Below are 144,179 nucleotides of genomic sequence, written 5' to 3' on the forward strand. Positions count from 1 at the left end.
GTCGGTGTTGTAATAGACAGTGCATTTTTCCAATCTCATAAAAATATATAACTTTTTGAATGTTGGAATGGCACAAAATAACAAATTAATTTTACGATGACAGTGGTCACAATTTCAAAGAGAATCATTTTGAGGATATACCTCATAATGAAAAACATTGTGTTCACTAATTTAAGAACACTTAATCCTTGATAGAGAGAAGAGGAGGAATAATGCAAGACTCTTACCAACTTTCACCTCTAGCCTTTCTTAGTGGACTAACCATCTCTTGTAGAGAGCTAGGGTCCTCAACCTTGCCTTCCTCATTTGTCACTACAAGAAGAAGGCTTGGCAAATGAGTGAGGAGCAAGGAGAGAGAGAGAGAGAGAGAGAGAGAGAGAGAGAGAGAGAGAGAGAGAGAGAGAGAGAGAGGCTTTTAACATTGTAGGAACAATTCCAAGAGACCGAACTAATCTATCTGACGGGGAAGGGAGATTCGAACACAGGACGTGTTGAATATCAACTCCATGAACTAACCACTTCTGCCAAATTTGGGTGGCAGAAGGGTTAGCCCATTTTGTTTATTTACCCACACACCCGATGAGAGAAGGGGAGAGAAGGAGAGAGGGAGAAGAGAACTAGCATCAATACACCAACACTCACCTATGCAATTCTCAAGCAAGCATGTAACAAAGAAAAGAGAGTAAACAAGCAAGCATCAATCACAAGAAGAGAAAGAAACTCAAACTAAATTGTGAGAATGGGATTATGTCCTTTCATATTTATAATGCTAAGTCACACCAAGGTAATGTCCAAGGGCCCAAAAGCTAATCTAGGCTAATTTTCTAGTATAAGTATATACCACCGACATTACACAAGTTGTAAGCTTAGTTTTGACTATCTTCTGAAATTACAGAAGTTGTAAGCTTAGAGAATTTCCATAATCATTTACATGAAGTGCTTTGTGTGGTACAAAGAGGATAGCTAAAAAATGTTACCATTGTGCATTTAGAGTAATGTTAGCCAATATGGTTAACATCCCCCTCTCTAATCACAGTTAACATCCCCCTGCCTAATGTTAACCATCGTGGTACAAAGAGTATGGCTCAAAATGTTACCGTCATGCGTTCGGAGTAATGTTAGCCAATATGGTTAACATCCCCCTCCCTAATCACTGTTCTATCCTCAAAATTGGTAGTAAGCTCAATGGGAGTTAGTGGTAAGCTCAATGGGAGTTAGTGGTAAAAGTCACTGAAGTTCCAACATACATGCACATATTGGAATGTGTGCATCTGGCAAAATTTTTGAGATTTGCATGCAAGAAAGCCCTAATGAATATGCACCATACCATGGACTCGGTTTTCACCCACCATGGACTCGATTTTCACCCACCATGGCTCCCTATCCTGAGATGTACCTAGAAAACTATTGATTAGAGAACCACTTACATGATTAGTATTAGCTTCCATGGGGACAGTCCATCATAGTTCTCCACCACCACCACTTCTAAGATGTACCTAGAAAACTATCGATTAGAGGACCACTTACATGATTAGTATTAGCTTCCATGGGGATAGTCCTTCATATTTCTCCACCATCACTCTCCTACTTTCTTCTATTTCTGTTTTCCTCATTGTTCCTCCATCTCTGTTGCTTTCTTCTATTTTTGCTTTCCTCCTTGCTCTATCTCCATTACTTTCTTTGACTTTTTTAATTGATTTCTTCAATGTTCTTATTGGTTTTTTGTGGTACCCTTCTTCACTAACAAGGGTGAGGTACCCACGTTTGGTCCATCTAGCTAGGCCTCAAAGTGACGCTAGCTAGGAATCGGTGGTGGTTCCTAGCTTTTAGCCTATAGCATATGTGGAAGGAATCCCCTATTGATATTATGTTTAGCGATAGTCTCAAGGTTCCATGAAGTCTTCAATCTTTTCTTACTCTTGGCTACGGTTGAGCTTGAAGTGCTAGTACCACTTTGTCTTGGTACATTCCTTTGGTGGTTGAGGAAGTTGGGGGTAATGATGATACGACTTTAGGTACCGAAATGCTCTTATTACCTTCATAATACTCTTGGTATGCCTTTAGGTACCCAAATTCTCTTGCTACCTTAGTAATACCCTTGGGCCACTAGAAGGGCATTATGAATCTTTGAGTATGACTCCTTCATCATCAGGGTTGCCTTATTTGATGGGATGGTTTTGATTGTGTTGCCTTAGGTAGTGAGATTTATTTTTGACCTAAATAGTATCCTTGGGCTTCTAACAACTCTTAACTAATCATGTCTTTTGTTTAGGGTCTTTTTCTGCCTTGCATTATAGTCCACCTTGTGGTGCAGTTGTCTCATCATTGGCTTATGATGGAACTTTCTTTTATAGTGTGGCTATCATCACTGGCTTATATTGGACCTTTCTCTTGGGTATCCAAATTGGCTTTTGACCCTCATAGTATCCTTCTGCCCAGAGTATTTCTTTTGGCACCCACCATTTGTCACCTTCATCATTATGGAAACTTTGGTGCTATTGGGGACTGGTGGGCTTGAGCATACACCATGATGGGTTTCCTTGGGTGTCTCGATTAGCTCTAGCACTTCTTTGCTGGGAGAATGGATATTTGGCATCGAGGTTATCTAAGACACAGGATCTTCTCCTATCATTAGAACGATTATATATCCCTAGTCAATTTGGCATCAATTATGCCCCATCCATCATCATCCAAGAAGGACTTATTCATGTATGGTACCTTTATGCATGACATAAACATTCCCTTCCAAGGGGTCATTCCCAATGTGAAACATGGCAGTGAACATTCCTATGCATGTGGCTAGTAAACGATTTCATGTGTTCCACCTATGCTTTTGTGGAGGTTAATGATGGTTGTTACAACATGCACCAAGTCTCATAGGATATTAGGTTATGGCTGGCTCCTATGTCTACAAGCGCTAGATTTTATTCTAGACCAATTTCTATGGTCATGGCAGGCTTCACCTCCCCAGTCTTCCTCTTCTAGGTCAACAAATCGGGCCATGTTAATGAAGATGTGGTGGTTGTGTAGCCTATCTTGCCTAGTCTTAGCCTCTCATTGGTCCTCTCATTTCATTGTAGCCTCTTTTATTTGATTCTCCTTATTTTTTGGTGAATGGCCTCCAAAGTATTTGTGGTTAAAGGACCATAGTAGTGTATTCTCATAAAGGAATTTGGTTGCCATTAATACCAGTACTTCATTACTATGTAGACCATGGAAAGCCCTTCTCTCTCTATGGTGGTGTCATATTTTTTTAGCATTGTTCAATTGGGAATTGGCAAAGCTAGCATAGAAATCCATGTTATGCTCTCCTAGTTGTGCAAATACAAAGCTAATTGAGAAGGTCGAAGCATCAATATGCATGTTGAAGATAATATTCCAGTTGGGAGATCTTAGGATTGCTCTCCTAGTCGTGCACTTGTTAAGGCTTTCTTGAGAGTGTCATAAACTTTTGCAACTCGTTTTTCCACTCAAATATGATAATTAGTCTATATAAGTCCACATATAAGATTATGAATCTTTAATAGTAAAACCAACATGTTCCATGAATCATTGGACACTCACGAATTAGCTTCATGGTTGCTGTCATCATTGAAATTCCATGTTCAAAAATGATGTGGCCAAGTATTACCCCATGTCTCACCTAAAATTGGAATTTAAGTGGGTTAAGGGAGATTTGATACAAGATGCATTTCTTGAGTACCTTCTTCAGGCACCAGAGATGGGATTTCCATTTGGAATTAATGCAAAGATCATCTATGAAAACCTCAAGGAACTGCATATGAGCCTTTGGAAAGTGCATGAGGCATTTGATAGCCCAAATGTCATAACTACCGTGGAAACATTAACCTTTTTGAGGTTAACACAGACCTAGATTTTTCCATTCTTCTGAGGTACAATGTCTATCAAGGATAGCCGTTACATATGCTCTATCCCATAAATGAATTTAGCTTTGATGAGATTGCCAATTTCATCTTTAACCATCCTGGAGTATTTTGGATTCATCTGATAGGCCTTGTGCCTTGATGGCTTTGCTCCTTCAACACTGGAAATAGTGTGTTTGACCACCTTCGGAGGTACACCCTTCATGTTAGTGTGTTTCCAAGCAAAGTAGTCTCGGAACTCTGTGAATAGGTCAACTAGGTTCTTTTGTTTCTCCAAAGCTAGGTCCTTTCCGATGTAAATCGCCTTTGGATCCTCGTCATACGGCTTGCTAGGTTAATCTCCTTAACTTTAGCTAGTCCCTCATAAGACGTTCTAGGATGCCCATCAGGGGTTCTAAATGCCGTTTCAAAATGTATAAAGTGGTCACCCACATTATACATTTTGAAGGGCTCAGGAACCTGCCTAAGATCTTTTGCATAAGCGCTCTCTTGAGAATGCGCTTAGCTTCTTTTTTAGCCTCTCATACGGCTTTGTTTCTTGCTCTTCTTGTAGAGCAAGAGAGTTTTTTAGATTCTCCTAAACCTGAGGGTTCGTCTCTTTTTATGGCCATTAACTTGACCAAAACCTCCAAAATAGTGAGCTCTTTTTGCCAATTGGTGGAAAAAATCCATATGAGAGTCATTGGCTCAGATGTATCAAAGCCAATGGTCTTCATATCCTCCCTAGAAGAGATAAAAATCCTCTCTTTTTGAGTGTTTTGGGCCCCAAACTACCACCTCCTAGTTGCGGATATTGCCTTCAAATTCAAGCGTACATTGCATTGCTATATTGCTTAACATATAAATCGAAGAAATTTCCTTGCCATCCATTGTCGCATATCTTGCACCTATTTTAGTTATTAGGATGTCATATAAATTGAATAATTTTCCTTGCCATCCGATGTGGCATATCTTGTACCTATTTTAGTTACATTGCATTGCTATAGTGCTTAACATATACATCGAAGAAATTTCCTTGCCACATCTAGTGTGGCATATCTCATGTGCCTATTTTAGTTATTAGGATGTCCATGGATGCAAAGATGTGTAGCCAATTCTTTGAGTGTTCTTGCTTTAAAAGTGAGGTAAACTCTGAGCTCTCACACTCCTCATCTAATGTTTTGTGACATGTGGGCACATGTTTAGTTTTGCATTGTTATTTGTGGTTATTAAGTCTTCGGCAAAAGGTCCACCACTCACGGGATGAATTTTCCATGTGCTTAGATTTACCTTGAGGGTTTCATTACTTTTATGTATATAGATATGGCCTATTTCCTATGAACAAGTCTAGTCTCTCTCATAAAGGTTCTACCTAGGATGTAGTCATAAGCATTGGGTTGCTAAGAAAAGTTCATTACCACAAAAGAGTGGCATAAACTTAGGCCAAAGGTCTTGATTCTTAGATCCAACACTGCTTGGTGAGAATGTTGGCACCAACCCCTCCATCTAGGATGGCTATGACTTGAATATCCTTATATTTTACTAGAAGGATAACATTCATTTCTTCAGTTTGACCTAATTTAATCACTGGTACTTTAAAAAAATCGGTGAATTAACTCTTCCTTAGTGGGTTCATCATCAGACTCATTTGACAAAGTCTTGAGTTGGTGGTTCTTTCATGCCCGCTCTTAGTAGTCTTGTATCCATCCAATCCTTTAGGTCCTTCCATAGGCTCAGGTTTCCTTGCACAGTAAGGAGCCAACATAAATCTGGACTTGGGAAGAGGAGGGGAAGGCAGTGAGTCCTACTATGTCTCTCAAGGTATGTCCATTATCACTTACATAGCTATTAGGACCAGTAAAACGATATATGGAATGTGTATATGGCATCCCTTTGAGTGTGGAACTCTTCTATCATCTCCTAGGATTTTAGAGGCAGTGGCTTTAAAGCTTTTGTCCTCTTCACCTAATCCCTATTCTGAGTCTCCTCATGTTGTGGATCAGACTGGTTCTTTTCTCGGTCTTCTTTTGAGCAAAGTGAAACTAGCATCTCTGTTGGCATCCACTCCAATATTGGAAACTACTTGAGCTTCAAAATCCAATTATACACGTCCAACTATGCTTGACATGCCCTTACCAATTCTTGAGCTACTTCTAGCCCTGCTTCTCTCTTCAATTGGATTGGGGTATTTTGCCAAATTTTAAGGTAGGTTTCTAGGGTCCATGATGACCAGTTAACTTTGCTTGGTTCATCATGGGTTGAGGATTTAATTTCCTCCTCGAAAGAAGACAAAGTGATGTTGGAAGTTGTATCCTTTCCTGAACCCTCTTGAACTATCATGTGGTCTTCCCCTTTTCCTATTTTCTTGGACCTTCATCTTTTGGTTTTAGGAGTGACTCTAGCATGTTCTGAGACTTCATCGGTAGATAGGACCTGGGTTGGTCTCTGTGCCACTCTCTGTGCCATCTGAGTACAGGAAGTTGAAGCTTGTCCAACTTCGTGAGCGGTGGCTCTCCTTCTATTTTTCATTCTCCTCATTGCATCAAGAGGTACACTTTGCAATAACCCATCTTTGACACTTAGCAATTTAATGCTCGTACTCGGCATATGCTCTTGGGCTAGGCAGATGCTCTTAATGGGAAATATTTATACATGTAGTCAATGCCACAACTAGTGCTGCAGAGTGGCACTAGTGGCTATGGGTTGGTTAGTGCGTCTACCATAGCATGCTTAATGGGACACTCTACCACACCCGATGAGGTCCCTTGAAGTGATAGCACTATAGCGGCACATGCGGGATCCTATGGCATTAATGTCTCTCCCTCTATTGGATTGCACTATGGCTATATAGATAGGATAGACACTATGAACGTAGTTGAGGATTTGACTTGGTGGATTCTAAGCCTCTAGGGACTCTAAGTAGATAGTGTCCCCCCTATTCCCTCTTCCCCCCCTTCAAGTGTTTTTGTCAGGGTTAATTGGTTCATGGGAGTTACTAATCGAGGAATGGGGGATTGATGTGGCAACATTAGATGTGGTAGAGATAACTCTAGAACCTTTAGTAATCATCTTTGAGGAGTAGCATGGGTCTTGTAAGTGGAGTAGGCAAAGCCAGGTGATGATGGGTGGAGTTGGTGTGTGACTAGCGATTGCTGCTTGTGAGGTTGATTCTTGTAGAGCAATGGGTAGTATCATGGTTTCATTCCCTCATGTAGTATGCACACTAGATTCCTCCTTGTCTAGGCCTTAGGGCATTCCGTGCTTGTGTGATTTTAGCACGACATATTGAACACCAGAACAACTCACATCTAGGGTATAGATGTGGTTGCCCTATGTTGTCTTTTCTTAACCCAACTTTCCCCATTGCTTCGTCATTTATTGTAAGAGTGTAGCTACTAGGTCTTCTACTCTATTGGTGCAACATTGGTGCAACATGTGATTCTTTCCCTTTATTTTCTTACCTTGGGAGGCACTGTGCCAAATTATAATTCAAATGGGATCCCTTCATTGGATTCCTTGAAGTAGTTCCCATGAAGTTATCATCAAAATCTAATCTATGCCACTACTACAACAGGGCTCAAAGTTTTTATGCTTTTCAAAGTACAAGGGGTTGAGTCAAGGATTCCTTCCAAGAATCTTTTAGTTAACTATCAGAGAATTTATCTAGTATCAACATATCTAGAGTGAATGTATCTCAATTTGTTAATGTAATCTCTAATTAATTCTTGCTCTAGTTGCTTGTGACATGGTAGAGTTTGTCGACTGGGTTCCTTTGGGTTTTCTAACGAGAATACCCAATTATGAATGCCGTCTTCAAGGTGTCAAAATCAAGCTTATCTTGCATTCCAATAATCGGGCTATGAGAATACTCAAAATGCAAAGGATAGCAAGGGAGTCGTAAGCTAGGGTGCTTCCCTCAGGCAGCACCAAATGTGTTCACCGATTTTAGAACACTTGAGTCTTTTAGGATAGAGAGAAGAAAAGGAAGAATGCAAGACTCTGACCAGCCCTTGCACCTCTAGCCAATCTTAGTGGAGAAACCCTCTCTTGTGGAGAGCTAAGATCCTCGACCTTGCCTTCTCCATTGTCACTATGAGGAAGCTTTGCAAATGGGTGGGGAGCAAGGAGAGGGAGAGCTGCTACCATGGAAAGCTAAACCCCTATCTCAATGCTTTGATGAGTGAGAGCATGGGGGAGAAGGGGAGAGAAGGAGAGGGAGAAGAAAAATAGCTATATCAACACACTAACACTCACCTAAACAATCCTCAAGCAAGTATCTAACAAAGAAAAGAGAGAATACACGCAAGCATACAAGAAAAGAAAGCATTGCATGACACAAAAAGTATGGCTCAAAAATGTTGCCCCATGGGTTTAGAGTAATGTTAGCCAATGTGGTTTAACACATTGGTTACATGTGAAGCATCATCCCTATAGGAAACAATTACAAGATACATTCCTACATATGCTAAAACAAAGATTCCTACCAGAAAATGCTTGCAGGAAAAGAAGATAGTGTGTCACAAAAATTGTCAACTATTATCAACATAAAAAAAGTTATGTACACTCTTTATATTGTGTGAAAAAAAATTATTTTAAAAAAAGACCATATGAATTGTAGAAAGAGAGGTGGCATAATTATCTCCTTAAAATTATAAACATATGGAAGCATGCCCTTCCCCCAATTAGAATAAAACTTTCACTATTAAAAGCATAGAGAATAGATTCTTTTTTGCGCGGTTGCGTAACATAAAACATTGTACTTCCATTATCCTTGGTTTGTTGTTTGCAATACCATTTATTCACCACATAGTTTTCTTGTTACTCCAATGCCTAAATAGTAAACATACTATAATACAAACAATAACTAGTATTCTTCTTTCTTGCTATTTCAAATGTCTAATAGAGATGTGAAAAAAGAGAGATGTGGATGAAGGGGCTTTCATATTTCAAAAGGCGTTATAGTGTTATATTCAGGTTGCTATGTGGAAGATTTTGATTTGAAAGCAGCCATGTCATACTTGTCCAATACCAAAAAACCCTTCTGTCCTACACCCCTCAACCGAGCAGAGAACATTTTCCCATATTTCATAAGCAAACTATAGTATCTGTAGTAGGAGGTGGGGTTCATATCCATTATGCCCCACCACAAATGGACAAGGGCTCTTGCTACTTTCAGAAGATGATGGGTGGTCTCTTTTAAGATTGTTTAGGGTCGGTATCCTTAGATGATATTTGTGCCCTTGAGGAGCATGTTGATAAACATCTTTGTATCTCTTAGGGATTCTAAGATGAGAATGCCTATATGCTAAACTCTCTATGAGTTCTTTTGCAAGGAACTCATATATGTCATGAAATTTCCAGGGATGGTATAATCATTGACCTTGAGCAAATCCAGACCCGCTATTTTTTTGCATAGGAGACTCCTTGGGCACTATGTAGAAAATACGGGTGTGGCAGCACACCGTCTCGCCCATTTGGCATCTGATGGTGGTGAAACTTTGTGAGTGGAGAGATAGCAGCCCCATGGGCCCGCTCTCAAAGGTTCACCCACCAATTCCTTGAATTGTGAAGCAACTTTGTGCGTTTTTGGAATTCATTGTATTTTTTAAAAAGTTGATGAGGGATTACGTAGATCTTATTATTCCTTTCACAAACCTCTTGAAAGAACTGGGATGAGAGACTTGACAAGGCTTTTTGTACTCTCAAGTTTAAGGTGAAGGACTAACCTCTTTTAGCCTTCCCCGATCTTGGAAAACCATTCATGGTTGAGATTGATGATGTGAGTGATTATGTGATACGAGCTACCTTGCTCCAGGAGGGCCAACTTATGGCTTTTGAGAGTAAGAAACTTGATGATACCTAAGTCTAATGTAATACCATGGTGTTAACCTATGAGGGACATTGAGACGTACTATGTTTTACGTCATTAATTTAAATATTCTGAGTCATGGGCCGGGCTTGTCAAGCACCATATGTTAAGGATAAAGGGATTGGGTGATCGCCGATGAGAGGCGCACCTTGAATATCAGCAGGGTAAGGGTTAGGATCGGCCAACCATGTATGGGTGCCCATGTGTGAACGGCCAAGTCACCTATAAGAGTCAAATGTAACCCTAAAACCCTCATTCTCATGTGTTGTGAATACAAGAGTGCTCTTGCCTTATCTCCTTGGTTTCCTTCTCCTGCGTGTGTGTGTGTGTGTGTGAGAGAGAGAGAGAGAGAGAGAGAGAGTGAGAGCGATCGAGCACTGTGTAGCGACATGGCGGTAGAGCGGCGACGGTGGCTTCTTCTTCACTGCGACGGGGGAATCCTTCAAGGCGGCGGTTGAGCGGTGAGTGACACACCTTTTGCATTCTGTTTGAGCTTGCTTTCCAAACGTGTGGAGAGGAAAGATTTTTTAATTGAAGAAAAAACCAAACGTGTGGGGAGGAAAGATTTTTTAATTGGAGAAAAAAATTTTAAAAAGAAAAACCCCCAATTGACCCCGACCCCGGCCCCGGTCTCGGTCTTTTGATATATATATATAGGAGAGTGAGTCTCCATAGCTTTCTTTCAAGTGAGAGCTTATGGGAAGTTGTGCCCTATATGTAGCCCACTCCCCAAGGAGTGAAGTGAGCATGTGGGATAAAGCCTTCGCCATTTCCTCCACAAGCAAATAGGTCTTCACCCTTTTCCCCACAGGGAAACAGACTGTTTTGAGGACCACAGGAGCTCCGGATAGGCAAACACGGTGCTGTAAAGCACGCTAGGACCCTTTGAACAATACGCTCGTTTCGAGCTATCACACGCCCTAGTCCAAGTTTGACCGTAAGTAAGGGGGTCAAAAACGAGTTAAAAACAATCTAAAAACAAGTAAAAATGGGATGCGAAATACCCAAGAAACCACTTGTGTGGGCTTCAAGGGTAGTTACCAACGCACGTGGGGTAACCACACCACATGCATCTACGCTCTGGTCGGGTGCTAGAGTTTGAGCCATTAGAAAGCGTTTCAGTCTACGCAGGCTCACACCATCCCTCCACGTTAGCATCTTGGCCTTCGGCTGGAACCCAAAGGAGTGCAACCCAAGATCCACGAATAGTGGATAGTGACTCGTCCTTTGACTCAGAAGCCATGGAAGGGCACCCTACCAAGAACCCTAAGGAGACAAGCCAAAACATGCCAGTTTGGGTCCCACAACCCGGATCTAGCATGTTTAGTCGTCTAATAGAGACCTTTAGTAGAGCTACACGCTCTGAACATGCGACAAGCGAAGTAAATGAGGAAGGAGGGGTAGTAGATTCGCCATTCACATCTTATGTAGACCCTACCCTCCCAAAGAGTGTCCATGTGGATATTCTACCCACTTCGTTTAATGAGGGCCCTACTGAGCTACCACATTCTGATGCTCTTCCTAAAGTAGAGGTCCCTAGAAGCCGATCCATAAGAAGTGACATTGCGTCCACTTCAAGAGAACCGTTTGGCACACCAAGTCTGGATGCGATATTTCTCAATGAAAATTGGGAATATGATCTACACACAGAGACTCTAACTGACCTATACACGGGTTACACATACCATGTAGGTTGGTTAGAAGTCCTACGATCTACATCTAGCGCCACTAATCTAGAGGAGCAACAACAAATGATATGTGAGGTTATTCATAGAATTATCCAAATTGAGAGAGGCAAAATAGGGGAGTGAACTTAGTTTCCACTGGCCCTATGAGATTTTTGGATACGGGCAAGGCCAAACAACCAACCCTATCACAATTGGAGACTCCCTCGGTGAGTCCCATAGACCCTTCGTATGTTGTTTCGCCTGGAGTCTCAATGCAGGTTGAGCCCACGAGCAGTAACTTTAGCTTTCCAACCTTGGCTCAACTTTCTATTAAGGAATCCACAATGCCTACCCTAATGATGAGCATGACAGAAAGCGCACCTGTTACCACTGTAGTTATTACGACACCGCTACCTAGTGGAACAGTATCTACAACAGTGCGTGCCAGTGCCTATCGACCCTATGTACCTATCGCTACTCATGCTCATGTAGCTCCTACGCCTCTTAGTATGCCAATGGCGTATGCTCCATGACCGCCTTATCACAACCCTTATCCAAGAGGAGCTAGGCCTAGCCACATATCATATCCTACGTCATTTGCCAACATACCCAGACCAACGCCAACTCCTATCCCAGAAGTGCCTCCACCAGCTATGCCTGCTCACCTAGGTGATCTCGTAGCGTTTGCTCAGACGATCGAACGATCTATTACGAAAAACATGCGGGGTATGCCTGAGAGAGAACCTAGAAGCAAGGCAGTACAAGTGGCTAAGCTCACTCAAAACTTCAGTGGTAACGAGGATGTTAGGAAGCACATTGAAGTCTTTGAACACGTGTGTGATTCCTTGGAAGAGCACAATGAGCTGCATAAGTCTAAAGCCTTAGGCTTAACCTTGAGTGGGAAGGCCGGAGATTGGTATCGAACCTTAAGGGTTGAAGAGCGCACTCACTACCCCACTCTCAAGAGATTGTTCTTGAAAGAATACATACGTGAGGGTGTGCTTTGGGGAGTAGCATCTCAACTCCAAAAAGTTGAACGCGAGGAAGGGGAGTCAGTGAGAGACTTTATAAGTCGATTGAAGCATCTAAATTCTCGCTGCACTCCCGATGAGCGCTTCAATAATAACCAACTGCTCGATAGATTTATCCGAGGATTGCGCCACGAGGACATATACAATGGCCTAGTCATTAGAGGTCTTACAACGTGGGCAGCAGTCACTGCCAATGCAATCCAGTTAGAAGACAACTTGATGATTGCAGGTAAAAAGGTGTCTTCGGAGACAAAATCCGTTAGTTCGCAAGTATCTGGGCACGAGCCAATGACGGTAAAACCTATTGCCAAGGAGCCCAAGATATCCGAAATGTCTGTGACCGACCTTACTAAGGCTCTCCAAGAATACTTTAGGGGTAATCGAGCTCCTCAAAATAGCCATATGTACCCAAGAAGAGAGCAACAATGGTGTTCGGTTTGCATAGGACCACATAGCACGAGTGAATGTCCCACATTCAGAGTCAAATTCAATGGGAATTGCAATGCATGTGGTAAGTATGGCCATCAATCTAAAGATTGCCTAGTACTTAAGCGAATGTTGGCGAATCAGGCACCACTAGCCTGGTCAAACACACCTCAAGTACCCGCGCTAATGCCTGCGCAACCTGTCGAGCAACCGTCACAGCACATAGTTCCAAGGAACCCGAATGTAGTCCAGTCTGTGCCGTTACCACCGCCAGTGCTAGGACCACAACCTCCACATCCAAGGATTACCCCTATAAACCAGATGGGTTGTGAGTCACATAGTGCGTGTGGGGATTATGAAGAGGAGATAGACCCCACTGCTCCATATGGGATTGATACGTTTGAAATGATTCCCCAGTACTACATGGAGGATCATTTCGGGCAAGTCAAGCCTGTATATCAAGCGGCTGCTCTCGCCACAAGAGGGCAAAACCTTAATACCTTGGCGAGGAGACCACCTCTTCAATGCTACGAGTGTGGTGGACTGCATCGTGTAGCGGAGTGCCCTAATAGGCTACAGAAGATCGCTACTCAAATGCAACCAAATCAAGGGAGCACATCGGGAATGCCGATACTTACATGTAATCATTGTGGCATAGATCATTTTATCGCTCAATGTCCACATAATCCTAATGTACCCAAGATTACGCCATTGAATTTGGTTGAGGTCACCAACCAAGCACGAGGAACCACACCCATTGTACCCGTGAATGTAGTTACACGGTCAATGCTTCAAAATCAAAACTACATTCTTGAAGAGAGGGATACCGCATCAATCGCTCAGGCAAAGAAAAAGAAAACACGGCGGAAGAGATCGCTTAATGCCATGAGCTCCAAGCCTAGTTCAAAGACTAACATAGGAATGGGAGACGACCCCGTGTATATGAATGATCCTGAAGATGATTCTGATTCAATAGAAACCATGGGGACCAAAGCCACTACCTTAAGGGAGGAACCCACTCGGGAGCTCAATGAAGGAGAATCAAGCGAGTACATAAATAAGGGAAAACAGAAGGAAACTTCCTCAGTCCCACAACCAAGTCAGTTAATGCCCTCTCGACCACCCAAACTGACTGAGACTCCCCAAGACAAGCCACGTGGGCCAAAAACCCTCAAGAAAAAGATTGGAACTTACCCAAACCCAGTTGAGGAGATTGAACAAGTGCAACACTTAAGGGGTTTGGTGGAAGAACTGGAGCCAAACCCGAGAAAAATCAAAATTCCAGACACAGTGTTTCCTACGCAAGTTCAGCCTCACAGGAACCATAAACCGTTAGCTATCATTCGGGAAGAAAGTGAGAATAGGACATCAGGAAGTGGGCAAACACCTTTTTTGCTTGAAAGAATGTTTAGTGAGGGAATGCCTGACCCCATCGAAGAGGAAGTGATTCCATCTTCACCAATCCCCTAGTCAAGGGGTGATGTCTCGAAAAGTACCATTGAATGTGTCTAAGCTAATGGATTTCATGTCCTCTGAAATTAGAACCACGATCATATCCAAATTATACTACGAAGATCTTGAGCTATTCTTAGCTCTTCGGGCATTTCTCAATGGAGAACTAAAGGCGGGGCTACCACAATTTGCAAATATGGATAGACCCGACACGCTTCAAGATGAAGGGGAGCATTGGGATCTACAACCCAACTTAGATGAAGATTCGGTCGTTGAAATACCTGTTAACAAGTTGGGACAGTACTTTGAAGGTGACGAATCTAATGCAACCCTCCCCATTACTACCAAAGGATTAACTCTAAAGGGAATCCTTGATGGTGGTGCTGGAGTGAGAATTGTGACTAAAAACTGTTGGGAATCTATGGGGAGACCTCACCTCGAAGTCACAAACATAGTGGTTAAGATGGCAAACGGCACTATTGCTAAACCTATTGGAATGTTAAGGGACCTTAAGATCAAGGTTCTGGGATACAAGGTAAAAATGGTACATGACTGGTCGAAAAACCATGTCTATCTACAATTCCAGGACTCTGTCATTTGAGTTGATCTTGAGAATGGTCGTGCACATCCTTTAGGAAGCAAGGTTATCATTGATAATCGATCGGATACCACTATTCACTCCGCCCCATTAAGGTATTGCTATACATGCAAAAAAGAGACTGATGATGGGAAAGATTCTCCTTATATGGATGTCCTACCGGGTATGACTGAGTCAGATAACGTGGATTGGGTACACCTAGCGGCAACCATAGACACATGGGGAAATAGAGGCACAAGTTGGGTAACACCTGAGGGGCAAGATATGCCACCGTTTTTAGTGCCAATAAACATGATAGGTGTTATGCACTTGACTCCTGATGGCGAGAAAGCGACAAACTCCACTAACACTGAAAGTAGCAAAGACTCTGACCCATGTAACTCTGAGTATGAATCTCAGGAAGAAACTGACCCTGAGCCTGATGGGGGGGATGAATCAAATATTCACCCAAATGTGGAAGCAAGGTGCTCAAGGCCTAGGACAGTGACCTCCTGCAGTTCATCCGAAAGTGAAGATTGACCAAGTGAGTCCGAATCTGATAGAAACAAAAATCAAAAACTTGGTAAGAAGAAAACGAGACATAAGCGCCAATGCTATCGAGCTAATGTACGCACTGCAATAAACAAGGAAAGATCCACTGCAGAATGGCTTAGTTATGTAGGAGCCATTGATGCTCATCGGAAGTTAGCGGATAATTGGGGACAATATCTCCAAAGTGTCATGTGGTGTATTCCGCAACCTCATGACATCGCCCAATTAGAAATCGAAGAGAAGCCGAAACTAAGTCGTACTGCAAGAAGGCGGTAAAACCAAGAGTTGGCTCAGCAACAAAAGGAAGCGGAATTGAAAGAAAAAAGCCTGGCACAACAAGAACTAGTAGACTTACACCCCGCACCCGAGCATTTCAAATCATTTACCACAGGGGAACGTAAAGTGGTCTACACAAAAGCCCAACGAACGCCTACCAATGGGAGTAGCGGTGTCTACGATGGCCTTGCGGGGTAGTTAAGGAGATAGACTTAGCAGATCCGGGTGAGGAATCTAAACCAGTTTTTATTACTCAAGACCTCACCAAGGCGGAAGAAGCTGCACTTACGAAGCTTCTTAAAGAATTCAAGGACATATTTGCTTGGACATATCATGATATGAAGGGTGTTCACCCTCGGTGGTGCAACACACGATTCCAATGATTAGCACTGCTAAACCAGTCCAGCAACGTCCCTACCCAATGAATCCTAAGTACGCAAAGATTGTACAAGAGGAAATTAAAAAGCTTGTAAAATGTGGATTCATATATTCTATTGAGCACTCAGAATGGGTTTCTCCAATAGTCATCGTACCAAAGAAGAATGGGAAACTCAGAGTGTGCGTTGATCTCAAAAAGGTTAATGCAGCCACCAGAAGGGATCATTACCCCTTGCCATATTCTGAACATGTGCTTGAAAGAGTGGCAGGCTATAGCTTTTTAGATGGGTACTCGAGTTACAATCAGATCACAATTGCAGTCGAGGACCAAGCTAAAACAACATTTATCACGGAGTTTGGAGTGTTTGCCTTTCGCGTCATGGCCTTTGGCTTGACCAATGCACCTGCAACATTCCAGCGATTGATAAACACGGCCTTTAAGGAATATCTAAGGGACTTCTGTGAAGCTTTCTTAGATGATCTTTGTGTTCATTCCTCTTGGGATGAGCACTTGATGTGTTTACGAAAAATATTTGAAAGGTGTAGATTATATCGCATCTCCTTGAATCCTTTCAAATGCCAATTCTGGGTTAAACACGGAGTTATCTTAGGGCATCTAGTGTCCAAAAATGGGATTTCCACTGACGAGAGTAAAATCAAGGTCATTCTAGAATTACCCCCACCCACCAACTATAAGGGAGTCCAACGCTTTATGGGCCACATTGGTTATTATCAAAGATTTATTCTATTCTTTGCCGAGATAGCTCGACCATTGTATAAGCTTCTCATCGAGTTTATTTGGACCGAAGAATGTGACCGTGCCTATGAGCTATTAAAGAAGGCCTTGGCAAGTGCTCCAATCTTGAGAATGCCTAACTGGGATTTACTCTTCCATGTGCATATTGATGCATCAAACTTTGCTATTGGGTGTGTGTTAACTCAACCTGGAGAACACAAGCTAGACTACCCCATTAGCTTTGCCAGTCGCCAGTTGAACGATGCTGAGATGAACTACACCACTACGGAGCGAGAAGGGTTGGCAATGATATATGCAGTAAGGAAATTTCGTTATTACCTCCTTGCCACCAAGTTTGTTTTCTATGTGGATCATCAAGCATTGTTGTATCTGGTAAACAAACCATGCTCCACAGGAAGAATCACACGATGGCTATTGATTCTTCTTGAGTTTGATTTCACTGTTGTTGTGAGACCTGGCAAAAAACATGTTATGGCTGATCATTTGTCTCGCATACCTAATGGTGAGGCTTCTACGGGGGTTGATGATGACTTACCTGACACTTCCCTATTCATGGTGGAGACAATGCCTGAATGGAGTGAGAAGATTGTTAACTTTTTGGTTAATGGCTTTCCACCCAAGGAGCTTCGTAAAGATCTAGCTCGAAAGCTGATCAAAGAATGCGAACCCTATTGCCTGATAGCCGGCGTTGTGCCCGAGAGGATGAGTATCTATACATTTTGCAAGAGGCACATATGGGGGTAGCCGGTGGTCACTTCTCAGGAGACTTAACTGCGCGAAAGATCTTATAATCAGGGTATTGGTGGCCCACTATGTTTCGAGATGCATCACTCTTTGTGAAGGGTTGTGATGAATGCCAACGATACAAGAAACCCCAGAGGAAAGATCAGATGCCCCTACATCCAATCAAAGTAAACCAACCATTTGAAAAGTGGGGTTTAGACTTTGTAGGTCCAATTAGCCCAGCAGCCCGAAACACACAATCTCGCTATATTATTGTGGCCACTGACTATATGACCAAATGGGCTGAAGCGAAAGCGACACGTAAGGCAGATGCAAGGACAACAGCCAAGTTCCTCTTTGAAAATATAATCACACACTTCGGTTGTCCTTTTGAACTTGTGAGCGACAATGGGACGCATTTTATAAATGACATGATTAAGGAGCTCACAACAAATTTCATGATATCCCATCATAAATCTACTCCTTACTATCCGCAAGCGAATGGTCAAGCCGAGAGTACCAACAAGACCTTAATCTCTGTTTTGACAAAGACAGTTGAAGCTCATCGCACGGATTGGGATCTAAAGCTTACGACAGCTTTATGGGCCTGTCGTACTGCGTACAAAGTGGCTATTCATTGCACACCATTCAAAATGGTATATGGCCAAGAAGCAGTCATGCCGTGGGAATTTGTCATTCCTAGTCTTCGTGTTGCTACTCAAGAGGGTTGGGATGATAATCCCTTAGTAGAGCGTCTATATATCCTTGAGCGGCTAAACGAAGAAAGACAATTGGCTGTATACAATGCCCTTGTGGAGAAGGATAGAAGGAAAAAATGGTTTGATCGCCACCTGAAGGATAAGGACATCAAGGTTGGGGATAAAGTCCTGATGTATGGAGTGCGTAACGAAAAGAAGAAGCTCAAATATGCTGGTAAGGGACCGTATAGAGTATGTGAAATTACCCCGCAAGGTACCATCAGAGTGGAGACTCTCAACGGAGTTGAAACCATTGGATTCCTTAATGGGAGTAAATTCAAAAGATACTATGACCCCCTGAGCCAAGAGGAGTTACATGCAATCCATCAAAAGAAGGCAGCTAAAGAACAAGCTGAGCTTAAAAAGATACAAGCGAGAGTCGAAGCCAAAGAACGTCAACAGCGTGCTAGGCGACAACGAGAAGCCAACTTTGGAATTACGCAAGTATTTTTCGAGGAAGCAGAGGAGGATGCACTGGAATCTGACCCGCCTCTAAGATACCCAATTGAGTTACAGAGTCCTTACGGGGAGGTGCTGTATAATGCATTATTGGATACAGGAGCTCAACACAATTTGCTATCATATGGCGTGTGGTGTCAACTTGGAAAACCACCTTTATCCAAGAGTGCTATCCAAGTTCAAGGAATCAACAGGAAAAAAACCCCTGTCTCAGGAGTTCTGCACACTCCGGTTGCCTATGACAAGGGGACCGTAATTCAAAGCTTTTTGGTGATGCCTACGGGTACCATGGAAGGGACTGTAAACTTAGGGCGCAAATGGATGATGGCCACCAAGTGCAATATCGATTGGGCAACTAGACGAGTCACAATGCAAGAACCAACACTAGGTCTGACCGCTCAAAATCCCGCACCTAAGTCATCCACTCAAATGCTAGATAATGAAAAATCACAAAGTCCAGTGGCAAAACCATCTTTGATTGTTTGCCACCCCTCTAACACTTCAACGCCAAGAGTGGAAACATGCAGGGTGGTCTCTAAAGCTCCGCTTACTATGCCAAAAAACACATACAAATGGGTCCCAAAAGCTTCGTTAATAGCTACTTCCCCTGCTCAATCTCGTTCAGCCACCAAGAAGCCTCGTAAAAGGAAAGCAGCTACCCACCCGAGAAAGGGCAATGTAACATCGCGATGGATCCCTAAAAAATTATTAGTAGCCCAAGGGTACTACGAGGGGAATGACCAGATTTGGGTTCCTAAACATAGCTAAATCCCTCTACATCACCTGTAAAACCTTGCAAACCAATTGTTGCCACCTCAATGACAATTCAAGACCGTGGTAAGGGAAAGGTAACAGAGTGCTCCGCACCACTTCTTCCAGAGTTAGTTTGGATTCCCAAACGATATCGATCATTACCACCTAGCTCATGAAGGGGGGAGCCACATGAAGCTTCTAGCTCCTCATGCCAGGCACACACTCATATAGAAGTTTCTACATGCTCTACACCTACTCTTGTCACAACACCCAACAAAAAACCGATGAGTCTACATCTCCCCTTGTAATAGTATCATCGGAAACCATTTCCTCCATTCGTCAATGGGAGCGTACACTACCATCTCTGCAATTGGATGTGCCCACAAGGGTCATAAAAAGCTATCTGCCCACATCACAACCTATGACCCTCCGGACAAATTGGTTCCAAGAGGCTGCAACATCATTGCAAATAATATGATCTACCCAAGGAAAGGGGGAGCATGTACTCACGCTCGACATTCTAATGCTTCCTCCTTAACCTTCTCCCCTGACCATGTAATTGCCAAATTCAAGGGGATGTATATATATAGCTTCATACATTTTTTTTAAAAAAAACAAAGAAAAGAAAAACAAAAAATAGTAAAAAGAGCAAGAGCACAAAAAGAGGAGAAATATCCGAATCCAATCAAGAACTAGATTGACCTGTCATAAACCTATTGATGCTATATCTGTGTTTGCAGATATGGCAGATGCACGATCATCATACACTTCATCCACTCCCACCTTTGATGAGAGGTATCATCTGTACCTTTCTCAGATATTTCACATGTGCTATCCTGTAATTGAAACTGAATGGGATCATATAGATGTACTAGCCAGAGAGGAAAATGTTGAGGAATTAGAATGGCTAATTCGCCTATTGACCATGACTGACCCCTACTCCGTAGAGGAAATATCCCCGATAGCCCAATGCTTTCCTTTTCCACAAGATGACTATCCTCGCATGGTTACATTCTTGATGAGTTTATGTGGATGGGAGAATGAAAAGGAAATATCTGACAATGATGAATGGACGGATGAAACTCATGGCACTACTGAGGTTGACTTTATTTATTTGGATGATGCGGATAGAGGCTTAGCCTTAGGGCTAGAGCCAGGACTCTACAACATCCTCTTACCGTATCCTCAGTAGTAGTGTGGTGACTGGTAGGTAGGTTAGTGTTTTTAAGTTTTTTCTAGTTTGGATTCCTTAAACGAGTCTTTAATTTTTCACACTGATGTGCCTGTCGAGGTATAGTGCTTGTTAGTTGATTGTACAGGTTGAAAAGTTTGAGGTGGGTTCGCTTTCAAGTCCTGAGATAGCCGCAACGCTCATACATAAATATCTCATCAAATTGTGGGCATTTCTCTCATCGAATCAAGGAGATCTCCAAAATACAGGTGTAATTCTTCCATACCCACTCTCTTTCGTTTTTTCTGTTCAATTAATTGCATGAACTATAATGCATGACCACATGGAAATTGTCAATGAACTACTTAGTTTTTGAAGTTGCTTGACGTGTTAGTGTAAATCATCAATGAGCTTAACCTTATTGGATATATTCCTGAGAATGCATGACATCTTTAGTTAACCTTGGAATACGATTGTCTTAGGTCTAGGGTCAAACCATCTTAATGTTTGACACCTGGCCATGTGTGTGTTGACCTCTAGGACATAGCTTTTACCCCTTTTTAGAAAGGATGCAAGACAAATTATAGTTCAGGAGCGAAGATCAAAGAAATTATTTTAAAAAAAATAAAAAAAAAAGAGCCTACAATAAATGGCAATACAAGTCTATGATGTGCTTTAATGTTGGCCTATCGCCTTATTAATACTTGGTAGGCGAGGAGTATTCTACTCCACACCGATGCCTTGGTTGATAGGGGGTAGCCTTGCCTAAAGTGAGCTAATAGATTCCTGGATAATGCCTTGTGTTAAACATGGTACCAGAATCGATGTTAGTTTTGCCTTAGGAAGGTCGCCATTGTGTATAAAAATTGTCACGTGCATAAAGAAATAAAGGCAAAAGGCTCTTGTAACTCTCATGTTTCTTGTGTCCCTAGGCTCGTGGTATTAACTTGTTCTTAGATTAGACACAGTGTGGTCATCTGTTTATTTATTAAGCTTGGTTATTTTCCTTGACTTAGGTCAGTTATTATAAACCTTGATTAACCTTTGACACCTTGCTAACTCTTGATTTACTTTCAATAATTTTAAACTCCTGTTAATTTGCTACACTAGCTCATTCATATGACCCTTAAAACTAAGTTCTCATAGCAACATCGATTGTGGTCTAACATGCTTGAATTTATACACTTTATATCTTTTGAATTCCAGCATACTTTCACTCTACTTCCCTGTTTTACAGACGGTCCACCACAACAACCCTATCGAGCTTACCATACCATAGCTTCCGAGGACGGAATCTACATCAGGAAGGGGGGCATGTTAACCTATGACGGACATTGAGACGTACTATGTTTTACGTCATTAATTTAAATATTCTGAGTCATGGGCTGGGCTTGTCGGCACCATATGTTAAGGATAAAGGGATTGGGTGATTGCCGATGAGAGGCGCACCTTGAATATCAGCAGGGTAAGGGTTAGGATCGGCCAGCCATGTATGGACGCCCATGTGTGAACGGCCAAGTCACCTATAAGAGTCAAATGTAACCCTAAAACCCTCATTTTCATGTGTTGTGAATACAAGAGTGCTCTTGCCTTATCTCCTTGGTTTCCTTCTCCTGCGTGTGTGTGAGAGAGAGAGAGAGAGAGAGAGTGAGAGAGCGATCGAGCACTGTGTAGCGGCACGGCGGCGGCGGAGAGGCGGTAGAGCGGCGACGGCGGCTCCTTCTTCACTGCGAGACGGGGGAATCCTTCAAGGCGGCGGTTGAGCGGTGAGTGACACACCTTTTGCATTCTGTTTGAGCTTGCTTTCCTAGTTGTATGCTTGCAGCCATTCGTGGCTCGCATACGGTGTTCGCCAGCTTACGACCTGTGCGGCAAAAGCGCACACATGGAGAAAGAGTTATATGTAGTAATTCATGAATTGAAAATTTAGAGACATTACTTAGATAGATCCAAAAAAATTGTTTTGACCCACCATGAGTCAATCAAGTACATATGTGATATTATAACCTAAGTTGAGGGGGAGGAAGGCATGGCTTCCACATGGAAATAAAGTTTAGGAAGGGTAGTTTGAACCAGGTTACATACGCTTTGACTAGGATTAGGGAAGTGGATCTTTTGAGCAAGATCGAGAGGGCTAGACCGATGGGACTTTTAGTGAGTATTGGAATCAAGTCCAAGTAGGGAGTTTCATCATTTGAGTAGTATTGGAAGCAGGTCCATACAGGGAGTTCCATAATTTAGGAGCAAGACTCATAGGTGATACCATCTACTAGGGTGGTCGACAGGTCAGTGCCTAATTCAAAAATGGTGGTTGTTCCAAGATGATAGAGTTTGCCTACTCGATTATGCTAAGACTAGGAGGAGGATCCTATTTGAATGTCATGATGCTCCTACCAAAACTCATCCAAGGGTAAAACAATGGACTTATGATTTGGTAAATGGATATTTTACTAGCCTAAAATGAAGGTGGATATTCATGACTGTGGTAAAATGTGATTAATGTCAAGTGAGCGAGGTTGAATGCCTTAGGACTCGAGGGTTGTTACATCCTCTAGAGTTTCCTTTTAACAAATGTGAAAGTATTTCCATGGATTTTATTGTTGGATTACCACAAACTAGTAGAGGGCATGATGCTATCTGGATAGACATGATGATGAAGATGGCAAGATTTTTACCCACAAGGTTGACTGTGAAAGCAATTAATTCCACATAACAAATTGTTAAGTAGCTTTTTAAGTTGTATGGTCTACCTTGTGACATAGTAAGTGACATGGACTCGAAGTTTTTTGGACAATTCTGGCAGCTAGTTTTCCAAAAATCAACAAGCCCATGTTGCCACATTACATAGGGTGCCACATCATCATAATCTTGAATTTTTTTATTAGGGTTATGTGTGCCACGTAGCATCAAAGCCACCCAAAGAAAAAACTTGAAAAACAAGATTAGGGTTCCAACATAAGCCCATGTTGCCATGGGGCATCAGGGTGCCATGTGATCACCCAAAAAAAGAGATATGTGTGCCACATGGTAATACATGTCCATGTTGCCATGTGGCATCAAGTGTGCCACATCATCACTCAAAAAAAAACTTGAATGTTTTTACGTTTTTAATTACTTTATTCAAGAGGAGAGAAAGAGCCGAAAAAGGAGAGAGAAGAGAAAGCAAGAGCCGAAAAAAGGAGAGAGGAGAGAAAGCAAGAGAGAGAGAGGCGAGAGAGATAGAGAAAGAGAGAGAAAGAGGACGAGAGAGAGTACATGAAAACCTCCCCCGAGAAGAGAAGTGGGAAGAGAACCTAACTAGAGAGAAGAGAGGGCCGCCACACCAACAAAAGCATCTCCCTCTAAGGCACAAAACATTTCTCCAACCATTCTAAAACAAAGTGAGGTAGAGATACCCTAGAGGTTGCATGCCATGGTCAGTATTACCCAACAATCTACAAGTTCATCTCGAAGCCATGTAAGCTCCGTCATGCTTCATTTCTTTTCGCCATTATAGCCACATTCCAAGCAACAAGCCACCAAATTTTCAAAAAGAGGCTCAAGCAACACCTAGATCCATTTGGCCATGTCTGGCAAGCCACCCATCGCTTGCAGTTTACCGATGTAAATGCCATAGTGAGTGTCCTATATTATTCCATTCTCATGGATAACCCAACCTCATTCACACCCTCCTCATTAGCTAGCCTCACTACACATCAACACTCAACCCTCTATCTCAAACCGTGTGTAAGAGTTGAAGAAAGCATACAAATAAGTGTTTAAAAAAATGGTGTGTTGGAGTTTTCACCGGAAGGAACTTCTACATGGGCACACACCTTTTGCCCCATGCCCATGTATGACATCTCCAATATACACATGGACTCTACATCTATTAGACACATCAACAGGAGTTGATATCTCAAGTACTTAAATTAAGCCTCATCTTCGACAACTATCCAAGTACATTTATGGACGAGGGTGCAAGTGGTAGGCGCAAGAAACCTAACCCATCGCTTGGAATTTCCTCAATGAGAAAGAACCTTTTGTAGTCTCCTCTTTGGTCCTACACCCATTGCTCCACATTGCCTATCTTGAGTGCTTGTTAATGCCAAATCCCTAGCCCCACAAGCCACCCAACTCCATTGCAACTATGAGCAAAGCTAGCTGTCCTGCATCACCAATCTAATGATCTTAACTTCCCCAAAAAAGGGATGTCGAGTAAATGTCAAAGAAAGCAGCAAAGAGAGTCGAAGAAAGTAGTTGAGTTGGAGATGTGCACACACATGGACACACCATCCCATTGCCTATGCATCTCACATGTATATTTCACTATGGACATGATAATTTTTTTCACATCTCGCATCTCAAAGTATACACAAACATGTGCACACCTTTAGCCCATTGCCCATACACATCACTTATATATTTCACTATGAGCATCACATTTTTTTTCACATCTCGCATCTGTCAGCTTGTAATAAACTTTGTCAACACCAACCCTCTAGGTACATTTTTGGATGGGGGACCGTGGCTGGGTGGTCGACCCATCACCTAAAGAACCCTTGACCTTACAGGTACCTCCAAAGAGATTCAATGCATGCAACCTCTGCTTCAACTCTATTTTAATACCAACACAACGTCATGATGTATTTACCACAAAGAAGCCTAACCTCTAGGCATCACGCTATGCGCTGGGAGTATAATATCATGTCGTGCGTGCCAAGAAGTTCCAGATTGCCATCTACCCATGTAAATCATTCCATTGTGGTCGTGGCACTCATTCCACCAATCACATAGGGTGTGGACCGCATCTACCAACTACCTAGTTTTAAAGGTGGTTGGTCCCATCCATTTCCACACCAGGAGACATGGCACATGAAGAAATTCTACAGCGCCTATACCTTTCATGCTACCTCAACAAGCTGCCTACCACCCAAAGTTTATGACCAATACACCCTGCATCGAGTTGCAGATCGATCCCGAACCATACCACTTAACCTTACACGACGTCACCTTCATGTTGTATCCTGGACCATCCACATCTTTTCACCCAAAAAACAACTTCACCACCAACTTGGGTGATGTGAGGACGCAATCACCATTAGGAAGGGAGTATGTTAAAACCACTCTATAGATTAACATATTTTCACCCGCTTGACCTATCATAAGACCCTTTGCCATCTTACCCGATTGAACACATCTTTTGTAAGTTGACGCTGGAACATATAAAGCGGTCTTACCTTATGATTAATATCAGATAGAGAAAGTCTAAGAATTCTATGTACATACTTACTTAAGATTAGTAATAGTGATTGGACCATTTTTAAGTTTGGCCCGCCTAGTGTGAAAACAAGTCACTTCTATATAAATCACTTTTTAGAATAAGCAATACACAATCATCCCCTTGCAATAGAATACTTGTTTCTTCCTTACCCTTGCTTTCTTGTGTTCTATTGAATCTTGCATGCTTGATGGATACTACTAGATATGTTTTTTTGTAAGTTTTCTGCTTATTCTAAATCACTTTTTAGAATAAGCGATACACAATCATCCCCTTGCAATAGAATACTTGTTTCTTCCTTACCCCTGCTTTCTTGTGTTCTATTGAATCTTGCATGCTTGATGGATACTACTAGATATGTTTTTTTGTAAGTTTTCTGCTTGCATTAGCTTCCTCTTCTTTCCCCGTCTTTTGTGAGAGAGAACCATCGTGAAGGACCATCTCTATTTGCCTCCATCTAGGCGAAGATAGCTTTCCCTTTACCCTATCCACAAAGAGCATTCCGGTGTAACAACAAAGTGAGGACACAACGGATAAGCTAACGCACCCACATGAGGAAGTTACGATTGTGGCTTTAAGGCTAAGGTTAATCTTGACTTGAACAAAGCTTAAGTCATACAAGGCTATTGTTGTCAATCAACAAAATCATGTCTTTTTCGCGTAAGAACATAACTTGTACATCTTCTTCAAGCTCCATAGAATCTAATTTGAATAAGGCTTGGTGTGAAGAAAGCAAAGATAAGTTTTAGCAACAAAGGTGACATGATCTGAAATTAATCATCTACAAGTAGATTATGGAAATGATTGATGACACGGGTTATATGAGTGTAGGAGAAGAGAGAGAGAGAGTAACTCTCAAGGTAGAGGGTACCCATTTTGTTTAAGGCAGCATGAAATTAATCAAAAGATCTCTTGAAGCTATACCAAGGGTAAAACCAATACAAATGAGTGAGAAGGTGATAGTGGGTTATGATCCCAATCAAACAGGCCCAAGGTGTTTCAAAAAAGTTATTGAATCTATAGGATCTTCCCCCAATCATCTTCCGCTGGCTGTGAGCGGAACCCTTGAGTATGACAAGAACCATCCCTTCGTCCATTCTCCTTTAAAGAAAAGCACTAAATACTTGGTTATGCTCGTTTGAAAATTGAACTTTGAATTGAAATACAACACACTATGAGAATTCAATCACACAAATTGAGCTCACAAATCAATGGTACTATGTTAACAAGAACAAAATTATTTTTTAAAGGAAAGGACACATTCCTTGGATCTTGTAATTTTTATAGACAAAGTGTGCCAACTCTCCACCCATATGAAAGTGTGGCTATAATATATATGTAAATATATATGTTTATACATCTACACACACGTATTAATTGTGTGTTTACAAGAAAGTATGTATGCTTTTTTGTTATCCATTAATAAAATCCAGAGATTACAAAGCTCTGAAATCAATTTGCTAAAACCGACGCTTGTAGATTACAAATTTGAGGTTACACACCAGCACACTCAATACACTCAATTATCTAGCTTTGCATTCATGTTTCCATGCTATGACATTTAACATAACATATGACCTTAATATTTTTAAGGCAAGCTTAGCCACTACGCACACCACGTTCATCAAACTCGCTTAACCACTGTTGACAATGCCATCTTTTGGAGCTTGGGAAGTCTACAATAGAAGGATGAAGCACACAATGGAAATCCAAGCAAGGTCGAGGCAGCAAACTGCACAAAAAGACATGCACGTATGCAGGAGTGTCCTCTCAAACATTTTTAAAAAAAAAACTCTCATTTTCTCCCTCAAAGGCTGGAGAGAGAGAGAGAGAGAGAGAGAGAGAGAGAGAAAGAAAGATTTTATTAACGTCTTCCAAAAGACCGAACTCGGCCTATGAGACAAATCGGTGTACCTGTATGGGGTATCCTCTGTCATCCCAACAAAATGAAAAAGTACTGAACTAAAAAGCTGAATCTGGGTGTGCAATAAGTACAATGAGTGGGGGAGGGGATGGAGCTCTACTACTAGGAGAATGCAAAGCTATATGCATGGAGTATACAATCATGATATGCAACCTGGCTAGCTCCATCCTGTACCATACTGGGGGTATAAAATGGTATACATCAATGAGAGAGAGAGAGAGAGAGAGAGAGAGAGAGAGAGAGATTTCTCTTTAAAAATTGACAAAATTCAAAATTTTTAACAAATTTTGGCACCCCATGTTCCAGCTGATATTTTTATTCACTACAGAAAATAAGAGGGCAGGGCCACCCACATGGTACACCTCCTGTGTGATTACAGGTATATACTCTCTGCTCATCTCAAAACAATTTGTTTTGTTGGTTGGAGAGAGAGAAAGAAAGAAAGAAAGAAAGCTGTATTAACGAGAGAGAGAGAGAGAGGTGGGGGATACCCAAGTGCAGATTCTGTGTAGCTTTTGCTTTGTGCTGCTTTTTGCTTTTTCTGCTTTTTGAAGTCATTGGGGTCCTCATTATAAGTTGGTGCCTGTGGAGTATCCGAGCTTTTCCATCTCCCAGCTTTGCCTTGAGGCAACCTTATCATGCACTGGCTCAAATTCCTGTAATGTCCATATCCCATATAAGTGAAAAGTACAGATAATATTAAGATGTTTTCCCCTCTGAATTTCTCTGTTTTGTACTATTCAAAGTATATACAACGCCCACACATGCAAATCTCTAATTATTTTTAATTTGTGATATAAAACAAGACGTGCAAGCACGCAGAACTCTCTGTTTTGTACTATTCAAAGTATATACAACGCCCACACATGCAAATCTCTAATTATTTTTAATTTGTGATATAAAACAAGACGTGCAAGCACGCAGAACTCTTAACACTAGTCACACAACATTTACTGCCCCCTTTCTTTAGGTGGTCATGTGCACACAGCACATTCAACATTGGTGTGAGCAATATTTAGCCATGTTGAGCTACACACCAACACTTCAATGAACCCCTGTGTGCACACTGAAGAGTAAGGAACAAACATTCTCTTGTGATATTAACCACCTTATTTAGCCATGTTGAGCTACACACCAACACTTCAATGAACCCCTGTGTGCACACTGAAGAGTAAGGAACAAACATTCTCTTGTGTTATTAACCACCTTATTACAACACCCATCCCCATACTAGCCTTCTCTTGTGATATTAACCACCTTATTTCAATACACATCCCCATCCCAACCTTTTTGAGTGTTTGGTTGGTGTCTCTCCAAGCCCTAAAAAATCCAACTGGATTTACATGTTCACACGACCCTACCTCCATTTTGCGAATGACTTCTCGTGCACTTGGGGCTGACACAATAATATGCCGTGCTGCAGGTTTGATGAATCCTTCTTCCACCCCTTTATCAAACAATGCAAGCAGCGCATTGTAGTACCCATCCACATTCAGAAGTCCAACCTGGGAAAACAAACCACTCATCAGGTTTTTCATCTCCTAATGACATAGACGAGAGACAACATCCTTGATTTGCATGAAAAGAAATTGGTCTGGCAATAAGTTATACATGCTACGCACCGGCTTATCATGTATCCCAAGCTGAGACCATGTTGTCATTTCAAGCAGCTCTTCTAGTGTTCCGTAGCCACCTGTTAAGCCATCCAAAGATTTGAGAAAAAATGGCTTCTTAAATCTCTGGGAGATTTTCCAACCAGCATTCTACAGATGAAATATTCGGCACCTGGTAGAGCTATAAAGGCATCTGCTTGGCGTGCCATCTCTGCCTTGCGTTGGTGCATATCCGCAACAACCCTCAACTCACCCACCGTTTGACCTGAAATCTGTGATACACAGCCATGAGAATAGATCTTAAAAATGGCCATAAGCTGGCTCTTGCATACGAACACCATTACGGCTCAGAGACTAAACACAAGCTTTGTAAAGGCGTCCAAATCTAAAATAACTGCCTAAGATTCTCTGTATATTGCCAAAACCAATCCCCGTCCATGACATACATTTTACAATGAGAGGCAAGCACATGAGTTGAGAATTATTGCATAGCATTTATACCATCCTACCCACATGTCACTCGTTTTATTTAAGAAAAATATACGTTTTATAAAGTAAATCTGATTACATAGCTGGAACAATGGAGGAGTCTACAGTGAGTGTGCTTCATGATAAGATATAATACTCTAGGGCATTCATTCTAAGCACAGAAATTAGAGATTCCATAGCTCGAGTTGTACCTCACAAGGTATAAGTGCCTTCGGAATCACCCTGCCATCCACAAAAACATGTACTCAGCTATGACAGCTCAAACACTAAAATAAGTCTTCACTTTGAGAACAATGTAATTACACGGAAATGCTGGCCCATGTGTATACCATCTACATTATGCCCTTTAAATCCACGCATGCATTTTTTCAATCTAAGATTGAGGTACACATGTCATGGGTACGCTAATACATACGGCATTTAATTTATGAAACATATAAGTCATTTAATTAAATGAAGTTCAGACAAGCTGTCCTCTGTTATTGACACAAAATCTTAGGGTTCTTACCCAATTACATGGCAACCACCCTCATGAACAGTTTTGGAGACTAGCCCCATGAGACCAACACTACCACCTCCATAGATAAGGTTGATTTTCCTATCCACCTGCATGAAACCATTCCACTCCACATTATCCCTAAGCAGATTTCCTTACGTGCCATTGAGTCATTCTTGTTGAAAAAATAAGCCAGAATCACCTAGCTTCAGCTGAGTTGTTTGATGTCCTCAATGACCAAATACATAAAGTGATGACATGGCTAGGTAGTTCTTTATATTTTCACTCTAGCATGTCACATGATAGGTATAAAATTTTGGACCATTCAGCAATTTACAATATGGCAGCTAGGACATGCATACTTTGGCATGCATTTGCATCCTGATAGGACATGGATACACACAAGGGACATACAGCATGGTGCAACATGTCATGGAACATTAAGCCTATGACATAGATTGATGTGTATCTACATGAATGGTCATCACCTCAGGTCATCCAAAAAGTTGCATTTGATTTGGGAAATTTCGCATGCATCAACAATGTCATGATTTAGAGGGCCTCACGTAAGTAGATGGCATGGGACACATGGTCACACATCATATGGAGTTAGTACTGGACATGGGCTACACCCCTGGGATGTCAGTTCACATGGTTGGGTATCATGCATCTCACCGCCACTACGTGTGGATATGCATTGCCTATCTTTGAACAAGCTATTTTTAGGCAATGATGAGCATGGACATACATGACCAGATGGATGGTCTAGATAGAATAGTAGAGCATAGCATGAATTTCATATTGATACAAGGCTCTTTGCATCAACATACTTGGCCTAAGCCTAGGTTCTTCTGGAGTAGAAACAGGCTCACAATTCTGAACTTTGATCCTTTGTAGCAGCCCCTTTATGTATTCTGCCTATAGCAAAGACAGTGCCCTCTTGTAACTATTCAAACTGTATAATAGTGTACCAGCCTGAGATCTGACATGAGGATTCAAGATCAGCCTTGAATGCTGCAATTTTATCCTCATTGTCCCTATAAGCAACATATCGTCCACATATACGATGATGAGAATCAAATCCTCTTTGTCCACCTCGACATAGAGGGTACTCTCCACTAGACTATTTTGGAAGCCCTTGCTAGTCAAGAAAGCATGTATCTTTTCATACCAAGCTCGAGGAGCTTGTTTGCGGCCATACAATGCTCGCATAATCTACATACTTTCCCTTAATCACCATGCGCCACAAAACCCATGGGCTGACTCACATACACTTCCTCGTGCAAGTCCCCATCATAGTTCATATCATACGTTTCATAGTGCCATACGTTAGGGAGAATGATAGGTATGATAAAGTATGATTCAGCTCCTGGTGGAGTTTCATACATGGCCTTGAATTTGGGGCTATATATACATGTGGGAGTTGGGAAAATATTGACAATTTGACACTTGAAAGCTGAAACTCTAAGGTTGAAACTCGAAACTTGAAAGTTGAAGGCTGAAAACTTGAATGTAGATAGTACATAGTACATACTATGTACTATATATACTAATAAGTATCTACGGTACATTCGTAAGGTGTAGCGTTTTTTCATAGTGTAGTGCCCTCTGCCCAACCTGAGGCCCAGGTTCTTGACAACCTGAGACAATGTCTATTTCAGCAAAAAAGTCTCAAATTGTTTATTAAAAAAAAGAGCAAGAATGATAGGCCAGTTTCATATGCCGTTTTACCATACGTTAGTGTCATATGCACACTAGGGACAGGCAGGCAGATAACAAGCTAGAGTGCTATCCGTGGGAACATGGGTTAGCAGCATCACTTTTTGCTTTTGTGCTTTTCTTGGCGGGCACTTTTCCCTAAGCCTATAAAAGGAGTGCTAGGGCCATAGAGTCATATACCAGCCAGTGGAGATGTAGAGCGTGGAGCTAGCAGCGCAGGAAATCACCCGGCGGTATGGGACGCCAAGGGGTGTGGCTTGACATGCAAGGCGGCTAGCAGTTTCCACGAGGTTCTCTAGCTCATGCTCAGTGGGGCTGATCGAGTCATGATCAGCATGGTTGGGTGGCGAGTATGCCTGCTCCCAAGGCCTGTTTCTTCTTTGCTCTCTAGGGTTAAAGTTTGTTGCGTTTCTCTGTGTTTCATGGCTGTTTTGCAGGTTTGCATCTTAGAGAGATCTAGGGTTATGATAGTGGTATCAGAGCAGCTCTAAGATCACGAGAAGAAAGACACGAGTGAGATCTTTCCTTGTTCTGCAGCAGTGTGAGTGTGTTGGAGCAAAAAAGGAAGAGAGGATCAATCCGTTGCTCATCAGCAGCAAGGTGAGAGAGAAGATTGAAGTCGATCGGGTTGTGAAGCCGTGTTGCAATGTGTGTATCGCCTAAGGAGAGAATTGCCAGTCTTGTGCTGAGTGCGCAGGCCAAAAGTGTGGGCCCTGCAACGAGGAGAGAGGGGTTGGCCAGTGTGCGCCATCAAGAAGTGCTGGTAGCCAACACAAAATCTCAACACGGGGCGGCCAAGAAAGTTGGCCAGCAGCGCAAGTAAAGCCGCTAGTCGATGCTAGAGTTGGAAGCAGCACACACCGCATGGGCTGGGCAAAAGCGGGAACTGGGCAACAAGGCGTGCATAGCATACCTTGGCGCTGCAGGCAACCAAAGACAAGCACACAAACACTGCAGGTCTGGCAAGCGCACAGCAACCCGCTTACGGCAAGAAGAAAGGAGCCAAGGGTTGGTCGGCGCTAGCGTTTGAAAAGCATCACACGGGCTGGGCAAAAGCGTAGCCCTTTGTTTTTATAAAAAGCGTGGCAGTTTTTTTTTTTCAAGCACTGTTGGCAGATTTTCTTGGGTTTTTGCCTTTCGCTTTAAAACAAAAAAAAGCACCCCTTACGTTTTTTTTAAAAAAAAACATGGTAGGGGAGCTGACAGCTGCGTGCGGGGGCAAGGATCCAACAGCCAGGGTTAGCAGCAATACCCCAGGTTCCCAGGCGACAGCCCCGCGCCGATTTCTGGAGGGGGCAGGGGGGCAGCCTTATAGTGCTCCAACCCATGTGACCACCTAGTTGTGGTAGCCACATGTGCGCCTAGTGCAGACTTCGTGTGACCGTAGGGACTTCTCTCTTTCATGTGCAGCCATACCAGACCGAGGTGTGGCTGCAAGGCTGTTCGCGTGCACTCTGTGTGCAGGCTGCCAAGAACGGACGTAGTATTCCCAGAATTTTCTCTCTGTTCGGTCGTTTTTTCTACTCTCAGCCTCTTCTTCTCCAAGATGTCCCGATTCTTGCTCATGGATTTGGGGGCAGGTTTTGTCTTTCCTATCCAGGTGATCATGACCAAGCTCGTGTACGAGACTCTGTCGTGTACTTTGCAGATTCGATGCACGTGCTTCGTTAATCTCGGATTTCAGGGAGCGTGTTAAGAAGTACGTGTTTCTTTTTCACATGCAAGAAACATGCTCGATATGAGTTAACAGTGGAAGCACACTGTCGTATTTTATCATTACAGTACGCATGTTTGTTTCGGGTACACACCGGAGTTCTTCCTCCAAGAATTAATCGGACACACACATGAGAGCATACCATGGTATTTTACGCCATGACATATTTAGCCATGGAACCTTACAGATATGTGGAATGATCATTGTTTTTGTCGTTCGGTTTGATAGACACGACCTATCGAGAATGTGTAGGATTGAGGCATAGCTAGATCTATGGCTATAGGGCTATTAGATATAGGACGTCAAGATTAAGATTATATATTGGGGTTTACTGTCAGATTGGATGACAAGCCGGTTATGGGACTACCCACAATATGTAACTCTCTTTAGCTTTTCCGTAGTTAAGGCTTGATGGTCCAGCTTTATAGCCGTAGAAAATGTGTGTACAGCTACACAAGCTATGCCAAGTGTACATGCCTATTCATATCCCACGACAATAACAATTTGGTTGTTTAGGAGCTAACTCATGAGAGTGCAAGCTTTGAAAACAAGTGTTAGTTTTCAAGATTTTATAGGTTTAGACAGATACTTCAACTGGGAAGCTAGGCAGACAGATATTGTCTAATCCTTGGACCAAGCTATGGTCATTAGTCTCGAATAGAGTTCTTTCTTTTGAGCAGTTGTTCAAGTTTGTGGCACTTGGTCAGCCATTGGCATTTCACTTTTTGATAGATCACAACAGATCCACAAACTGGTGTTTTGTAGTAATTGTAGCACGGTATGGGGTGTATCATGGTGGTATGGGACACTATGATCCGTCCCATGCTACAGAGTACCGCCAGATGTCAAGACTTCCTTCGGACTCTGCGCCTACAAACACAAGGCTATCTCATCATTTTGAGGGATAGATACTTTCCGCTTGATATAGCCAGTTATGATACATGCTAGCTTTCGTCATAACTAGGTCTATGGTGTCCAAGGTTCTCATAGACTTTCCAAGATTGGGAAGGTCACATTTGCTTTGAGTTAAGATAACAAATTTAGCTTTTTGCGGTTGAAAAGCAAATATTTTTGACTTTTCGAGTTTGGGAAGTTAGATTTGACTTCATTTTTGAGTTTTCGAGTTTGGAAAGAAGATTTGATATTTGCCCTTTTGGGAAGAGACTACTATAGTTCAATAGTAGATTCTGGGTTTTTTCTGAGTATTCGGTTTTTCCCCAGAGCACAGGACATCGAGATTAAAGCATGGTGGTTAAATGGAAGATACTTTTGTTGGGTACAACTCTTTGGGACAGTTGTTGCTTACCTTGGGTACTGGAAGCATGATGCTTATCTTGGGTATTGGTAGCATTGTCAAAGTAGAGTTCCCCAGATGGTTCATTTGACACAGATGTTTTTTTGCCTAGGATTTCATGCTCATGGGATATTTTTTGGGCAGGTTGATCTCGTGCTAGGATTGTCCTCGAGACTATGAGTTTTCAATCGATAGTGGGTCATTTCTAGTGTTGCAAGTTGACTGCTTCTGAGTTTTTGTGAGCTTAGGAGTGAGCTCTTTGAGGAAGGGGAGTATGTCATGTGCACACTAGGGGCAAGCAGGCAAATAACGAGCTAAATGCTATCCGTGGAAACATGGGTCAGCAGCATCACTTTTTGCTTTTGTGTGCTTTTCTTGGCGGGAACTTTTCCCTAAGCCTATATAAGGAGTGCCAGGGCCATAGAGTCATACACCAGCCAGTGGAGATGTAGAGCGTAGAGCTAGCAGCACAAGCAATCACCCAGCGGTATGGGACGCCAAGGGGTGTGGCTTGGCTTGCAAGGCAGCTGGCAGTTTCCACCAATCCTTTCCCCTTCACCATACAACGTGCCATCTCCATGAGGGACCTATTCTTATCTCTCCAACACTTGACAAGATGATATAGCCCATGGGACAAAGTCCGAGAAGTGACTGTCACATAGTCCTTCGCACAGTCTCTAATCGTGCATTTTGACAGCAAGTCCTCTTCTAGCAAAAGAGGAAACACATAAGAGATTCTTCTTTATCCCTAGAACATACAGCACATCAAGAAGGCATAAATCCAACCCATCCGCTATTGTGAGCACAATCTCACCAAGTCCCTTCACGGGATAAGAAGAGTTATTAGCACAAGAGAATCCTTCTCCCTTTGGTACAGCCGCTAGCTTGGTAAACAAATCCCTCCTCGAGGTGATATGCCTGGAGGCACCGCTATCAAAGTATCATACAACCTTTGATGTCTCATTAACACTGTGAGACATGTCCTCCTTGTAGGCATCACAACTGCAAAAACAAGAAAGGCCCAATTCTCTTGCACAAAGATGCATCGTCATTACTTGCAATAGAAGCCGAGGACTTTGCAATACATGTACTAGACTTTTCTTTCTTCTCCTTGGAAATCCTTTCTCTACATTCATAAATGTAATGTCTTGGCTTCTTGAAATAGTGGCACTTGCCCTTTTTCTTGGGCTTGCCTACATCATCCTTGTCTTTGTTTGATGGTTGTCCGGAATCAGCCCTAGGCTAATAGCCACCTGATTTGCCTTTGCCCTTGCTATTTGCCACAAAAGATTAGTCGTGGCCACGCCTACCAACAAACATATTTTTCCTACTCTGCTGTTCTTGCAAAAGAAGCCCCACCAATTCTTGGAATGTGAGTGGGTTAGGGTTTCCCCTCATATATAGGTTGAGCGACGTGTGGAAAGCCAAGTATGTCTCTAGCAAAGATTTCAAAGTGGTCGACACAAGCTGGCTATCCACAATCACTTCAGCTGCTCTCGAAGGTCTAATTCTGTTGAAGCTTGAAACATTCTTGATAAACTCTTCGGAGTAAAGGGCAAACACTCCAAGATTAGCCTTACAATACAATTCTTTAAATTAGAAATGAAGGCTTTTGGCACTTTTCCAACTCATCTCAATCATATGAAATGCCTAATGTTTCAACTAGCAGCTATTGCCGCATTGATAGATGATGAAGCTGCCATTGTTGTCTTGTTAAAAAGCATGCCTGATGAAGAATATGGACACTTGGTCTCTACTCTCATGATTCTTTTAAATTATTCCTTGAGGAATACAACTTGAAAGAAACAAGAGAAGACTGGAATCTATAAAGGAGCATACGACACCGGCAACAAATCCTACTCCAACAAGAACTTCACAAAGAAGAGCTACACAGAATCAAAGACAGAAAAAGAAGTCTTGTGGATTTTGTGGAAAAGATAATCACATTGAAGAGAATCGTTTTTTTAAAGAAGAAAGCACAAAAGGCCCATCTTGCAAGAGAACTCTCAAATAAAGAAGAAAAGCACAAGGAGGAAGCCTTAGTAACGGCTAACTATGCCGAAACAGATTAGGCTTTTTGAGTAGCCTAAGGACAAGCTCCGACCATGTTAAAACCTCACCATTTCTAAACATAACTACTTAACCCTGAAGCTTGTAAGCATCATTAGGATTTCTCCCATGATCATCTAGCATTGTCATCATCATTGGTAAGACCTACGGGCACAAGATTGTTAACATAACTAGTAAGTCTAATGAGTACTATAAATGCCATCATGGCCATAGGGGATGTAGCATTGTCATGAATTTTTGTTGAGGGGGGATTTGTGGGAAATAACACCCAAAATCAATGCCCATGCACTAAGGTTTATGGGGGGCTCACAACCTTTGGTATTTACCCATGTGAATGGCCACAAATTACTAGAAGAAGGCGCTACCAACAAGTGGACTCCTCAAGTATTGAATACACACAATCATGTTGACTTTGAGCCCACATGGCCTAGATTCATGGAGGAGAATATGAAGGTGTTTTTGCTCATCACTGATGTCATCATCCTTGTAACCTCAAGCCTATTTAAATGTCTCATCCTAATGAAGATGTGTAATTAACCCATTATTTTGCACACTGTGCTTTGATCAGTATATCAATAAACCTAATCTCCACAGCTCACTAATTATGTCTTAATGTTGTCTACTAAGATTTTTAATCATCCTTAATTATCTAATCAAATCCAACAGATCCAATCATAGAGTCCCCCCCATTCATGTGTAACCTGTCAAGTTCCCTTTTTATGTATGCAACGATATATGGCTTCCAAAGTGTCCCATGTATGCTTTGACATCCTACATGACCGAATATGAGATATCATCGACCCGTTGACCGACAAAGCAATAAGAGACATAGCCTGTGCATCTCTTGCATCCCATCTTCTTTGCTCCTGTGAGGGTGCTGCGCAGGTTGAGCTTGAACTCATTGAGCACCTCGCCCTTCACCTTGTTGCGGCGTGGTAGACGCAATGTCTGAACAGGTGTCATCCCCGCACACAAAACCCCATAGGCCCTTAGTCATCAATAGATTCTTAATCATGAAGCTCCACAGGGAGTAATTGCTCCCATCAAGCTTGCAAAACCCCAAATACATCCCCGGCATTCTGCATTCTGAGCCATTTGCAAATGGACAAATGCAAAAATCACTACGAATCTGCAATCACATCTACAATGTGATTGCTCTCTGACAAAATACCCATTCTTGGCTTGTAACCCATACTTTTGTCAAAATATCTACAAATCCCCTTGCAAATAACAAAATGGGGTAGGATAATGAGTTTATTTGTTACCTATTTGATGAGTTTGCTTTAATTTTGCAAAAACTCCCAAATGCTAAAATATATAGGTACAACACGTAAAACTGGTGTAGCAGGGACGAGCAGATATATATGGTACAGACAATATAGTTGCAAGTACAAGTGCAGATACAAAAGCAAGTACGGAAGTGATGATGTGGCAATAAAGACCGTACCGACTGGGACCGTGCAGGCTTAGCTCATACTGGCTGTTTGGCTCTGATATGTAATGCGTGGTGACCTGTACAACGACAATGGCTAATGTGGCACGATTGTAAGGACATGTACAGGCTCACGAGGATGTATAGGATCGCGAGAATGTATGGAAAAATTTGGGCTCGGACAAGGCAGAATGAACACTTCTTGGTGTCATTTCACACCAGGTGGTTAGGGGGGGAAAAACCCTTCAATATAGAATGTAAAAAGTGCCCCTTATAAGCCCATGTTCACACCTAGCACTACCACTATGAGTTTTCCTACACGAGAGTGGTTGTACATGATATTTGGTCCCTTCACTCACTTTATGGTTTCACACTAGGTCTATTGCATAAGTATATATGACACATTACCCAGTTATTGAAGTGTGTAGATTGAATAACCAGAAGAAATCCAGCTCCTTATTCATTTGTTACCTTACAAATTCACAAGGGGCTGAAGGATTCCAAGGGTTAGACTCCTGTCCCTTGAAGGACTGTTGGTTTTTAGCCTCCGGAAGCCTTTAAAAAGTCTCCCACATGCATAGTGGATGGTTTTGTTGTGATCTAGAAAGGAGTTGTGCCTATTCCCACTATGGCGAACTTCAACGAAGAGAGAGAACAAAGAAATCCAGAACAAGGAGCACTAGGCAATCCTTCTAGGACGGCAGACATGAGAGTGCATGAGATGTTCTAGACTACGATGTGAGCAATCGCAAACCAAAACACCAAGTTGGAAGAGCAAAAGGCGCAAATCTTGGCCCTGAAAGACTAAACCCGTACTCCAGCCCCTTTTTCTCCGTCTCCTCCTCGCTCTTCTTCTCTTTCCCAAAACTCGATAGCGATAACCCTTTTGGAGGGTTACTACTGCAGCCAAGTTGGACACTCGAGCTGCAGATGCGAGCATTGGAGATTCAATTGATGGAAGACCGTACGATCGCATCCCATGTTGCCACACAAGAAGACACCAGGCAACGCATGGAGCACGAAAGATTTCTTGCGGCTTTAGACGCAAGAGCGACACCAGCTTCTTCCTTGAGTCATCCTCCCAAGAGAATGAACTTCAGTACGCATAATGGTAAACTCAACCCCACAACTCTTTATTCTTAGCTGCATCAATTTGAAGCTTATTTTGCTGCTGTTAAAAAAAATGATGCTGACAGAGTGATCTTAGCTTGTTGGTATTTAGAGGGTGAGGCCATCCCATGGTGGACTCAGTGGGCTCATGCCCACACCAGATTAGGTATGGCAGCTTATGTCTCGGACGTATCTGTCCTAAATCTTAAGCGGTGGTTTCTACCACCCCACTACCTTGAGTGACCCAAAGACGAGTTCAGGGGGCACGTCAAAACACACAACCAGTCCTGCAATTTACCAACAAAATTTCAAACTTATATTTGCAATTGGGCATTTCTGATAAGGACAAGAAAGGCCAATTCCTCTATGGTCTTGACATGTAAATCTAGTGAGAAGTGTGTATGTTTCGGCCAGCCACCTTCAAAGATGCACTTTCGCTTGCGCAAAGTGTTGAGATGAAGTACAATGGAGGAAAGCCCAAGACGTCCTAGCCTTCCACTCCCAAGGCACCCGCCTCGGGGAGGAAAGCCCAGAACCAACCAGGGTCTTCTCGAGGATAGAGCACGGAAGCCTCTGGCTCAAGGAACTCGACTAAAGCGCCCAAGCTTACTCCACACCAGAAAGCTCAAGCAAGTAAGACCAGTGGGAAACTGAGTTGAGAAGAGACAGCTCAGTACAAGAAAGAGGGTAGGTGTTTCTTTTGTCATAAAAAAGGACACACTTCTAAGGATTGTCCAAAGAAGACTACTACTCCGCAAACTACCACCCCAAAACGGCTTTTGTGGTGAGCTCCGCTTCCACATAGACCCCAACGGTCGTCCCTAGTTCTTCGGACCCTGGTTCTTCGGTTGGTGCAATCGTTAGCCAAGAGCTCGAAGATACGCAAAAGGGCACCCAAGACCAGGAGTATAAGCGCAATGAATTGCTCAAGACATTTGGCTACATAGGTGGCCAGAGAGTCATTGTCTTGTTTGATAGCAGCACCACGGAAGATGTGGTAACGGAACAGGCCGCTCGGTGAGCCAAATTCCTACTAACTTTGGTAGACAAGAAGGTTGAGGGTTTTAGCACAGGAATGACAATGAGCATCAAGTTTAAAGCTCAAGGTGCTAAGCTAGTGATTCAAGGCATGGAGTTTGTGCGAGACCTTATGGTTGCCCCTCTTGTAGGAGCAAACATTATTCTGGAAATTCAATGGTTTCACAAGTTCTAGCTAGACATTGATTGGGACGGGCACACTTTTTGGATTACCTGAAATGTGTCCAAAGCCCCCATAATCATTAAGTGTGAGCCACGGATCCCGAACCTTCCTCTCATAAGCCACATGCAAGCTAAACGAAATACAGAAAGACGCACAATGTGCAATGATTTATATCTAGACTGCCAAGACAATGGCCAGTGCTTCCAAGCAGTACCAAGCTCTCCATGACAAGTTCCAGAAGATTTTTCTTTAAGACAATCTCCCTCTCCCCAGCTCCCCCCATCTAGACCTGAGGACCACAAGATAAACCCTCCAAGGTTCGGATCCATCGAGCAAGTTTCCATATCGCGTGTCCAAGGCAATAGAATTGGAGTTGGACAACCAACTCCAAGAGCTGTTTGCAAGCTAGCTTCATACATGCTAGTGTGTGTCACCATTTGCCGCACCAATTCTATTTGTCACGAAAAAGGATGGTTCTTCCCGATTGTATGTAGATTATTGTGCACTCAATAAGCTAACTATAAAAAGCAAGTTCCTGATGCCTCGAATAGATTACACTTTAGAGAGACTAAATGGAGCCATGGTGTTCTCGAAATTCGATTTGAAAAGTCGGTACCACCAAGTTCGGATTGTTAAGTGGGACATCTTCAAGACAGCCTTCTGTACGCAACAAGCCCACTATGAATTTGTGGTCATGCCTTTAACCACATGATGATGCGCATATTCCAGGACTTGATTGGCAAGTGTGTTCATAGTTTTGGATGACATACTTGAATTTGCAGCTACGGTTAAGCAGTATGACATTGATGTAGAAAAGGTTTTGAAGTTGCTAGAAAGCAACGAGCTTTGTGTCAATGAGAAAAAGTCAGAATTTAATCTATTCGAGGTTCACTACCTTCCATACATCATCAATGCCAAGGGCATCTAACTTGACCCAGCCAAGATGGCCGAGATAGTCGATTGGTACACGATGACAAACTAGCTCATCAACAGTGCAAGAATAATGCACAGAAGTAGTACCTTTTAGGATATTTTGTCGTATGTCGTGAGCCCTAGTCCGGGGCATATCAGGTACGAGCTACGTAGGTCAGTCTCCTAGCCATAGAGGTCAGTGTCAGGTCAATCCTCTTAATCCACTGTGGAGAATTCAACAAGTGTTCATCATGTAGGTGCATGTTGAGGTCAACCATAGGAATAGTCTACATTGAAAGCATTTAATTGCACTCCATGTAGAAGGGGCCAGCCCTAAGGCCAGGCCCAAGGCAAAACCCCAAAAATGGGCAAGCCTTGCAAAGGGTAGCTAATGCCCCCAGCCATGCATATAAGACCAGTCGGCAACCTATTGGGGGCTAAGAAAGCAGCCGGCCATGACATTCAAGGCCTGGACAGCAGTTGGCCAATGCCAGGCTCTTCGAAGATAGCTTCACAGTCACCTACAACTTATGCACAGTTCTGCCCAGCGTTTGGTCGGTTTGTCCTTGCATTTGGCAGTCAGCCAATCAGTTTGTCCGCCCAGTCTTGTGGACACAGTTCAGCTTGCATACAGTTCTCCAGAAGAAGAAATAAAGAAAATACTCCTGCTTGTAGGGGGGGGGGCTGGGGGCCCTTCAGTGGGTAATTCGAGACCCCGTCTAGTGTCGTCTCTACTACATCTCTTTCAGATTCATGTATATTGTTTTAAAAGGATTGCTAAAGACTCACTAAACTCAAGTTTAAAGAAAGGCTTCGTTGTTTCACACCGTTCTAGCTCGGCGGGTGCTACATTGGTATCAGAGCTTGGGATGTGATTCAACCAGGAAACCAAGGGTGAGAGCATCCTATGGATGATAAAGCTGAGATCGGGAAAAACAACTCGCCCATCCACCATGGCATTAAGCTCCGAAGACATCACTAAAGAAGAAGAATCATTCGAAGAAAAACTTCCGCAAAAAGAAGACAGAGACAACCAGAAGTTAAAGGAGCAGATAAGGCAATTCCAAATTCAGCTTGAAAGAGTCCAAATGGGAAAAAAAACTATTACAAGCAACCTTGGCCCAGCGGGAGACACCTAATCATTCGAAGAAAAACTTCCGCAAAAAGAAGACAGAGACAACCAAAAGTTAAAGGAGCAGATAAGGCAACTCCAAATTCAGCTTGAAAGAGTCCAAATGGAAAAAACTATTACAAGCAACCTTGGCCCAGCGAGAGACACCTAAAGAACAAAGTTCCTCAACGGAACAATGGTGTCGATGGATGACTGAAAAAGAAAAGCGAGACCGTGAAGCAAGACTAATCGAACAGCTGGCAGAGAAAGCCAAACGCAAGGCCAAAGAGGAGCGATTGCGAGCGGAGCTCGAAGCAAAGGCGAACCACGAACAATAGGGCCGAGAAGAATTGAGAAACCAATTCCAACAGACACTCCAGACTTTGGTAACTTCTTTCCACCCTTCTCAATCCTCCACAGCCCCAACCATAGCCTCGACAACAAATATATGTGCCTCACCAAACTTCACCAAGTACGACAGCAAGTGCAACCATTCGGTTGTGACTCAATTTATTCACCAATTTGTTGCCCGCTTTCCACTTTCCAAGATCACAGATACCCAAGACAAAGTCCATCTGGCAGCTCCACACCTCACAGGTGATGCAGTCACTTGGTGGCAACATTGGTCCCGTTTGCCCTGGCTTACCGGACTATGATTGGAACACCTTTGTGTCCGATTTGAAGCCCAGGTTTCTACCTCCATAGTACATGACAAATCTTGAAGATGAGATCTACAAACTCACCCAAAATGGTTCCCCTGTGCTCATCTACTCCAACAAAGTGATCACATCAGCTCAACATTTGAGAAAGTCCGAGGAGGAGAACCTAAAGCAATTCATTCGGGGATTGGATCCAAACATTCGGTTCCACGTTCAAAATTTTGAACCCCAGATTTATGACAAGGCTTTGACTCTTGCGCAGAACCATGAGATGATGCTCAATGGAGCAAGCCCAAGACCACTCCAGTCACCCCAAAACCTCAGCAGCAACAACAGACGCAGACCACCCAGCAAAACCAGGCGTCTAACCAGCAAACAAGTAAGGGGGCTCCCAACAACAAGGATCAAAAGAAGAAGGGCCAGGATAGCTCTTCTACTGGGAAGGAGCGACAAGATGGACCTCAGAAGGCCCCTGAAGAAAAGATCAAGGAGGGCCTTATTGGAGGATTCTTATAATCAGATAAGAAGGAGCGGTACTTCAAAGAGAACTGTTGTTTTTTTTTGCCACCACACAAGACATGCAAAGAAGGATTGTACTAAATAGCAAGCGGAAAAAGGCAAACAACCAGCCTCTACAATGGCTACCGCCATAGCTATACCACCCCCGCTCTCAACCACCAATGTTGTTCAACGTTTGCCTGCTTTGAATGCGTACCCGCAGTGATATTTGATGATAAGCAAGAGGACGGAGTTGAGAAGCGTCAGAAAGGTCTTATGGTTGTGCTGCCTGCGTATCTAACCAACCTGCGCTCCATTTGACTGTGCGAAAGCAGTTGCCTGCCTGCGTACAGATACCCGCAAACAGCCGTAGCTATGTGTGATGAGATTCTTCACACATAGAGCTGCGCAATAACTATTGGTCAGCTTAGAGTCTCATCACATCGATTGGAGATCGAGACTGGCAGTGCAGCACGGATCCCCGAGAGGAGAGGGTATGCAGATTGTGCAGAGAGGAGGTGGAGATTGAGGAGCATTATGTATGCAGATGCAGAGCATATACAGCCATGAGAGAGAGAGATCCCATTTTATTCATAGAGCCACATTCCCTACGCCAGATCTTTGAGGCAGCAAACCAGCGCATGCTGGGGAGATTCATTCTAGACATACAGCGTCACAGAGAGACATCATTACAGGCTCAGACAGCTCCAGAGGGGGGACGACGGACAGATTACTACATTTTTTCAGAGATCCACCCCACTCACATCCCCTACACAGCAGGGAATTACTCCCCAGAGAGCAGAGACACTCAGAGCCCGCAAGAGACAGAGGACACCTGGCTTTCGGACACCACGCCTATACCAGAGAGAGATGACAGAGATCAGAGCTCAGTTTCACAGAGAGGGTGCGGAGCGACTTGCTCGCTTCAGAGCAGACCCAGGCATGTTCTTCAGGGAGTTGTGGACACCCCCTTCATTGATGTATACCATTTTATACCCCCAATATGGTACAGGATGGAGCTAGCTAGGTTGCATGTCATGATTGTATACTCCATGCATATAGCTTTGCATTCTCCTAGTAGTAGAGCTCCATCCCCTCCCCCACTGATTGTACTTATTGCACACCCAGATTCAGCTTTTTAGTTCAGTACTAATCCCTCTAAAATGGGTGCTTTATGCTCAAAGCAGCCTACAAGGCTACCCTGATAGATGTACACATGTATGGTCTTCAGATGCGACATCATTGCAATACAACAATGCAGACACCTACATCGATTCATGCTTGAAAGATGCATGAATGATGGGGTGGACCGATGCATGCGCACATAACTGGATGCGTGATGGAGTTAACAACGGGATTCAATGCAGAGAATGCAAATTTATTGTGAGATAGATACTAAAAGTGAGTGAGTGTGTGTGTGTGTGTGTGTGTGTGAGAGAGAGAGAGAGAGAGAGAGAGAGAGAGGGGGGCGTTTTCTTTTACCAGTTCTCTACCGAGCTCCAACGCGGCGTCGCTGTACACACGCTTGCTGCCACTGCTGCTCCCACAGAAGACACAAATCCTCTTGAATTTGGGCTTCTTAGACTCCATCGCTGCGCAAACTCAACTAATTAAGCTTCATAAAAACCGGGCGAGCTTCAGCAAAAAGAGAGTGCCCACTACCTCACCTCGCCCAAAACAAAAGCGTGTAGGCGACAGTGGGACAGCGCGCACGGGCTCGATGGATTAGGGTACATCGCCAACTAGCGATCGCCAATAAAAGGGGTGGTCACGGGCTTGCAAAAGGCGGGGGGATTGGGCATCAATCACCCAATCAATCAATATCAGGGAGAGCTAAGAGGGGGAATCTGGCTATGGTGGGTTCTGATTCAATCCAGAGGAGAGAGAATGGTACGAGGGGGGAGGGGGGGGGGGAGGTGGGGCAAAAGCTGTTGCTTTTCTAGGCTATGGCTACGGCTAGGTGGCTATGGCGGACAGTTGGAACTGTGTTAAGGAGGCGGCGGTGGTAGAGAGAGAAGAGAGAGAGAGAGAGAGATGGTGGGTGCTGTGGCTATGGCTATGGGCGTGATTGAAAAAGCAGGTCTTGTCACCTGCAGAACATGTGATTCTGTTGCAAAGGCCCCACTTCCCTGGAGTGCTTCCATTTGAAGACCCAACAGTGATTGAATCCTTTAAACTTCCCAATCCCAAAGCTTGACAAGTCTCTCAATCAAACCCAACATTGATGCCCAAGGTGTCATACATGCACTTGCTTATACTTGCTTCTATTATATTATGTACTATAAAAATCTTCAAAGTTGAAGTCTAACATTGATGGCCAAGGTGACACATATATATATGTGTGTGTGTGTGGGCGCATGCACGCATGCGAGCGCATCATGATAATATATATGTATATACATATAATTGTGCATGCGTGTGTGTGTGTGTGAGAGAGAGAGACGGAGAAGGAGTCTCTTTACGTCAACTTAGAGGGTTATACACCCAATCGACGGAGAGAGAGAGAGAGAGAGAGGCACACCAGCGATCATGATCATATATATGTATATACATATAATTGTGCACATGCATGTGCGCGCGCGCGTGTGTGTGTGTGTGTGTGAGAGAGAGAGAGAGAGAGAGAGAGTCGTGTTTAGAAGTTTAAAGTTAAATTTTACATCTATACATAGATAAACTACATACCCACATTTTTCATATAGAAATAAACCATATAAATGTGATAATTAGCTATATATAAATTACATACACACATTTTTCATATAGAAATAAACCACTATAAATGTGATAGTGAGCATAAAATTAAAGAACCATAGATTTTTAAGTAAAGGTTGCAAAATGAAGCTCACTTGTAACCTCCAATTTTTTATTTATAATTCTTGGAAGACCTAACCTTGGTTAGAATATTTTAGGCCTACACTACAAAGGGAAACAAAATTAGAGTATAGAGACACCTTGTACAAAAAGCAAAAATAAAGTAAAGATAAGAAAAGCCCCAACCAATCCTTTACAAAGAGAAAAACAACAGGCTCAATGGTGAAAAGAACTTTCTATTTTTAATTATTGATATAAGAGAGAGAAGACCCTAGTAAGGTCTAAGATCAGTAGTTAAATCATCAAAACTAACCTCAATGTTAATTTTTTCCCTTTTGCAAGAATAAAGAAAAAGGGAAAAAATTAAAGATCTGGGTACACAGATGCAAATTAGATTGCTTTTTAAAAAAATATTTCAAAAAAAACAAACAATATAAACTTTTTTCTTACATGGCCTCCTGTAGGGTCACTCCACCAATGGTAAGTTTATGTGTCGCTTTTGTCATGTGGCCTAGAAATACCCGTGTCGATTGGGGCAATCTACTCTCCTAGCTAGCTAGCCTTCATAAGATAAAAATTTAGAAGTTAGATGGAGTTCCTTTTTATGATGCACATAAACTTCAAAATGAATCTTTTCTAAGCTCCTTAACACCCAACCAAGTGCCTTCAAAAATTTAGTTCTTCTTGGCATGACAATATTCACCAATTGACATGTCAACTTGGATTGGCTTAGGGGAAGTTTCCACAAGCAGCTTCATTTAGCAAAGCCCCAAGTTGCATTAACTACAGGGCTTCAACTCAAGAAAGCTTTCAAAAGCAACGTTCTAAATTCTAAAATGCAAATTTTAACTTTGCCAATTTTGGCAAAGTTAGAGAGCTTGAGGCTTCATTAAAAAAAGGAATTAATTAATAGGGGATTTTGTTAAAAGAAGCCCCCATGGGGACTTTGCCCTTACAAGTAAAGTGAGGCAAAATCTAGATTAAAAGAATGTATAGAAACCTTTAAGAAGCCATTAAAGTCTGAAAGGATCTTATTTAAAATGTCTTGATGATTTAATAAAGCCAAGCCCACAAATTACTTTTTTCTAAAATATCGATTTGAATCTACAAACTATAATAGTGATGTATAATATATATGCTCTAACCTTGGGTGAAAATATGAGCCCAGAATGTGACCTATTATGTGAAAAACTTCCTTCTTGTCAGTAGTAAGGTGTTGCTAGTAAGGCCGAGTCCATACACTCTCGCTAGGGCCTACTAGAAGTAGTAAAAAAAAAAAATTTGAAATTGGTAGCAAGGATGGGAGTCTCTAGGCTGGTGTCGATACACTATGGCTAGGGCCTACTAGAAATAGTAAAACTTTTTTTAAAAAAATTGGTACCAAGAATGAGAGTCCAGAATGTGACCTATTATGTGAAAAACTTCCTTCTTGTCAAAGTAGTAAGGTGTTGCTAGTAAGGCCGAGTCGATACACTCTGGCTAGGGCCTACTAGAAGTAGTAAAAGTTTTTTTTTTTTGAAATTGGTAGCAAGGATGGGAGTCTCTAGGCTGGTGTCAATACACTCTGGCTAGGGCCTACTAGAAACAGTAAAACTCTTTCTTTAAAAAAAATTGGTACCAGGAATGAATGAGAGTCTCTAGCTAGTGTTTCATCCAATTGAAATCTCCCTTCACATTTTCTCAGTAAATCTAGGTGGATAACCAATCTTAAAGGTGGTCTTTGTACCTTGTTGGGCTTTTCTATTTGTGTAACACTCATCATATTAGCTCTAAAATTTCCCACACTTGGGGAGTTTTAGTCCTCTTCCTCATCATCGTTAATTCTTTCCACTAAATTCAAGTCTTTTATCATGAGTGTTGTGCTTCTTTCTCTTTTCCTCTTCCTCATTATGAGAATCTAGACTATCGAACCAATTGTGTTTATTTGGCTTACATAAGCCATGGGCTTTCAATCAACATTGGACAAGCCCCTCTATTATCCTTCGTTTTAGTCACAATAAAAGTAGTGCAAAGTACTATCCCATCCACCTAAATTTCTTGATAGTTAATCATCGTATGTTAGCATGGCACTTGTACACACATTATACATCATTGGAAAAAGGATGTGCAATATGAAAATCATAAAGAGAAAAACAACACATCATGATACAAGAGAAAGTTTCAACCAAGTGTCTCCTAAAACTTTGGAGTCAAGAGTTTTCAGGACTTTGAACTCATAATAACAATCATACCTTGGGGAGATTGCATGAGCATGTGACATTTTGCATTTGTTATTTTTGTATTAGGGTATGCAATTGGTGCTAAGGCAATGGTATTTCACCATACATATTAAACCATTTAATCCTTGCACAACGTATATATTTATTTATTTATAAGCACCAATTAAACAAGTGAAATACACAAATATCTAGAGAATATACCCTTTATTTAAAATCAACTCTTCACAAGCGATCCCTAGACTTGGAATTATGGACTCATGATTACATGAGATCTTGTGTCTAGATTCTCATAATCATTTAAAAACAAAATGCCTTTCTTGGTATAGCAGCACCAATGCACCCACACATGCTACACCATCCCTTTTAGGCATAAAAATAAGTGTAAATATTTTAATTTTAAATAAATTACAATGACATTCCAAAGATTCTCAAGCACAGCCTCATCTACAACCCCAATGCATTGGATAATGTTCCCTTATGATTGTTTGGTGTTGTCAATATCTAAGTACTTTTGTTAATTGGCCATATATGATACGAGTTCATGATCACATCATGTTTAGCTTGTGATTATTTTATTTTAAAATGATATCCTCCTTTAAAAAAACTTTTTTATCAATTCCCATGGTGCTCTCATCTTCCAATACACATTTCTTAGTTTATGTATAAGGTTTCCAACTTGCTACCAATGATTTGGAACACTATGCTCCCCTATCCATATAGCAAATGAATGCACCAAACATTTAGTGCCAAAATAACAAATCAAGTTTATCTTTTTAACTTGCTACCAATGATTTGGAACACTATGCACCCCTATCCATATAGCAAATGAATGCATTAAACATTTAGTACCAAATAACAAATAAAGTTTATTTTTTAACAAGATTTAGATTTTCTACTAAAGTGTTTTTCACAGGAGCGTCCATTCATCACATGTTTATCCTTTTAGCAAGGACCAATGAAGTAATGAATTTTATCTTGGCATACACTTTTCATCGATATGCATTCTTCAATCACACATGTAATTTTATACCACCATTATTTTAAATTTCTTGAGTGTGAGAATATTCCTAAATAAGAATTAAAACGATTTTTGTGTGTGTACATGTGTATGTGTAGAGAGAGACAGAGACAGCGACAAAGACAGAGAGATATACATGAGTGGAAGATAGTTAAAATATATCAATTTATCAAAATCTTCAATATCAACATATTGATTTTCTTATGTACGTATACTTCTCAACTTTGTTGACTCATTTCTAATTACAAAGATAGTCAAAATATATCGATTTATCAAAATCTTCAATATCATCATAATTATCTTATGTACGTATATGTTGACTCGTTTCTACATTATAAAGAAAATCTTAGCATGAGACATGAGTAAAGCTTTCAAGCATCAATATCTTGGGTTTAAAGTGTTTATATTACACTTTCCCATTAAGATATCAAGTGTCAATTATATAGTGAATAGCTATTTATTTATGTTGTTTGATTGTTTATTTTTTTCAAAATACACTATAAGAAAAAGAAACTGTGAATGTGGACCTTATTACACATTGTGAAATTTCTTTCTACAAAAAATATAGCTACGATTTGTCATTATGTTTATAAGTAGCAAGTGAGTTATTCTTATAGTTATTGTTTTGTAAAAGTGTGTTGTGCACACACCACATGTGTAGACCTGTGCACAAGCACACACACATGCACATGTGTGTTATTCTTCTAGTTGTTGTTTTGTGTGTGTGTGCGTCATGCACGCGCACGTGCACATGCAGACTTATGCACAGGCATCACAAACAAATATAAGAACATAGCCCAATGATGTGTGCCCACATGCATAGGCATCATAAACAAATACAACTAGAACAAGATCTAATGATACCTATAGAATAGAAAAATAGCCCAAAGAAACTTCAATCAGTGAATCTATTGTATCAGATAAGGTTACAAACTGAAACAAAGAAAATTTACTTTAATAAACATAAACTAAATAAATATATTATACAAGGGGTTTTTTATGAAGGGTCAATCCTTGGATATATCAACTTGATTTATGATGATGGATAACATCATTTTTTAGGTAGAACTACTGACCTGTGTGTGTGTGTGTGTAAAAGAGCACGTATGATGTACATGGAAAATTTGAAGACGATTAAATTTGAGCATGTATGGTAATACTAAAGAAAGTATTGACAATAAGCAAAACAATGACATTCAAAGTAACTTTCATAATTTTAAAGATAGAAGGGGTGAATTATTATACTGTTTAGGTCGTAATTGAAGGTAATAAAAGTGATGCACCAAGACCAAGCTCACAATTTGAGTGAATGGACAATAATTCTTGAATTGATAATCTCTTACAAAACGAATAAAATATCAAGACTAGAAATAGCATACGAAGATATATAGCTATAAAGCACCTAGATATTGGTCATCAATTCCCTTCTAGTGGTAGAAATAGATGTTTTATGGGGTATTAGTCAATGTAAAAGTAGAAATTGAAAAAAGAAGCATCTACTTCGATAGATTCCAAGAATTTAGTGAAGGAGAAAGGACAACAAAAAATAGTTATACAAAGAACACCAATCTTAAGATCAAGAATGGGCAATTCCCAAGGATTAAAAGAACAACCTCAAAAGAGAGGAGGATGAAAAGGTAGTAATAGAAAATGTTAACGTACCTAAATTTTTTAAATAGAAAATGGAGTCCCTCTCTCAATTTGCATTGGAACATACCAATTTAAAAGGACTAGAGTCAAAGGTATGTTAACATTTGATCTCAATCATACTTTGTTCTTGATAATTTAAAAGGAGTAGACTCAAAGGTGTATTAACATGAGCTCTCAATCATACTTTGTCCTTGAGTAATTTGGATACATAAACATCAAATAAATCTAATCTATGCCAAGAAGGTAAAAGAAGATATTGACAATCTATTGATGCTAGTATTCATCTCAAAATTGTCCAATATGTTTGGTTATTTCCAATCATGGAGTCCTGAAGAAGTGGTAAGCTCCAAGTAATGTATGTATGACTACAAATAGTTAAACGCTTAATCATCAAATTTCTTTTTTCACTACTATTCATAAACACAATGTTGGATGAGGTAGCATGACATGAAATATATAGTTTTGTGGATGGATATAGTAGTCATAATTAATTGACATAGACCCAAGGACCAATGACAGACACCATTTAATAGTTAGTGGGATCTTACATGTACTTTGTGATATATTCCAGAGCTTTAAATATGGAGACATTTGTTAACTTATTGCATAAATTCATGACTACCTTTTTGGAGGAATTTGTATCTTTATGTGAGAGAAGACAACATCCTCAATGCTTGAGAATATCCTTACATAAATTCATGACTACCTTTTTGGTTGAATTTGTATCTTTATGTGAGGGAAGACTATATCATCAATGCTTAAGCTTATTCAAAAGATGATGGAAAATTAGGATCTCTTTAAAATGCACATTTTTGTGCATACAATAGGCCATGAAGAAGGGAATTCATACATTTGCTAGCAAAATCAAAGGCATCTAAGATATGCCTTCCTTGACAACCATAGCTCAAGTTTTATCCTTTATGGTTATACAACTCAAGTTTGATCCTTTATGGTTATATAAGCTTTTATCGTCAATTTTTCCATGATTAATCTCCTCTCCATTATTGTACAAGATGTCCAAGTTGATGTAAGATTCTTCTATGGAATTATTGAAGTGGGAGCATTTCCAACATTAAAAAGAAAGTAATGGTCCAATACTTTAACATTAAGATGGGATACCATTTTTTTTCATGTTCATGAAGAGGTTGCTTCATGTCTTTCTATCAAAGTTATTGTTGATCAACTTATGTACACTTGACTTCTCTATGTGTCGTAACATTAAGATGGGATACCATTTTTTTCATGTTCATGTAGAGGATGCTTCATGTCTTACTATCAAAGTTATTGTTGCTCAACTTATGTACACATGACTTCTCTATATGCTTTACTTGCAAAAATGAAAGCATGCCACCACAAGGCTTGAGGCATGGGTTATGGTATTCTGTTCAAATATTTTATAATTACTTCAAAGTTTATTCATTTTTTATGTCAATTTATCAAGATCCTCTCTTCATTTGATTAACAAAGTAATGGTCTAAGGAACATTGATAAGATAAGTTGATTTTTAAATTATTCACAAACTTAAGAAGATGCGTTTAAATTTGAGTTATTCAAGATAGACATGATCTATCCCAAGTAGAAGGACATCATTGGGTACCTCCCAACTAAATAATCCCCAAGCAAAATGTCTTTAAATCAAAGGGAAAAAATTTGTACACAAAACACATAAGAAGCATCAGGGCCTAATTAAATCAAAGGGAAACAATTGTACACAAAACACATAAGAAGCATCACGCCCTGATTAAATCAAGAAGAAATTTTAAAGGAGAACCAACCCATATGATAATTCTTATTGTTATTCTTGGGAATGTTACATAGAGGAGCTTTTGGGTTACTCTATGTGTCATGTCGCATAAGGGATTCCAAAAGCTCTCTTATGTGATGTCTCACATAGAAAAGATTCATGCTTTATATTAAGGAGAACCAGCATATGTGATATTTATCCCCTTCAGGATAAGGAGTTCGTATTCTAGGGGCATGATGGCTTCAATTCCATGCACTAACTCAAAGGGTGTGTATTTGGTAACCTTTTCACTAAAAACCTTGCCTTAGGTCTCTGAATCCACTCCAGATCTGAGGTAGAGATCTTTGCATCTATTCCACTTTGTCCCCTTGCCTTCTTGCCCTGTCCCTAAACATAAACATGAATCCTTCTTCTTGAAAACTGATCCGGGCACCCTTGGCTCCACCCCTTGGATGAACTTCATCCCTTGGAGTGCTCCATAAAAGCTTATCGGGCAGCCCCAACTGGCTACCAACTCCAATCAAACGCTCCCCTTGGGTTTTCCTCACACCAACCAACTTCTGAGGACCATCATAAGGGAAATTTTTGAGTCCTATCGTGGTCACACATTTTTTGAACAGAATGTCACTTAAAAAAGCCTTACACATGACATAATGCAAGCTTGTCTTATGTGACATGTCACCTAGAAAATATCCAAATAGGGTAGTCCAAAGCTCCTCTATGTCACATGTCATATAATTCTTCCTTATAAGGAAAGAGTCAAAAGCAAAATCAACCTATGTGACATTGCTTCCCTTTAAACCATCACAAAGGAGAGCTTTTGGATGTATCAGTTGACACTTTTTATATTAATCTCTCTTTTTTTGAATTGGCCTTCAACAAGTGGAGTTGAGGCTGATCCCAAATCTTACTAGCTATGGTCTTAGGTTGTTTCTCGATTGTCCTACATCTGTGTGAGGTCCAAATACGAGTTTGCTACTACGAGAATATTGCACCTAAAATGCACAAATACTCATTGCATGAATTTACTCCTCCCCTTATCATTGACAATGATGATAAACCCATCAACACCAACCATGCAAGTGGTCTCAAAAGCTACAAATATTGATCGCCATGCTATGTCCTACATGTTAATATAAGTATTTGGTGATGATCATTAGCGTGGATGGATTTCTCACCATTTTTGTTTCTTCCTTGGACTTTATGTCCGAACTCCAACTTCTTGGTTAAAAATACCTTCATGGAGAAGTCTCCAAAAGATTGGTCCTTTGAAAAGTCTAATTATGGTCGGGCTAGGTAGTGTTTTCCTTTATCTTCATATGCTAAGGAAGCAAAAGAAGCAAACACAACTATGAAAATAGAGAAAATCTAGAGAGAATAATCCATGAATATTCAAATGAAAGAACGTAGCCATTCATATGACACCTTTTACTTAATAGAGCCACCCAAGTCATAAAAGCTCCAGGGAAAAAGAGCATACAATCACATAGTCGGATGCACTATTACATACAAGATGTACTTCCATCTTAACTAGAAGCTCTACAACATTAAATGTTAACCTTGCACGGTTAGTAAGATCATGATCAATATGTTGCCAATGGTGTAGATAAAAGGCTATGTGACATCCATATTTGAATTACTAGAGTATAGCATAGTTATAGCACAAGCTCAGAGACGGTTTCACACTATGGATCAACCATTGTATGTTATAGAAGAGTACTTTTCCTTATAGTATGTACTCTTATCTCTTTAGTTTATGGTTGTAAAAAAGAAAATAAGAGAACAAAATTCAACCATCTAACGCTTTCTATCTAACAAGGCTACATTTATGGTGTGCATGTTTCGCTATCAAATGTGATGAAAATCGTAGCAATCTAGGAATTGTTGGCATGAGTATACATTGACTATTATTGATTAGCTAGAGTTGTCTTTGTAAGCCTTATAATTTATGACAAAGGACACACCTACGACAGTCACATGATCCCAAAGAATGACTATAATGCAAAAAGCATGTTTGGAGTCCTGTATGGATAAGGAGATTTTGCAATTCAAAATCACAAAAGCATTCCCATGAATTTTACCATGGAATCACAAAGTGCCAAGCATGATCATAATGTAGTCTTAGTACAAGATGGCACATAACAAGTAGCAAATTTGTATAACCATATCTTTAGGTCACATGGCTTTCCATAATGCATGATGTATGAAAACGCAATATTTGCACGGTATGTTGTATAAAAAGTGTAATTATGGTCGAGCTAGGTAGTGCTTTCCTTCATCTTCATATGCTAAGAAAGCACAAGAAGCAAGCACAAGTATGAAAATAGACAAAATCTATAAATATTATAATCCATGAATATTCAGATGAAAAAGCGTAGCCATTCATATGACACCTTCTACATAACAAGTAGCAAATTTGTATAACCAACATATCTTTAGGTCACATGGCTTTCCATAATGCATTATGTTGTATGAAAACCCAATATTTGCACGTTAATTTTGCTAGGTCAACCACGTATAAAAAATAATAATAATTTTATTTTTTCATGGATATAGTTTTTATATTCTAATCTTTTTTTAAAAAAAGTGGATATAGTTTTTTTAAAGCCAAAAGAGCCGCAGCCGGGTGGTTCCGGTGTGTGTGTGTGTGGGTGCGTGATTCGAAACTCCTTGGGCACGGCTCTGGCGGCACTCCTAACCCTTCTTCCCTAAACTCCCTAAACCATGTTAATTTCCTTCAAACAATGTGAAAACAAAGGACTTGTGAGAAACTTGGCACAATGACTATGCCATTTTAGAATATTTTTCCCTAGTTTTTGTTAGCTCGCCTGCTCTAATCCGCTCTTTTACTGTCCAAAAAAAACTATTGTTGCACAATAGTGTTGCAATAGATTTTTGACACAACTTTCAATGTAGACAGGACTATCACATTCTCTCATACTGCTTTGGCGTGCCTTTTTGAAAAGTCAAGACATCAGTGTCACTAATGCACCCTTTGACCTCAAACCAACAGACTTCAAAGAAATAATGTCAATGGCATGGCAGCTGCATGTCAATCACAACCTGTGAGAACCATGGCCATAGTCAGCAACAAAACCCGAGAATTCTGCAGTCATCACTGTTCACGTTCAAGATAGAACAAAAATGTGCACCTTTGTATTGGCTATGAACAGGTCACTAAAGTACGCTTCGATCTCAAATGAACAGACTTCCAAAGCAAATTTGTCAATGGCATGGCAGCTGCATATCAATCACAGCCTGAGCACAACCTGTAAGAATCATGGCCTTAGTTTGTGACTATTCCCAAGAATTGCAGTCATGACCAATCATGTTCAGGTTGGAGCAAAATGTGCACCTTTGTATTGACTAACAGTATCACGTGGTCCCTGATGTATTCTCATGAGTAGGGTTTTCGTGATCTAATCGTTCCTTGTTGACTGTCTTTGAGAATGTAGTCAGCTTTTGCGCATCGCTAACAGAATAATCCTCCTCTGAGGGCCGTTTCCATGTATAAAGCGCAGCCTCTACCCATCTAGGATGAACTAGGTAGCAGTTATGCTGCTGAGCCCATCTTGCTTTGTCCGTTCCTTTGTCTAATGCAACTACATGAGTCACAGTTGCATCCAAGGAAGTTGTGCAAACAGCACCAAGCTCCTCAGTAAGACGCCAGAATGGATGAGTCTCTGGAGAAGGCAGACCTGTGGGAAATATCCTACTGAATATGACTTTACAACCAGCCAACACCTTTGACCTTATGCTCTGCATAATCTGAAAAACAGAAAAAGGACAGGCAGGTGATAGAGAAAGAAAACAGCAAGAGCAGCCACTGAGTTGCAGCAAAAGAGATCCAGTGATTTGCCTACCTTTCTCACATCCTTCCCCCCTTGATATTTTTGAGTTTCTCCTCTTGCATCCTGTCTCAGATAGCAGTAGCATTACGAACAGAATAAAAAGTTATTTGGGTAAGTTCATACATGTACCTTGCAATATAAAGAAAGCCAACACACAAGCTGCGAGCTTCCACATTTTGAGAAATAGGCAGTCAATGCATTAACCAAAAGTGGCTTATTTGCCTGTACACTTGTTATATACTAGGCTTCAAGTTGGACCAAACAGATGCTCACACAGACTATACACAAAAAAAGAGGAGGGAAAGTTCACTCAGCAATTTGAAAGCACATCTTCTTTTACAAAATCAGGAAGACCAACAAAAGATCAAAGCCAGCATCCTGCACCATGCGTCTAGCCATCATCTCTGCATATGGTTGTAAAAGACTATACATCACTTATTTCTTCTTCTTTTTTTGTATGTGTATGTATGTATATGTATATCCATGTGTGTGCATAATTATATGTCTGACATGTGTGCACACTTTGCAAACCCTCTTAACCCCACTTATAAGTGTACTTTTTAGACCCCATCTGTTAGTGTACTTTTTAGATCCCATCTGTTAGCGTACTTTAAAGATAGTATAAAGTACACTAACAATAGAAAGCCACTACCAGCCTGAGGGGACAAATGACAAACAATCAATTGTCTAGTCCATACTTGTGACATGCAGTAGGTTGCCCAAGCAGTAATGATGATTAAGGGATGTGCTAATTGCATGCAAGAGGAATCTGAGAGAGAAGAGAACTGTACAGAAAGGAGAGCTGGGTCCCAACTACCCATTTAAGAGCCCCCATTGGCAAGCGGTATATTTGCTTTCGAACAAGACTTATGTGCAATACAATAGATTAAAACTGAGTGAACAATCATCTGTAGAACTTGAGCGCCTTGGTTGACTTCTCGGCTGATTGTTGGCATATTCTTGCTCCCCCAACTATGGCTGGACTATGTTTGGGCCAGGTTGCCTGTATCTTTCTTTCTTTCTTTTTTCCCCGGAAACAAGATCCTTCTATTAGTTAACAAAAAACAGCCTCAGAAGGGTAGATACAAACTCGCCTCCATGTATGGAGCAAGGATCAAAGAACAAAAAAAAAAGGAGGGGGAAGGATGCGCTTCTCCTCCAGCTGGCTGCTCTATGAGGAGAAGGCAGTCTCATAAAAGGGGTGAGGGAGGGAATAACCACACAGATGGACTATAGTGTCAAGTGGGCTCACCACCACTGACAGGGGAGGGTATGAATGATGTCGAGCCAAATGCTCTTGATGGACTCTGCAGGTGGGGTGTGGGTGCCTTAGATGGCTTCGCTGCATCGAGCTCTCCAGATGTGCCATGCGGCAATGCTACTACAAATCTCCCATCTCTGACGCGAACCAGGAGTCCAGTGACCAGTAGATGGGGCTAGGACTGGCACTATCAAAATGCGAAGGGGCTGGCCCCCCACCTTCCTCCTCATAAGCCATGACAACCTCTGCCTCAGTGGCCCAAGCGACACTGCCCCATGTAATAGTACAAGACGAGGCCTTGTCCATAGTGAAGATGCGGAGAATCTATTGCAAAACCTATTGAGCCTTCAAACAAATCCCAAAGACAATGCCGCTGAGATTCCTGGGGATGGGCACATCTCGAACATGTAGCTGGTCTACCTCCAATGGCCAACCACGTGTCAACCGCCAAACTCCTATTTGCCAGTAGCCACAAAAAGAGAGTGACCTTCCAAGATCGAAAACTGTCCGAGAGCCTCTTCTAATTGAGTGCAGTGAGAGACCGTGAGACCAGTGTCCTGCTATTGCCAGAGTGCCATCGACCTCGGGCATGTGGACCCTACGGCCAAGCCAAGTGGTGCGTGCAAAAAATGGGATACCCAGAGTCTCCTCCTTGTCTACAGGATCAAACCAAGACCACTCCCCCTGGGTCCCACTGGAGGCGCATGATGGGCTAGCTCTCCCAAATCCTTAAATGCCATAATCTCTCCCTGGCCACCTTGGCCAGGGGTGGGTCAATGTGCCAGTCATGTGCATGCAATCCGATCACCCTCACCCTCTGTAATGTGCATCCCCTAGAGTCCTCCAAGGGGGGCTCTGATCTCAATAATCCGCCATGAGGTCTAATTGAAAAGGTGAGCAAGGCGGAGCTCTCATCCACGCCATGAAATGCCAGGAGAATATCATGCCTGGTGAACACTCCCAGCCATTGCGGGGGAATGGGGTCATGGATCGGGGTCAGTCACTCCGAAGGAATGGCAAAGTGAACGTCAAGGCTAAAACTGTCCCTGCCCCGGATCCCAGTTAGGCTCTCTGCTGAGCCATTGGAGGGGGCTATCTGAATGTAAGCCAATCTCCAAGAGACCCAGTTTGGCGCATGCTCAAAGCTCCCTAAGATACATGAGGCCAAGCCCCTAGCATGTGGCCACTACATAAACAGATTAGGGGGTTCCAAATCAAAGACTATACGCTCCTCGGAGGCATACGGAATAGACTCTTGGAGGGCTGGCTTCAAGTGATCCCAAGCTTGTAATAGACTAGCTGCAAATCTGTCCTCAAAAGCTGGCCGAAAGCCACCGGCCCGCATCTCCATGAAAATCCATCTAGTGCTCTGCGGCCAAGGACCCCCCAAACTTGGTGTACGGGTAGATATCCTGGCCAGGAGAAAATCCTTCCATGGCTCGAAGTCTTGTACCGATTAGCCTGCCTAGAAGAGCACGGCTTTGAATGGCGGGGTCAATGATGCCCACGCCCCCTCTGTGGCACGCATGTAAAGTCTCCTGAGCTGAGAGAAAACTGCCATAGACTTGGCAACAAATAGAGAGAGATACGGTGCAAGAGGACAACCTTGCCAGACCGAGCGAGAAAGGAGAAATCTATCACCGTGAATGAGAACCTAATTGTGAGAGGAAAGTCCAGAAAAACCATGGATCCACTCCTCTAGAAATCCCATCCCACACATCATCCCCTCGAGAAATCCCCAATCAACTCTATGGTAGGCTTTCTCAAAATCCAATAGGAGCACAATGAGATCCTACTGGCACATCCTACCCAAAGCAGTCACTTCCTAGAAAGTGAAGATGTTGTCCAGAATGCTCTAATCCTAAACAAAACCTGTCTGAGTATCATGAATCAAGTCGGGAAGAAAGGGCTAAAGTCTTTGGTTGATGGCCATGGCCAAAATCTTGTAAGCGGTCTCGAGGAGGGTGATGGGTCTCCATTGGCAAATCTCCAATCTGTCACCACCCTCTTTGGGAATCAAGTGTATCAAACCCTCTGAAAGCCTCTCTAGCATGGCACCCGTAGTCATAATCTCGTTGAAGGCTGCTCTATGGCCGCCTTCCATTAGATCCCAGTACAGGCTACAACCAACTAACCCTCAATCCACGAGCTATCTAGGGAGCTCTCCTGAACTTGCTGAATAGAAGCAAGGCCTCAGCGAATGCTCCTCTCTTGGAATCTAGCCAATCTGTTTTTTTTTTTTTTCCAGAAAGCGACTTCTTTTAAGTATGAGAAAAACATACAACAATCACAACTATAAGCCGGAAAAGAATAGAATCACCCCAATATGTAAGGTGATTTCAACCACTGAGGAGCATCATGATGCCATGTAAGACTTGTGGTACTAAAGGAAAAGAAGATGCCATGGTCCCATTCCCGCATAACTATCACACGCTTCGCCTGCGCAGAACGAGAGGGCCCCTGAATGCGAGCCCGAGTAGCCATAAGAGTATGGATGATATCACCCCATATAGTACTAATGCACTGAGACCCAAAAATCTGGACACCCTCAATAGCCTCCGTGCATCTAGCTCTCCAGATCTGCCATGCTGTAATACTGGCAATAATCTCCCAGCTGGTGTCAATCCTCTGTCTAGGGGGTGTATAATCAGAGTGAGGAACATCCTGCAATAAACCATGCTGGGCAATACCTCTACAAATTAAAATAGCAGAATCTGTACCACTGCCCTCATAAAAAAGCTGCGGACCAGACTGGGAGAGCCAAGCTGCCCCCCAAGTCACATGCATGGCTCGACCACTCAATTTACCCATAAGTTGTGCTACAGAACCCCAAATCTGCTGTGCAGTGCTGCATCCCCATAAACAATGTTGTACGGTCTCAGAATCTGCCGCACACCTAGGACAAGAAGGAGCCAATCTGTTTTGTGCTGCCTCTTGCAAAAAAATGCTAATTTCACCTAGGCCTACATCTAATGTTACATGCACTAAGCTTGATCGTGATAACACACAACAAGGTCTTCTTTTTTTTTTTTCCGAGAAAAGATCCTTTCATTAGTTATTAAAAAAAACACCCACTGGGCTACAAAATCCCTCTCTTGCTCATAAGAAGACAGAGCAGAGATGCAATCAAGGCAGCTAGGGAGACTCTCCCTAGGTGCAAAAAGGTACAAATAAAAGTACACATAACTGAGAGGCTATATCATACAATAGGAGGGGAGAAAATCCAAACAAGTGGCCTGTAGTGCCAGCAGGGGGTACCCGCGTGTAGAGTATAGAAAGGGCCGCTACGCCAAGTGGTGTGGAAGGCCTGGCGCCGCAAGATCGCTCGATCCGAGTCGCCCCGGATGCGGTCTCTACTATGAGATACAGGATGAGGGCAGACTTCAGAGAGTGGAGGTGGAGCTGCCTTTGGTTGCAGAGTGCATCTTTCAGAGGATACGGGTAGTGGCCGTCGCTTCTCGGAAGTGGCATATTGATCCAGACCCTGCAGATGTGGACTCTGATTGGCGCATATGGGCATATATGCTGCGCGCCCCTTGGCCCGGCTACAGTGGAACCCTGGCGAGTACGAGTGGCAGGATCCTTATGCGTCCCCCGAGGCCACAGAGATCACCCTTTTCCAGTACATTGTTCGGCTAGGGAGTCATATTTTGATTGCGAGGAGGATGGTCACTCCAGCTGCATCGGAGCATTGGCAGCTACAGGGACTCTCACAGGAGTTCCTGGAGGATTTTTGGACGAGGCTCTGGGCTAGCCGACAGGCACGCAAGATCTCGACTTTCCAGTGGCTAGTTGCCCACAGGGGCTCAGCAGTTGGCACCTGGCTTGTCTACAGTGGCCACTGTAGACAAGCCAGGGGGGCTTGGGCATTATAGATCCAGCTGATCAGAGTAGAGCCTTGTTGGGGAAGCTTATTGTTCGGGGGCTGCCTCCAGGCGCTGAGCCTTGGAAGGAGCTTCTTTTTCAGCAGCTGACTGCAGGCTAGAGCTCCCCCAACAGCGGGCACTTGGGCACCAGAGATACGGTGGATCTTCATAGAGATGAGGAGGACAGGCCTCAGTAGAGGATGGGCAATTACTGCCCAAGCAACCTTAGCCCGGGCCGGCTGACCATCCCGCCCAGACCAAAGAAAGTTCCTGATCAGCCTCTGTACCTGGCTGATGCAAGAGCTCGAGAAGATCCAGCAAGACGTGATGTACCACATAGTCGCTAAAAGCACCTGATTTGTCACCACCACCCTCCCAGCCAAGGATAGCCAAGCTGTACTCCAATATAAAAGCTTCTTCCGAATGCTCAAAAGAAGCAGGGCGATCTGCTGCTCAGGTGACAGATCAAGTCCAATCTCGCATCCCAGATACCGCACTGCTGTGCCAGGAGGAATCCATCTAAATCCCGGGTCTGGGCTCCATGCCGGAGCGGGAGCGCTACTGATCCAAAAAGCCACTGTCTTGCGCCAATTGATCAATGCTCCTGAGGCCACACCAAAAACCTATAGCGACTGCTCTGCCCTCTGTAGATTGGCCTCCTGGCCATGCAAAAACAATCCCGTGTCATCGGCAAACTCAGAATCGAGCAGGTCCTCACCCCGGACTGGAAGCTGGAGTCCTCTCAAACCAACCTCCTCTGCTGTCAGATACATGCTCATAGCCTCTGCAAAGAAGAGAAAAAGGAACGGGGCGAGAGGGCATCCCTGACGGCCTGATCTGGTCAACTCAAAACTCGGCCCCCGTCCTCTTGCCATCAACACCTGGCTACGAGCTGTGGAGTATAGAGCCGCCACTCCTCGAATCCAATCTGGCTCAAAACCCAGGCGAAGCATAGTGCCCTCTAGGAAACCCCAATCGACTCTATCGTATGCCTTCTCAAAATCGAGAAGCATCACGACCAAGTCCTCACCGAGAAATCTAGCTCGGGCCGTCGCCTCCCAAAAGGTGAAAATGTTGTCAAGGATACTGCGCTCCTTGACGAATCCTGTCTGGGTAGCATGAATCAACTGCCCAAGGAAGGACTGGATCCTCAAACTCAAGGCCTTTGCTGGGACCTTGTAGACAGAGTATTGAGGATCGTAATAGGCCTCCAATGCCAAATATCATCTGACACTCCCTAAGATCAAGCCCTCTGAAAAGCTCTGTGGCATCACCCCAGTGTCTAAAACATACTGAAAGCCCCTGCGGAGGCCTAGCCCCAAAAGGTCCCAATAGCGCATAAAGAAGGCAGGCGTCAATCCGTCCTCCCCAGGGCAACTATGACGCGGAAGGGCCCTCAAAGCCTCAACAAGCTCATCCTCTGAAAGGGGCTCACCCAAAACTGTGCGCATACGATCTGTGACCCTCCTCTGCACATGGGCCCACACAGTCTGTCTGCAAGCATCACATGCCTCCGTGGCTCGCTCCGCTGAAAGCAGGTCTCTATAGAACTCAGTGGCAATGGCTCTAATCTCCCCGGGCTCAGTGGCTAACGATCCGTCCTACCTCCTGAGCTGGCGTACTCCTGCTCGAGCATGGCGGGGTCCGGTGATCTCAAAGAACTCCCCAATCACTCTATCACCAAGCTGCGTCCACTGAGAGGCCTGGCGATGATAGTAGAACTCATGTCTCTGCTCCTCTGCCTCTCTAACCTCCTGGCGTGCTTGGCTCAGCTGGGACGCCACCCACTCACATGTAGGCAGCTGCTCCTGAAGACGCTGAAGCGAAGCAAGGCTACGTCTCAAGCGACGCTCCCGCTCTCGAGTCTCTCCCAGCCATGTCAAGGCTGTAGCGTGCAGAAAAGAGCTGAGCTCGATAAGTCCCTGGGCACACTGGCCTGCTGCATCCAGGTCAGAGCTCTGGCTATCATGCCATATCCTCTCAATGTCCTCAGAAAGACTGGGATCTGTAAGTATCCTCTCTGGAATCCTCAACTGCAAGCCGGTCTCCCGTGTCCTCTCCTCCAGGGTCAAGATAACTGGCGTATGGTCTGAAAAAGAGGTGCCAGCGAGAATGCCAACGGAGCCAGCACGCTCCCCGAACCTGTCGCCCACATAGAAGCGATCAATCCGTGATAGATTAGTCCCTCCCTGCCGGCGATCCGACCGAGAAAAACTAAGACTGTACTGAGAACGAGAGAAAGCCTCATGTTGCCATGCATCAGTGATCCGCAGTGTCATACAAAATCGCTCCCAAGCTGCAAGCTCCGTGCCGTGCACTGTAACATGATTGCCTCCCACCCTATCAGTCGGGTCCTCAAGCATGTTGAAGTCTCCCCCAACACACCAATGTGCGGCCTCGGGCAATGCATCTGTAACAAGGGTCCAAAACTCTGCTCTGGCACTAGCATGGTTGGGCGCATAGACATTGAGCACACCAAAGTTCTCATCGTGCATCCTTAGCAACAAGGTCTTCTTTATACCTTTATGTGGTGAGAATCTTTAGCATCCAATTTAGAGAGTAGAGAGAGAGAAGAGAATGTAGAAGACAATACAATATTGGGTCCCAAATACCCACTGAAGGGCGCCCTCTCCCCCCACCCCCCCCCCCCAGCAGGAGTATTTGCTTATATTATTCTTTGGAGAATGCTATACAATGCTTGAGTAAACAACCGATGTGAATGCCCAACACAAGGACGAGGAAGACCATACGTCGGCTGAGTATCCACCTAATCCGAGGCTCTACTGAAGACCCTTTTGGCCACTGATGCAAGTCCAGATAGCTATAGGACTGCACATATGCTGGCTGAATGTGAAGAGGAGCTCCCTTGATGCCTGGAGTCGACTGGATGTTGTATGCTTCTGCACATTTCTGAATTACCTAAATATTTGATGTGAGACTGAGGCTCGTGTATGCTTCTATGGCCTCCTACTGCTGGTCGGCTACCAGAGAAGGCTGTCGGCTTGCTATAATTTCCCACGACTGGCATAAGTACCCAATCGGCTGCTGTAAATGCCCACAACTGGCATAAATGCACAGTCGGTTGCTGTAGGGCTGGTCAGATGCCGGCCGACTGGATGTCAGGCCTGGCCGACTACATGGCAAGGGTTTGGATACCCTTTGCAAGGCTAGCCCGCATTGGGTTGCCTTGGGGCTGGCCCCTTCTAAATGCAATGATCCTAAAAATGCCTACTCATGCATCTATGGCTATGGAAGACACCTACATGCACCTGTATGATGAATTCTCCAAGTGGGTTAAGAGGACTAACACTTGATTGACCTCTAAGGCTCAGAGACTGACCTACGTAGCTCGTGCTTGACTGTCCCTAGACTAAGGGCTCACAATGGTGTCACGGCGTACGACACATTCCTAAAAAAGGTGCTACTTTTGTACAAATGCTACATTGATGATCATGCTAGTGTGTCATTGTGTACCCAAGTAAACGGTGCACGTGACATTCCCTTTGGTTAACTTAGCGGCAGGTTCAGGGCTTCCAAGTAGTCCGCCAAGCAATCGGGGGTACTCTTGAAAGAACTCTTCATCCAACCAAACTGCTTCTTCATGGGTTCCGCGGCCTTTAAAATTCGTGTAGAACTGGCGTATTCTTCGGCCAGAACCATGCTACCATCTCTGGAGGAGAATTTTCTCTGGCTCTACGACTTCAGCTTCATCTATCATATCTCGTTGTTGCTCTTCTGATATATCCTATAATGTTGGACCTACATATGGCTTCAACCAAGAAACATGAAAGACATTGTGCATAGTCTAACTTTCCGGCAACTTTAACATTAAAGAGACATCACTTAACTTTTGAATGATTGGAAATGGGCCGAAACTTCGGAATGATAGTTTGGGACAACGCTTGCCCACTTGCTTTAGCCGTTGTTTCATGATGCGGAGATATACCCAATCCCCTTCCTTAAAGTTGTCATCTCGTCTGGATTTGTTGGCTTGCCGGGTATATGCTTCCTGAGCTTTGGCAAGGCGCTCCTTAATTGACTCCATGATTTCCGAGAATGTCTCGGTGGTTTTATTGGCCTCAAGAGATGGTAACACCGGCGACCAAATGCTGCCTCCTACGACGTTCGGCCAATACTCGTTGAGTGAGTATCGTTTAGGATTGCTTAAACCAAAGGAAGATATTGTTCCCATTTCAATTGTTGGTCATGGATATATGATTTGAGAATATCAAAGGCCAATTGATTGTATATTTTTGTTTGGCCATCTGTTTGAGGATGGAATGGGCTGGACAATTGCAACTTAGTCCCAAAATTATCAAACAATGCTCTACAAAAATGAGACGTAAATTTTGAATCTCTATCTGATGTGATAGTCCGTGACAAACCACCAATGGGGTACCAAAACCGAATGAACAAGCAAGCTATGTCCTCAACTGTCGCTATCTACTTGCATGGAATGAGCATGCAAAACTTACTGAATTTGTCAACAATTGTCATACACCGTGTTTCTAGATCCAGCTGAGCAGGAGGAGGGCCTACGAAGTCCATACAAATGTCGTGAAAGAGTCCCTCAAGAATAGGCAAAGGCTGAAGTAACCATGTCTGTTTGGTATGAGGAACTTTTCACTTTTTGACATATCTGGTAGGATTGGACATATTGGTAGACATCCAGTCACATCTTAGGCCAATAGAATGACCTCTCTAACTTCTCCAAAGGTACTGTTGATACCCCTATGATCCCCAACAAGAGAATCATGGGCATTGTGGAGAAGGACTTGTGGAATCCAAGACTTTAAACCAAAATTTTGGGCCCTGGCCTATCCATGCCAACATAATTCACCCTGAAGATCCTGTTTCAGTTTCTGACCATCCATAGTTCTTCCAGGTCTTGTATGAAATCCATATATCGTGCATGTATGAGCAAATCCATGATCCATATGAGTTCCAGAGTGTCTAGCAAAACCCATTATAACTTGGAAAAATTCCCCGTTCACATCCTTTGTGTAATAAGTCCGGGCTTCCCAGACATTGTCGAAAACATGAGAGTGGACCAATTGGTGACATTGCCTCCTCCTTACGAAAACAGTTGTCCGCAACTGGAAACTTGTATGAAGCTATATCTTCCAATAGTAAACAAACTAACTTTTGCCAACCCTTCAAGCCATATCAAGAGTCCACAACTCTACAAAGTAAACGCGGAAATCTAGACACACGCACGAGAGCCAACTGTCTCAAATATCCATAAATCCATAACTAGCTATGAGTACATGCATCAAGAAAGTAGACAAAATACATTGCCACAAAACATCTTGCCATGCCATTGGAGTGCATAAGGTCACCACCCCTATAATCCATACGCATGCCCAAGCCTAACATGCTTCAAATGTCCATGTTGTCATAGGTACCTGCGTTTTGCTTCACCAGGGCAACGACCCTTCCTTGAAGCCAAACATGCTCGCCAGGGTTTCCCCTTCCACGGGACTTCAGTCACGAGGGCAACTACCCGTCCATGAGTGTTGATAATACTAACGAGGGTTACCACCCTTCCATGAGTTTATATGAGACTTGCGAGGGCTACCCACCCTTCCATGAGTTCATGCAGCACTCACTAGGGTTACCACCCTTCCATGAGTTCACAGAATCACTCACCAAGGTTACCCCCCTTCCATGAGTGAATCCATCCACAGTTGGAATAGACACAGTCCTTGCAACGAGATGTTAGATCACATGACTGTTGGCATAGACATAAGTCCCCTGCCAACAAGGCGTCATGTCCACTCTCCCACATGCACTTCGTGTCGGTACTCAGAGCATACACTTTGGAGGAGAGGTGGGCTCAAGTTCACTCTACCACATACACTCTGTGTTGGTACACTGACCACACACCTTTCAAGAGAGGTGGGCTCAAGTTCACTCTACCACATACACTTCATGGTGGTATTTTGATCACAGACCTAGAAGGAGAGGTGGGCTCAAGTGTATAACATAAGATAAGAATGAGTCACAGCATAGATATCATGATGCTCCATAAACATTTTTGCTACAGATAGTTTTATAGACATTTCAACCACTAATAGAAATCCATAGAAAAATCCTCGATCCATGAGATATCCATGAGTTCCATAAGTCCATGGCATGCAATATAAAGGGAGCCAAAAATACACTCCATCCCAGTAAAGGGAGTGATAGAGCTGTATATAAAGCCCAAGAATCACCAAGCCAATGATAACCATATAGGTGTGCCAAACCATCATATATGTATAAATCCTCGATCAAAGGATGTGCCATAAAGTTAGTCCATAATCCTTGGACATGTCCGCATGAAAAACCATATAAGGCAGGCTTTTCAACTATTAACAATGTTTACATGAAACCGTACAAGGCAAACAACACACAATTCTCCTTGTATGGGTATGCAAGGGTTAAGTGTCCAAAAAACACTTACAATAAATTGCAAAAAGCACCAACTTTGCAAAACTCAAAGTATACTTAGCTTTTCTTTGCCAAGTTCAACATGAAGCCAAAAGAAACATCTCCTCACCATATCCATAAGATATCCTGAGATATATCTCCATATAACTTTTTTGTAAGCTTGATTGATAATCCACAATATCCATATGGAAAAGAGTGCTGAACACAAGCACATCAAACCAACTTCTTACTTCTAGGATAAAATCTATGAATCAATAAATCCTTAGTCCAAGTTGTTTACTACTCAATGCTATGACGCATGACTGCTTCAATAAGTGATAAAGTTGGCCATGCAAAATAGCAACTGATGTTCAGTGTGGTCCCCAATTGTTATCTTTTTCTCTTCTTCATTGATAAAGAAAGCCTCCTGCTTCCAAGAAAGCATAAGCTTTGATATCACTGTAACCGAATCCGGCCCGAGAAACGGGTCTTTGACACACTTTTGCATGACCATCAATCAGCACTTCAACATAAACAACAGAATATTGAAAATAAATCACGTGCACAAGATACCACACTGGGACCAGAACAACTGGCCTCCCTTCGACGGAATTCTCTATTCCTCAGGAGAAGATGTCCAACAAAGGATGCAGGTGCTCCAGCACCGGAATTTCCCAAGTACATAAGATAAATAATCGTGTCCACGCACATTGCTTTCCACAAAAAGCAACTTTCAGCTTCATATCCAAGCTCTGTTGGCACTTTTAGGCTCACTCCATGGACACCCTTGGTCTTCTCATGAACCCTACTAGCTGCCTACACTGTTTACATGCTGAAAACAGTCCTAAAAACAGAAAAAACAGCCTTCACCTGTCTTCCAAGTTTCTGTAGAATCTTTCCCTTTGCGTATATACATTGTATGCAATTAGGGTTTGCTGTCCAAACAGCCCAAGGGCTGAAAAGCAGTCCCAAAACATAAAATACAGCCCTCAATCAGGCTTTCAAGCACTGCCATCTTTCCATACATGTGTTTGAGGATCTCTGTAGAAACCCTACCAACCTTGGGATGCTATAAAAGCAAGTCGACCAACCTTGGAGAGCTCAAAACAACAGTCGACCAGAGCCCTAGAAAGAGAGAAGAACAAGTCGACCAGCCTTGAGTATGCGTATGCCGTATACGCAGAAAATCAGCCATGAAATCAACAGTTCTCGCGACAGAATTGCTCCAAAATCAAAAATCAGCCCCAAAACTAACACTTCTCATGACATAGGCGCTCTGAATACACCATAGAGTAGTCAACCGGCTTTGGAAACATAGCTAGCATTAAGAACCAAGCTCTGGAACTAGTAGAGAAGTTGTCGCCCAACTCTGTAGCTTGAAAATCAACCACCTAACCTCAATTCTGAGCAAAAGAGCCATTAAAAGCACACATTGAGTGCCAGACAAGAAAGGGTTTGCTTCTTTTAGCTAGGCGCCCTCCAAAAGAGGCCTCCAAATCCAAAATAGCAACATGTTTTTCTTTAAGGGGCTTGTTTGGGTGCCCGTAATTGAGTTTCGGTACATTAAAATAAGTCCAACTTGGTGTGTATTCACTTATAAATTATTAACTCTTGGCCGCCCAACTTTACTAAGTGTGAACACATACACTTATAAACCTTAGAAACCATATAAATGATTAAATCCTTGGAATCCAAGACTTTAAACCATAATTATGGGCCATCCATGCTAGCATAATTCACCCTGAAGCAGGAGCTTCAGATTCTGACCATAGTTCTTCTAGGTCTTGTATGACCTGTGTAAGAGCCATGTATGAGCAAATCCACGATCCATATGAGTTCCAGAGTATCTAGCAACCCATCATAACTTCGAAAAATTCTCCATTCACATCCTTTGTGTAATAAGTCCGGGCTCATTGGACACTGTCCAAAACATGAGGGTGGACCAATTGGTGACACTAACCATAGGGTTAGTTGAGTGCATTGTCAGTGTGTTGACAACCGTCAGTTGTACAAGTGTCTAGAAAGTTTATTAGGTTAAGAGCCGGGCATCCAACGTAGAGTGGACAAGTCTATGTCCAAATCAGTTCACATTGTAGGTGGACAGGGTAAGTTCTGGGCAAGTTACCCACACCTAAGGCTCATAAGGGCCGGGCTGGACGGTTTGGCTGAGGTAAAAGTTCCCAAAACAGGGCATAGAGAGGGCTGGTCAACAAACAGGTCAATGGGCAGCCAGTGTGTTCACACGGTGCCATAATTGGTGCGTGAGTTGGCCGGCCAGAGGCAGCATGGGAAAATGCAGTATAAAGGCACTTCATTAATTGTTTTTGCCAGTTGTGCATCTATAGGGCTGGCGAATCAGCAGTGAGGGGTTCCATATGCCCTATATAAGGTGCATTTGGGCTTGTTGTTCCCCATCTCAAGTCTATGTGAGAAAATCACTGGAGCACAACAGCCACAAACCTGAAAATTGGAAATCAGCTTGGTGTTCAGTTCTCTTCTGCAGCCCTCCCCAAATGCAGTCGAGCCACTCTTGGGTGAGCAAGAATCTGCCAGCAGCCCAGCCCGGGAGTCAAGCGGTAGGTCTGTTCACTCCATTTTTACCTATTGTACTGCAGATAAGTCACCCACTAATAGGATCTTTTGAATGGTGGTCAGTGCCTGCTCAGGAAGAAGTTTTGAGCAATCCACTGTCAGTCACCAAGAGGAATTATTAGTTCCAAAGGAGGCTTCGGGGACCTCAGATCCTGGAGAATAACCCACTAGTATTCCTATCCCTTGAGTACGGTGAAAACCCGTATAGATGGATACACAATCCCTCCTTTGATTGTGTTTGTGGGTGACCGCTAGTGGAGGCAATGGGAAGCCAAAGAGGCTGGGATTTCCTTGGAGGAGCGCCTTAGAGTGGAGGAAGCGGCCAGTACCATCATAGAGGAATGCTATGCAAAGGTGGGATGGCACTTGACGCCTCGTATCATCCTCCATCAGATTTGACAAACCCCCTCTCCGACAGTGGCAACCACTCCTCTCTTTAGAGAAGTTGCAGTTCAGTAAGTATGATGGCAATCTCGATCTGAACAATCTTCATTCATGGTTGTTGCATCAATTTATTGCTTATTTTGCTGTTGTTCCAAGGCCTGAGCAGGGCAAGGTGATGCTGGCCTCCTATCATTTGACAAGGGATGCTGCATCTGCTGGGATGATTGGACTTGCAGACCTAGTCTGTGGTATTGCAGATTACCAATGGGACGTGTTTGAGGCTGGCCTGAAAACACGTTTGTTCCTGCCACAGTACCTCGATTGCCACGAGTATGGGTTTCGGGATTTGCAAGAGTTCTCGCAGCCTTGCAGTCATGTATGTCAATGTCACTCAAATGGCATTAGAGTTGCACAAATCAAATGAGCAAAATGAGAGAATGGTTGAAGGTGGCAAGCGGAAGTAGGGAGAGACTTGGAGCAGCCAACACTTGAGCAAAATGATGAATGAATTAAATGGCCAAAAGCTTGTTCTTAAATACAGCACAAATAGCAGACATGTGGTATTTCCATGTTCAAGACCGCCATTTTATCCACTTTCAGGCACAACCCCCTTCCATGCCAAATGTCACATTATATAGACACCAAGCATTCAAGGGATCACCTTATCATGCTGCGGTTATTTTGACTTTCGAGGATCCCTCGACTCTCGATGCAGGACAGACACTTGAGCACTCAGATCCATGACAACCTCATCCAAGATCCTGAGATGGATTTTCTCTTAGGATCAGCCGCCGCAAGCACCTTAGATGTCACGTGCACCTTGCACTGGGGTACACAGTGACACATTGGCATGATCATCAGTGCAGCATTTTTACAGAAGTAGCACCATTTTTAGGATTATGTCGTTTGACGTGACCCCATTGTGAGCCCTCAGTCCAGGGACAGTCAAGCACGAGCTACGTAGGTCAGTCTCTGAGCCTTAAAGGTTAGTCAAGTGTCAGTCCTTAACCCACTTGGAGAATTCATCATACAGGTGCATGTAGGTGTCTACCATAGCCATAGATGCATGAGTAGGCATTTTTAGGAACATTGCATTTAGAAGGGGCTAGCCCCAAGGCAGCCCAATGTGGGCTAGCCTTGCAAAGGGTATCCAAAACCTTGCCATGTAGTTGGCCAGCCCTTTGGTGGCTTGGGTCAGCCAGGCCAGACATCCAGTCGGCCAGCATCCGACCAGCCCTATAGCAGCGGACTGGCCATTTATGCCAATCATGGGCATTTACAGCAGCCGACTGGGCATTTATGCCAATCGTGGGAAATTATAGTAGGCCGACGACCTTCTCTGGCAGCCAACCAGAAGTAGGAGGCCATATAAACACATGAGCTTCAGCCTCACATCAAATATTCAAGTAATTCAGCAAAGTGCAGAAGCATACAGCATCCAGTCGACTCCAAGTATCAAGGGAGCTCGTCTTCACATTCAACCAGCATATGTGCAGTCCTACAGCTATCTGGACTTGCATCAGTGGCTAGAAGAGTCCTCAGCAGAGCCTCGGATTAGGTGGATACTCTGCCGACGTACGGTCTTCCTCGTCCTTGCGTTGGGCATTCACATTGCTTGTTTACTCCAGCATTGTACAATATTCTCAAAAGAATAATATAAGCAAATACTTTTGCTTGCAGGAGGGGCCCTTCAGTGGGTATTTGGGACCCAATATTGTGTCGTCTTCTACATTCTCATTCTCATTCTCATTCTCTCTCTACTCTCTACTCTCTAAATTGGATGCTAAAGATTCTCACCACATAAAGGTATAAAGAAGGCCCTGTTGGGTGTTATCATGATCAAGCTCAATGCATGTAACACTGGTATCAGATTGGGCATTTATGCCAGTCGTGGGAAATTATAGCAGGCCGACAGCCTTCTCTGGCAGCCAACCAGTATAGTAGGAGGTCATATAAATACATGAGCTTCAGTCTCACATCAAATATTGAGGTAATTCAGCAAAGTGCAGAAGTATACAACATCCAGTTGACTCCAGGCATCAAGGGAACTCCTCTTCACATTCAGCCAGCATATGTGCATTCCTACAGCTATTTGGACTTACATCAGTAAACAGAAGAGTCTTCAACAGCAGAGCCTCGGATTAGGTGGATACTCAGCCGACGTACGGTCTTCCTCGTCCTTGCGTTGGGCATTCACATCGCTTGTTTACTCAAGCATTGTACATCATTCTCCAAAGAATAATATAAGCAAATACTCCTCGTTGTAGGGGGGGCCCTTTAGTGGGTCTGCTCTCAATCTAATGCAATTCAAATAGCACCCTCAGGGCAACAGCGGATGGCTAGTCTTTTGTCTCAATATAGCAACATCATGTTGTGAGACAACCTCCCACCCAGTAGACCTTAGGACCATCGCATAGAGTTGGTTCCTGGTTCAAAACCTCCAAGCAAGTTCCCCTACCACCTTTCTAAGGCATTGGAGAGCGAGCTAGAGCAGCAATGAGCCCAGCTACTCTGGTCCAGATTTATCCGACCATCTTCCTCAACTTTTTCCGCTCCCATTCTGTTTGTCCAAAAGAAGGATAAGTCCGCACGCTTATGTGTGGATTACAAGGCGCTCAATAAGCTAACAGTGAAAAGAATAGATTCCCCATGCCAGTACATTCTAGAACGACTCAATGGTGTAAAATTTTTCTCTTAAGAGTGGCTACCATCAAGTTCGGATCTTTGAGGCCAACATTTCAAAAACTACCTTTAGAACCGAACGTGGCCACTACGAATTTGTGGTGATGCCCTTTGGCCTCACCAACGCACCAGCAACATTCAACAAAATGATGTCTCAGGTTTTTCAGGATCTCATTGGCAAATGCGTCTTATCTTCTTAGATGACATTCTTATCTTCTCAGGGACTGCAGCACAACATGAGCAAGATGTGGCACAAGTTTTGCAACTCTTGCAGGACAATGAGTTGTTTATCAATGCCAAGAGAAGTGAGTTTGGAGTTCAAGAAATCCATTACGTGGGATACATGATCAGTTCATCAGGTATTAGCCTCGACCCTGAAAAGGTACAAGCCATACTTAGTTGGGATGTTCCGACTATAGCCTAGGAAATCCGCTCATTTGTGGGTCTTTGTCAAGCCTATAACACACACACATGGACAAGTTTTCTGACCTTGCAGCACCTCTCACTAACTAGCTCAAGGGTGTGAAGACTCGTCGTCAAAAAGTGTTCGTTATGGGCAAGGCTCTAGAGGCATTCCAGGCAATGAAGAAAGCTACCTTTGAGTCACGAGCTTTGAAGTTAGCATCATGGGATGATCCTTTTGAAGTGATTACCGATGCCAGTAACCTTGCCATTAGAGCTGTTTTACAGTAAGATGGTAGGCCAATGGCTTATTATAGCCGCAAATTGAATAACGTCGAAAAGAATTATTTGGTGTATGACAAAGAGCTCTTGGGGGTGATGACCGCTCTTAAGCATTGGAAGCACTTCCTTTATGGGAGAGACTTCACAATTAAGACAGATCACCAAGCACTTAAATGGTTGCAAACCATGCCCAGTGCCCAATGGAGTATTGTTCCAACAATTTGAGGGAATGATTGAATACATTCCGGGCGACATTGCAGGAGTCCATTATGCTAGAAATTCAAGGCAAAGACTTGGACAGTATGAAGGCACAATATCCGGATTCGGAAGAGTTCGGGACTCAATATCAGTTGGCCCTCCGATCAAAACTAGAACACTACGGTATACGGGATGGTTGGCCCTCCAGTCAGAACTAAGACACTACAGTATAAGGTTTATAAGTGTATGTGTACACACTTAGCAGTTAATAATTTATAAGTGAATACACAACTGGTTGGACTTATTTTAATATACCGAGGCCAAAACTCAATTATGGGCACCCAGACAGGCCCCTTATAGAAAAACATGCTGCTATTCTGGGTTTGGAGGGCAACTAGCTAAAAGAAGCAAACCCTGGCTTGACTAGCACTCAATGTGTGCTTTTCATGGCTCTTTTGCTTAGAATTAAGGGTTGGTGACTGATTTTCAAGCTACAAAGTTGGGTGACAACTTTTCTACTGTTTCCAGAGCTTGGTTCTTGATGCCAGCTATGTTTCCAAAGCTGGTTGACTACTCTGTGGTGTATTCAGAGCACTTCTATCTCGCGAGAGGTGTTAGTTTGGGGCTGATTTCTGATTTTGGAGCAATTCTATCATGAGAACTGTTGATGATTTTCTGCATAACACATACTCAAGGCCGGTCGACTTGTTCTTCTCTCTTTCTGGAGCTGGTTGACTACTGTTTTGAGCTCTTCAGGGCTGGTCGACTTGCTTTTACAGCATCCCGAGGTTGGTAGGGTTGCTACAAAGATCCTCAGACACATGTATGGAAAGATGGCAATGCTTGGAAGTCTGTTGAGGGCTGTATTTTAACATGCACTTGGACAACAAACCTTAATTGCATACAGTGCATGTACACAAAGGGAAAGATTTTACAGACACCTGAAAGACAATTGAAGGCTGTATTTTCTGTTTTTAGGACTGTTTTCAGCATGTAAACAGTGTGGACAGATAGTAGGGTTCATGAGAAGACCAAGGGTGTCCATGGAGTGAGCCTAGAGGTGCCGACAGAGCTTGGATATAAAGCTGAAAGTTACTTTTTGTGGAAAGCAGTGTACGTGGACAATTATTTATCTTATGTAACTTGGAAAATTCCAGAGCACCCGGATCCTTTGTTGTTTATCTTCTCCTGAGGAATAGAGAATTCTGTCGAAGGGGGGCCGCTGTTCCGGTCCCAGTGTGGTGTCCTGTGCACATGATTTATTTTCAATATTCTGTGGTTTATGTTTAAGTGTTTAAGTTGATTGATGGTCATGCAAAAGTGTGTCAAAGACCCATCCACCGCCGGGCCTGATTTGGTTACAGTTAGCATCACGTACATAACAATCCTCACATCACAACTCTTCCTTCATTTTTGAATCAGCCCCAGTTTCCCTCACACCGTTTGCTCCATCACCCAACACCATGTGGAGTCACAACTGCAAAACGGATGGTTTGATGATGAATGCAAGAACACACGACTTCACCTCCTATGGAAGTAGACATGTGGACATATCCCTTCATGCGAGATGTAGATATCCTTTTGCTACTTTACCCTCCAGAAAAAGGCGGACATGAGGCAATAGGCCCTTGAAGGAGGCTTCCCACCTCGTGGGGCAAGGGGTGTGATTGTCATGTGCATTACACACTTGGATGTTGTGGACATGCTACACCAACTCAAGTGCAATGCCCCAAGGCCAGGACAATGCACCGACTGTCCTAGCCTGATGACAACCGGCGACTCGTCCCTCCACAAGTGCTCACAACACGCTCACTGCTCATCCAATTTGTACTAATTGTGCACTCATCAAATGGCCACAAGGCACCCGAGTGCAGCAGGGGCACATGACAATACTTAAGGCTGTCAATCAGTAATGACACAAAGCTTTCTTACACAACCAAAAAAGAACAAACAAAGCTTTTATATGGCCTATAAGGCTTGTAAATGACCCACAAGTACAGCTTGTAAACAGTATGAAGGGGGCCAGCATATGACATTAGCATGGACCTGAGAACATGATCAACTTATGGCCTAGAAAGTAAAACCATAAGGTTTCATTTCAGATGGGAAAAGCTTCATGGGAAACTAGCAAGTTATGACATACAGGAAGTACACCAGTAACCATGTGCACGGGCATAGCGTCTCAGCCATACACACAGAGCATGCCCAAGTATGCGAAAATACATTTAAAAATAGTATATACTTCAGAGCAGCCACCAAACCTGAGCCCTTGTTGAAGAGCCGAGCTATCATGGCCATAGAGCTACATTGAATGGCCTCTCACTGGGTGTTACTGTGTTATGACCAGCCAAAGCCATACCCAAATAACCTTTTCAAGGAAACATCATTGGCAAGGACATTCAAGATTCAGCAGAAGGAAGAGACACGAATGAGTAAAAATGCCAGAGAGATATTTGAGGGTACTCACGAGTAGGCAGATTAGAAGCCCTAGAAATACCAGTAGGAGGGCACAGCAACATAAGGAGATAAGTTGATTCACAAAGCTCTAGAACGAAACTCTAAGAGAGGTGTTTAGCATGCCACCCAGCCAGTCAGTACACATGACGTCAAGTTTTCTCTGCAGTGGGAAAGACTATGATTAGGGGAACAATAGGGCAGAACACTAGTAAAAGGGCTGCACAGCATCAATGGAGCCAAGCATGTGGAGCATTGAGGCTATTACACACAGTAGGAGCACGAAAATCCACCTTCATGTGCATGGGAATTATATCACCTAATATTTAGGTGGCCAAACAACAGCAACAGAACCAGTTCCTGCAAACAGGTGGCCCAACAAAATCCAATGGGTTCTTGAAACGCTCCAGACACACCACCTGACCAAACAAGGAAGGGAAGTACAGAAATTCAGCAATAAGAGAACACATGAAAAAAATGTTTAAAAACCTTATAGTGAACAGCACCAATCTCATGGGCATGCCAGTAGCATTAGCTGTATTAGCTAACGTGAGGAGCTCCACTTAAGGCCAGGGTCAATATGGACCCTCCATTCAGCAACAGTAGTTGGGAGCAATGCTTGTGTTTCATATGGGAGTATTCAGCACCAATCTCATGGGCATGCCAGTAGCATTAGCTGTATTAGCTGACGTGAGGAGCTCCACTTAAGGCCAGGGTCAATAAGAACACTACATTCAGCAACAGTAGTCAGGAGCAATGCTTGTTTCATATGGGAGTACTCAGCAGTGCCAAGCAATTTCATAGACACCACAGCAATGACAGTACTCATAAACAGTGCTAGAGAAGCACAGAGGCTAGACCCCATGGACCGCAGGTATCTACTGCTAAACCACGCAACATCAACCACCTAAGCAAGAAATGGCTAGCCAGTTTGCACAGCAGCCGGTGGAGTCCACACTCCCAAATGCAGGAAACGGTGATAAGAAGAAGAAAATGCATCACGTCACAGAATGGGATAAGGTGATAGAAAAACCCATGAAAATCAAGTGACCACCCCACGGGCTCTAAATGACAATGCCAAATGGTTAGGAAAATGAATCCATTGGAAACAACTTAAATATGTGCCACAATAATGTCAGTGGCAGAGTTTCAGCCTTGACACACAAGCTAGAGCTCAAGAAAAGAAATATCTTCATGTCAAGGATTAAGATCTGCATTCTACTCATTTCAACTTCATAATAAAACAAATACAAAAGACCAAAAGGTGTGGGCCCTTCAGAGTGCCTGGTGTACAAGATCTCTCCTCTCCTCCCTTCAGCATTGAAGTTAACAAACCTAAATATTTTAACCACATGCCTTAATCTGCTAGCCCATTCGACATTGGTATCCAAGCTGAACAAGGTTTCCACATGTGGCATTGGTATCAGAACAGAGCAAGGCTTCTGCATGTGGCAGTAAAAGAGTAGTGAAGTCGATGAAAAAAATTGCCTTTGATTGAAGTCAACTTCTTTATACTACTCTGTCCACCTTTCATGGATGATCATCTCCAGGGAGACTAGTGATTTTAAGGTTTCCTTTTCTTTTTTATGTTTCCTAGTAGATTTCGGTTACGCCTTGTGCATATGTCATAGTTCTATTACTCATCATGTTTAATTATTGGTCTCATGAGCCAATTTGACTCCTACCTCTTTCTCTCTTGACGCATGCATGGACAACACGTCCTAGAACCAAGAGAAGATACCGTGTTAAGACAAGCCAACCTGATATTCCCCATCAAAGAAGGCAGCATGCACGCATCGTAGAAGCTCTAGTGTATTTGCTAGGGTGCCATCATCTTCACTCTCATCCTTTTCAGCCTCCAACAGAGATGCACTTGCAATACCAAATTGTTTACAACTTGAACCAAAGAAATGATATCTCTCCATCAGGACCAAGTTTGTCTTATGCCTTGGCCAAACCTGCAGTAAGAAACAAAATATAGCAAGTGAGAACCAACCTTCTATGTCAAGCAAATACATAAAATTAAAAATGAATTCATCCACATTGCTGTAATAGGTTTGACAATGAGTGCATGCACACAAAGGATACATCCATATTCATACAGTAGGTTTCCGAATCCATGAATATGACTCAATAAACATGACATTGGACAACAGCACAAAGGATCACAACTGAAAGCCGTTATAACCTTGTAGAAAAAGTTGTGACCTTCAAGGCAGTAGAGAAGCCCTAAGCTTGTTAACCTAACTTAGACAATCATGTGCAACATGAGGATAATGGGTCTATATCCAATTGATTTTCCTTGAGGTGTACTAGTTTTACTAGTATTTGTCTGGTTATTCTGAAGTGTGCAAGTTAAGGTTCAACAAGATAGATATCCCTCTCCATGATCGGAGGGTCATGAAATGATGAATGAACCATGTGATGTTGGTTGGTTCAAAGAGCATACCAAGTGTCGTATGGCATAGTGACCCTTATCTTATTTCCACGATAACTTTGTCTCACATGTATGTTTAGCCCAGGTTTACAACAGATGTTGGATGGTCTTTCACTTCACGGATTAGTACATTTGTTGTATCGCTTCTCATAAGGCATTCTCTACTTAGCCACGTCTCACTTTTCTGGAAAAAAGATGCTGTAGCTTTGGTATATGAGAAGACGTTCTTTGCTAAAACCTAGCTATCCATGGATTTTGGATCTAGTGGATGGGGCATGTACATTGGGGTGAGCGGATACAAAGGGTGGAAAAGGGGTGAATTTCCTTAGTAAGATTGGGAACTTCCTTGTGTAGGGATTTATTGTCTTACTTGGAGTAGTGTGATTTTGCTCTGAGTAATATTTAGGATTTTCTAGGATTCTTCTCATGTTATTTGGACAGTTGTCCATGGGTCCTTTGATTGGAATGACGAGCTAGTAGTGCTCTTCAGAGGTTCCTATGTAGGACTTGTCTGTGGTAGTAGTACTCAGAGACTGGTTAGCCATTTATGGCTAGGCTCAATGCCAGCGAGTAGCTACGAGCACAGTGTTCGTTGGGGTACTGACATAGTTTGTCATTTTTTGAGTGTTAAGCATTTATGGTAGTCCCAGGACTGGAGGAGGCCTTAGGCAATGTTGTATTGGCAGATTGATGTGGGGATTGATGTGGGGATCTAACCTGAATGTGATAGCAACTCTAAGATCCACCCAGGACCTCCCTAAATACAAACAACCAAATTAGTACCAAATAGAAGCGGTGCAGGCTAGCTCACCACCCCAACCGTAGATTCCATCCGAAATCACCCCCGAGCCAGAGACTAAGACTCCAATCCCACGAACCATGCCAGTCAACATTGGTATACCACCAACACCTCCCTATTGAGGCCTTCAACATGACATCGACACAAGCAAGAGGGAACGTCACATGCACCATCTAACCCAAAGTGCTACGTGCACATTCTCCTTCATCTAGGACAAAAAATCCCTTTTCTAATGGACCTTGAGCATGTTGCGAACCCTAGTCCAAGGGACGAATCGCTAGGCGCCATCTAGATCATTAGCATTTGGTCCGGTTGTGCTCATGGCACAAGTCTTCTGTAATCCTTTTTTGCAAGATATAATGTCTTCTGTAACAATTATTAGACTATGATCGGATGTCAAACCTTTTCTAGCTGCCCATCTTTGAAGTTGGTGGATGTGTGCCAACTGGGCACACCTTTTCACAAAGGCTTGGGCCAACCCTAGATCAACTATGAGTCCCTATTTATAGTGGCTTTGGGACTTAGTGTTATCATCTTGTCATTGCCTAAATGTGGAGCATCTACTCTCATTCATTGTTGCAAGCAATAGGTTGATTGTCGTAACACGTAACAAAGCCTTCTTTATACCCGTGAGTTTGTGCAATTCCGCTTTGAGAGAGAACAGACAAGAGAGAAAGAAGATAGTAGTCGCACAATATTGGGTCCCAATTTACCCACTGAAGAGGCCTCCCTACAAGCAGGAGTATTTGTTTATATTTCTTTGGAGAACTTTTACAATGAATATGAATGACCACTTGTTAATCCCATTTTGGATTAACAAATAAGCTCCTCCATTTGAGGACATTAATAAGTATTATGCAAAGGCACCATAAAAGTTGTACATTATGAGATACTGGCCACCCAAGGCCTTATTTAGTAAGTTCTGGACGCCTAAGTGTGAATAAAGGCCAATTGTATATAAGGTAATTTCTCATAATGGAAAGACACAATCCCCCTTTGTGCTATGAGTGTTCTTGCTTTGTCTTGTGTGTGAGAGAGAGAGAGAGAGAGTGAGAGAGTACTCTAGTGCATGTTCCTTTTCTATGCTTGTATGTGTGGAAGAGTGAGAGGTGGTTGTCTTGCATATGTGGTGTGAGTGACTTCGCAGTGACAACATAGAGGTGGTGTTCAGAGGAGTGGAGCTTTCAAAGTGAGCTTGGGAAGCCTCAAGTGGCACGAGCTCGAAGCATTGGTAAGTACCCAACGAGGGGTGTTGTGTCTATGCTTCTCCCATTGGTGTTTGTGTATAGTTCTTCCTTGGGAGGTACGGTAACCCATAACATTTTTGGCACCGCTGCCGAGGAAACACCATTATTTCTTCCATCCTCCTTGAGCTTCAGCTCTCACTATGTAAGATTCTTGATTGCCTTTGCATTTGGGAAGTGCATTGTGAAGAAAATGTATAGATAATGTTTGAGTGGAAGAGAAGAATTGTGAGAAATCATGTGTTTTGGAGTGTGTGTGAGTACTCAGTTTAGCTTAGAGAAAAGCGGCACTATTTTTTCTTTTAATTTTGATGTTTTCATCACAAAACTTGCTACCATGAGTGAGCCAATGTGATACTTTGTTTTCTGTTTTTTTCTAAAAAAATCATAAAAATTACAAAAACAAGAAGCCAATGGTTGTACTTATAACTTGCATTACATTCTTATCCCTTAGCACAACCATTCTGGAACATTAGGATAGGTAAATTACACTCCAAACTTCATTCTGTCGACGCAGAGACTTAACACGTCAAAGTGCAGAAAATGGTTCACGGCGTGAACCATTTCCAGTTGTTTCACGACGTGAACCACCTTCTTCAATCAGCGCCGCAAATTTCGGGATTACCTTGCCAAAAATAGGGTACCTTATCTTGACATCTCTGACACAACGAATCTAAAGAAATCTTATTCGTGAATTAGCAGTGAGATAATTCACGACATGAAACATTCCTTGTTTCACGACGTGAACCATTTCAGGTTTCACGACGTGAACCATCCAGAACTTCACAACGTGAATCATTTCCTATTTCACAGCGTGAACCCTTGCTTACTACTTCACGACATGAACTGTCCTTTGCGGTTTCACGGCGTGAACTATCAGTTTTACGGATCTAATTCACGAACTAAGAACAGTCAAACTAAGACGTCCATCTAGTTAGCTCAGCTCGTGTCTCGGTGGGGACAGCCAAGTCTGTGGGCTTGCCCACGGCTATCGTGGTTGGAAGCATAGTTGTTTCTCGTACCGGTACGAATGGGTTCGTACGGTACGATATCGTACGGTACGAGGTTTTTTTTTTTTTTTTCTAAAAAAATTTTTCCTTGAAAAAAAAAAATCCAAATGCTAAAAAAATATAGAAACCCTGCTTTACGAAGATCCCAAATGCTCGCAATACTTCGCAACTTTCGTGTCCACTCAGTATTCCATATGGGGTTGTTGAGAGACCTAAAAAATCTGGCGAGGTAGACTGGTAGTGTACACTTGATTGGTAGGATGAGAGAATCTTGCTACATCACTTGGGGATCCCTGGTATAGGTAGGCTAGACAATTAGATTCTCAAGTTATGCACGAGGGAGAAGATTTGGACATGGCCATTTTGATCTAGAGAGGAGTCCCTAAACTTATCACCCTAGATGCACTCCTCGTATTTGTGCAAGGATGGTCCCTTAGTCATAAACGCTACACTGGGAGACCTTTGGTATTGCATTACCCATCCAAGTTCTTTTTTGGAGACAATCGGGAGATCCAACCGGGAGAGACACATATCCATGTTCTGGTTCCTGAAGCACTGTAGACTCCTCCCCTCCCAACCTTCCCTCACATTCAAGCTTGAAGCTCCATAGGTTGCGGTATCCGAAAATTTCATATCGTACCAAAAATTCCCGTACAGTATCGTATCGTACGGTATCGTATTTTCGTACCGTGACAACCATGGTTGGGAGGTGAGTCAGGCCTGCACCCCCTTCTTGTTTGTTTGGTTTGTTTGCAGGTTTCGAGTCTTGTACCAGGAGCGTTCTACGAGGAGATCCTATGGGGATTTGACAGTGGTATCAGAGCGTGCCTCGTGAACGAGCAAGTCGGTAGGTAGAGAAGATGAGGTCGAAGAAAGGTATGTGTTCAAGAAGCTTGCTGTTTTGTTATGCATGCTGCTGTTTTTTCAAATAGTATGTTGCTTTTTCCATCAAAGAAACGCGTGATGACAGAGAAAGTGGTCTAGTAGGGTTGTTTGCTTAGCAAGAAGTAGGGCTGTATGTTCTTCAACTGTATGAACAGTTTGAAGAGAGAGAAATAAGAAAAATAGAGAGACATTCGTCGTTGTATGCGCAGTCGGGTATGCTACTGGTCGTGTACTGCAGGCGCAGGCGTATAAGCTGGCGTAGGCAGGCGCCCAGGCCTACACAGGGGCCACTCCTACGCAGGCAGGCTGGCGCAAGTGGCCGTGCACACCCAGCAGCAGAACATGCGATGGCAGCCAAGCAGATGACGGCAGCATGTAGGCCGACGGCGCTAAATCCAGGAGGGGAGAAAAAAAAACAAAATAAAAGCAATCGAACGCCGATTTGGGGCTGCTTTCGTTTTTTTTTAGATTAAACTTTTTTTTTTTTTAGTTTAAAGACTCCCCCTAAAGTTTAAAGGTGTTTTTTTAAAAGAAAACAGAATATATATATATATATATATTTTACACAAAAGAAAAAGCTCAACTTGCTTTTGGGGAAGATTATATAAACCCCTTAAGTGGGCTTCTTGTCACACATCTCTCAAGTTTTCAAGCTCTCAAGCTCTCAAGTTCTCCCGCACTTTTCATGTGCGAGATCGAATTTTCTCTCCACTTGCCCTCTTCACGATGTCAACCCAAGAATTCGAGTTGAAGCCCCTTGTCGATCGCGAAGGCTTGCCGGCTAACGGAAGATACCGATGCCGATCTTTTTGACGATTAAGTGTCCAAATCTGATTTCCAAGATTTCAAAGTAGCTCTCGAAGCACAAATACGTCAAGCACAAATCGCCGCGCAGATGCAAGCTTTGCTGAACTCCATCTCTCTTTTGACCACTACCCTATCTACTCTTTCAGGTATGGATACCTTGGCCTCTGCTTTAGGCCCCAACATTACTCCGGAACAGTTCGGGGGCGAGCAAAAGCAGCGTACCAAGGAGATCATGGACACTTGGCTACATAAGTGGCAAGTTCATTTTCAGTTTCATCCATATGATGATGGAAAAGCGATCCAGTTAGCAGCAGGTTTCCTCTCAGGCAAAGCTTTGCTTTGGTGGAAGGAACTCAACCCTAAGCCAACGACTTGGGCACAATTCGAAGACGTCTTCAAGAAGGAATTCCTCAAGAAAGAGGATGATTATGATGTTGTTGCCCGGTTTACAGCTTTGACCATGACCTCGCAACACCTCACTTATGAGGTCTACCTCCAGAAGTTAAGGTTTGCAGATGAAAGCTACAAAGATGGATCCCACTACTCTTTTGGGGTTCTTCGTAGCTGGTTTACTGGACTCATACCGTTTACAGGTTAAAAATAACAAATGCAAAACTTTGGACGAGGCCATTCATTCAGCTCGTATCTATGATGATACAATGGTCTCTTCCAAGTCTAAACCCGTTACCAAGCAGGGGAACAAGCATATAAAAGAAAGTTCTCCGCACCAATGACTAACACGATTGAAGGAAAGTCTCCGGACCAACCTTCGAAGAATTCAAGTTCGACACCAGCGAAGAAGAAACGACTCCTTAAAGCTTTGAAGCTCAAGGAGGAGGGACGTTGTTTCTTCTGCGAAGAAAAAGGACACATGCGTAACGAGTGCCCGAAGCAAAAGGATGCAAAGACCAACACAGGACCCAAGCCAAAGACAGCTAACCAGTTGTCTTTGACAGGTACGTCAGTTACTGTACTTTCTCGCCCTAGTTCATGTTCTGATTGTTTGTTCAACTCTAAAGTTTTTGGCTTGCATGATCTTCTCCGAGTTTATGGAGAAGTGAATGGCCATAGAATCCACATTCTTCTAGACCCTGGCAGCTCACACAATTTTGTTAACTATAAACTTCTGCAGAAATTGAGTCTTGATACGACACCCAGCGATCATACCTATGAGGTACGCCTACCTGCGGATTTTATTACCAGATTGCCAAGAACACATCAAGGCCACGATTCAATTTGGGTTGTGGTAGATCGCTTGACAAAAATGGCTAGATTTTGACCGACCCGAAAGACTATTACAGCTACGCAATTAGCACGGCAGTTTATCGAGCAATTGTTTAGACTGTACGGGTTACCGCAGAACATAGTCAGTGATAGGTTTACGAGTCATTTTTGGAAACTTGTTTTTGAGAAGTTGGAAACAACTTTGAATTTGAGTTCCTCAGATCATCCTCAATCTGATGGCCATACTGAAAGAGTGAATCAAATTTTGGAGGATATGCTTCGAGCATATGTATCCAAACGACAGAGTTCATGGGAGGATTATCTTCCTATGTTAGAATTTGCATATAACAAGACTAAGCATACGAGTACAGGTTTTAGTCCTTTCATGCTTATGTATGGTTTTCAACCGAGATCACCTGTTACAGTAGGATTCTCAGGACTTCAGCATGATGTAACGCGTAATTTTTTGCAAGATATGTAAGAAATGTTACAAGTTGCGAAGGAATCTATTAGAAGTGCTCAAGATTCCCGATGTCTCGAATTGACTATATTCTCGAGAGGCTGAATGAAGCAAAGGTGTTCTCAAAACTGGATTTAAAGAGTGGGTACCACCAGGTGCGGATTGTGGAGGGGGGCATCCCCAAGACAACCTTCCGTACAGAACGGGCCCACTATGAATTTGTGGTCATGCCATTTGGCTTGACGAAACGCCCCAGCTACATTTAACCGCATGATGATGCGTGTTTTTCGGGATTTGATTGGAAAATGTGTGTTCATATTTCTGGACGACATACTCATATTTTCAGCTACGGTTGAGCAGCATGACATTGATGTGGAGAAAGTCCTTAAGTTGCTGGAAAGCAACGAGCTCTACGTCAATGAAAAGAAGTCCAAATTTTATCTGTTCCAGATGCATTACTTGGGATATATAATTAGTGCTGAAGGCATTCGACTTGATCCGGCTAAAGTGGCCGAGATTGTCAACTGGAAAGTACCTCAGACAACCTATGACATCAGATCATTTGTGGGTATATGCCAGGCATATTCCACCCACATCGACAAGTTTTCTGACCTCTCGGCAGATCTCACCGATCTGCTAAAGGGAGTGAAAACAAGAAGGCAAAAGATCCGAATGACTCCACGAGCGTTGGAGGCATTCCAGAACCTCAAGGTGGCTTTATCAGAAGCACCTTGTTTAGCACTTGCCTTGTGGGACGACCCATTTCAAGTGATCACCGATGCGAGTAACATCGCCATTGGAGGTGTATTGCAACAGAATGGTCATCCAGTAGCTTACATGTCTCGTAAGTTACTGACCGCCTAGAAGAACTATTCAGTCTATGATCGTGAACTCCTAGCAGTGATACAGGCCTTGAAACATTGGAAACATTTCCTGTATAGCCGTGACTTCGAGGTTCGCACTCACCATCAGGCATTACGCTGAATTCAAACAATGCCAAGTGCACAGTGGAGTGATCGACAACACCGCTCGAGTCAAATATTCCAGCAATTCGGTGGAATGATTGAGTACCTTCCAGGAAAGGCCAATCCAATGGCCGACGCTTTGAGCAGGAAGGGACAAGTGTCTACGATTCAGACCACGACTTGACCTTGTTGGTACAGGACTAGAGGACATGAAGCACACGTACGCGGATTCCAAGGAATTCGGTACTCAGTGGGAACAAGCATTGGATGCCACAGGACCATGCCATTTTCTGATACGCGATGGTTGGCTTTTCTACAAAGGCCGACTATGTGTCATGAAGTCATTCAGGGAAGCTCTTCTCCATGATGCCCATGACGCCATTACAGGTGGTCATAGGGGCATGAATTCGACTCTGGAGAAATTAGAACGGCAATACTATTGGCCAAAGATGAGGCGTGATGTGTTTACATATGTACAACGCTCTGACATTTGTCAAAAGGTGAAAGCTCCTCGTGGAAAGAAGATAGGGTTGTTACAGCCCTTGCCAATTCCTGAGGGTCCCTTCCAAGACATTTCCATGGACTTTATCACGAATCTGCCTCCCAACCCGAGAAAGCGTAATACGCAGTGCTTAACTATTGTTGATAGGTTTAGCAAATTTGTTATGCTTATTCCTTGCAGGGCCAATGTGACCGCCGAGGATGTTGCCCAGTTGTTCATTCGGCATTGGTACCCGATTGGCGGGATTCCTAGGACCATAGTATCAGACCGAGATGCCCAGTTTACCAGTCATTTTTGGAGGGCACTGTTTGATAATTTTGGTACTAAGTTGAATTTTTCCAGTGCATTCCACCCACAGACAGACGGCCAGACAGAGATATACAACCAGTTGGCCTTTGATGTGCTGAAGTGTTATGTCCACGATCAGCAAGGTAAGTGGGAATCGTATTTGCCTTTAGTTCAAGATGTTTTGAAGCTACCTCCGAGTTGGACTATGCACGATGTATTTCATGTCAGTTGGTCAAAGCCATATGCAAGTCCACCCCCTTCAGAGGTCAAAGACGAAGCGGAACCAGACATTGTGGATGAAGTAGAAATTATGGTTCCAGAATAGAACAGCCAATTGGTGAAGGTAAAACTCAGCATTCATACATAGCCTAGAACAGTCCCAAACAGCCCCCATCTGAGCCTCAGATTTGCAGCCTTCCCTCATTCCATTGGGAAGAGTGCATAGGCTCGAGATTGGACATCATTGATGCTTTTACAGTCGTGTACAATTCAGCCGGACTCTTGGTCTTCAGAGATCTTGCGTTTGACTTATCGTCGGTCCACCATCAGTCTCTTCAAAGTAATAAAGCAAATACTATTCCGGTAATGAGATAGGGGGCCCTTCAATGCAGCCCAACTCTTGGTCTTCAGAGATTTTGCCTTTGGCTTATCGTCAGTCCACCGTCAGTCTCTTTAAAGTAATAAAGCAAATACTATTCCGGTAATGGGATAGGGGGCCCTTCAATGGGTAATTCGGGACCCCATACGGTGTGCAGTTTCCATCTCTCTCTCTCTCAATCTCTTAAAGTTTGAAGTCTTAAAGTGGATTACTAAACTCGTGAAACTCAAGACGGTGTGAGCATTTGTGTGACAGGATCCTCCATTACGAATACATCCCCTGCATGTTACAATACCGGCTGAATGGAGAGCTGAACCTGTTGTACATGATATTATTCTCCTTGGGTAATAAAATACTCCAAGGGGGGGATCGGCCCATTCCAGCCTCTATGCAATGTCACACGTGCAAGCTCCATTTTTCAGCATTTGTGGATGTTTTGTCCAACTTTTATGTTTTATGCAAAGTGATGATGGATATGTGTTAAGGCTTTGGCCATGTTTAAATGTTTTAATATGCATTGATGGTATCAACAAGTGTGTCAAGGGCCCTACTCCCCCGGGCACCCACGAGTTACACATAGGGTGGTATAAATACCACCCTTGCCCCCCACTTGTATTTTGTACCAGATCTTGTTGTATATAGCAGAGTTTATACAGCTTTTCTCTCTCTATACTTCTGTGTTTTCTTTCTCACAGCAGTTGTCTCATTTTCCACTGTGCATTCCGACATCGTCTACCCGCACTCCCGGAGGACCAATTTTTCTCACCAAAAGTTGATTCTCCAAACTCTGATATGGGCCACACAGGGAATGGGACTTCTTACTCAGAGGAGAGCCCAGTTCAAGATCTTACTTTGGGAGATGATCAACCCATCTACATCAACTCAAGACACACCCCTAAGTCCAAAGGACATAACCGTTGACTCAAGAGCCACACCCCTTCCCAGGGATGTGTCTCTTCACTTGTATCCTTTCGGCCTCTATTTAAGAAAGGCCCCTGTCTCAATGCAAACAACTCAATCTTTCTTGCAACATTTGTCTTATGTTTATTAATTAAGTCTTAATCATGTTAATAAAGCTATAAAAGCTTTACAGTGGTATCAGAGTAAACTTTTTTCCGCCCTGTGTTATGCCCAAACCCTAACCCTAACCCTAAAATCAGTCCTAACCCTAACCCTAAAATCAGCCCGCCCAAACCCTAAAATTGGGTGTAGCAAGTGTTGAATGGAAGAGCAAGAGAGAATGCCCCATCAAATTCAGCCCCCAACTCCCAATTTTTGCTGATTAAGTTCGGGCCAGCCATATGCAAGACACTCTTGCATAGAGGAGACAAAAAAAAAAAAAGCCTTCAACCAGGAGGGTTACCCTTCAGCCGGCACCCTTTCATGAACAAGCACCCCTCCTTTGAATGGGCGCATCTCTTCTTCATGGCGTTTCCTCCAGGTCGGCTGCCCGTTGATCAAACGCACGTCGACTTGCTGATTTTATTAAAACCCAACACACGACTATTGGGCCTTAATGCCACGTGTACAAACACTATTTTTTTAAAAAAAACTTAAACTTACCTTACGGGCTCCTACGAATCCGCGCCACCCTTGCGGCCGTTTTCAGCTATGCGCTCGCCGTCGCCTATCTTGGTCTCCTGCGCGCCAGCTTGCTGCCGCCTCCCTTCCTCGAAAGCAGCCTTCTTCATTACTAGGCTCCTCCGGTCTATGTTGGTGGTTGGACCAGCCACATGTAGTTGGTGTTTTCCGTGGCTTGACGGCTACTACCTTGGTGCTTCTTCTCCAGCAATACTATTTATTATGGCAACCTCCTTCAGGTGTGATTTTTCCATTTTCTTGAGTATACACATTTCACATAATGTGGAGTATTAACATATCAGCAACCCGCCATTTCATTCTTTTGCGGGCTCTCCACTCCTCCGGGGCCAATACCCCTTTTAAGGGATCAAAAGCACCTCTCCGATCACGTGGACACACACTACCCTCTTCTTCGACGGCTTATGGCAGAGGAAACCTATGACTTCAGTTATTTACAGGATACACCCTCTCAGTCCATAGTGCCCTCTCCTACCCGTGTTTCTCCACCAGTCTCAGCCCCTGTTCCAGTGAGTGTGCCCCCCTTTTTCCAGCCCACTCATTACCGCATTCAGATAGCCACACCGACTTCTCACCTCCAAGAATTCGACGTGTGGGTGATCCGTGTTCGTACTTCTGCACAGGATCTGGATCATTTTTGTTTTATACTCAGGCGTCATCCTTATCTGGGCGCTATCCTCCCCGAGTGTAGCATCATTTTTCATGAATATTGCACTTATTCTGAGGACATTCATCCATCTTCATTCACGGTGCGCCCCTCTACACCGGAGTATACACCCTTGACACTAGTAGCTGCCCCTACCCCTGTACCTTCTTCTCCAGTAGCAGACTCTCATGCGAGCCCAGTCCTAGAGGATCGCCCCTACTATACTGGATGGTCTATAGCCGCTTCACCAGTACGTAGCCTCTCCTCCAGCAGCAACTCCAGGAGTCTATGGCATCCTTGGCCTCTCAGATCAAACAGCTCCACACGGATCGCCACTCCTACACAAGTTCCGTACCAGCAGCAGATGTTTCAGCAATAGTACCAGCAGACGAAGACGTCATTCCTTCCGAGGTAGAAGGCGACGACCTTAAAACTCTTTATCGTCTTTTACAAGCCAGTAAAACAAAGAAATTGGAAATTAAACCCCCTGACTCTTATGGTGGTCAGCACAATAAGCGCATCTTAGACCAATGGCTCTACAAACTGCAGTTATACTTTGAAACCATGACCCTTTCTGACTCCAAAAAGGTGATTTTTGCGGTATCCCTCCTCAAAGACACTGCTTTATTATGGTGGCAACAACGACAGCCTGCTGGAAAAACAGTTACAACGTGGGAAAAATTCAAGCGGGTCCTCCGTAAGCAGCTCATACCTGCCAATGCGGATTTCCAAGCCCGTACTCGCTTACGCCATTTGGACCAAACTGGTTCTTTGGCCTCTTATATCTCCCAGTTCACCAACTTGATACTGGAGATTGATTCTTTGTCCCCAGCGGACGAACTTCATGCCTTCGTTGAAGGGCTTAACCCCACACTGCGTGCCGATGTTCAGAAATATAACCCTGTCGATCTTGCCGATGCCATACGATATGCCGAGCGCGTTGCAGACATTAATTCTCGAAATATGGCCTCTTCCGGTCGAGCTAATGACTTTCAGAAAGCCAATGGATCTCGTATGAGCCGAGATAGCCGCAGAGAGTCATTTGGCTCTTCTACCTCCCGGCCTAATCCCCAATGGAATAATTCTCCACACCCTCGCCGATCAGAAGGATCGTCCTCTTTTCGGTTCCGACGTTCCCACTCCTTCCGACCACGCAGTTCGGATCGTGGACGGGACCAAAGACGTGACCAATCTCGCAATCCTCGTCCTTCTACTGTTCCTTCTGGACGGGATCAACAAAAGACAGGATTGTGCACAATTTGTAATGGACCTCAGTTCTTCAAGGTTCTATTTCCAGTCACCCTATTCAGGTGCTCATTGACAGTGGGTGTTCTCATAATTTTGTGGGAACCACCTTGACTCCGAGATTGAAGATTCGGACTTCTCCAAGTACTGTTGTTTATGAAGTAGAGCTTGCCGATGGTTCCACATCCTCGTGTAACACCATTGCCAAACACCTCTCCTTTCGAATTCAACACTATCGTGACAAATTGGATTTCCAAGTCATGAATTTAGCACATTATGATATGATCCTTGGTCAAGAATGGTTGTATCAATATGATCCCCTGATTAGTTTCCGGAACCATTCTATACAATTTGCTCAAAATGGTATGCTTGTGGCTCTCGAAGGAATCAGAGACTAACCTTCTACACCAACCCTTTCAGCTCTTCAAGTGAAACGGTGGGTCCGCAAGAGTGGTTGTTCCTCAGCACTTTTAATGGTCTATTCAGCCAACAACCCTCCCGAGGACATAGATACAAAGGTGATGTATCTCAGGCAACCTTTCTTTGCTCCATACTTGGATCTTTTTCCTCAGGAGCTTCCTGCGGTTCTCCCACCTCGTCGACCGGTTGACCATGCTATTGATATTCTTCCTGGCAGTGCTCCACCTACTCGTGCTCCATATCGAGTTTCTTTTACGGAATCTCAGGAGATACGGCGACAACTTACTGAACTTTTGGAGAAAGGACATATTCGACCAAGTAAAAGCCCTTTTGGAGCTCCAGTGCTTTTGGTGAAAAAGAAGGATAAGTCTATGCGTCTTTGCATTGACTATCGTGCCCTTAATAAGTTAACTATCAAGAATAAGTATCCTCTTCCACGCATTGATGAATTGTTTGATCAATTGCTCCATGCAAAGGTCTTCTCCAAAATTGATCTTAAGTCTGGATATCATCAAATTCGCATTCGCGAAGGTAATGAATATAAGACAGCTTTTCGCAAAAATATGGTCATTACGAGTACCTGGTCATGCCATTCGGGTTAACCAATGCCCCTGCAACATTTATGAGTCTGATGAATGATCTTTTTCGTCCTTTTTTGGACAAGTTCGTCATTATTTATCTTGACGACATCCTGGTGTTCAGTCGTAATATGGAAGACCACAAGGCACATCTTAAGATCGTTTTCCAGGTGCTTCGAGACAATGCTCTTTATATTAATCCAGGCAAAAGTGAATTCTTCAAGACATCCTTGGAATACCTTGGACATGTTGTTTCAGCATACGGTATTTCCGTGGATCCAAAGAAAATACAGGTTATTGTCAATTGGCCAACTCCCACAAACATCCATGATGTTCGTTCTTTTCTGGGACTTGCCAACTTCTATCACACAAAGGTTCATCGATGTTTCGAAATAGCTACTCCTCTCACCGAACTTTTAAAGTCCGCTCCTGCATTCCAATGGACTGAAGCCGCAACACAAGCTTTTGCAAATTTAAAGACAGCTTTGACAACAACTCCTGTCATGGCTATTCCAGACCCTACTCTCCCCTTTGATGTTTACACGGATGATTCCGATATTGCCACTGGTGCCGTCTTAATGCAACAAGGACGTGCTATTGCGTTTGACAGTCATAAGCACTCTGCAATTCAAGGAAGATACCCGGTATATGACAAGGAATTTTTAGCTATTGTTCATGCCTATCGTGCATGGAAACATTATCTCCTTGGTGCGGATTCAGTGGTAAAAACAGATCATCATTCTTTGAAATATATCTTCACGCAGCCAGTTATGAATGCTAGGCAAGCACGTGGGTCGAATTCTTAGCCAATTTTCATATGATAATTGAGTATGTTCCTGGTCTTACCAATGTGGTTGCGGATGCCCTCAGTCGTATGCCGTCAGCTTCGGTCTTGGCTATTTCTACAGTTGAAATGGATATACCTCAAAGTTTCAAGGACCGTTATTCAAAAGATCATGATTTTGGAAATGCATTTCGAATTCTCAATTCTCAGAATGCAACTCCTTCCGACTTAAAGATTTATGAAGCATATACAATAGTGGATGGTTTATTATATTATCAGGACCGTATTTGTGTACCTCATGATACTCATGTTCGAAGAGTATTGGTGAAAGAACATCACGAGGTCACTTATGCTGCACACCCAGGCATCAACAAGACTTATCGTCTTTTGACAGCTACATACTATTGGCCTCAAATGAAGCAAGATGTTATTAAGTTTGTTACAGCGTGTCTCTCATGCCAACGTATGAAAGCTAGCAGACAAGTTCCAGCTAGTCTTCTTCAACCACTTCCAGTTCCCAATGAACGCTGGGAAAGTATTAGTTTGGATTTTATCACTTCATTGCCACGTTCTTCTAAAGGCAATACACAGATTCTTGTGGTGGTTGATAGATTTTCTAAAATGGCACATTCATCCCGTGCAAGAAAGCAGCTCAGGCTTCAGATATTGCAGTATTGTTTATACAATATATCTTCAAACTTCATGGATTGCCAAAATCTATAGTTTCGGATCGAGATCCAAAGTTTATAGGACATTTTTGGACTTCGATATTGAAGTCTCTTGGTACAAATTTACTCTTTAGCTCTGCTTATCATCCTCAGACAGATGGACAAACGGAATGAGTTAATCATATTCTGGAAGAAATGCTGCAACATTATGTTCAGTCTCGATTAGCTTCATGGGAAGAATATTTACCTTTGGTGGAATTTGCTTATAATAATTCTTATCATTCAGCTATTGGAATGACACCTTTTCAAGCAGCTTATGGCCATACTCCCCTTATTCCTGCCAACTTTGTTCTTCGACATAAAGTGGCTTTAGCAGACCACCTCATTCAGGAAATGGAAGATATTCTATTACAGATTAAGGATAAGATGATCAGCGTCCAAGAGCAATATCAACGCACAGCTAATAAGCGTCGTCGTCACATTGAATTTCAAGAAGGAGACTTGGTATTATTATGTATTGCCCCTCATCGATACAAGACAGTGAAATCAGTTTTCCCAAAGCTTCGCCCAAGATATTATGGACCCTTTCGTATTATTAAGAAGAACTCATCTCTCAGTTATAAGTTGGAGTTACCACCTTCTTGGGGTAGAATTCATCCAACTTTCCACATTTCTTGGCTCAAGAAGTTTGTGGGCGGTGATTTTCCAGTTTTAGATCATTTGGATTATGTTCCAGAAATCGAAGATGAACACATACGCTTAATTCCAGAGATAATTCTTGATGTCAGACAGAAAGAAACACGACATAAACTCACTACAAAATTTTTGGTTAAATGGAGAGATCTTGATGATTCCGACTCTACTTGGCAAAGTGATGAAGACTTACAAGAATATCCAGAACTTCTTCGGGAATTCTTTCAAAGACAACTATCTCTTCTTAGCCGGAGTCTTATTTTAAGTAGGAGAGAATGTCACGATTGTGACTAACTCTCTTAATCTCTCCTTAATTACTCCTTAATCCCTCCTTAATTACTCCTTATTTTAAGTGGGAGAGAATGTCACGATTGTGACTAACTCTCTTAATCTCTCCTTAATTACTCCTTAATCCCTTATTAACTGAAAGGACACCTGTGATGAAGGGTCACACCCTTACACATGGGTCACTATCAAAGGACATGTCTATTCATTAAAAGACACACCCCTAAGTCCAAAGGACATAACCGTTGACTCAAGAGCCACACCCCTTCCCAGGGATGTGTCTCTTCACTTGTACCCTTTCGGCCTCTATTTAAGAAAGGCCCCTGTCTCAATGCAAACAACTCAATCTTTCTTGCAGCATTTGTCTTATGTTTATTAATTAAGTCTTAATCATGTTAATAAAGCTATAAAAGCTTTACACTTCTTATTAACTCCCTTCACTGTAGAGGAGCTAGCAGAGACATTGACTGCTCTTCCTAGGGGAAAATTCCTATGGGCGGACGGGCTCCCAATTTCTTTCTTACTTTGGGATCTCATGGAAGGCGGCCTTCGAGCAGCCTTCAATGAGAATATGATCACTGGAGCCATGCCAGAGAGACTTTCAAAGGGTTTGATACACTTGATTCCTAAGGAGGGTGGTGACAGATTGGATCTAGCAGTGGAGACCCATCGCCCTTCTAGGGACCGTCTATGAAATCGTGGCCAAGGCCATCAGCTGGAGACCTTCGCCTTTCCTCCCTGACTTGATCCATGACACTCAGGCACGTTTTGCTCAAGATCAGAGCATTCTGGACAACATCTTCACCTTCAAGGAGGCAACTACTTCGGCCAGGATGCGGCAACCAGACCTCGTAGTGCTACTCCTAGACATTGAGAAGGCTTATGATAGGGTGGATTGGAGCTTTTTGGAGATGAGCCGGATGGGGTTCCCCGTGGAGTGGATTCGTGGGGTTTCAGGACTTTACTCAACCTCTCTCACAACCAAGTTGGAAACGTTTCGAAGAATGGAAACGGGGAAACAAGTTTTTAGGGGTGGAAACGGCCGTTTCCAATGACAATATCACTCGAGAAACGAGAAACGGTCATAGAAATGGATGAGGTCCTGAAATGGAGAAACGCGTTTCTAGGGACTGAAACGGCCATTTCCTGTGACTATGTACCAGATGGATTTTCATAGAGATGCGGACCCGCGGTTTTAGCCTAGCTTTTGAGGACAAATTTTCAGCCAATTTACTTTGAGCTTGGGATCACCTCAAGCCGGCCCTTAGGCAAATAGTTTCGGTAGCCTCAGAGGAGCAGCTTCGGCACCCGTTGGTCTGGAACTCCCTGATCCGTTTACCCAGTGGCCACATGTTGGGGGCCCGACCTCATGTATCATGGGGCACGTTGAGCATAGGACCTGCTAGGTCCCTTGGAGATTGGATTGCACACAGGCAGTTGCCCCCAGAGGTGCAGGGAGAGAGGCTTGACAGGGATCCGGGGTAGAGACAAGCTCGGCTTTGACATCGACTCAGCTATTCCTCAGGACTGGCTGGCTCCTATCCAAGACCCGACTCCCCCAGTGTGCCTAGGCGTGTTTACCAGGCATGATATTCTTGTGGCAATTCACACCTAGCTCGTGTAGTTACAGTATTCGCACCACCAAGGACACTTGCCTAGACTCCAGACTAACTTTGAAATACCCAAGAAAACCCCTTTGTAGTGATGGTTGCATAACCTTCAATAGTCCCGTACTCCAACACAAGCAAAGACTAAATATGGACCCCGCAATTGGCTCCGTGGCTCATGAACATGGCCCGAAGGTTCGTAAAGCATGGCTCAGTGCAACTCAGAGGTGAAGTCCTGCCTGCGGGACAGAGAAAGCCTACATCGGCATACCAAAACAAACCCCCCCTCGCCTAAAGCAAGGAAAAAAAGGGAATAATGGAGAGGAGCCTTTTATAGAAAGGGGACTAGAAAGCCCAATTATAATCGTCCTCCTTAAGAGAGATTCGTTATGAAAGTGAGGGCCTTGTCTGATGTTGTTGCAGATGCTTCAGCGTCTTCTTCATTTTCTATTTCTTGCACCAGATTTGCATGATCCTTTGATTGCTCTTTGGCCATCTTTTTGAAAAACTTTTCTTTTGTATGTCCAAGCCTTTTGCAATAAGTGCACTTGATGGTCTTCTTTCTTGCTTGCCTTTAATCTTGGAGAGAAGACCTTCTCTAGCTCAACCGATGCTTCACCTTGCTCTTTAAGACACCAGTCTTCATCAATAAAAATAGCTAGCTCTCGCGATGTCCATAGTACCAAGATAATATTTTTATACTTTGAAACCTCTTCTATGGAGGTGAATGGGACAGCTTTCATATCATCTTCATCGATTAGTGCTTTGATGGCAGCAAGTTGTTGAATGAGGGAGCCCCGGTAGCTCAGATGTTCACCTAAACTTGGATTTTCATTCATCCTCAAAGAAAAGAACTTTTGATTAAGAAATACCTTTGAGTTGTTGATCTTGTTGCCGAATAAGTTCTCCAACAACTTGCTTTGATGGCAGCAAGTTGTTGAATGAGGGAGCCCAGATTGCTCAGATGTTCAGCTAAACTTGGATTTTCATTCATCCTCGAAGAAAAGAACTTTTGCTTAAGAAATACCTTTGAGTTCTTGGTCTTGTTGCCAAATAAGTTCTCCAATTTCTCCCATTACTCTTGAGCTGTTTTGACGAAGTCCACGTGATGGACGAGGTTGTCGGCAAGTCCCAAAGCAATCAAGGCTATTTCTTTATCATTCTTGTCTTCCCATATCAAGATTTTCTAAGGACCTGTTGCGGGTTCTTATATGTTCCCTTGACGATGTGTCGTACTCCTTCCCACATCAAGAGGAGTCAGGTCTTGGTCTGCCTCGTAGGGAAGTTCACCCCAATAAACTACTCCACTGCCACGTTGCTTATGTATGCCTCCATAGTGTGGAGGAGCACTGTGTAAAACGAGGCTGCACTGGTTCAAATGGGAAGTTCGTGGAGGAGAGGCAAAAACGCAAGAGGAGAGGCAAGGTCATTGAGCGGGGAAGGTCACCGGAGGCCATCAAGAACATGCTTGCCCCCCTTGGTCGGGGAGGAAGTGAGCAGAACACGCAGCTTCTGCTGGATGATCAGTAGAGGGGCGATTGCACGATGAAAAGAGGCATTGCATATTGGCGATAATGTAACACTCCACAAAAATGCCACAATGACGGATCTCCACATCAAACGCAAAAGCTTTAGCTTTGAAAGTAAACCAAAGCTCTGATACCATCTTGGATTCCATGGTGCTAGGATCACAGAGAGACATGGAGGTGGAGATGGAAGAGAGAGAGAGAGAGAGAGAGAGAGAGAGAGAGAGAGAGAGACTTATATTAATGTCTACAAAAGGCTGAAATGACCTACGACTCGTGAGACCAAAATATTACATCATGTCCATGGAATACATCATCATGGGTACTAAAATAAAAAGGAACAAGAGCTGAAATGCCGAGACTGGTCCCAATACAAAGAGCATCAAGCTCTCACATCACCTAAAATATCTCCCATAAGCTACTACATCATGGTACCCAATGTAGTAAAGCTAAGCCAGCGGAAGATGGTGGTGGGAAATGATGGCTGTGATCCTCATGCGGTGACGCAAGTATGGGTGGGGGCGTCGGTCTTTGCATAGCTCGCTTACTCTGTCTAGTGTCGGCCGGGCTCCTACATCAACTTGGAGGTCAACTGTAGTGGGTGGATCTGCTCTCGCAGCTCTAGTCTAGAAGAAGTCGGTGAGAGCTCTCTGTGCTAGTCCTCGGGCCAATGCAGCTGGTCTGGGCCGCAATAAGGACCCCCTGTGTCTATGGAGCTCCAGAAGGAAGAGCCCTAGGCATCTCTAGTCTTGGAAATCCATGATCCTAGAAAGTGATCCAAATCCCTCTTGGAAGAGGCAGGGGAACCTCCCCTTGATCTCATAGTATACCGCGCATCAGCATATACAGTGGGCCTCTAACTCAACCTCTGTATGACAGCATATCCTGTCCTCTGGTGCAACTGCGCCTAGCCCATATCTAGCCGTCTCCACTCTCAACCGATGGGATGAGGGGTGGATCTGTCCAATCGCATATTGCACCTCAAATGACATGTGTGTCCATGTAGCACGGGCGTATGATCCTCTATCAAGCGAAGAAAATGATCTCTGTAGAAAGCCATCTACATCCCCAAGGGCTAAACAGGTGAACGCCAAGTCCTCTGAGTCCCCAGTCTCACAAAGTCCTTCCTGATGACCCTATTCAGCTCTGTGTGGCTGAGAGCAGAGGAGGCGGCCTCTATGCTGTACTAAAACGAGGGGAGTTCCCCCATATGCACTGAACCAAGTGCTCACCTGTGCATACCAACACTACGTGTCTCTGTCTAGTGCAAGCTGTCTAGAGGACTCTAGGGTGAGCCAGGGGTATCTATCTGGTGGGAGCTCCCATAATTTGTTCCAATACGTCATTGTCTATAATAGAGCCTCTGTCACGATTGATGCAGACCCCATCTCCACTCGCACAATCTCATGTGGCACTGAAGGTATACTCCTAATCATGTACGAGATCCTCATCACTAGGGGCCTCTCCATTGACTTCCACCCATATCTGTCTCAGCTGGCTCCCCCCTCCGTCTCCTCCTGTGGTACAAACTGGGACCAGATGGGAGCTCCATACAATAGTGCAAGTGTGACTAGTGTGTCAAATAGCCACAGCTTCATCCTCGGCTCATGAAACTGTATCTGTGAGCGCTGCCTCTCGAGTGAGCTCAAGGCTACATAGCCACGTATCAATCTGGTTTCGGCTGCCTTCCGCATATAGAACTGCATCCCTATGTCGCCTGAGCTCCATCAAGTACATGCCCAAGCACCTCTGATCCTCAAATTGTATCACCCATGTGAGTGGTCTGAATCCCTCTCGAAAGAGGCAGTGGAATCTCCCCGTATCTCGTAGTAAGCCGGGCAACTAAACATATAATGGGCCTCATATAATGGGCCTCATCCTCTATGCATGTCCTCTCCTCACGTGGGGTATCCTGAGAGAAAGAAGAAAGAAAGAAAAAGAAAAAGAAAACTATATTAACGTCCTTTAGAGGCCACATCTGACCTATAGGACTAATCAGATACATCCATGAGAGAGAGAGAGAGAAGAAGAAGAAGATTGTATTATCGTCCATTGGGAGCCAAATATGACCCATGGGACCAACAAACCAGTACAAGACCCCCCAAAAAAAAAGTCTCCTTCTGTTACTATGAACGGTAAAACTAGCAACCTAGTGTGTGGCATAATGTGACTCAAGCTCCTCTCTATGTTTGAAGAGTCGAGTGATGAATGCCCCCAAAACAGTGGGTGTGGCTATAAGCAATACCTGTGGCAACTGTGTGTGGCCTTCAAGGAGTTTGTTGAAACCGCCTCGAATATGTGTAGAGAGAGAGAGAGAGAGAGAGAAAGAGAGAGAGAGAGAGAAGAAGAAGAAGAAGATTGTATTATCGTCCACTGGGGGCCAAATATGACCCATGGGACCAACAAACTAGTACAAGACAAAAAAAAAAAAAGGTCTCCTTCTGTTACTATGAAGGGTAAAACTAGCAAGCTAGTGTGTGGCATAATGTGACTCAAGCTCCTCTCTATGTTTGAAGAGTCAAGTGATGAATGCCCCCAAAACAGTGGGTGTGGCCTTAAGCAATACTTGTGGCAGTTGTGTGTGGCCTTCAAGGAGTTTGCTGAAACCGCCTTGAATATGTGTATATCGAGGACAAACCATGACCTTATGTTCTTCTGTCTCCATGGCCTTCATGTCACAAAATTTGCAGATTCTTTCTTGCCTTGGCACCTTCTGCCATGCTCCTCTTTCAATCTCAAGCTTGTGTGATCTTGTCCAAAGCATAGTCACAGGGGACGGAGGGGACGGCAGCTTGGAACGCGGGGACGCCGATTCGGGACGGACCAGCAACGGGGACGGACGGGGACGGACGGACGTCCCCCATGGCACGTTTCTCACAAGGGACGGCGACGGGGACGGCACAGGGACGGGGGACGCCGGTGAGGGACGGACCTGTGAGGGGACGGCAGAGAGATGTCTGCCATTTTTGGCCGTTGCGCTTCCCATTTCTAGCCTTTTTTAGCTGTTGGCTCTTTGAGGCTTGTTTGGCCCTCTCTCTCTCTCTTGCCCTTGAGGCTTAAGTTTGAGCCTTGGGCCTTGGGCCTTGGCCCTTGAGGCTTGGCCCTTGCCTCTCTCTCTCTCTCACTTGCCCTTCCCTCTCTCTTGCCTATCTAATATCTATATATAGAACTCTATATAAGGGATATTTATCCCCATATTCTGTTGGGTTGACCGGAATATAAGGAACCCCAGAATAGATATAGAACAAGGCTACAAGGCTACAAACATGGAGTTTAGCGTAAACGGCCCTTCGGGCCGGGGGGGGAGTCATCTCCCCCCCGGACCCCCTGCAGAGAGGGGCTCACGCCCCCCTCCGCACCTTCCCCCAAGTAGGCTGGTGTGAAACTGCGCGCCGCAACGGACTCAAAATTTACAGCCCATATGCAGTAGGTGTATAATAACTCACCGCATATGCATGTAGCCTGGTTGGCAGTGTGCCAACCTTCTCTAGAATCGTCTCATGCTATCTGGCCACAATCGGCCACCATCCGGTGTTTAAACCGGGACTTATCAGGTGACCCGTGCTACTCATAAATGCCTTCTCCTCATATAGGGGGGACTCACAAAGTAGAGTTAGCCGGTGCCTGCGTAGTTACCTGAGGGTGGAAAAACTTTTTAAAAAAAAGTATTTTTTGAGTGCCGTTCCCTCCCCCGTCCCCGTTCCCTACTTATGGCCGTCCCCCGTCCCGTCCCCGTCCCCGTCCCCCGTTACCGTCCCCCGTTCCTTGTGACTATGGTCCAAAGACATGCTATATTCTTGCGTGCATGGGGTGGCATTTGTGTGCTTATGTATGCTTGAGTGTTGTCCTCTCCTTGTGTGTAGAATGACCAAAAATCAAGATTAATGGCATCACAATAGAGAGATGTACTACTCAAGCAAGAGATTGCACACCAACACAATGATTGAATTATGATAATACTTCCACCATATACAATGCTTTTATAGGCACCAAGGCCTTATCTTTTGACCCTAAATAAGAGGGTGTTCACACCACTAAGGACACTTGACTAGACTCCGGACTAACTCCGAAAAACCCAAGTACTCCTCTCTCAAGGAGAACATCATCATATAGAGGAGGAATGGTGGAGCCCAAGTGCTATTAATGGTGCCATAAATGTGAGAGAATCTGACCAACCATTCTAATTGTTTTTGCCTAGGGGCCCATGGCAAACACTTACCTAAGGCCAGATTCTCCACTTTTTCATTATCTGATTCATTGCTCCAGAAGGTAGCTACTAGACTCTAGATAGCATATGCATGTATGTCTTTCAATGGGTACACATGTTGCCATATTTTCAACCATCATTGCAACCTTTTTTCATAAAAAAACTATAAATGAAAAAGCGAAGTTCTTAATAAGCTCACCCCTTCAGTGTCATCAAGAATGATTACTGCCGACTCCGCTCCTAGCATTATATCAAGATCCTTTGCAGTGCGGCATGTGCTATCACTTTGTGATATTACCCGACTTCCGAAAAAGCGCCCCATTGGATCAAGTAGATGTGCCATAGCTTGTGCATAGATGCGCTCACCCATGGTATAAAGATACATCTCAAACATCATACTTGCTGCCTCCAGAAATTGATAGACAAAAGGACGAAGCTTGGTCCACATCTGCAGATTCCCCAAGTTATGTAGACCAGATCCCTTACTTTTACTTTGCTCCTCACTCTTGCATGATGCAGTTTCTGCGACACAGAACAACAACAGACCAGTGCCTCTAAGAGTCAATGTTATCTTCAATTATAAGAAAAACCATCCCACTTAAGATTGCCTCAAGCGACACGTGTATCATCCATTATATAGAAGTACGGTCCATAACCAGTATGCCAGTTTCATCTACACACTACACAGGCCAAGATAGGCTGCACACACACACACACACACACAACCCCCCCCCCCCCCCCCCCCCGCCCCGCAAGGCCAAAGGCCCAGGTAACAGCAGCTGTACGATGGGTCATTCAGATAAGTATTTTCACAAACTACCTGTAGTTGGATCAGCAGGCCCATTGTGTGAGACATCTCTAGTTGCGCAGTAGACAGAAGAAAGATACGCCTCCTCATCAAATGTCACTTCAGCAAATCTAGCAGAATTGAGCAGAGTATGGTCAAGATCAAGCACTAAATAAAGTTTCTTCTTTGAAAGAACTCTCTCAAGCTCATTGCTCCTGATCCGATCTGCCTCTGTACGAGACACCTCCAAACCCTGAAAAATATCATGTAGAAATAAAACTCAGACTGCACAAATTGACACCACAACCACACAGGAACCGAAGATTTTCACCACATTGCACTCAAAAGCATAGGAGGAATGGGGATGATTTATTATAGTAATCTAACCTCATGAATATACCGAAGTGCTACACCCCGTTCATCATTGGGCTCATTGGGAGGCTTGTGTAAGCCACAACGTATACATACACCCCACATGAACCCAGGATGGGGTGGACAAGCCTTTCTCTTCCCAGAACCTACACAAAAAAAAGGAAAAGGCAAAAAATTTGCCATCCAAAGCTCAAAACAATAAAGCTCCAAGAAAAATACTGTACCATCAAGTTCAGCCGCTTGAACATCGATGGAAAGACTTATTGCAGGTGCAGGCCTCGACGAATCGTCTGACTCGTTGTCTGACTGTTTTCTTTTTTTCCCTTTTCTGTAAAAAAGGGACAAGATATCACATTGCCTCCATTGTTAGGAAGAAAAGCATGTATCTACCTCCATTGGGCATGCAAAGCAGACTTGACAAAAAGCATTGCTAAGAAGAAAGCAAGCAAAAAGCATGTTGAGGGAAGTCCTTACCCTCTGCTGTTCATCTGCTTTCTCCATAACAGAGAAAGAAGGGGGGAAGACGGGGGGGGAGCAGAAGGTAAAGAAAGGTAGAAAAAAGAAAAAGCATGGCCCTACCTCTACGGTTTAAAAAAAAGCATGTTGTGTTGTTCACAAAAAAGGCAAAGAAAAGCAGCCCCCCTTCCACCTCCCCCACACACACAGGGGGAGAGACACACACACACACACAGAGTTCATACCGTGGCGAGCACTCTTGATCACTGTCCTCTGCTCTCACGCCGTCGTCCGACTGGGACTTTGCATCAGAAGAGGCGGACTGCAGCTCTGAATCAAGAAAGGCAGCAAAATCTTCGCTGCCCGTGGGAGAGGATGGCAAGCTCATGGCTGCAAGTGGTGTTCTGTCTACGAAGTGAAAGCAATGGGTAGCTTAGGCCCATTGGCTCTGTCCAACTCCATGCACCACAATCAAAGGCTTGGTAAGCAGCTTTGAGGAAGCTTAATCCATAGCTACCCTGCGTGTTTTCTTCCAACATAAGAAACCAAGACCACTGCACAAAAGGCCCTTGTCTGTTGTCAAAGAAGCATCCCCATACTACCCAAAATTTCTTTTCTTTTTTTTTTTGAATTGGCTGGAATTAGAAAGTACAACACAACACACACCCATGCGTGCTACCCGCTTGGAGAGTGAGGGCTTGAACCCATGACCTCGGGACTCTCCAGGAACGCCTTTATCCTTTGCACTAACTCACGATCAAAAAAATTTGTTTTGTGTTGCTATGTAAATGTTATAATCTATTTTAAAATTTAAATCAACTCTAAATTTCGTTTTGTATTAATTAGCACTGCCCTGTGCCCTGGCTAATTAGGTTTGCAACACATGCCTAAGGTTTAAAATAATTATTTAAGCAAAAAGCAAATTTGAAACACCACCTCGCGAGACGGTATAGGAAGAGAACAAGAAATTGCAAGTCGTCATATGTTGAGAAGATATAACATTTAGTAGGAAAAAGAAATGCATAACTTTTGTCTGACCAATATGAAGTGGATATATAAAAACAAACGAAATAGTATTGTACATATTAAATTGACAAAAACGTTCGAGAGCAAATCACTGTATATCCATGCCAAAAACGTTCCAGAGCAACTCTGTAAGATTCCTCCCTCCAGCTTTTGAGGTGTAAAAACCTCCCCTTCTGTTCTTATAATTATTCCCCTCTCTGAAATAAAAGAAAGATCTTGTTTTACCCTGTTTTGGCCTAGAGAGAGAAAAGGTCTAGAGAGAGGTAATCCAAAATTAAGATATTTTTTGATATAAAAATTCTCCTAATGTCTAAAATGGTTTCTCCCCTGAAAAACAAAAATTCAAAAAGAACTTTCCGATGTGCATTTGGAATTAATTGAAAATGTGTATAAAGGACCTTAGCCTAAGGGTCAAGATTTTTTGAAAATTTTGGATTATAGTCCAACTAAGGTTCCTATGGACCAATTGGATTAATCCAAGTGTGGGGATGAGATAAATCCAAAGAATAAAAGAAAATACCCAAAAATAAGTAAACGCTCACATAAGATGAAGAGTTGACTAAGTACAAGGTTTATTAGTTAAAAACTATGAGATATTACTAAAAAAAATGAGATATTTTGGTATAATGATACATTTTTGACACCTTGGTAAGGAGGGGGGAGACTTTAAGGAGGCTCCTATTTCACACATGTGAATGAGTTTTTAAATCAAAAATATTAAGATATTTTATCTCTCCTAGATCAAACCAAATCAAAAAGGGAGCCAAACTGATCCAAATCTTGTCCAAATTCAGCCAAACTAAAACTGAAGCTGGAAATATCTAGAACTTAGTTGGACTCAGTTAGTGGCCTCCCTCACCTATAAATAGACCCTCATTTTTTTGTATTCTCGTCTTTGAGCTATATCATGCCAGTATTACATTAAAATACTCATATTTTCTATTATGTCTTTAAAATCCTCTACTTTTGAAGAGAGTGGAGCTTCTCTCTCTCTTCAACCATCCTTGGAGCTTTCCTCTCAACACACTAACCAATTGATTGGTTGGGGGCTTCTTCTAAGATAGAGAAGCAAGTAAAACCAAGAGGTAAGATGTAATTTCATGGTTTTTCTCTACTAGTCTCAATGTTTTCACTTCTCAACTCCTCTCAAGCTTGAGAAGTTTCTAAATTAAGTGTTTATAATGCAAATCTAGCTTTTCTTAAGAGTTGTAATGAATAATTAAGAAAAGTTTACATTTATGCTTAATTAGGATGCTTTTTATGTTTATCTCTCTCTCCCCAAAAGAATGGTCATTCCTATGACTAATTCTCTATTCAAATGATGCTTCTCATTGATAAATTCTCAATTCACAAATCAAACTCTAGGCTTGTGAAGCTAGAGGTTAAGAAATTGGCTTTTTATACTTTTATGCTTCTAAAATTATGATAATCTTATGATTTAAATCCATAAATCGGATTTAAGTTTAGAAGATAGTTATACTATCATAATTGTATTACTAAGTTTATTCTTTTCAAAAATATTAAAAATTATCAGTAATAGGAGCGGAGCTATGGTAAAATTTTTAATACATAATTCATTCTTATGCATAACATGAAAAGAGGACTTCCTACCATATTCTAGGATTGGTCATCCTATGCTAAAAGAATGATTTTCATCACATTCAATGGAAAACTAATTTTTTAAGGTTTATGCATAATTAAATAATTAAGAAAATAGAAAATTATGGTAATTTTATTTAAATGATAAAAGGAAAATTCCCATGACATTTGGAATTCAATCATTTAAATGGAAAAAGTGGAATTCTTAGCATATTGAAATTAATGGATATTTTATTTAAATTTAAAAAGAAATTTTAGATAAATTTATTTTATGCATGAGAAAATTTAAATGATAAAAGAGAAATTCCCATGACATTTGGAATTCAATCATTTAAATAGTAAAAGTGAAATTCTTGACATATTTGGATAATGGATATTTTTATTAAAGAAAAGAGAAATTTTAGATAAATTTTTTTTATGATAAAAGAGAAATTTTCATGACATTTGGAATGCAATTAATTAAATGCAAAAAGATGAATTTCCATTATAATTGAGATCCAAGAAATTAAATAAAAAAAGAGAAATTTTTAGTATAATTAAATTTATGAATATTTATCAAAAGTGAAATTTTGAGTATGATTGGGAAATGTGGGTAGAAATTCTTTTTGTAAATCCCATGAATTCTTTTATTCAAAAGAAGAATATTTAACATATTTAACTTGAGAAATTTGAGAAAGAATACGAAAATAGTCGTCTCAAGAAAAAGAACCTTTACCTAGGCCAAGCAATTGGCAAAAATTTAGAAAAAATCCCATCGTCGGTATCGAAGTAAAAAAAAGCTACTAAATGGGAATGAGATGTGATAGGATGTTAATGGATGTGATAAGATGTGAATGGGATGTGGTGTGATGTAAATGAATGTGGATGAGATGCAAAGTAAATGGATGAGATGCAAAGTAAATGGATGTGAATGAATGTGGATGAGATGCGAAGTAAATGGATGTGAATGTGAATGATGAGATGAGAATGAGATGTGAGGTTATGTGAAAGGATGAGATGTAAAGTAAATGGATGTGGATGTGTATGTGTATGTGAAAGATTGTGATGTAAATGAATGTGGATATGAATGGTGAGATGAGAATGAGATGTGAGCTTAAGTGAAAGGATGTGATGTGATGATGTGGATGTGGATGTGATAAGATGTGATGTGATGTAAATGGATGTGGATGTGGATATGATAAGATGTGATGTGATGTAAATGGATGTGGATGTGGATGCGATAAGATGTGATGTAATATAAATGGATGTGGATGCGGATGTGGAATGAGATGTGATGTAATGTAAAGGGGATGTGGATGAATGGATATGATGTAAACGTGATGTGATGTAAAGGGATGTGGGTGTGATGTGATGTAAAGGGATGTGGATGTGAATGTGATAAGATGTGAATGTGAATGGATGGATGGATGGATGTGAATAGTCGTGCATATGAATGACTGGATGTTTGTGGATGAATGAGATGGGATGTGTATGAATGAGATATGATGTGGATAGATGTGGATGTGATGTAATGTGGATAGAATGTATGTGATGGGATGGTGATAAGAATGAATATGATGGATATAAATGGATGTGATGTGATGGATGTGAAATGGATGTGATGTGAATCGGGATAGATGTGAATGGATAAGATATGATGTGAAATGGATGTGATGTGAATCGAGATGTGATGTGAATCGGGATTGATGTGAATGGATGAGATGTAATGTGAATTGGATGTGATGTGATGTAATGTGAAATGGATGTGATGTGATGTAATGTGGATCGGGGTAGATATGAATGGATGAGATGTGAATGAATGTAATGTGATGAGATGTGGACATGGGTAGATGCGAATGGATGAGATGATGTGATAAGGATAAATGTGGATAGATAAGATGAGATGGAATATGATGTGATTGGATATGATTGGACGTGGATTAAGAAATGTAGATTGATGTGAAACAATGTGGAAAGACGAGAGTTCGTTATTATAGAAACTGTATTTATGACCTGTTTTTAAATGATTGTTTTATGTCAAGAATGCTGGGGAAGCATTTTGACCGTCTTGTGAATGAGGTCGTGGAGACCTAAGTGATAAAGTTGCAACAACTGACAAAGAGTCAATGGAGGGACGTCTCGCGCGTAGCAAGGTCGGTCGAGGTCTCAACCAGCCTTGGTTCGATTTAAATGGTGAGCTTCCGGTACGGTGGATGAGGGACCAAAAAAGCGGCCTATGAGTGAAGCGCTAGGTGACTTGCGAAAGATCCTGGGGGGTGCTGACCATACGGTGCTCGGGCTCTCGGTCGTCTCGAAGATACCCACGCGTGCGTCAAGGAAGAAAATGGAACAAGGTGTAGAGTTATTTTCTGAACTCGGGCATGGATCTAGTTGATTGACCTTGCTGGTCATATCAACAACGCATGAGTCCATGGCTCTTTTATATGGATCTATTGGTTGATCTTGCTGATTTTCAACAGAGAGTCCATTTGGATTTTCTTATGTGATTATATTGCCGGGTACTAAGAGCTGAAACTATTGAAAAGGCCCCTGAGTGAAGAGGTGGTGAGCGTTCTGGTTACCAATACTGCCATAGGTACATCGATGAAGGAATGATTGGAAATTAGAATTCAACCGGATATTTTGGAGAATTATGACTAGTGATACTATGGTTTCATTAAAAGATTGTTTTAAAGACAGCTGAAACTGTGAAAAAGGCAATTTCATATTGGGTGTGTAAGTGGTGTGACTATCTTGAAGAGTGCCGGCTAGGGGACTGGGAACTCTTTTGGAAGAATCGAGGAATTAGTCTCTTGTCCGGATATCCGTGGGCAAGGCCCCGAGTGAGAGGCTCTACCTTGCGCAAGAAGTGCTACTTCCACTGCTAGCACCCCTGAATTCGTTGCGCGGAGGGGACATGGATCTTTCAGCTGGTATCAGAGAGAATTGGCTAAAGTGGATCAATCGAGAAGCAAGAAATGTCAAAAAATTATGAAGTGCCAGTAAAAGATTATAATTGTGTGATGAAATTCATACAAATTGATATTCAAATTAAAAATTCATAAATTAGTAATTGGGTCTTCAGATGGAAGTACCACAATTATATGGAATCCTTGACTTGTTTGAGGCCTAGATATGATGGTATTTACCTTATTATTTCAAGGACCGTGACTATCCGTATATACCGTGGATATAACTGTAGCTCTTTACTGACAATATATACAAGTAAATCTAAGACCTTGAAATTATAAGCAAAAATGCTATCCAGATGATGAATTCGAATGCTGGTTGATATGATTTTAGAATTATGGTTGAGAATTGATGAGTTGATTTGGATTCTGATTGAAAGATAATGATTCCAGAATTCTAGTTGAAAGAAGATAAGATGAACAAAGCCACAATGAGGATGAATGGAACGAATCCTAGTGATGATGATAGTAACTGGAATGACGATTGTGACTTCAACAAATCGCTATTAGTGGATTGTGCTGACAGATTGCTGTTGTTTGACCCTTGACCCAGTGGATCTAATTAAGGGATGACAAATTGAAAACCTGTATAACTGAAATTCCTGTGGGAGGAATGATCAGATGGAATTTTCGGTCTGATGGACCATTACTACTGTGTTAAAAATATGAATGAATTATTCTCTGATAATGAGTTCTGTAAGTTCTTCTGTTAGAAGGGATCTTTATCCCATGATTCTGTGGGGGGCTCACCAATCTAAAGAACCCCAGAATCAGTTGTATCTAAAGTCGGATTTGAATTATAAATAAAGGAACTTAACAAGAATTTTTGTATTGATAGGATCATGGATCGAGGTCTATGTGGTAGGAATGATAACCCCCAACTCGATGAGGAAGAACTTGACTTGAATGTTCGTAAAACTCTTCATAGATCGCAGCCTGGACCTTTCAAGGGTGAAGGAAAAAACTTGGGCGAGGCTGAGAAGTGGATCGAAGCAATGGAAGAATACTTTGATGTCACCGGGTAAAACGAGAAAAGTAAAATGGCTCTTGCAAGGCTGAAGATAGTAGAAACAGCCAGAGTGGCATGGAGAAACCACTGCGAGACAAATTGTCTGGAATCGGAACACCCAGACATGGAATGATCTCAAAATTTACCTAAGGAAGAGATTCTGTCCTCCCGGCTTTTTGGAAACCAAGATGAACGAATTCTTAGAGTTAACCTAGGGAAGCATAACTATTGAAGTGTATTACCAGGCGTTCGCTCTCCTCCTCAAATACTCGCCACCGCTGACGAAGAACAGCTGATGGTGGCCAGGTTCATTCGAGGACTGAACGGACCTTTGAATATCCTAGTGAAGAATGCCAAGCGAGTTTCCATGGCCGAAGTAGTGCGGACGGCGAAGGATTTCACCAAGGCCTTTGATGTCAAGGTCCCGCCGAAGCCAACAACATCATCTTTCAAAAGATTTCTAGCTCCTGAAGGTGATTCCAACATTCCACCGCCTAAGAGACAACAAAGTCAAGCTCAGGATATGGAAAGTTCCAGAATGGAAGAAAGGTCCTTTTCCCAGAACTCAATCCCCTAGAATTCAACTTCACAAGTTCCACCCTTGAACAAGGAAGTGAAATGCTATAACTGTCAAGGATTTGGACATCGTAGTATGGATTGCCCAACTCCTTTTGGATCAAGGTTTTCAGGGGGGGTGGGAAAATCAGGGACCATGATTCCAGACTCCAGCTCCTTTCTTCTAGAGTAATCAGGTTCCTTTCCGCCAAAATCAAGGAATTCAAATTCACAAGTTCCACCCTTGAACAAGGAAGTGATGCTATAACTGTCAAGGATTTGGACATCGTAGTATGGATTGCCCAACTCCTTTTGGATCAAGGTTTTCAGGGGGGGTGGGGAAATCAGGGACCATGATTCCAGACTCCAGCTCCTTTCTTCTAGAGTAATCAGGTTCCTTTCCGCCAAAATCAAGGAAATCCTAGAGGTAGACCCTCTAACCAACCCTCAGTTTCAATCCAAAGTAGTGCAAGACCTCCGCCTCAGAATAAGGAAAGTCAAAGAGATGTTCCCGAATCGGCCGTCCACTTGCAAGGCAGTAACGCTACAAACGATTAAAGAAGAAGAAGAAGATGAAAGAGATCATACTCCACCTACTCCGAGATGAGGACATCTCACGTTTTTTAAGTGCGGTAGGATATAAGATTCCTCCCTCCAGCTTTTGAGGTGTAAAGGTGTAAGAACCTCCCCTTCTGTTCTTGTAATTATTCCCCTCTCTGAAATAAAAGAAAGATCTTGTTTTACCCTATTTGTGCCTAGAGAGAGGTAATCCAAAATTGAGATATTTTTGGATATAAAAATCCTCCTAGTGTCTAAAATGGTTTCTAGTGAAACAGAAATTCAAAAAGAACTTTTCAATGTGCATTTGGAATTAAGTGAAAATGTGTATAAAGCACCTTAGCCTAAGGGTCAAGATTTTTTGAAAATTTTAGATTATGATCCAATTAAGGTTCCTATGGACCAATTAAATTAATCCAAGTGTGGGGATGAGATAAATCCAAAGAATAAAAGAAAATACCCAAAAATTAGTAAATGCTCATAGAAGATGAAGAGTTGACTGAGTACAAGTTTCATTAGTTAAAAACTATGAGATATTACTAAAAAAATGAGATATTTTGGTATAATGATACATTTTTGACACCTTGGTTAAGGAGGGGGGGAGACATTAAGGAGGCACCTATTTCACACATGTGAATGAGTTTTTAAATTAAAAATATTAAGATATTTTATCTCTCCTCTCTCCTAGATCAAACCAAATCAAAAAGGGAGCCAAATTGATCCAAATCTTGTCCAAATTTAGCCAACAAACAAAAGCTGGAAAATTCTAGAACTTAGTTGGACTCAGTTAGTGGCCTCCCTCACCTATAAATAGACCCTCATTCTTTTGTATTCTCATCTTTGAGTTATATCATGCCAGTATTACATTAAAATACTCATATTTTCTATTATGCCTTTAAAATCCTCTACTTTTGGAGAGAGTGGAGCTTCTCTCTCTCTTCAACCATCCTTGGAGCTTTCCTCTTAACACACTAACCGATTGATTGGTTGGGGGCTTCTTCTAAGATAGAGAAGCAAGTAAAACAAAGAGGTAAGATGTAATTTCATGGTTTTTCTCTACTATTCTCAATATTTTCACTTCTCAACCCCTCTCAAGCTTGAGAAGTTTCTAAATTAAGTGTTTATAATGCAAATCAAGCTTTTCTTAAGAGTTGTGAATAATTAAGAAAAGTTTATATTTATGCTTAATTAGGATGCTTTTTATGTTTATCCCAATTCTCTATTCAAATGATGCTTCTCATTGATAATTTCTCAATTCACAAATCAAACTCTAGGCTTGTGAAGCTAGAGGTTAAGAAAGTGGCTTTTTATACTTTTATGCTTCTAAAATTATGATAATCTTATGATTTAAATCCATAAATTGGATTTAAGTTTAAAAGATAGTTATACTATCATAATTGTATTATTGAGTTTATTTTTTTCAAAAATATTAAAAATTATCAGTAATAGCAGCGGAGCTATGGCAAAATTTTTAAGAAATGGATACATAATTCATTCTTATGCATAACATGAAAAGAGGACTTCCTACCATATTCTAGGATTGGTCATCCTATGCTAAAAGAATGATTTTCATCACATTCAACGAAAAACTAAAATTTTAAGCTTTATGCATAATTAAATAATTAAGAAAAGAGAAAATTATGGTAATTTTATTTAAATGATAAAAGAGGGATTCCCATGACATTTGGAATTCATCATTTAAATGAAAAAAGTGAAATTCTTAGCATATTGAAATTAATGGATATTTTATTAAAATTTAAAGAGAAATTTTAGATAATTTTATTTTATGCATGAGAAAATTTAAATGATAAAAGAGAAATTCCCATGACATTTGAAATTCAATCATTTAAATGGTAAAAGTGAAATTCTTGGTATTTTTTGATAATGGATATTTTTATTAAAGAAAAGAGAAATTTTAGATAAATTTATTTTATGATAAAAGAGGAATTCCCATGACATTTGGAATGCAATTAATTAAATGCAAAAAGAGAAATTCCCATGATAATTGAGATCCACGAAATTAAATGGACAAAGAGGAATTTTTTTGTATAATTCAATTTATGAATATTTATCAAAAGTAGAATTTTGAGTATTATTGAGAAATATGGGTAGAATTGATTTTTGTAAATCCCATGAATTCTTTTATTCAAAAGAAGAATATTGAACATATTTGACTTGAGAAATCTGAGAAAGAATATGAAAATAGCCGTCTCGAGAAAAAGAACCTTTACCTAGGCCAAGCAATTGGCAGAAATTTAGAAAAAGTCCCATTGTCGGTAGAAAAAGCTACTAAATGGGAATGAGATGTGATAGGATGTGATGTGATGTAAATGAATGTGGATGAGATGCGAAGTAAATGGATGTGAATGTGAATGATGAGATGAGAATGAGATGTGAGGTTATGTGGAAGGATGAGATGTAAAGTAAATGTATGTGGATGTGGATGTGTGTGTGAAAGAATGTGATGTAAATGAACGTGGATGTGAATGATGAGATGAGAATGAGATGTGAGGTTATGTGAAAGGATGTGATGTGATGTAAATGAATGTGGATGTGATAAGATGTGATGTGATATGATGTGATGTAAATAGATGTGGATGTGGATGTGATGTAAATAGATGTGTTGTGATGTAAATAGATATGGATGTGGATGTGGATGTGATGTAAATGGATGTGGATGTGGATGCAATAAGATGTGATGTAATGCAAATGGATGTAGATGCGGATGTGGAATGAGATGTGATGTGATGTTGTAAAGGGGATGTGGATGTGAATGGATGTGATGTGGACATGATGTGATGTAAAGGGATGTGGGTGTGATGTGATGTAAAGGGATGTGGATGTAAATGTGATGAGATGTGAAGTGATAGATGTGAATGTGAATGAATGGATGGATGTAAATAGTGGTGCATGTGAATGATGGATGTGGATGAATGAGATGGGATGTGTATGAATGAGATATGATGTGGATAGATGTGGATGTGATGTAATGTGGATAGAATGTATGTGATGGGATGGTGATGAGAATGAATATGATGGATATAAATGTATGTGATGTGATGGATATGAAATGGATGTGATGTGAATCGGGATAGATGTGAAAGGATAAGATATGATGTGAAATGGATGTGATGTGAATCGAGATGTGATGTGCAATGTATATGATGTGAACCAGGATTGATGTGAAAGGATGAGATGTGATGTGAAATGGATGTGATGTGATGTGATGTAATGTGGATTAGGGTAGATATGAATGGATGAGATGTGAATGAATGTAATGTGATGAGATGTGGACATGGGTAGATGCGAATGGATGAGATGTGATAAGGATAAATGTGGATAGAATATGATGTGATTGGATGAAGGACTATGGGATACATATGATTGGACGTGGATTAAGAAATGTAGATTGATATGAAACAATGTGGAAAGACGAGAGTGGATAGATGTGATGAGATGGAATATGATGTGATTGGATGAAGGACTATGGGATACATATGATTGGACGTGGATTAAGAAATGTAGATTGATATGAAACAATGTGGAAAGACGAGAGTTCGTTATAGAAATTGTATTTATGACCTATTTTTTAATGACTGTTTTATGTCAAGAATGCTAGGGAAGCATTTTGACCGTCTTGTGAATGAGGTCGTGGAGACCTAAGTGATAAAGTTGCAACAGCTGACGGAGAGTCAATGGAGGACATCGCGCATAGCAAGGTCGGCCAAGGTCTTGACGAGCCTCGATTTGATTTAAATGGTGAGCTTCCGGTACGGTGGACGAGCCTCGATTTGATTTAAATGGTGAGCTTCCGGTACGGTGGATGAGGGACCAAGAAAGCGCCCTCTGAGTGAAGCGCTAGGTGACATGCGAAGGATCCTAGAGGGTGCTGAGCATACCGTGCTCGGGCTCTGGGTCGCCGAAGATACCCATGCATGCGTCGAGAAAGAAAATGGAACAAGGTGTTAAGAGTTGTTTTCTGAACTCAGGCATGGATCTGGTTAATTGACCTTGCTGGTCCTCAACGAATGAGTCCATGGCTCTTTTATATGGATCTGTTGGTTGATCTTGCTGATCTTGAACGGAGAGTCCATCTGGATTTTCTTATGTGATTATATTGCCGGGTACCATGAGCTAAGAACTATTGAAAAGGCCCCTGAGTGAACAGGTGGTGAGCGTTGAGCGTTCTGGTTGATCTTGCTGATCTTGAATGGAGAGTCCATCTGGATTTTCTTATGTGATTATATTGCCGGGTACCATGAGCTAAGAACTATTGAAAAGGCCCCTGAGTGAACAGGTGGTGAGCGTTCTGGTTACCGATGCTGCCATAGGTACACCGATGAAGGAATGATTGGAAATTAGAATTCAACCGGATATTTTGGAGGATTATGATCATCGATACTATGGTTTCATTAAAAGATTGTTTTAAAGACAGCTCTGAAACTGTGAAAAAGGCAATTTCATATTGGGTGTGTAAGTGGTGTGACTATCTTGAAGTTTGCATGAAGTGCTCGCTAGGGGGCCAGGGAACTCTTTTTCCTGGTACCCGGGACAAAACATAACCAAATTCCTTAATGGATCCTATCACTACAGTGGTTGGGTGGTTGGCTAACCCATGGGATTGGATGGGGTTAGGCCGCACTGATGGATCCCTAAAATGAGACTCAATTCTGTTATGGTACGATAGATGAAGTAAATCTCGGACAGTCCTTGTTCTATGGAAAAAGAATCAACGGTTGTGCCTCTCGATGAGGAAAAAAGCGTTGGTCTCTATGATCCAAGTACAAGTCTTTTCCCTGATTTGATAACGTGACTTACGGGTTCGGTCAGATCAGTTCGGTTAGTTAAGGCTCTTGACTACGTTAGAATAAAAATATCGTGGAGGAACTGCCCATGCTTTCTGGGTGAGGGAAGTTTTTCCGGGTTCGGTTTTGGAAGAACCGAGGAATTAGTCTCTTGTCCGGATATCCGTGGGCGAGGCCCCAAGTGAGAGGCTCTGCCTTGCGCAAGAAGTGCTACTTCCGTTGCTAGCACCCCCGAATTCGTTGCGCCGCAGAGGGGGCATGGATCTTTCAGCTGGTATTAGAGCGAATTGGCTAAAGTGGATCAATCGAGAAGCAAGAAATGTCAAAACTTTATGAAGTACTAGTAAAAGATTGTAATTGTGTGATGAAATTCATACAAATTGATATTCAAAATATAATTTCATAAATTGGTAATTGGGTCTTCAGATGGAAGTATCACAATTGTATGGAATCCCTGACTTGCTTGAGGCCTAGATATGATGGTATTTACCTTATTATTCCAAGGACGGTGACTATCCGTATATATCGTGGGTATAACTGCAGCTCTTTACTGACAATATATATACGAGTAAATCTAAGACCTTGAAATTACAAGCAAAAATGCTATCCAGATGATGAATTCGAATGTTGGTTGATATGATTTTAGCATTATGGTTGAGAATTGATGAGTTGATTTGGATTCTGATTGAAAGATAATGATTCCAGAATTCTAGTTGAAAGAAGATAAGATGAACAAAGCCACAATGAGGATGAATGGGACGAATCCTAGTGATGATGATAGTAACTGGAATGACGATTGTGACTTCAACAAATCGCTATTAGTGGATTGTGCTGACAGATTGCTGCTGTTTGACCCTTGACCCAGTGGATCTAATTAAGGGATGACAAATTGAAAACCTGTATAACTGAAATTCCTGTGGTGAGAGGAATGATCAGATGGAATTTTTGGTCTGATGGACCATTACTACTGTGTTAAAAATATGAATGAATTATTCTCTGATAATGAGTTCTGTAAGTTCTTCTGTTAGAAGGGATCTTTATCCCATGATTCTGTGGGGGGCTCACCAATCTAAAGAACCCCATAATCAGTTGTATCTAAAGTCGGATTTGAATTATAAATAAAGGAACTTAACAAGAATTTTTGTATTGATAGGATCATGGATCGAGGTCTATGTGGTAGGAATGATAACCCCCAACTCGATGAGGAAGAACTTGACTTGAATGTTCGTAAAACTCTTCATAGATCGCAGCCTGGACCTTTCAAGGGTGAAGGAAAAAACTTGGGCGAGGCTGAGAAGTGGATCGAAGCAATGGAAGAATACTTTGATGTCACCGGGTAAAACGAGAAAAGTAAAATGGCTCTTGCAAGGCTGAAGATAGTAGAAACAGCCAGAGTGGCATGGAGAAACCACTGCGAGACAAACTGTCTGGAATCGAAACACCCATACATGGAATGATCTCAAAATTTACCTAAGGAAGAGATTCTGTCCTCCCGGCTTTTTGGAAACCAAGATGAACGAATTCTTAGAGTAAACCTAGGGGAGCATAACTATAGAAGTGTATCACCAGGTGTTCGCTCTCCTCCTCAAATACTCGCCACCGTTGGACGAAGAACAGCTGATGGCCAGGTTCATTCGAGGACTGAATGAACCTTAGAATATCCTAGTGAAGAATGCCAAGCCAGTTTCCATGGCCGAAGCCAAGGCCTTTGATGTCAAGGTCCCGCCGAAGCCAGCACCATCATCTTTTAAAAGATTTCTAGCTCCTGAAGGTGATTCCAACCTTCCACCGCCTAAGAGACAACAAAGTCAAGCTCAGGATATGGAAAGTTCCAGAATGGAAGAAAGGTCCTTTTCCCAGAACTTAATCCCCTGTAATTCAACTTTACAAGTTCCACCCTTGAACAAGGAAGTGAAATGCTATAACTGTCAAGGATTTGGACATCGCAGTATGGATTTCCCAACTCCTTTTGGATCAAGGTTTTTGGGGGGAGCGGGGAATCAGGGATCAAGATTCCAGACTCCAGCTCCTTCCTTCAAGAGTAATCAGGTTCCTTTCCGCCAAAATCAGGGAAATCCCAGAGGTAGACCCTCTAACTAACCCTCAGTTACAATTTAAATTAGTGCAAGACCTCTGCCTTGGAATAAGGGAAGTCAAAGAGAGATATTACCGAATCGGCCATCCACTTCCAAGGCAGTAACGCTGGAAGCAATTGAAGAAGAAGAAGAAGATGATGAAAGAGATCATACTCCACCTGCTGTGCGAGATGAGAACATCTTGCATTTTTTTAATGGGGTAGGATGTAAGATTCCTCCCTCCAGCTTTTGAGGTGTAAAGGTGCAAGAACCACCCCTTCTTATTCCCCTCTCTCAAATAAAAGAAAGATCTTGTTTTACCCTATTTTGGCCTAGAGAGACGTAATCCAAAATTGATATTTTTTTGGATATAAAAATCTTCCTAGTGTCTAAAATGGTTTTCCCTTAAACAGAAATTCAAAAAGAACTTTCCAATGTGCATTTGGAATTAATTAAAAATGTGTATAGAGGACCTTAGCCTAAGGGTCAAGATTTTCTGAAAATTTTGGATTATGGTTCAATTAAGGTTCCTATGGACCAATTGGATTAATCCAAGTGCGGGGATGAGATAAATCCAAAGAATGAAAAAAATTACCCAAAAATGAGTAAATGCTCACATAAGATGAAGAGTTGACTGAGTACAAGGTTTATTAGTTAAAAATTATGAGATCTTAATAAAAAATAAGATATTTTTGTATAATGATACATTTTTGACACCTTGGTAATCAGGAGGGGGGAGACTTAAAGGAGCGCCTATTTCACACATGTGAATGAGTTTTTAAATAAAAAATATTAAGATATTTTTATCTCTCCACTCTCTTGGATCAAACCAAATAAAAAAGGGAGCCAAACTTATCCAAATCTTGTCCAAATTCAGTCAAACTAAAGCTGGAAAATTCTAGAACTTAGTTGGACTCAATTAGTGGCCTCCCTCACCTATTATAGACCCTTATTCTTTTGTATTCTCATCTTTGAGCTATACCATGCCAGTATTACATTAAAATACTCATATTTTCTATTATCCCTTAAAAATTCTCTACTTTTGGAGAGAGTGGAGCTTCTCTCTCTCTTCAACCATCCTTGGAGCTTTCCTCTCAACACACTAACCAATGGATTGGTTGGGGGCTTCTTCTAAGATAGAGAAGCAAGTAAAACCAAGAGGTAAGATGTAAATTCATGGTTTTTCTCTACTATTCTCAATGTTTTCACTTCTCAACCCCTCTCAAGCTTGAGAAGTTTCTAAATTAAGTGTTTATAATGCAAATCAAGCTTTTCTTAAGAGTTGTAATGAATAATTAAGAAAAGTTTACATTTATGCTTAATTAGGATGCTTTTTATGTTTATCTCTCTCCCCCCAAAAGAATGATCATTCCTATGACCAATTCTCTATTCAAATGATGCTCCTCATTGATAAATTCTTAATTCACAAATCAAACTCTAGGCTTGTGAAGCTAAAGGTTAAGAAAGTGTCTTTTTATACTTTTATGCTTCTAAAATTATGATAACCGTATGATTTAAATCCATAAATTGGATTTAAGTTTAGAAGATAGTTATAGTATCATAATTGTATTACTGAGTTTATTCTTTTCAAAAATATTAAAAATTATTATCAGTAATAGCAGCAGAGCTATAGTAAAATTTTTAAGAAATTGATACATAATTCATTCTTATGCATAAAGTGAAAAGAGGACTTCCTACTATATTCTAGGATTGGTCATCCTATGCTAAAAGAATGATTTTCATCACATTCGATAGAAAACTAAAATTTTAAGGTTTATGTATAATTAAATAATTAAGAAAAGAGAAAATTATGATAATTTTATTTAAATGATAAAAGAGAGATTCCCATGACATTTGGAATTCAATCATTTAAATGGAAAAAGTGAAATTCTTAGCATATTGAAATTAATGGATATTTTATTAAAATTTAAAGAGGAATTTTAGATAAATTTATTTTATGCATGAGAAAATTTAAATGATAAAAGAGGAATTCCCGTGACATTTGGAATTCAATCATTTAAATGGTAAAAGTAGAATTCTTGCCATTTTTTGATAAAGGATATTTTTAATAAAGAAAAGAGAAATTTTAGATAAATTTATTTTATGATAAAAGAGAAATTTCCATGACATTTTGCAATTAATTAAATACAAAAAGAGGAATTTCCATGATAATTGAGATCCACGAAATTAAATGGAAAAAGAGGAATTTTTTGTGTACTTTAATTTTTGAATATTTATCAAAAGTGAAATTTTGAGTATTATTGAGAAATATGGGTAGAATGATTTTTGTAAATCCCATGAAATCTTTTATTCAAAAGAAGAATATTGAACATATTTCACTTGAGAAATTTGAGAAAGAATACGAAAATAGCTGTCTCGAGAAAAAGAACCTTTACCTAGGCCAAGCAATTGGCAGAAATTTAGAAAAAGTCCCATTGTCGGTAGAAAAAGCTACTAAATGGGAATGAGATGTGATAGGATGTGATAGGATTTGGTGTGATGTAAATGAATGTGGATGAGATGCGAAGTAAATGGATATGAATGTGAATGATGAGATGAGAATGAGATGTGAGGTTATGTGAAAGGATGAGATGTAAAGTAAATGGATGTGGATGTGTATGTGAAAGAATGTGATGTAAATGAATGTGGATGTGAATGATGAGATGAGAATGAGATGTGAGGTTATGTGAAAGGATGTGATGTGATGTAAATGGATGTGGATGTGATAAGATGTGATGTGATGTAAATAGATGTGGATGTGGATGTGATGTAAATGGATGTGGATGCGATAAGATGTGATGTAATGCAAATGGATGTAGATGCGGATGTGGAATGAGATGTGATGTGATGTTGTAAAGGGGATGTGGAATGAGATGTGATGTGATATTGTAAAGAGGATGTGGATGTGAATGGATGTGATGTGGACATGATATGATGTAAAGGGATGTGGGTGTGATGTGATGTAAATGGATGTGGATTTGAATGTGATGAGATGTGAAGTGATAAATGTGAATGTGAATGAATGGATGGATGTAAATATTGGTGCATGTGAATGAGTGGATGGATGTGGATGAATGAGATGGGATGTGTATGAATGAGATATGATGTGGATGTGATGTAATGTGGATAGAATGTATGTGATGGGATGGTGATGAGAATGAATATGATGGATATAAATGGATGTGATGTGATGGATATGAAATGGATGTGATGTGAATCGGGATAGATGTGAAAGGATAAGATATGATGTGAATCGGGATGGATGTGAAAGGATAAGATATGATGTGAAATGGATGTGATGTGATGTGATGTGAATCGAGATGTGATGTGAATCAAGATTGATGTGAATGGATGAGATGTGATGTGAAATGGATGTGATGTGATGTGGATCAGGGTAGATATGAATGGATGAGATGTGAATGAATGTAATGTGATGAGATGTGGACATGGGTAGATGCGAATGGATGAGATGTGATAAGGATAAATGTGGATAGATGTGATGAGATGGAATATGATGTGATTGGATGAGATTGGATAGATGTGATGAGATGGAATATGATGTGATTGGATGAGATTGGATAAATGTGATGAGATGGAATATGATGTGATTGGATGAGATTGGATGAGATTGGATGAAGGACTATGGGAATACATATGATTGGACATGATTGTGATGAGATGGAATATGATGTGATTGGACTATGGGAATACATATGATTGGACGTGATTGTGATGAGATGGAATATGATGTGATTGGACTATGGGAATACATGTGATTGGACTATGGGAATACATATGATTGGATGTGATTGGACTATGGGAATACATATGATTGGATGTGATTGGACTATGTGATGAGATGGAATATGATGTGAGATTGGATGAGATTGGATGAAGGACTATGGGAATACATATGATTGGACGTGGATTAAGAAATGGAGATTAATGTGAAACAATGTGGAAAGACGAGAGTTCGTTATAGAAACTGTATTTATGACCTGTTTTTAAATGATTGTTTTATGTCAAGAATGCTAGGGAAGCATTTTGACCGTCTTGTGAATGAGGTCGTGGAGACCTAAGTGATAAAGTTGCAACAGCTGACGGAGAGTCAATAGAAGACATCTCGCATAGCAAGGTCGGCCAAGGTCTTGACTAGCCTCGGTTTGATTTAAATGGTGAGCTTCCGGTACAGTGGATGAGGGACCAAGAAAGCGGCCTATGAGTGAAGCGCTAGGTGACCTGCGAAGGATCCTAGAGGGTGCTGAGCATACGGTGCTCGGGCTCTGGGTCACTGAAGATACCCACACGTGCGTCGAGGAAGAAAATGGAACAAGGTGTTAGAGTTATTTTCTGAACTCGAGCAAGGATATGGTTGATTGACCTTGCTGGTCCTCAACGGATGAGTCCATGGCTCTTTTATATGGATCTGTTGGTTGATCTTGCTGATCTTGAACGGAGAGTCCATCTAGATTTTCTTATGTGATTATATTGCCGGTACCATGAGCTAAGAACTATCGAAAAGGCCCCTGAGTGAATAGGTGGTGAGCGTTCTGGTTACCGATGCTGCCATAGGTACACCGATGAAGAAATGATTGGAAATTAGAATTCAACCGAATATTTTGGAGGATTATGATCATCGATACTATGGTTTCATTAAAAGATTATTTTAAAGACAGCTCTGAAACTGTGAAAAAGGCAATTTCATATTGGGTGTATAAGTGGTATGATTATTGTTGAAATATACAAGTGAATAGGGTGTGTGCGGGAACAAGCCCTTGGTTAGAGGCTGTAAAAGAGAATCTGTAAATGTGAAAGAACCTATGAAAAGGTGAGAAGAATCTACTGGGAGAGAATAAAGGGTAGCATGAGAAGATTTAGGAAGTGTGAAGATATTCTGGGAGAGGTGGAGAGAATCAAGCAAAAGAGGTGGAGTGAATCAAGGAGAAATTAGTGGGTATTGATGCTTGGATGTAAACACTATAAATTGAGGCATTGGCCTAATAAGAATTTGCTAGTTTTTGATTATCCATGCCTACATTAAGCTATTTATTAATTACTCACTAATCACATCTTAATTATTTGCTAATTACTTTGTTAATGATGTTGATTCTAGTATTTGATCTACCATAGCTCATCACATTGCTAAATTTTAACATGGTATCAGAGCCAAGCCTAGAATCCATCAATTTGTGAGCTCATTATCTTGCTAATCATTTTGTTAATCAAGATTAATAGAAAATTAATATTTTTTCCTCTTTTTCAACTATTCTCTGCACCCTCAGCTGGTGGAGGAGTTCTATCTCCTTACACACTCAACATTAGCTCCATTGCTTCTAGCCATAGATAGCCAACACCCTTGTGCTTCAACCAGTTGAATTAACGTAGCAAACCGCCCATGCAAGCGCCAGCCGGATAGTCTTTTCCCTGATCTGACCATGTAACTTACGGGTTCGGTCGGATCAGTTCGGTTAGTTAAGGCTCTTGACTACGTTAGAATAAAAATATCATGGAGGAATCGCCTATGCTTTCTGGGCGAGGGAAGTTTTTCCGGGTTCGGTTTTGGAAGAATCGAGGAATTAGTCTCTTGTCCGGATATCCGTGGGCGAGGCCCCGAGTGAGAGGCTCTGCCCTGCGCTACTTCCACTGCTAGCACCCTGAATTCGTTGCACGGAGGTGGCAGGGATCTTTCAGCTTTGGATTACCTATCTTTAGACATTTTCTCTCTCTAGGCCAAAATAGAGTAAAACAAGATCTTTCTTTTATTTCAGAGAGGGGAATAATTACAAGAACAGAAGGGGAGGTTCTTGCACCTTTACACCTCAAAAGCTAGAGGGAGCAATCTTACATCCTCACAATATATCCATGAAAATATTGAGGGCATGAACAATAGAGGCTTCCAATAGAATGACAGTATAAAACCCTATGTACATTGGTAGGTACAACACATAGAATTTTCAAGTAGTAGGTTATGAAAAATTTAAGAAAGAAGTGTAGTTTGTGTCATCCCCATTCAAAATTTGCATGCCATTGCAAGCTATAGATCTATAAAAGCAAAGCAGAATAACACCATTGATCTAAGAAACTCAGAGCATTGGAACATCGTAGAGCATTGCAGATTTGGAGTACCAATACTAACAAACAACACAGAAGGGAGCAGCAAACACACAGTCGATATCAGCACACTGTTATAGCAAAAGCATTGGCAGTTTGAAAATCACTAGAGCAAATCGGCGGCAACAATCCAGAGAAACGCATACCATCAGAAGAGCTTTCTTCCCTATCTGACGCAGAGAGAAACTCTCCATAGTGTTTTCTACGCAGATCAGACGCAACTCTGGAAGTTAGCGCTATCAGCTCCGTGCTCAGTGCAGTATCATTAGGGAGTAGCTCTCAGCGCAGCTAGAGAGAAGCTTTCAGCCACTTGAAGAGTAGCTAGTCAGTGTGAGAGAGAAGAGAGAAAAAAATCAGCTGTCAACAGTTAGGGTGTGAAGGAAGAAGAAGGAGAGAAAAAACAAAGAGGTTGCCAATGTGTGAGTTGTTTCAGTTTTTTTTTGAGCTAGGGTTGGGAACCCTTCCCTCCTTTTCAGATTTGTCCTTTCACACTTCCCTTTGATCCACACCCTCCATTCACCCTTTGGTCTCTTCAATTCATATACCCCACCCCATTAATTCCTTTGTTCCATCCTAGTTACTTATCTACCACAAGGATCTGGGTTGTTCATATGTGGGGGAGGTTTTTTGGCGATCTTATTGAGGCGAGCACTCCTGACCACAGGCGAAGAGCTTGTACACTAAGATAATAAAAAGAGTGAGCTTCTATACCATACCCTTTTTAATATACGCGAGCATGCAGCTACACACGCACACACACACACACACACACATTAAAGAAACTATAATGCATATAATTTGTTCATAATAAAAAAGGTGAGCTTCTATACCATACCCTTTTTAATATACGCGAGCATGTAGCTGCACACACACACACACATATTAAAGAAACTATAATGCATATAATTTGTTCATAAGAATGTGTTAAATATATGACTGAAATTAGAAAAAGGGCTTTTTGTACAAGAAGCCTAACTTGAACTGAAGAAAATGCATTCTTGTTTATGGAAGTTACAAAAAGGCCTTTTTTGTACAAGAAGCCTAACTTGAATCGATGAGCATTTCTTCAACAAGGAAAAAGGACTTTATGTATACGAAGAATAAATTAACCGAGTAAATTGATTTCTGAAGCCATATGGGAGTTGCAAAAAGTCAGTTTCTCCATGAAGCCTATGGGAGTTGCAAAAAGTTTGTTTCTCCATGAAGCCTAAGGATAGGACCTAGGCTTTGTCAATGCAGAAGACAATTCAGATTGTCTTAATATAGGCTGGTGAATGTACATATGCACCTACTCATCCAACCCAAAAACCCTAAAAAATACAAAGTATAAATGTTTACATTCGAGCTATGGCTGGTTCTTAGACACCCTATTTTGAAAATCTAGACATGAACATGTTGGTCTCTCACAAATCTGAATCTCATACTGACCACCACCACTTTTTGCACCACAGCCTGTAGTTTCAATGTGAAAACTTTCATGCACACCTTTCTTTATGACCTTCTCCATTTTGACACTTGCATCCATCTACATTGCACGATTGATCATTTGATGTGCTGCCTTGGACACCTTTGACCTATAATGGGTACGTGGAGCATTTTGCATTGGCAATTGAACTTCTGTGGTAGTTGTTGAACTAGTTCCTACAGTTGAAATATCAACAGGCGGGGTGAGGGATGGTCTCCAACTTGGAGCCAGCCAAATTCAACTTATTCATCTCTTCTTGTGTGAGATTAGTGCCTTTCAGGAATAGGCCAACTTTGTGGGATGGCTGGCATTGGAAAAATGTTTTTGTCAACTTTCCAGGTGTGTGTACAATATGTATTGCAAAACCACATCATATTGATTTTGTGCGCATACCATCATGATACTTCCTTGTTGCAAAGAAACTAGGGGATGCACATGCCTTCCTTGAATCTACAATTGGCTCATTGCACTTCCGGCCATGTCCTTCACCCAAGACATTTCACATGACTCCCAAGTGGAGTTCTTCGAATTGCCCACAATAGGTTTGATTCACCTTCCTCTCTACCACAAGTTGACCATCCTGCATTACAAGAATCCTAGTACTTATGGTGTTAGAGTTTGCTACTGTGTCTTTATTTTTAGCAGTACAATTTGGAGTATCATAAATCAGCCTTCTAGCTTTTTTTGGCACATGAGCTCTTGTTGTATAGTTATACTCGGGACAGTGACTGCTATCCTCTTCAATATCAATCACTGTTTAGGGCTCCTTCGTCTTGGGACAGTCTCTATTTCTCCCTCTAGATGACTTCGATGAGTGTACATTGGCGTTCCTGCAATTGTTTCTTTCATAGCACAAATCACTTCAATTGTCCTCATTTCTTTGGCTCTTTTTTCCCTTTTAACAAGTTTCTCTAAGCTAGGGCCAGCACCCAAGTGTTTTCCACTCTGATACCCTTGCATTTTGGCACTTTGAAGTAGAGCATTTGCCAAGTCACTAACAACAGCAACATCATACAAGCTAATCTTGCTTTTAAAACCTTCTCCAGCAAAAGCCAACTCCCATGCTTGCTCTCAGCAAAAGGTTGGTGCGTGGTGTGGTTGCCATATCTGCGCTATCCAAGACTTGTACATAAAATAAATCTTAGAATTAAAATTTGATAGATGGAATATACATAGGAGCGAGGAATACATAAATTTGATAGATGGAACATACACATGAGTGAGGAATACATAAATTTACTTACAGCACCCATCATATCACCCCAATGTGCTATTCTTATGTGCCACCAACTTAGCCAGCTCTCCATGTAATGTATATCTCTCTTATTCACTTTTCCCCCTATGTTCCACCATTTCCTTATCATGGTATACTTCTCTTGAGCTTCTTCTTTGTTGTTGCTGATGTTCACCATGACACACAATTGTAAGTGCTCCTCTTGAAAGTCCTTTTGTACATATCCCACAGTGTGTTTCTGTAGGCTTTGCTCCCAATGAAACAAACAAGTTCTTTCACGACCATGCATTACATTTTTAACTTCACCATTAAACACATGGCATACTGCTCTGCAGTTGGCCTGTGACTTATCGACCATGAATCCAAAGAAGTTTGCCTGTGGGTGCCCAATACGCAACATCACCTCATTCATCATTTCCCAAAAAAAAATTGTGCCTCGATGTCTTCTTCTTTCATTTCACATGTTGCTATGGTTAGTAATTCCTGCAAACTACACAATTGACATAGACTTATTGTTTAGTTTAAACCATGATTGAAATAGACACACATGGGACATATATTTGTTTGATCTTGCAATATACCTTGGATCGTAGACATGACATGCAAGTGTTGACCACCCAACTACTCTTCGTGTGTGGTCAAACATAACCCATGCAGTAATTAAATCACCACTTCCATCCTGATCCATTTGCCTCACCAAGTCAACAACACCAGATGCAGGTCCTTTCGTAGACATTTTGAAAATGAAGCATCGGTCCTCCTCAAATCCTTGTCCAGGAAAGTGACTACCATGAAAAAAATCATACATACAATTCTTCTTCAACTCTAAAATAGCATTAAGTCCCAATCCTCCCGGCAATGTAGACTTCCTTGCTTTACTGACCATCCTTTCAAAACTATAAATATAACCATTTAATCAATCAAGAGTTTCTTGATATATGGCTCCATAAATATAAACTTTTCCTAACCTTTTTGTTTGCACCAAGGGGCATAGATCATCAAGGAAGTTTGATAATTCTTTGTCTCCAAAGAGTTCCTCCTTCTTTCTTGCAGCCTTCATTACAATGTCCTCAATGATATTTTGGCAATTGACATCTGAATTTTTTGTGGGCCTACTCCTCTCTCCGCTTTGACAGCATTCTCAACAAGGTTCTTTACTTTTTGAATGTCTTTTCTTGATGTGCCGACTTGAACCTTGTGTAGATGTGTTCCAACATGAATCATTATCCTTGTATGTGTATGCCTAACACGAGCAGGTCCCTATGCAGATGACAAGTTTTTGACAAAAATGGCACACCAATGTGCCAACTCCAGCAATGGCTAATGTGCCAAGACTCCAGCAATGGCTAATGTGCCAAGATCACATTTAAAACCTTGTTTTTGGTCCCACTATTCTTGAAACGAGGACATAATTGATTTTGACAGTCAAATATACCTACACAATATGCCACTCTGACAATTGCATCAATGTTGTGATGAGACGAAATTGGCCTTGTCATATGTCTCCATCATACCTATGCTCCATGCCTTCCATTAGGGATTTTTTGGACCCAAAGAGGGCCTCTTGGATTAACTTTTGATTAGGAATGGACCAATAGGAAGAGGGCTGGGTGCACATTTTGACTTCTTTGACCCTAGGGGACCTAGGCTTTGGTTTGCTAATGGGGCCTAATTATTACTCTTGTCCCCCTACCTCTTGGGCCCAAACTTAGAGGTCCCCCCACCTAGAATCGCGCAGATTAAAAACCCTAAAAATTGAAAAATTTTAATTTTTTTCCCAAAAGTGTGTTTTCCCTCTCAAACTTCCCCCCAACATATTCTAGGTTTGGAAATTTTATTTTGAACCTCTTTCTTCCTCTTCTAAGCTCTCCATTGCTGCAGAAACTCCATACCTCTCAAGCTCTCCCTCCTTGTCAAGCTCCATACCTCTCAAGCTCTCCCTCCTTGTCAAGCTCCCTCAGTCTCAAGCTCCCTCTCCCTCTTTCTTCCTTTCTAAGCTCTCCATTGCTATAGAAACTCCATCCCTCTCAAGCTCTCCTTCCTTCTCAAGCTCCCTCCCTCTCAATATCCCTCTCTCTCTCTCTCTCAAGCTCCCTCCCTCTCCATTGCTATAGAAACTTTATCCCTCTTTAGTCTACTCTAGGTTCAGGAAGCCTATTCTCAAACTCTAACCCTCTTTTAAGCTTTCCATTACTGCAATGAACTGAACTTTCTCTCCTCTCCACTCCTCTGTTGTAAAACAAGCTTTTCTTTTCCCTTCTTCTCTTTTCTTACCACCATGGCCTCTTTCAGTAATGTGAGAAGACCTAGGGAGAAGGTGGAAGAGCTTGTGCTGCATAACACAAGAGATGAGAATGGAGTTTGGGCTCCAACAAGATTCAGGGTTGGGGCTTGGGTCTACATGCAACAAGCTCTAAGGGACCACATCGAGTGCGTCAACAACTGAGAAATATGCTACATCATTGGAAGGGGCGGCTACAAGGCTTCAAGCATACTAAGAAGGAAGGACTGGTTACCATAGTGCGACATGTGTATACCCTTGGAGACCTGTACATTCAAGGTCAACGACCAAGGTTTCCTTCAAATTGTCAGTGTAACATAAACACAGCTTTAACAACATGCTAATATTGGATTTTTTGTTTCAAATTTTCTTATGATTCTCCATTTTCTTATGTCTCTCTACAGATTTTTTTCCCTCTAATTATGTTGAGGAACAACCACTCCAAAGCCTCACTGGAGTTTTCTATGCTATGCATGCATCCATTGGAGAGGCAATGTTTGTATCTCAAAGCCCAAGTGCTCTTGTACTATAGAATAATATCTTTTTCTTTTCTCACTCATATTTTGTAGATAAAAAACCAGGTCTATTTGGCAAGCTAGAAGAGATCCCCAACCCCCCTCTTAACAATCCTGAAGGCCCAAACCTGATGCTTGGACCATCTTATGCTTAAAGTTTAAGATGGTAAGTGATATCACTTAAGTTTTCAAAGGCATTTAGGTCAGTAGGGCTAAATTGGTTTTGTCCTTTACATGTTTTTGTGCACATGTTCAATTCCATGCCAATGCACCAAACAAAAACAATGTATATTTGTAAGGAGGTACGGTCTGACCTCATTCAAGGATTACCAGGAGAGGGTTGGGAGGTTAATGAGGGGTCACATCAAGGTGATGTGTACAAGTGCAATGTAGTAGATTCTACAGTGTCTTTTAGGTTCTTGAAGGCACGCTCTATTTTGTACATGCGTCTACACTACCAAAGATGGATGCAAAAGCACGGGACATGGATCCCACTTCAAGCCTCAGAAGAAGAAATTATGCCTATTGAGGTAGCTGTGATGATGCAAAATGGATGGATTGAGCGAGTGGCAGAAGCAAGCAAGCATTGGAGCCTAGCAGACCTGCGTCAACACTTTAGCATCATGGGCTTTGACAATGTGGAAGAGTCAAGTTTCAAGTTGATGAGAAGAAAGGTATATCTAATTCCACTACATGTCTAGAATTAACCCTCACACTTTCTGGTTATTGTGCCACTTTTTATATTTTTACAGATTGGGAAGCGTAAGGAGGGGACAACCATGGTCTCAGAATCATGGCAAATGGGGGACCTTAAATTTTCAGCCAGCAATGTGCATAGCCCTACCAACACATAGTAGGCATGTGGAAGAGCTTGAAGATGAACTGAGTATATGGGAAAATAGCCTCTGTTTTGATGCACGTGAGGGGCAAGAGTTTTAGGATTGAGGTGAAGACAATGACAAGCTTTCAAGTCAACAAGGAGATGAAGATCAACATGAAGTAAATGTCACAAGAGGGGCAAAAAATGAAGACATTATAATAATTTTAGATTAGATGACATGCTTAGAATGGATGAATGCTTGGGCATTATATGCACGTGATGTGAGGTGGACCTTGATACATCAACCTCGGTCCTCACCTAGATAGTGCTATATTACCCCTTGGAGAATCTATCGCAGAGACAGTTGCTTTGGTCAAGGAAACTGTGGTTGAGACCGCGGAGTAAGCCCTAGTTCCAAAGGAGGAATTCACAACCTTACAAGACAAGCTAGAGGCTGAAAAGGATACCCTTGCTGCTGGAGTGATGGAGGAGACCAAAGCACCAAAAAAGGATGAGGCTAAGTTCTCGATTGACCTCTCCGCCCCCACCAACACTTTGGCAAAAGAAGACATTGAGCAAGAGGTAATAATCAACCTTTTACAACCTAGAAACATTTGTAACTATGTATAGGAAAATATTTTGATTTTTTCTTTGATTGCAAAGGGTGGTTGAAATTGACGCATTTGCTGGGAGAGGCGGCGGCAATAGAGACCAGCAAGCCAAGGTCCATGGACATGATGCTGCGTTGGCGCACTATCTTGGTCGACTTCATGTGGATGGCATTGCCCTTATCCACAGGGACTACACCCCTCAATCTGCCTTCACTCTCTTCCTTTTGAAAGCCCTCTCTAAGGTGCTCTGTGTAGCCTCTATGGCACAGAGCACCAAATGTATAGTTCTGATTAAAAAATCCCTTGCCTTCGATGTTTTTGGTTTTGGATTTAGGGGTAAGCTTCTTGCTCGTATAGGTATAGCCAAAAGCATAGGCATAGAGGATCCTCAAGAAATAGCCCAATCACTCCTTGAGCACACTTTGCCCAATAATAAGAGAAGGAAGCTTAATATTGTAAGAAATCTTTTGTAAAGATGATGTATCACTTCTTATTATTATGAATACAATACAATTTTTACAAACTTATTTTCATCAAGTATATCATTGTTTTTTCTAGTTTGTACCATCAATGTTTTTGTGAATGCATCAGAAATGACCCTGAGAGCTTGGGGGAGCAGTGCCAGAACAGTGCGAATTTTGAGCCTGCACCGCTGCTATAGAGCCCAAATTCGCACTGTTTTGGCACAGCTTCCCCAGCCCATCAGGAGCAATTCTGATGCATTGGATGGCAAATAATGTATTTTTACACATGATTCAAGGTATTTTTATCTTGTAAATTATTGTTTCTCATAATCAATGTACCCAACTTAATCATAAATGCATCAAAAATGATTCTGAGTGCTAGAACAGTGCGAATTTTGAGCCTTCACCGCTGCTGTAGATCCCAAATTTGCACTGTTCTGGCATAGCTTTCCCAGCCCTCCAGGAGCAATTCTGATGCATTGGATGACAAATAATGTATTTTTACACATGATTAAAGGTAATTTTATTTTATAAATTACTGCTTTTATAATTAATGTACTCAACTTCATTATAAATGCATCAGAAATGATCCAGAGTGGCTGGGGGAGCAGTAACAAAACAGTGCGAATTTTGAGCCTGCACGCCCCGCTGTTGCACAGCCTAAATTCGCACTGTTCTGGCATAGTTTTCCCAGTCCTCCAGGAGCAATTCTGACGCATTGGATGAGAAACAATGTAATTTTACACATGATTAAAGCTGTTTTTATCTTATAAACTATTGTTCCTCACAATTAGTGTACTTAACTTCATTATAAATGCATCAGAAATTATCCTTAGTGGCTAGGAGAGGAGTGCCAGAACAATGCGAATTTTGAGCCTACATCGCCACTGTAGAGCTTAAATTCGCACTATTTTGGCATAGCTTCCCCAGCCCTCCTGGAGCAATTCTGATGCATTGGATGATAAACGCTGTATTTTTACACATGATTAAAGGTGTTTTTATCTTATAAACTATTGTTTCTCACAATTAGTGTGCTCAACTTCATTATAAATGCATCAGAAATGATCCTGAGTGGCTAGGGGAGAAGTGCCAGAACAGTGCGAATTTTGAGCCTACATCGCCGTTGCAGAGGCTAGATTCGCACTGTTTTGGCATAGCTTCCTCAGTCCTCCAGGAGCATTTCTGATGCCTTGGGTGACAAACTGGCACATGATAGACACTCCATGTTAAACAAACATGATGACACCGAGACATTGTAAGAGAAACTTAAAATTTTAATTATCAAAAGGTTACAAATGAAAGCTAGATAGGCTTGTTACAAAGGGGGGTTTGAAACAAAAGAGTTGCTTCAAAAAAAAGGTTAACATCTAAGATCTCTAGATCGTGTCTCGCTCGCCTTAAATGCGCCGAGCTAGTTGCATGTCCTTGGCAGATATGGTAATCCTCTTTGCATGTATTGCAAGGAGGTTGGTGTCTTTAAAAAGCCCAACAAGGTAAGCCTCGGAGGCTTCTTGCAATGCTTCAAGGGCAATCCCCTGCACACGGAACTCCTTTCTATATCATTGGAGAATCTCCTTCACTGTACGAGCGAAAGGGGCTCTTCTGATCAGCAACTCAGTGTTCCTCTGATAAAACTTGATTTCTTGTAGAGCCGTATGCCCTTGGCGCATCCTTCTCCTTGTAGCTCTCTGTGTTGTGTTAGTGCGTTGGTGAGGTTGGGACTTCCTTGGCTTGAAGAGCTTGACCTTTCTACGCTTGCGCGCACTTGTAGGAACCTCCTCTTGGTCTCTTTCATAGTTTGAATCCTCCTCCTCCTGTTGTTGTGATACCTATGTATCAAGTTCCTCCTGGCGGGTAGGTAGGGGATCCTGTCCTGGTAATAGGGTCTTGCCACCTATGGTGCTACGCAATGTAGGAATGTTTTCACCAACCCAGTCAAACTGCTCATCATCGGCGTCTCTGTCTTGATCTCTGGGGTGGCTGCATTGTGGGGTCTTCTTCACATGCTTGCTCCCACTAGAAGGGCCTGCATGTGTGTGCGTTGGTGTTACTATGGGAGGAGGGTTGGACTCTGGTGATCCCATTGGGCGTGTCCTAGAATCCAAGGGGTCACTCTCTTCCGTGGTGTCACCACAATATGTGGTCGTTGGGTGCCTAGAACTGTGTTTTGTGAAGGCATGGTAACACGTGCCGTGTTCTTGGTGCGTGCCATATCCATGTATGACTATACTAACGTGGTGATGTGCTAGTGTCCTTACATGGGTGTCTACATAGATCTTGAGCTCAAGCTCTCTAAAAAAGTGAAATGAAAATGAAGTGAGAGGAGGAACTATTAATAGTTTTTTTTAGGGCAAAAAAACCTAACTAAACTTATTTTCTTAGCCTTATTACATCTAGATTTATGCTGGTGCGTGCACAACCCAACGCCTCCCTTGTCTCCTCATTCGTACACGCCAAGCACCATGCCTATGGGGAGCGTTGGTCTACAACCATTCAAGCCGGGCATGACTTTTTGCAGCCTTGCGTGCCTCTTGCGCGCAAGCTTAGATTGTTGGGCCCGATCCCTAACCAATACCCTTCCAAAAGTTGTGCAATAAAACCAATTGAACATCTCTTGTAGACAGTTTGTACGTGTTCCTCCGCAGAAGCTCCACCTCCATGTCTTGTATTTTTGAAATAAACCCCTCTTGCTTTATAATGTGATTTCTCCATCCCTTGGGTACTCCACATGTCTAGCGATCCATACTTGTTCATGAAATATGCACCATGCGCATAAACTATGTGCTGTACACATGACAATAGAATTTAATTAAAAAAAGTCAAGGTTAAAACACCAGTTTATTTTTTTATTGTACAACTTACCATATAGTGTGTTACTTTACTCTCTCCCCAAGCACCTAGCACACTTTTGGTGAATTCTATGATATGTTGTTGGAATGATGCTCATTCTTGGGCAATTGTGCTACTTTGATTCATAATGCGAACCATGTTATTGAAATTTATCCAAAGTTGTTTGCGCATATTTACAAGAGCTGGCATTGGACAACCTACATTTGTGGTGATTGCACAGAGTCACCAAATCTTCTTTCAATTCTCTATGTTTGCTGGCTTCTCCAAAAATCTCCTTACCTTTGATCCAGTCATGGAGACCTTTTGAGCAACCTCGTATGACATACCAGAGGCCTGCTTATTCACTGATGATGTTTTAAGTTCTTCTTGACATTATAAAAGGCTGAATTGTGATGCTTGCAATTGAGATTGGAGAATATGGGTTTGCCAAGCTCCACTTGTAGTCAATCTTCTACAGTATCCTAACAAGCCAAGCTCTCCTTCACCAACAAATTGCATAAAAGATGATAAATTGCAGAAATGAGGGTTTACTCTTAATGGAGGGTCAACTGGATAGAGATGCCCATCAACCCAAAGATCTACATTTTTCTCCTTAGCTATCCTACGAGCTTGGACAGACTGTGCATCAGTAGGATGGGTTTTTTTAGAGTTGCCATACTCTTCAGGAATACATGTGTAAATCAACCTTCCATTTTCTAGCTTCATAAGGGGCTACACACACAGCTTGCAAAGGCTACATATCTAAGCAGAGGAAGAAGCTAAGGCAGAGAGATTCTTAGAGGGGGAGAGAGAGAGAGAGAGAGAGAGAGAGAGAGAGAGAGAGAGAGAGAGAGAGAGAGAGAGAAGAGAGAGAGAGACTGTTAAAACTTTGTTGTTGCAGGTTTAACACAGATCCATTTTTCTAAGTAGAAAATGATATTTTTGATATACAAATATACTAACATGGAGTTTTTCATCAATAAATTACATTTATGAGAAAAATTAATAAATAATAATTTTTGGGTTCCCCACAATTTCGAGATCTCATAGATGTAGTGGTTCCTAACAGTTAGTTATGTTTATGGTGTGGGGACCTGACAGTTAGTTATGGATGTACTGACAAGCTTCTGATGTAACCCTTGAATTACAAGCTTTTTGGAGGGAAAATTTTATTTTCATCATACATATTGGTTGGGTGGTGTTTTTTCCACCTCAAAATGTTAAAAAAAAATAAAAAACAAAAAATTTTCACTTTTTGGGACCCACCTAAATACGAGAATGTTTTGCTGATGTGGAAGGGAGATATGGTGGGAGTTAATGAGAAAGGAGATTTCAAACTGACAAGAAAGATTCAATTTGTAGAGAGTGAAGATAAAAAATTCAAAAAGTAAGAGAGAAAGTATGAGAAAAGTTAAAAAGTAGGAGAGAGTATGAGAATATTCCCTCTAAAAAGTGAAACTAGGGGGGTATGGCTGATGTGGCAAGGTAAAAAATAGGGGTCATCATAGCCTTTGTCTCCCTTAAGCCCAGCTTTTTAAGCTCTAATCCCTTAAAATTAGGAATCCTTAAGAGGCCCTTTTTGGGTCCAAAAAATTCCTAATGAAGAACCGTCAGTGGTAATATCAATGAGCTTGCCACCACAAAGTTTGATACTATGGGCTATTGTGCTTCGATGAAAAACTTCTTGGTATCTATGAGTAGGCATGGGGAGCCTAATCTCGAGGTGAATGATGATGATCATGCATTGTGGGACCCAGTGTGGAATCTGGTCAATGAAGAATTTGAGATAGAGATTCAAGATGATCTAGAGTGGAGCATATTGAGCAATAAAAGGTTTCTTGTTTGGGACAGAACACATAGATGTAAGGCATGGATGGAATGCATCAAGCAAGGTAATCTATCCACTCAACTTTGATCCCTCCCTCTACTCTAAATTTGTTATCCCTCTGTATAACTCATTGAGTTAACATTGTAGTGTACTCGACATCTTGATCTCGACATGTTTGTGTGCATTGTCAGTTTTTGAAGTTTGAAAAATCTCAAGAAGGTGAAATATTGCTTGCACTTGCCAAAGTTAATAGGTAAGTTACATGTGAGCACCCTTTTCTTCGTAGACTCTTGTGGAATAGAAAAATATTCATGGATTTGAATGTATTTTCTTTTAGGCTTACTTGGGTCCATGTGCCTCATACACTTGCACATGATATATTTCTTATGCAAAATTTTGGAATGTTCAACAAGGGTACTTTAATGAGGTACTTCTCCAATGATGAGCAAAAGCTCCTTGCTCTCATGATGATGAGAAAAGAAATGAAGGGGAAAAACAAACCTTGGTATAATTGTCCCATGGCACTTCTCTCATAATTTATTTTCAAGGTATCTACTATGAGCTCATTCTTGCTTTTTCTTTTGCTCAATCATTGTTGTTTAATCTTTGACTCTATTTTCCTTTATTGATTGTTTAAGGATAAGTTTGCAAAGAAGTATGAGGAGGAGATGAATAAAGTAAGCTGAGATACCATGACACTTAAGGAGTGTGAGGAGGCACATGGAGTAGCAATAAAGAAGGCAGAGGAATTGGTGAAAGGTAGAGGATATAAGCTTGCTACCATTGCAAATCCTATACATGGTGAAGGATTCTTTCGAGTGTTGTTCTCCATTAACTTTGAGCAAAAGGGGAAATAAGTAACTGAAGACTGGGGTACCTATGCACAAGCAAGATTGGATCCGAGAAGTAAATGATCTTTTCCCTTACTCTTATGTAAATCACTTTCTTGCCTTTTGTTTTGCACATAGCACTGTCTTGTACATGCTATGATCATTGTTTTACATGCAACATGTATCATTGTTTAATGGACTATATAGGAAGAAAGAGGTGTTGAAGCTCCTTGCTTCAGATTCGGACACATGGGAAGCTCATGGCATGAAGGCTGATAATAAGTCATTTTGCAAGTACATCTCCAAGGAGACATATTGGAGTCAAATGATTAATCTTGCAACGGAGATGGTTTCTATTATGACTCTCGATCTTAGAGAGGATCAAGTGCAGGTTCCCCAAGATGCACTTATCTATTTCCGAAGCTGTCAACAAATCCATTTCAAGGATGCATTCTTTAACATTGAGGATGACATGAGACACCATGTTCTTCCTGAAAAACAACCATTCATGACTATGTATGTTCGTCGTCTTGTTTACAGGTGACTTGTTAAGATGACAATTTAACAAGGTCAATAATATGCATGTCTAATGCATACTTACGTAAAAGTAAACTTGGATATTGCAGGTGGGTTATGCACCTACTCTGAGGACAGTATATCTCCAATATTCCCATGGAGTGTAATTATTAGGTGATTAAAGATGGACCCTCTACCATGTATCCACCAAGTCTTGTGGCTTGGATCGACACAAAATGGGAGTTGGATGTGTGTCCTTGGTGGATTGATTATCCATCGAGAAAGAGACACCCTTCGGAGGCCAACTTGTTTGCAGATTATTAGGTGATTAAAGATGGACCCTCTACCATGTATCCACCAAGTCTTGTGGCTTGGATCGACACAAAATGGGAGTTGGATGTGTGTCCTTGGTGGATTGATTATCCATCGAGAAAGAGACACCCTTCGGAGGCCAATATTCCCATGGAGTGTAATTATTAGGTGATTAAAGATGGACCCTCTACCATGTATCCACCAAGTCTTGTGGCTTGGATCGAAACAAAATGGGAGTTGGATGTGTGTCCTTGGTGGATTGATTATCCATCGAGAAAGAGACACCCTTCGGAGGCCAACTTGTTTGCAGGTAAAAACCATGTCTTATTTTAGCTTCCATTGTACCACTGGGCAATCCATGTATTATCTTTATCACTTTGAATAATAGAATGGTTTGCGAACAAGGCTCAGCTTCCAAGAAAAAGGAGTTAAGAACCAAGAGAAGAGCTGACTACTTGAGTAGTAAGAAGAACCTCTTTGATTCAATCCCTTTAGACATGGACCACTAGCCAGAGGTTGATGTGGGAGGCACGCATGGCCATGGAAAGAAAACTAGAGAAATGCAAGGTAAGAAATCTTTGGCATGAATACAAGGTAAAGTTCAATATATGGATATTCCCAAGCGAAGGAGGAGGTTCTTCATCTAAAGATGTGTACCATTGTGTCATCAAAGGTGACATTGTGATGGTTGCAGATGCCATTGGGAACAATAGATGGCCATAGGTTAGTAGTATCTCTATGTGAGCATCATCATGTGATGTATAAACTATTCTATTGTTGACCACATGTACATATGATTCTCTATTTGCAAGGTGCTTCGGAAAGTTTCAAACTTCTTGATTTTGAATAGTCTAGGAGACTTGTCACTGCAAAGCACAAGTAGTGATCAAGTGGCTATGATGATGTGGGCAAACTTTCTGACATCCCTTCCAGTTGCACATTGTGGGATGGGCCAACGAATTCCCAAATGGAATATCTTTAGCAAAGCACTAGCAAAATCTACTTTCAATTTTGCAAGGGAATTTGTGGCAGACGAGGGGGGATGGATGGTCACAACATGTCTACCAGAGCACCTTCTTGTGATCCATAAGGTAGCTACTACTCATGGGTTTACTTTCTATCATACGTTGATGGTATACATCAACTCTTCCTACATGTACAAGGATCCAAAAGAGGTGGTAAGTCAACATGAACATAAAGATATAATGTATTTCATTATTTCAATGGAATTTGTAAATGTTTATGGGTTAAGTTATGCTCCCACATAGCTTTAGTGTGTTTCCATTCTTGCAGGTTGAATAGTGCTATCCTCTTTCTTTCGTAATGATTGTAAGCCACTCATCTACAACAAGGTAGAAGCATTTAAGAAATATCCTAAACTTTGCATTGTTGGTACCAATTGGATGAGGGAGTCCGAGCTTGGAGAGGTTTCCAAAATGCCATTGTTCGAGGAGGTGTAAAGAGGAATAAAAGCTTGAGTGGGTAAGTTACCTATATGAGGTCCCTATGTGAAGTGTGTGCTTTATTGAGATGCAAGTCTATGAATGTTTTATTTAACTCTCAATTCTTTGCATGTTTCTCATACATTGCTTTACAAGGCCAGGAGACACGATCATTGATGTGTTTGTAGGGACAGGAAACATGGCCAATGCATGCAAAGAGTTGGGCTGACATTGCATTTCTTTAGAGAAGGATGAGCTTATGTTAAAAGCGTTTCTTAGACCTGCCTCTCATATAAGAGAGGAAGGCAAAGATGAGTAGGTATACTTGGATGCTTGACCAAATACATACTAGGGTTCTCTATAGTGTGAACCCAACTAAATGAGCTGGCGCTATAACTATGCCAGTCTCTAGAATGGCTGTCACACAGCCTGTCATCCCACTGGCCGCATATCACCCATGATCTCACCAACCATGCCAGTGGTGTAAGTGTGGGGCCTATCCCCCAGGCGGGTTATCAGTGTCCACCACCTCACTAGATGAGCTCGATATCTCAACACTCCCCCTCGAGCTTAACTCCATCTCATGTACACCAAGCGAAGCCCTACGGAGCTTCTGTGTACCCAATGCTTTGGTGAAGATGTCAGCGACCTGATCCTGTGTGCTAACATAAACAAGGTCAACGTCTCCTGCTAAAACCTTCTCTCTGACAAAATGGTAGTGGACCTCTATATGCTTCGTGCGAGCATGAAAAGCTGGGTTCCTGGCCAACGGTATACTGCTAATGTTGTCACAAAAAATGACAACTTGTCTATCCACTGATAGACCCAAATCTGCAAGTAGCTTTATCAACAACCAAGCTACCTCACATGCTGCCATAGCAGCACCTCTGTACTCGACCTCTGTAGTACTGGATAGAGCAACTGTAGGCTGCTTCTTGCTGCTCCAAGTCACAGCAGCACTCCCCAAAAGAAAACATGAAGCCACTAGTAGGTCTTCTACATAGTGATGCATAGTGATGTGCTACATAACCATCATAGGTAAACCTCTGCATAGGATTCTTCACTCTCCCAGATCTTCGCAGCTTTGCATTCATGGCTTCCATAGCCTTCTTTACACTAGGTGTTCTCATAGCTGGTATCCCAAGATCCTCATGAAGGCTCATCTTTGAGCCACTAGACTCTCCATCAACATGAGAATGCCCTACAGAAATGTCAGGCATACTAAGGGGCTCAATCACTTTCTCTTTGCCTTTATGTGATGTACTAATCACATTTGTAGGACTGGTATTATGATGCAGCCTGCCACTCTATGGTCTATCAACTGAACCACTAGATGAGGACTCTCCTGGTCCACTCAAAGATTGTGATTGCTGACTTGCATTTTGTGCAACCACATTTCCACTCACATCAGCCCCAACAGCTTCTTTTTTAGCAGCATAGCAGCTGCTCATCTCATAAAAAACAACATCCCTACTTACCCTCAACTCACGTGTAGCAAGGTTATAACACCTGTATCCCTTTTGCTCAAGGGAATATCCAATAAACACACATTTTTCAGCTTTTGGATCCAGCTTAGTTCTCAGCTCATCTGGCACATGAACATATGCAATGCATCCAAAGACTTTCAGATGAGACAAATCAGGTTTTCTGCCCCAGTAAACCTCTCCTTTGGAGTTACATCATGTATGGCTGCAGTTAGAGTCCTATTCATGATGTAAACTACTGTAGATACAGCCTCAACCCAATAGCTACGCGGCATATTCTTCTCTCCCATCAATGCTCGCGCAATCTCAGCAATGTGCCTGTTTTTTTGCTTAGTAACTCCATTTTGCTGCGGAGTGTATTTGCATGTAAACTATCTCCGAATACCATTCTTCTTTAAAAATTTAGAGAACTCATTTGAGAAGTACTCTCCCCCTCCATCTGACCTTAGGCACTTTACATATTTCCCTGTTTGCTTTTTAACCATAACTCTAAAATTCTGAAAATGAGTGAACACCTGACCCTTCTCCTTCATGAAGTATACCCACCACTTTCTTTGTGTGGTCATCAAATAAATGTCATAATACCTGCAGCCTCCCATAGACATGGTCTTTGTAGGACCCCATACATCTAAATGCACAACATCTAGTGCATTTCTGCTCACATTTCTATCACGTGGAAATACATGCTTTGTTTGCTTTCCAAATTGGCATGCTTCACATATTTTCTGCATACCTTCAACTTTAAACTTTGGCAGCCCTGTCACAATTCCTTTAGTCTGCATAGACTTCATTCTTTGCACATTCACATGTTGAATTCTTTTATGCCAAATGTCTGTGTTTGCAACAATTCCTGAACCATTTGCAAACATTGCAGCACTCACTTCAGGCATGTTTACATTCAATGTAAACATTCTGCCCACTCTGTTGCCTTTTGTAACCAACCTGCACTTGTCTTTAAAGTCTTCAACATAACAACCATCAGGGTTAAACCAAACCTACAAACCCTGCTCAATCATCTGGCCAATTAAAACCAGATTCTTTATTATGTTCAGAACATGAAGTACATCTACAAGGTACTTCACTTTGCCATCCTGTATCATAGACAATGGCACATCTCCAACATGGGCAATTGGATGAGCAGTCATCCCCTGTTTCCACAAAACCTGGTCTTTCAAGGTTTTTCATCTCCTTGAACTACTCCCCATGACTTGTCATGTGGTTCGAAGCACCTGAATCAAGGTACCATACATCATCTTTATGTGTTGCTTCAACATTTTTAGACGTGGCATCAACGACATGCTGCATAACAAATAACCTTTCATTATCCTCAGTGTTGCTGCTCGATGATGCATAATTGTTTTGCTGCAATTTTCGTGTTGCTACTTGAGGATACATAGTTGTTTTGTTGCAATTTCCCATTTTGCATGTCAGCCTGCTTCTTATAACAATCTGCCTACACATGTCCAGGCTTACCGCAATAAAAGCATCCACGTGTATCATTATGCTGCCTTTGCCAATTTCCACGACCTCTTTGACTCCCCCTGCCTCTCTGAATTGGCCTCTTCCACTTGCGTGTTGTTGTTGTTGTGAATTCTGGTACTGTTGTTGTTGTTGCTACTGGCCATAATTCTGATTATCTGTTCGGCCACCTCCTTGGCCGCGTCCACGGCTTCCTCTACCTCGTCCTCTTTCTGAACTTGTGTAGAAGGCCTGTTGCTCTGAACTGTTTTT

The 144,179-nt window shown here is 42.0% G+C and overlaps 2 protein-coding genes across 6 annotated transcripts; both read right to left on the reverse strand.

Moving 5' to 3' along the window:
- Positions 1–27,818: 27,818 nt before the first annotated feature.
- Positions 27,819–46,391, reverse strand: LOC147626638 (cytokinin riboside 5'-monophosphate phosphoribohydrolase LOG3-like). Of its 2 annotated transcripts, XM_086816702.1 has the most exons (8): positions 45,882–46,391; positions 45,697–45,806; positions 30,507–30,604; positions 30,190–30,220; positions 29,682–29,781; positions 29,519–29,589; positions 29,258–29,401; positions 27,820–28,552 (listed from the first exon to the last, which is right to left on the reverse strand). In XM_086816702.1, the coding sequence occupies exons 2-8, from the start codon at positions 45,802–45,804 to the stop codon at positions 28,466–28,468; spliced, it is 639 nt and encodes a 212-aa protein (XP_086672828.1). In that variant the 5' UTR covers positions 45,805–45,806; positions 45,882–46,391; the 3' UTR covers positions 27,820–28,465. The 2 variants fall into 2 exon arrangements, with proteins under 2 accessions (XP_086672829.1, XP_086672828.1); XM_086816703.1 differs by lacking the exon at positions 30,507–30,604 and having other exon boundaries at positions 27,819–28,552; positions 45,882–46,381.
- Positions 46,392–56,417: 10,026 nt separating this feature from the next.
- On the reverse strand, positions 56,418–105,839 carry LOC147626639 (RNA polymerase II C-terminal domain phosphatase-like 4). Of its 4 annotated transcripts, XM_086816707.1 has the most exons (11): positions 105,377–105,839; positions 104,900–105,003; positions 104,691–104,821; positions 104,334–104,556; positions 103,716–104,038; positions 79,800–79,997; positions 79,396–79,481; positions 57,520–57,570; positions 57,012–57,424; positions 56,809–56,925; positions 56,418–56,719 (listed from the first exon to the last, which is right to left on the reverse strand). In XM_086816707.1, exons 1-8 carry the CDS (start codon positions 105,517–105,519, stop codon positions 57,525–57,527), a joined length of 1,254 nt encoding a protein of 417 aa, XP_086672833.1. In that variant the 5' UTR covers positions 105,520–105,839; the 3' UTR covers positions 56,418–56,719; positions 56,809–56,925; positions 57,012–57,424; positions 57,520–57,524. The 4 variants fall into 4 exon arrangements, with proteins under 4 accessions (XP_086672833.1, XP_086672832.1, XP_086672830.1 ...); XM_086816706.1 differs by lacking the exon at positions 79,396–79,481 and having other exon boundaries at positions 104,337–104,556; XM_086816704.1 differs by lacking the exon at positions 79,396–79,481.
- Positions 105,840–144,179: the final 38,340 nt, after the last annotated feature.

Source organism: Cibotium barometz, chromosome 22, assembly GCF_041138505.1.
Source record: "Cibotium barometz isolate CiBa-2024 chromosome 22, ASM4113850v1, whole genome shotgun sequence".
NCBI lineage: Eukaryota > Viridiplantae > Streptophyta > Polypodiopsida > Cyatheales > Cibotiaceae > Cibotium > Cibotium barometz.

Bases quoted from the DNA above. Each gene is read 5' to 3' on its own strand.
- LOC147626638 (XM_086816702.1), bottom strand. From the start codon at position 45,804: ATGGAGTCTAAGAAGCCCAAATTCAAGAGGATTTGTGTCTTCTGTGGG. The intron at 29,782-30,189 runs GTACAACTCGAG...TGTGTATCACAG, and splicing joins AGGCACTTATACCTTGTGAG to ATTTCAGGTCAAACGGTGGG. The intron at 28,553-29,257 runs GTAGGGTCGTGT...TGGACATTACAG, and splicing joins AAGTCATTCGCAAAATGGAG to GAATTTGAGCCAGTGCATGA.
- LOC147626639 (XM_086816704.1), bottom strand. From the start codon at position 105,519: ATGAGCTTGCCATCCTCTCCCACGGGCAGCGAAGATTTTGCTGCCTTT. The intron at 104,822-104,899 runs GTACAGTATTTT...TTTTTTGTGTAG, and splicing joins TCAAGCGGCTGAACTTGATG to GTTCTGGGAAGAGAAAGGCT. The intron at 57,571-79,799 runs GTTGGCTTGTCT...TATCTGAGACAG, and splicing joins TCTTTGATGGGGAATATCAG to GATGCAAGAGGAGAAACTCA.